The 144,179-nt window shown below is 41.5% G+C and overlaps 4 protein-coding genes across 8 annotated transcripts; 3 read left to right on the forward strand and 1 right to left on the reverse strand.

The window, feature by feature from the left end:
* Positions 1-14,583: 14,583 nt before the first annotated feature.
* LOC100986260 (collagen alpha-1(II) chain-like) lies at positions 14,584-17,131 on the reverse strand. The gene has a single exon (XM_008977162.5). It carries the CDS (start codon positions 16,342-16,344, stop codon positions 15,628-15,630), a length of 717 nt encoding a protein of 238 aa, XP_008975410.3. The 5' UTR covers positions 16,345-17,131; the 3' UTR covers positions 14,584-15,627.
* Positions 16,824-39,379, forward strand: CYP4V2 (cytochrome P450 family 4 subfamily V member 2). Its single transcript, XM_003823491.6, has 11 exons — positions 16,824-17,037; positions 19,500-19,612; positions 21,003-21,088; positions 21,938-22,128; positions 22,531-22,600; positions 23,955-24,081; positions 26,163-26,348; positions 30,618-30,720; positions 34,798-34,932; positions 35,026-35,205; positions 36,399-39,379. Exons 1-11 carry the CDS (start codon positions 16,824-16,826, stop codon positions 36,569-36,571), a joined length of 1,578 nt encoding a protein of 525 aa, XP_003823539.1. The 3' UTR covers positions 36,572-39,379.
* Positions 39,380-41,523: 2,144 nt separating this feature from the next.
* KLKB1 (kallikrein B1) lies at positions 41,524-85,154 on the forward strand. Of its 4 annotated transcripts, XM_063604040.1 has the most exons (17): positions 41,524-42,090; positions 42,193-42,463; positions 45,851-46,023; positions 54,078-54,136; positions 58,005-58,167; positions 59,827-59,933; positions 62,369-62,528; positions 63,849-63,958; positions 74,968-75,127; positions 75,921-76,030; positions 76,189-76,351; positions 76,451-76,563; positions 76,719-76,887; positions 80,833-81,008; positions 82,236-82,331; positions 83,749-83,888; positions 84,536-85,154. In XM_063604040.1, exons 4-17 carry the CDS (start codon positions 54,079-54,081, stop codon positions 84,725-84,727), a joined length of 1,917 nt encoding a protein of 638 aa, XP_063460110.1. In that variant the 5' UTR covers positions 41,524-42,090; positions 42,193-42,463; positions 45,851-46,023; position 54,078; the 3' UTR covers positions 84,728-85,154. The 4 variants fall into 4 exon arrangements, with proteins under 4 accessions (XP_063460110.1, XP_054968065.1, XP_057158219.1 ...); XM_055112090.2 differs by lacking the exon at positions 45,851-46,023 and having other exon boundaries at positions 41,768-42,090; XM_057302236.2 differs by lacking the exons at positions 41,524-42,090; positions 42,193-42,463; positions 45,851-46,023 and adding an exon at positions 52,260-53,472.
* Positions 85,155-92,681: 7,527 nt separating this feature from the next.
* Positions 92,682-117,005, forward strand: F11 (coagulation factor XI). Of its 2 annotated transcripts, XM_003823493.5 has the most exons (14): positions 93,175-93,684; positions 97,994-98,156; positions 99,453-99,559; positions 100,497-100,656; positions 102,172-102,281; positions 102,620-102,779; positions 106,418-106,527; positions 106,629-106,791; positions 106,880-106,986; positions 110,510-110,678; positions 112,076-112,251; positions 112,838-112,933; positions 114,110-114,249; positions 114,884-117,005. In XM_003823493.5, the coding sequence occupies exons 1-14, from the start codon at positions 93,630-93,632 to the stop codon at positions 115,043-115,045; spliced, it is 1,878 nt and encodes a 625-aa protein (XP_003823541.1). In that variant the 5' UTR covers positions 93,175-93,629; the 3' UTR covers positions 115,046-117,005. The 2 variants fall into 2 exon arrangements, with proteins under 2 accessions (XP_057158220.1, XP_003823541.1); XM_057302237.1 differs by lacking the exons at positions 102,172-102,281; positions 102,620-102,779; positions 106,418-106,527; ... (5 more) ...; positions 114,110-114,249; positions 114,884-117,005 and adding an exon at positions 92,682-92,788 and having other exon boundaries at positions 93,629-93,684; positions 100,497-101,279.
* The last annotated feature ends 27,174 nt before the right edge of the window (positions 117,006-144,179 follow it).

Here is a 144,179-nt window from a genome sequence, read left to right on the forward strand (position 1 = left end):
TATTATTCTGAACTAGATGGAATTTCTACACCAGTTCAGAAGTACATTTTTATATATCATTTGCGTATTATATTTTTTATTGTTTTCTTATAACTACAGATCATCGTGTAGTATTTTTGATTCCTTAATTTCTAATAAAATATAAAAGTGTTAAAAGAGTTTTCAAAAATGTGTTACATTTATAAAAGTATTTTTAGATTCCCAATTTTTGTATCATTTGTGCAAATATCTCTCTATTCTGCAGTTTCTAATACATAGGTATTTATTATTTCTAACTACATAGCAAACTTTCCTCAGTAAATTCTAAGTATATGTCCATATATATTTGTAAAGGCTTTACATAATTTATGAATACTCCGTTGTAATGTTTGTTTCAGAAGATTATGCTCCTGTGTGGTAATCATCATGGATTTGATTTCATCAAACATTTATTAAGCACTTTCTTGGTGTAAGATTTTGTTCTAAGCATTATAGTGAACAAGACAGTCTTTGACCTAAAAGAACTTAGATTGTAGTGGAGGCGACAGACTATAAACAATTAAATAAAAACATGATACAGGTCAGTTAGCAATAAGTGCTATGAAGAAGCAAAGCGAGGCAAGGTTACGGAGTGGAAGGAGCTGCAACTTTCCATCGAGCGGCTGGGGAAGGCTGTGTTGCAGAGGTGGTATTTGAGCAAACCCCAAAGCAGTTGGGGAAGGCTGTGTTGCAGAGGTGATATTTGAGCAAACCCCAAAGAAGATGAGAAAAGAAGCCTGGGAGATATCTGGGGAGAAAGAATTGTAGACAGAGCAAAAAGCATGTGCCTAAACAAGAGTCCACCTGGAATGTTTGAAGAACAGCAGAGAGGCCAGTTCATGGGATGTGCTTGGCAAGGGAGTGAATAATGGGAGCTCAGTGAGCTAACAGGAGCTGAGGGACTGAGGTCCCTTTTGGACTATGGGAAATCTGAAATAAGAAGCCACTGGAGCAGTTGAGTTTTGGGGATAGAATGATATAATCGACAAGAGATGATCCTGTTTCAGTCAGATGATAGTGGTAAGGCTGATGAGAATCCCAGGACTTTGCATGTGTTTTGAAGTTTGAGCCAAAAGATGTGCTGTTGGATGAGAGGTGGAGTGTGTCTGCAAAAAGAATCGAGAATGCCTCCAAGACTTTTGGCTTCACACTTGGAAGGATGGTGTTGACAATCACTGAAATTGGAAGGACTGCAAGGGGAACACGTTTGGCTGCATGAGGGGCATGTTATGTGTGAGATGCCAATTAGATGCCTAAGTGGAGATATTGAGCTATTTGGATATCCACACTTGGGTGTGGAGGTGAGGTATAGACTGGACGTATAAATTTGGGGATTGTCAGCACGTAGATGGTGTTTAAGAACTGAAATGGATGAGGCAACCAAGAAAATGAGTGTAGAGAAATGGAGGAAAAAGAAGTACTGAGCCTTGTGCCTTTTGACATCTAAAGGCCTGGGATGTGAAGGAAAACCAGCAAAGCAGACTGAGAAAGAATGGCTGGTGAAGGGAAATAAGAGTCAGGAGAATGTGGCGTCCTCAAAGTATGTGTGTGTTTGTGCGGGGGAAGTGTTTCAAGGAAGTGATAGGGACTCAAGTATGTTGAATGCTGTTGATGAGTCAATTACGATGAGGTCTGAGACTCAGACTAAAGGTCTAGCCACATGGAAGTTACTGGTGGCCTTGACAAGATCTGCTAGGTGAATGGACAAGGCGAAAGTAGGCTTGCAGTGGGTTTGGGAGAAAAGAAGAAGAGAGAAATCCAAGACAGTAGTCATGGGCAAGTCTTCTAGGGAATTTTTCTGTACAGGGGAGTAGAGTAGTGTGTGTGTGTGTGTGTGTGTGCGCGCGCGCATGCACGTGTGTTTCCTAGTAAGGTTCATCTTGATGAATGTCTTCATTATTCAGTATAAAAATGTTGATCCAAAAAGGAAGATAGCTCTAGTGTTCTCTGGAGGACATGCAGAGTGTATTTCCACTGGAAAATTAAAGCTGACAGAGCTGAGTGAATAGTAAGTTATAACTCAGAAGCAACATTCAGAGAAGGCTACACCTTGTGAAGGATGTCTTCAGAGTTCACAAAAAGAACATTGTGGGGGTGAAAGTTTTAGCTTGGCAAAAGATTTCAAAAATATACAGAATCAAAATGATGTTAAAAATAAACATGGAGGCATTCCACTACTGTTTATGAAAGAATAGTTCATGAGCAAACTGACCTACTGAGAACAACTATAAAAGCTATAAATGGACAAGAAACAGCTCTTTGGAGGCACGCGTGGACACCCACATCCACACCCACCCAGCCTCCCAAGACAAAGCAGCACAACTTCAGGAAACAAATTGGGAGACAGCAGGAATAATACATTGAGATGAACCCCATATTTGCTACTGTTTTCTTTCCCTGTATCAATATATTTTAGATTAATAATGGGGCATAGAGGCCAAGAAAAAGGGATACCCTCAAAATTTGTGACAAGCTCACTAGGCTGCCAAAAGGAATGATGTTGGGAAATGTCTCAGACTTTGAATTGATAATCTTGAAGGACTACACTCTAGGAGTAAGGGCAAGCTTAATACAGACAAGTCCTCACAACACTAGAAGCAGAACCTAGAATCAATGAAACCTCTGTTTAGATCCAGGTTATATGCCTGTACTTTATATGACCACCAGAAAAAGTATCCTCTTTAAAGAAATATAGCATCACCTAGAATTTCTATTATTTTTATATACAATGTACAGCATTCAATCTAAAATTAAGAGACAGCCCAGGATATAGGGCCAAGTGACTGAAAGCCAAGAGAGAAAACAAAATTATAATGGACCCACACGTGATTAAAATAGTAGCACTATCAGGTACAAGCTAAGAAACAATTTGATTTGCACATTCAAAAATATATTGAAAAACAATTTCAAGAGAGAACTGTAATCTGAAAAATAAACTGATATCCTAGAAATGAATAATACAATGACTCAATAATTCACTAGCTGTGTTGAACTGCAGATTACACATAGCAGACAAGAGGCTTAGTAAACTGGAAGGCAGGTCAATACACAGTATTCACTTTGAACAAGCATAAAAAATAGATATTCCTTAAAAATTGTGAGGCCATGTGAAAAAATCTCATATCCGTGTAATGATAATCATAGAGGAGAAAGAGAATAGAACAATGCAGTATTGAACAGATACCATAAAAGAATCTTCCAAAAATAGATAGAAGACATCGATGCACTCATTTAAGAAGCTATAAGAAACACAAGATAGAAAGCAAAACATACTCAGGTCCATCACAAACTGCTAGAAACCCCAAATCAAAAAGAACCAAACAGCAGTCAGAGGGAGGGGGGAAAGACTCATTATCTTCAAAGAAGCAACAATAAGACTAATATTTGACTTTTCAACACAAGTGATGGAAGCTGAAAGACAATATAAAAAGCATCTTTAAAGTGCTGAAAAAAATAATTGCCAACCCAGCATTTTATACGTAGTAAACATATACCTCAAAAATGAGGGCAAAAGAGCAGTATTTTCAGATAAACCAAAATTGGGAATTTATCACTGGCAAATCTGTACTAAAGGAAATACTAACGAGAGCTCTTCACAGACTAGGAAAATTATCCCAGAAGGAAGTACAATGATAAAAGAAGTAATAAAGATCAGAATGTATACATACGTGGGAAAATAGAAAAGAATACTTACTGTATAAAATAATGAGTAATACAGAATTCAGTATATATTTGGGATTAAAATATTATAGAAATAGCTTAAAATTGGGAAGGGTTTATTTGCTGTTAAAGTGTTATAGATTCATCATTGTCCAGGATTACTGTTCTGAGGTAGAGTTTTATAAAGCAGTGTGTGTGATATAGCGAGATGAAGGCACAAAATACTATCAGGAATGAAAATAGGCATACCACTGCTGATTCTATAGATGTGAAAAAAGATAAGCATTATACTATGAATAACTTGATTTGGTAATTTAGATGAAAATTAAAACTTTGAAAAACATCACATCACTCAAGAAGAAATAGAAAATTTGAAAAGGGTTATGTATATTATAAGACTTAAATGTATTATTAAAAGCCTTCTCACAAAGACAACTCCAAGTCCTGCTGACTTCATTGGTTAATCCTTCCAAATATTTAAGGAAAAACTAATACCAATAGTAGCAATATCAAAAAGCTCTTCAGGGCTGGGCATAGTGGCTCATGCCTATAATCCCAGCACTTTGGGAGGCTGAAGCAGGAGGATTGCTTGAGCCCAGAGGCTCGAGGTTACAGTGAGTTATGATCACGCCACTGCACTCCAGCCTGGGTAACAGAATGAGACTTTGTCTCTCTAAAAAACTAACAAAAAAGTTATTCAAGATGATTGTCATTTTGTAAGGCTACCACAACCCTGATACAAAACCTAACAAGGACATTACAAAAAAAAAAAAAAGTAAATTACAATAAAGTAACTGAGAATTATAAAAAAAAAAAAAAAGCGAATTATAGGCCAACATCATCCCTGAACTCCCAAGCAAAATCAAATCAGTAATATATGAAATAGATAATACGTACCATCCAAATTAAATTTATTTCAGATATGCAAGTTTGATGTACCATGTGAAAATCATTCAGTGCAACAAATGATGTAAGGAAACAAGCATGGGATCTTCTCGAAAGAAGAAGAAAATGTCTTTATAAAAATTCTTAGTCAACCAGGAAGATAAGAATATCACTGTTATCTCTTCATGAGTATCTAGGGGAAAAAAACAACTGCAAACTGCATACTTAGTGGTAATTTTATTCTGATTTTACTTACTGAAGAAGCTATACTTCCTGAGATCAGATAATACGAAGTGTCAGCTACCGCCACTGTTATTCATGATACAGAATATATTTTCCACCCCAGCAGGGCAAGATTAAATTATTAAAGGGTCTTAAGTTTTAGGAAGAAAGAAACAATTTGGTTTTTCACAGAAAACATGATTGTGTACATAGAAAATCCAAAATAATTACAAACACACTTAAAAATATGATTTTAGCAACATCATTGAAAACAGTCAATATAAAAATTAGGTGCATTTCTATATAACAACAATTAGATAATACAATTTATAAAAATACAATATAATAGACTCAAAAATCAAATACCTAGGAATAAATTTAATAAAAATGAGTATATTAGAGTTCTTCAGAGCAACAAAATTATTAGGAGATATTAGATTATGTAATATAATCTAATGTATATCTGGAGGGAGAGAGTTTTTTTTGATTTGAGTGTATTTTATTTTATTTTTTATTATACTAAGTTCTAGGATACATGTGCACAACGTGCAGGTTTGTTACATATGTATACATGTGCCATGTTGGTGTGCTGCACCCATTAACTCATCATTTACATTAGGTATATCTCCTAATGCTATCCCTCCCCCCTCCCCGCGCCCTATGACAGGCCCCGGTGTGTGATGTTCGCCACCCTGTGTCCAAGTGTTCTTATTGTTCAATTCCCACCTATGAGTGAGAACATGTGGTGTTTGGGTTTCTGTCCTTGCGATAGTTTGCTCAGAATGATGGTTTCCAGCTTCATCCATGTCCCTGCAAAGGACATGACCTCATCCTTTTTTATGGCTGCATAGTATTCCATGGTGTATATGTGCCACATTGTCTTAATCCAGTCTATCATTGTTGGACATTTGGGTTGGTTCCAAGTCTTTGCTATTGTGAATAGTGCCACAATAAACATACATGCGCATGTGTCTTTATAGCAGCATGATTTATAATCCTTTGGGTATATACCCAGTAATGGGATGGCTGGGTCAAATGGTATTTCTAGTTCTAGATCCTTGAGGAATCCCCACACTGACTTCCACAATGGTTGAACTAGTTTACAGTCCCACCAACAGTGTAAAAGTGTTCCTATTTCTCCACATCCTCTCCAGCACCTGTGGTTTCCTGACTTTTTAATGATCACCATTCTAACTGGTGTGAGATGGTATCTCATTGTGGTTTTGATTTGCATTTCTCTGATGGCCAGTGATGATGAGCATTTTTTCATGTGTCTGTTGGCTGCATAAATGTCTTCTTTTGAGAAGTGTCTGTTCATATCCTTTGCCCACTTGTTGATGGGGTTGTTTGATTTTTTTCTTGTAAATTAGTTTAAGTTCTTTGTAGATTCTGGATATTAGCCCTTTGTCAGATGGGTAGATTGCAAAAATTTTCTCCCATTCTGTCGGTTGCCTGTTCACTCTGATGGTAGTTTCTTTTGCTGTGCAGGAGCTCTTTAGTTTAATTAGATCCCATTTGTCAATTTTGGCTTTTGTTGCCATTGCTTTTGGTGTTTTAGACATGAAGTCCTTGTCCATGCCTATGTCCTGAATGGTATTGCCAAGGTTTTCTTCTAGGGTTTTTATGGTTTTAGGTCTAACATTTAAGTCTTTAATCCATCTTGAATTAATTTTTGTATAAGGTGTAAGGAAGGGATCCAGTTTCAGCTTTCTGCATATGGGCTAGCCAGTTTCCCCAGCACCATTTATTAAATAGGGAATCCTTTCCCCATTTCTTGTTTTTGTCAGGTTTGTCAAAGATCAGATGGTTGTAGATGTGTGGTATTATTTCTGAGGGCTCTGTTTTGTTCCATTGGTCTATATCTTTGTTTTGGTACCAGTACCATGCTGTTTTGGTTACTGTAGGCTTGTAGTATAGGTTGAAGTCAGGTAGCGTGATGCCTCCAGCTTTGTTCTTTTGGCTTAGGATTGACTTGGCAATGCGGGCTCTTTTTTGGTTCCATATGAACTTTAAAGTAGTTTTTTCCAATTCTGTAAAGAAAGTCATTGGTAGCTTGATGGGGATGGCATTGAATCTATAAATTACCTTGGGCAGTATGGCCATTTTCACAATATTGGTTCTTCCTATCCATGAGCATGGAATGCTCTTACATTTGTTTGTGTCCTCTTTTATTTGGTTCAGCAGTGGTTTGTAATTCTCTTTGAAGAGGTTATTCACATCCCTTGTAAGTTGGATTCCTAGGTATTTTATTCTGTTTGTAGCAATTGTGAATGGGAGTTCACTCATGATTTGGCTCTCTGTTTGTCTGTTATTGGTGTATAGGAATGCTTGTGATTTTTGCACATTGATTTTGTATCCTGAGACTTTGCTGAAGTTGCTTATCAGCTTAACGAGATTTTGGGCTGAGATGATGGGGTTTTCTAAATATACAATCATGTCATCTGCAAACAGGGACAATTTGACTTCCTGTTTTCCTAATTGAATACCCTTTATTTCTTTCTCCTGCCTGATTGCCCTGGCCAGAACTTCCAACACTATGCTGAATAGGAGTGGTGAGAGAGGGCATCCCTGTCTTGTGCCAGTTTTCAAAGGGAATGCTTCCAGTTTTTGCCCATTCAGTATGATATTGGCTGTGGGCTTGTCATAAATAGCTCTTATTATTTTGAGATACGTCCCATCAATACCTAATTTATTGAGAGTTTTTAGCATGAAGGGTTGTTGAATTTTGTCAAAGGCCTTTTCTGCATCTATTGAGATAATCATGTGGTTTTTGTCTTTGGTTCTGTTTATATGCTGGATTACATTTGTTGATTTGCATATGTTGAACCATCCTTGCATCCCAGGGATGAAGCCCACTTGATCATGGTGGATAAGCTTTTTGATGTGCTGCTGGATTCGGTTTGCCAGTATTTTATTGAGGATTTTTGCATCGATATTCATCAGGGATATTGGTCTAAAATTCTCTTTTTTGTATGTGTCTCTGCCAGGCTTCAGTATCAGGATGATTCTGGCCTCATAAAATGAGTTAGGGAGGATTCCCTCTTTTTCTATTGATTGGAATAGTTTCAGAAGGAATGGTACCAGCTCCTCTTTGTACCTCTGGTGGAATTCGGCTGTGAATCCATCTGGTCCTGGAGTTTTTTTGGTTGGTAGGCTCTTAATTATTGCCTCGATTTCAGAGCCTGTTATTGGTCTTTTCAGGGATTCAACTTCTTCCTAGTTTAGTCTTGGGAGGGTGTATGTGTCCAGGAATTTATCCATTTCTTCTAGATTTTCTAGTTTATTTGCATAGAAGTGTTTATAGTATTCTCTGAGGTAGTTTGTATTTCTGTGGGATCGGTGGTGATATCCCCTTTATCATTTTTTATTGCGTCTATTTGATTCTTCTCTGTTTTCTTCTTTATTAGTCTTGCTAGCGGTCTATCAATTTTGTTGATCTTTTCAAAAAACCACATCCTGGATTCATTGATTTTTTGAAGGGTTTTTTGTGTCTCTATCTCCTTCAGTTCTGCTCTGATCTTAGTTATTTCTTGCCTTCTGCTAGCTTTTGAATGTGTTTGCTCTTGCTTCTCTAGTTCTTTTAATTGTGATGTTAGGGTATCAATTTTAGATCTTTCCTGCTTTCTCTTGTGGGCATTTAGTGCTATAAATTTCCCTCTACACACTGCTTTAAATGTTTCCCAGAGATTCTGGTATGTTGTGTCTTTGTTCTCATCGGTTTCAAAGAACGTCTTTATTTCTGCCTTCATTTCATTATGTACCCAGTAGTCATTCAAGAGCAGGTTGTTCAGTTTCCATGTAGTTGAGCGGTTTTGAGTGAGTTTCTTAATCCTGAGTTCTAGTTTGATTGCACTGTGGTCTGAGAGACAGTTCGTTATAATTTCTGTTCTTTTACATTTGCTGGGGAGTGCTTTACGTCCAACTATGTGGTCAATTTTGGAATAAGTGCGATGTGGTGCTGAGAAGGATGTATATTCTGTTGATTTGTGGTGTAGAGTTCTGTAGATGTTTATTAGGTCTGTTTGGTGCAGAGCTGAGTTCAATTCCTGGATATCCTTCTTAACTTTCTGTCTCATGGATCTGTCTAATGTTGACAGTGGGGTGTTAAAGTCTCCCATTATTATTGTGTGGGAGTCTAAGTCTCTTTATAAGTCTCTAAGGACTTGCTTTATGAATCTCAGTGCTCCTGTATTGAGTGCATATATATTTAGGATAGCTCTTCTTGTTGAATTGATCCCTTTACCATTATGTAATGGCCTTCTTTGTCTCTTCCGATCTTTGTTGGTTTAAAGTCTGTTTTATCAGAGACTAGGATTGCAACCCCTGCTTTTTTTTTGTTTTCCATTTGCTTGGTAGATTTTCCTCCATCCTTTTATTTTGAGCCTATATGTGTCTCTGCACGTGAGATGGGTCTCCTGAATACAGCACACTGATGGATCTTGACTCTTTATCCAGTTTGCCAGTCTGTGTCTTTTAATTGGCACATTTAGCCCATTTACATTTAAGGTTAATATTGTTATGTGTGAATTTGATCCTGTCATTATGATGTTAGCTGGTGATTTTGCTCGTTAGTTGATGCAGTTTCTTCCTAGCCTGATGGTCTTTACAATTTGGCATGTTTTTGCAGTGGCTGGTACCAGTTGTTCTTTTCCATGTTTGGTGCTTCCTTCAGGAGCTCTTGTAAGGCAGGCCTGGTGGTGACAAAATCTCTCAGCATTTGCTTGTCTGTAAAGGATTTTATTTCTCCTTCACTTATGAAGCTTAGTTTGGCTGGATATGAAATTCTGGGTTGAAAATTCTTTTCTTTAAGAATGTTGAATATTGGCCCCCACTCTCTTCTGGCTTGTAGAGTTTCTGCTGAGAGATCAGCTGTTAGTCTGATGGGCTTCCCTTTGTGGGTAACCTGACCTTTCTCTCTGGCTGCCCTGAACATTTTTTCCTTCATTTTGACTTTGGTGAATCTGACAATTATGTGTCTTGGAGTTGCTCTTCTTGAGGAGTATCTTTTTGGCATTCTCTGTATTTCCTGAATTTGAATGTTGGCTTGCCTTGCTAGGTTGGGGAAGTTCTCCTGGATAATATCCTGAAGAGTGTTTTCCAACTTGGTTCCATTTTCCCCGTCACTTTCAGGTACACCAATCAGACATAGATTTGGTCTTTTCACATAGTCCCATATTTCTTGGAGGCTTTGTTCGTTTCTTTTTAATCTTTTTTCTCTAAACTTCTCTTCTCACTTCATTTCATTCATTTGATCTTCAATCACTGATACCTATTCTTCCAGTTGATCGAATTGGCTACTGAAGCTTGTGCATGCATTACATAGTTCTCGTACCATGGTTTTCAGCTCCATCAGGTCATTTAAGGTCTTCTCTACGCTGTTTATTCCAGTTAGCCATTCGTCTAATCTTTTTTCAAGGTTTTTAGCTTCTCTGCGATGGGTTCAAACATCCTCCTTTAGCTCCGAGAAGTTTGTTATTACCGATCGTCTGAAGCCTTCTCCTCTCAACTCGTCATAGTCATTCTCCGTCCAGCTTTGTTCCATTGCTGGCGAGGAGCTGCATTCCTTTGGAGGACAAGAGGCACTCTGATTTTTAGAATTTTCAGCTTTTCTGCTCTGGTTTCTCCCCATCTTTGTGGTTTTTATCTACCTTTGGTCTTTGATGATGGTGACGTACAGATGGGGTTTTGGTGTCTATGTCCTTTCTGTTAGTTTTCCTTCTAACAGTCAGGACCCTCAACTCCAGGTCTGTTGGAGTTTGCTGGAGGTCCACTCCAGACCCTGTTTGCCTGGTTATCACCAGTGGAGGCTGCAGAACCACAGATATTGCAGAATGGCAAATGTTGCTGCCTGATCATTCCTCTGGAAGCTTCCTATCAGAGGGGTGCCCAGCTGTATGAGGTGTCAGTCGGCCCCTACTGGGGGGTGCCTCCCAGTTAGGCTACTCGGGGGTCAGGGACCCACTTGAGGAGGCAGTCTGTCTGTTCTCAGATATCAAACTCCGTGCTGGGAGAAGCACTACTCTCTTCAAAGCTCAGTTGGAAATGCAGAAATCACCCGTCTTCTTAGTCGCTCACGCTGGGAGCTGTAGATTGGAGCTGTTCCTATTCGGCCATCTTGGAACCTCGATTTTCGAGAGTTATTTCTTTTAAGGGAAAAGGGAGCTGGCAAGTTTGAAATCGGTAAGGCAAGCTGGAAGGCTGGAAATTCGGGTAAGAGTTCAGTATTGAGTCTGAAATCTACAGGACAAGGCAAGCAGGCTGGAAATTGTGGTAGGGTCTCTATGTTGCCATCTTGAGGCCAGATTCTTTATTCTTCAAAAAACCTCAGTCTTTTTTTTTTCTTTTTTCAGACAGAGTTTTGCTCTTGTCACCCAGATTGGTGTGCAATGGTGCAATCTCGGCTCACGCAACCTCCGCCTCCTGGGTTCAAATGATTCTCCTGCTTCAGCCTCCCAAGTAGCTGGGATTACAGGCATGTGCCACCACACTCGGCTAATTTTGTATTTTTAGTAGAGACGGGGTTTCACCATGTTGGCCAGGCTAGTCTCGAACTCCTGACCTCAGCTGATCCACCCACTTCGGCCTCCCAAAATGCTGGGATTACAGGTGTGAGCCACTGAGCCTGGCCAAAACCTCAGTCTTTATTCTTGAGGTCTTCACTAGTTGGACAAGGCCCACTCACATTCTGGAGGGCAATCTGCTTTACCCTAAGTCTACTGATTTAAATGTTAACCACTTCTTAAAAATACCTTGACAGCAATATCCAGATTGGTGTTTGACCACATAACCTGGCCCCATAACCAAATAGGCACATAAAATCCAATATAGTAGGTAAGACTTTGTCAAAGAGATCTAGAAAACATTTCTGGGAGAAATTAACGAAGACCCAAATAAATGAAGCGATATATCATGTTCATGGATTGGAAGACTCAGTGCAGGAATTATAAAGATGTCAGTTCTCTTCAAATTGATTTTTATATTTAATTCAATCACAAAATACCATCAGGGAATGTGTGTGTGTGTGTGTTGATATTATTCTAAAATTTATAGGGAAATACAAAGCACCCAAAATAGCAAGATAGTCTTGATGAATTTGAAAAACAAGTTAAATAACTTATACCAAGAAATATCAAGACTTATAAAATTATTAATTAAAATTATCTGTTATTGGCACACAAATGGACAAATAGCAATAGAACAGAACAGATCATATGCATGTGTACAATCCCCTGATTTATGACAAGGTGACATCCCGTGCATTGATTAAAAGACGGTCTTTTCATTAAATTGTATTGAATCCATTGAATATTCATATTTTTATTTAGAAGGGTGTCAAACTCCACTACCACATACATACACAAATACATTACAGATGCAAGTTCTTGGATCTAAATTAGAAAGGGAAGATTATGAAGCTTTTAGAAGGTTAATGTAAGAGAGAATATCTGTTTTAGCTTGTGGTAGGCAAAGATTTTCTAAACAAGATGCATAAAACATTAACTATAATGAAAAAGATAAATAAACTGGACTTCATTAAACTTTAAAACATTCTTATTCATTCAAATACATCAGCGATGGTTTGACTGTGTCCCCCAAAGTTCATGTGTTGGAAACTAATCCCCAATGCAACAGTGGTGAGAGGTGGGACCATTAAGAGGTGATTAGGCCATGAGGGCTCTGCCCTCACAAATGGATTAATGCTACTATCGTGGGAGTGGGTTCCTAATTAAAGGATGAATTCAGCCCCCTTCTTCTTTCTGTCTCGTTTACTCTTGTGCCTTTCACCTTCTGCCATGGGATGATGCAGCAGAAGGTCCTCATCAAATGTGGCTCCTCTGTCTTGGACTTCCCAGCCTCCAGAACCATACCAGTCTGTGATATTTGGTTATAGGAGCACAAAATGAACTATGACAACATCATTAAGAGGGTGATAAGGCAAACTACAGAGAGGAAGAAACTTGGCAATACATAGCTGGCAAAGGATTTGTATTCATATATAATTTATAATAATTGCTCATTAATTATTTATAATTCCTACAAATCACTAAAAATCCAGACAATTACAATGTTAAACATGGAAAATGATTTAATAGGCGCTCTCTGAAATAGCCAATAATCTTCTGAAATGATGCTCACTATCCTAGGTCACTAGGAAAATTCATACTAAAATTTCAACGCTCAGCCTAGGCAACATGGCGAAACCCTGTCTCTACTAAAAATACAAAAATTAGCCTGGTGTGGTGGCATGCCCCTGTAGTCCCAGCTACTCAGAGGGCTGAAGCGGGAGGATTGCTTGAGCCCGGGAAGTTGAGGCTGCAGTGAGCTGAGATCATGCCACTGCACTACAGTCTGGGTGAGAGAGTGAGATCCTGTCTCACATAAATAAATAAATAAGTAAATAAATAAATACTCAATGCAGTTTTAGTACAAGACCCAACTGAATGGCTTTGCAAAAAAAAAAAAAAAAAAGAAAATACCAAACATTGGCAAGTATATGGAGCCACTGGAACTATCAGAGATTGCTCATGAGTGTGTAAATTGGTACAAATGTGGAAAACTGGCAAGAAGTACTAAGTCTAAATGTATGCATGCCTTATGACCTAGCAATTCCATTCCTGGGCATATTTACAGGAAGGAGAAATATGTACATATGTGTATCAAAACACATCTACAACAATGATCATATAAAATTCTTCACAACATAGGAAAACTGGAAACAACTGGAACATCCATTGGCAGTAAAATGAATGATAAATTATAATATATTCCAATAATGGAATAATAAACAGCTGTGAAAAATAAGGGAAAATATTACACATGGCAATATAGTCAATATAGATTGTCATAAATCAGGTGATTGTACACATACATATGATCTGTTCTATTGCTGTTTTCCATTTGTGTGCCAATTACATGATTTTAATTAATAATGGTATAAGTCTTGCTATTTCTTGGTATAAGTTATCTAACTTGTTTTTCGAATTCATCTAAACTCAGTGTTGAGTTTAAGAAGCCAGATATGAAAGAGTGCATGCTGTGTGATTTCATGTTGTATTGCATGATCTGGGTTGTGGTTACATGGAAGTGATGGTTTGTACATGAAACTGGACGTTTGAGTGTTGTATACTTTATTTGATCCTGGTACTTGTGATTCAAAATTTCATAACAATTTCCTGCCACCCTTTATGATTTGATGTGTGTAAGTAGAGTTTGCAGATAATGTAGTTCTATACTGAGCTACGAATTTATTTTTATAATGTAAATTTTTTTGTATTAAGAATCATTCCAAGTGACAGAAAATTTGCGAAATCCAAGTATTAACATTTATAAAACCCTTCTGTTGTTTATAACATTCTGGCCATGACTTTCAAAAGCACTGATTTCTAGGGGGAAGAGAGTATCAAAGAAAGACCTTGGCTAAAGAAAGCTCTTTCAAGTGGGAAGGGCATCATAGAGAATGGATCTTGAGGGAAAGTCAGGAGATGCCTTCCTACTCAGCTGCATAGCTCATGAAGCTGACAACCTGCAGAGTTATAAATGTTGTGGGTAGATTGCCTTCACACTGGCCTTGCAATCATCTGCTACGCTGAGCACCATTACATTTCATGGTGGACATTCTAAGGTGTGACACTGTGTACTCTGCTGTCAGGAGGCTTTCCGGGGAGAAGGGTCTTGCCAAGGATTTCTTGCACTCCCAGCCACCTGACTGGTTTAGTCTGAAATTTCAGTATTCCAGGGTAGTATGAGAAAGGCCCTATCTGGTAACAAAGAAAGCATAAGAAAGATGGCTAAGGGAACAAAGGGACAAGGCTTTTATTTTGTTCTTTACCCACAGATTGCCTTCAAAATAAAGATAAAGCGTCTAAGCCTGGCAGTGCAGGTCTCTTTAAGCTGGCTCCATACCCACCCACCTCATCCTGCACCTGTCACTGCGTGGGACCCTGTGCTCCAGGAAGGGGCACCTCACTGCCCCTTGAGCTCATTTTACCCCTCCTGGCTCTGCAGCGTTTCTGACCATTTCTGCCCAGGCCGGGACTCACTGCTGCCCGAGCAATCTCCCTTCTCTGCTTCTGGAGGGGAGGGGTTGTATGTTACCCGCCTTGTTTTATCCACAGAGGTTAGCAGAGACTGATACAGACAAACCCTTTTTCTTTCTAATTTTAGATTCAAGAGCACATGTGCAGGTTTGTTAAATTTGCCTGACGCTGAGGTTTGAGTTTCTATTGATCCCCTCACCTGAACAGGGAACACAGTACCCAATACACAGTTTTTCAACCATTACTCCCCTTCCTTCCTCCCCCTATTTTGGAATCCCCAGTGTGATGTAGACAAATTGTTTACTTTTATAGCTGTAATTAACCTTATTATAGTTCAGCCTCAACCCTTTAAAGAGGAGGAAACTAAAGCCCATGAGACTTGCTTAAAGATACTAAGTGAACATATTTATTTTTTAAAGTGTTAAAGTGATTAAACAATGTAGACGTGAATGAAATAAAAAGCGTAAGTTCCCCATCTTCATTCCCACTCCATAGAGCTGATCAGTATTTTTACTTGCAGACATTAGTGGAGCCGTAGAGAAAGAAACCTTTTCTCCCAAAGAAGGCATTACTTTACACACTCCGTTCTGCAACTTGTTTAGTTCACTTACTATTTCACGTCAGCCCATGCAGATGACTTAAAACAAATTCAAATGGAGAAAAGCCTTAGGCATGTTTTTCTCTGCACTAAAGAGGCCCTGCAGGTGGCTGTGGGCAACTTCTGCAGTGGCTTCGAGTGAACGAACGTAATTAGTAATTAAGCAAAGCGGGCATCCAGGACATTCAGTTTCATCTTCCTGGCACTTTAGTGTTTAGGAAGGGCCTGGCCTCTCGGGGAGCGACACTCCTCGCCCGGCCACTTTGTAAGAAGCATCGAGCGTGGAAAAGGGGCTGGGGTCAGCACTGGGGCCCTCTGCCGGGAAGAGAGACTGGCGGCCAGCACACGCGTCTCCCCAGGCTGAAATGGGGCACCCTCTCGCGGTCCTTCCCTCCCTTCCCGGGCTGGGTGGCTGGTCTTGGCTCTTCTGCGAGTCCCCCGCGGCTGCGGTCTCCCGGCACCCGCTGAGCAGCCTCGCCCGCCTTCCTCTCCCACCCGCCCCTGCGTGCTCTCCGGGGCTCCGGCTTCCTCGGTCTGGTGCCTGGTGCGTATTTTGGAAAATACCTGGCTCATAACCACCTCATTTCGCTCCCAGTGTCCCAGTGGGCCAGCGGACACACACGGGTAGCTGACTTCCCTAAGGTTGTGTCCCCAAGGCCTCCCTGGATTACAGCGCCCGCTGCTCCGTGTGACCCCGCGGGAGCCAGGACGCGCCCCGCCTCCCGGGGCTGCAGGTTGCGCAGGGAGCGAGCGACGCGCAGCAGAGCTGGGCTCCGAGGCGGATGCGCCTTCCTTTCCTCTCCAGAGCAGGCTGCCCGCCCGCGGAATCCCGCACGTAGAGCAACCTCGCAGTACCCTCGGAACAGCCCCTCTGGGGCGCGCCGGGCTGCCGCGGTGACCTTTCCGACGCCCCTGACCCCGCATCCCGAGGCGGCCGGAAGTGTCGCCGGCCTCCTCCCGGCGCAGCCTCCTCCCGGCGCAGCCTCCTCCCGGCGCAGCCTCCTCCCGGCGCAGCCTCCTCCCGGCGCAGCCTCCTCCCGGCGCAGCCTCCTCCCGGCGCAGCCTCCTCCCGGCGCAGCCTCCTCCCGGCGCAGCCTCCGGGCCTCCCGTGCAATCACTACGCCCTGGGGCCCGGAAACCGTTTTCCGGTCTTTCGCTTTCGGCTGGGGCGTGGAGGCCGCGGTGCTGCGTAGGCTGGGCCGGGCGCAGGAACAGCCCCGTGGAGCCCTCCCTGGCCGCCGGCCAGGCGGGAAACGTCGTTCCGGGGACCGGGCGACCCCGCAGCGGGGAGCGCGCCAGGTCCGCGCGGGGAAGTGGGCGGCGTACGGCCGGCACCGCCTCGCACCACGCCCCCGCGGGCCCGCACTTTCCCGGAGTGCACCCCGCGGCCGCCAGCCGGGGCGATGGCGGGGCTCTGGCTGGGGCTCGTGTGGCAGAAGCTGCTGCTGTGGGGCGCGGCGAGTGCCGTTTCCCTGGCCGGCGCCAGTCTGGTCCTGAGCCTGCTGCAGAGGGTGGCGACCTACGCGCGGAAATGGCAGCAGATGCGGCCCATCCCCACGGTGGCCCGCGCCTACCCACTGGTGGGCCACGCGCTGCTGATGAAGCCGGACGGGCGAGGTAAGGGCCGGCGCCCCTCCTGGAGCGCAACGGGGTCCGCAGCCCCGCTCCCACCCTCCGATCAGCCAGGAACCCGCTGCTTGTGGCGCTGGCCGCAGGAGAGAGGAGCCTGTCACCCTGTGGAGAATGCACTCCCAGTTCTAGTCGTTGCCCCTTGGCTCCCGCCGACACTGCTAGTGCCCCATCCCAAAGTGAGCATTTTCTTTGTGTGTAGCACAGGATGGGTATTTCCAAACCCCTGCCCTCGGTCTTTTCCCACCTCACCACTGCTCAGCTCTCAAAGCCCTGCCGTTTCCTCCTGCCTTGGCTTGGGAAGCCTTAGGAACAGAAGCTCCCTGGGAGCACAAAGCGGTTTTAAACTGGCCAACACCTTAACGCCCAGAGCCGCCCTCCTCTCGCTGCCACTTTGGAAAATAAGAGACTAGAGATTCATTGGACGCTTCCTCCCGGCATCACAAGACTTGACTGCTGCTTCAAGTTCCCGCTTGACCTTCATACTTTAGCCCTTTAAAGGATGTTACATAATAACAATTAAGAGACGGCAGGGCCTTCAGGCCGACTTCTTTGGAGGGTTTCAAACGCCTTGTTTATTAAAGAGTGAATTTTTAAATTAAAATCATGTTTTAAAACAGAGATGGACATTTTATTGATGGAAAAAAATCACGTTAAGTTAGAAAGCTCTCAAAAGTACCTGGTATTTACAACCCCCTGTCAGGGAGGGCGAACTCGATCTCAGCGTTTTATTTTCATCAGGGATTAAGTTGAGGTACCCAGAACTGAAAAGATTTGCCCAAAATGGCATATTTTAAAATTGGCCCAGACCAGAACCCAGTTTCCTCTGGGATTATTTGTTAGTAATCGTTTTACAGGCTGAGCATTAACTAACTCCAAAGCTTGAAGGACTTTTTCTCATTTTCACTTGTTTTCTCTAATAAAAATAATGCTGTCATTTCAACTTCACAAGATGAGGCCTCATGGAAGAGTGTTTACCAAAATATTAAAAATACTTTGACAGAAAAAAATCAAGCGAACTCTTTGCGAACCAAATATCATCATGACTGATGTAACAAGTAATCCAACACAGATATGAAAATCACACTGGTAAAAATCATCTCAGTTAATTCTAAAAGCAGAGCTAACCACCCCTTTTGTCCTAAGACTTTATGGTATTAAAAAATAAATTGTACAAAAATATAGATTTTCCCCTATCCCCTACCCCTGGAAAGTAATATACTGAAGTCTCATCATATTCTTTTGGGGATTCCAGTAATTAAAATCTCTAGTGAATAAAGACCTGTTTCAAAACAACCTGTGAGCTGACTGGACTATTTAAAGTAATTCTCCTTGTAGTCACTTTCAGAGTGAAGACAATGACGAATACTGTCTTTTGCAAAGGGACTTTTTATTCCACCAACAAATTCTGGATTTTGGCATCAGGAAAACCACTGTTCAATTTCCAACACTATATCCAAGTTGTTTGAGAAATTATTTAAAACTCTTTAACTTAGAGGGTTTTCTTTCTCTTTTACTTGTTAAAGTGACTATATTACAGAGTTACTTTAAGGATTAAATTTATTGCATGCAAAGTTTCTAGATCACTGTCTAGAAGTCAGTTAGAGTAAGTTCTTTAGGTGACAATCAAGCATTTAGTAAGGCCCTGCTTCGTGCCCAGTGTTGACCTCAACAAAGTTGGGGATATCAGAATATTCTAAGATACAGTCGTTGTTCTCAAGAATCTTCTCTTTCACATACAAGAGGTGTTGCGTTTCATTTTGTGGCTAATGTCCAAACGCTGGCCTCAGCCATTTCACCTTGAAGATTGCAGTTGGCTTCCAACCGGCCTCTAAACTCTAATCTAGCATTTTCCAGTCCATTGTGACAATGTCTGCCTTCCCCAGCTACTCCCAGCTGTTGGCCCTGCTGCCTTAGAACCACAGATTGAGACCTCCCTGTCCCCTCTGTCAGACCAGACCAGGGCAGGCAGTATATTTGCATGACGCAGGATGATTGACACTGGTGATTTCACCCAGCTCCCTTCATAGCAATTTTGACAACTGCTTCATCTGAGAGACATTTGGAAGCAGCATAGTTTATGGTGAAGTTCTGGAGTCTCGCTCGGTACAAGCCAGCTTCCATCATTTACTAGCTCTGTGATACTGGGCAGTCATTAGAAAGAATGCCCGTTCTGGGACATCAAAACCTAATAATTATTATTCTCTAATAGCTAACATGCATTATGTGTGTTTATTTGCTGTGGCAAATACTATGTTGAAAAAAACTTTAGACTTACAGAAAAGTTGCAATATTACAGGCAGTTCACACATGCTCTCTACCTGGCTTCCTCTAACAGTAACATATTACAGAATTAGTATATTTATCAAAATGAGAAAGCAAACATTTGTCCAATACTGGTCACAACTTTCTCATCTTGATTGAATTTAAAATTTGATGTTTTTCCCCAGAATTTTTTCAGCAGATCATTGAGTACACAGAGGAGTACCGCCACATGCCGCTGCTGAAGCTCTGGGTCGGGCCGGTGCCCATGGTGGCCCTTTATAATGCAGAAAATGTGGAGGTGGGTACGTGTGAATATGATCAGTATTGTACTGTGTATGTGACAGTGTGAGACTCTCACCAGAATCAATATAATGTGTCCTTATATTTCAGCCATTTCAGTACAAAAAACATTCCATTAAGTATTTTAGACTATATAGGTGCAATTTAATGCTTTCCAGGTATAGCCTGAATCCTGGGAGATTAACATTCTCCAGATATAAGTGCACAACTGCTATCAGTCCCATTATATTTATTCTTTTTTTGAAAGGATATCCTTTTTTTAGAAACATAAATAAATTATTCCGCAAGGCAAGCACTTGTTATCCACCAGACACTATTTTAAGACTTCAAAAATATATGACTAATAAAATATGTTTTCCTCAAGTTGCTCAGGGTCTCATATCAATGATAAACTTAGTCCAAATTTAAAAGACAATGCAAATTTGACATTTATGGGATAAATATTACAAACCCATGCTATTGAAATTAGTCCTCCAAAAAGCTGTAGTCTTTTTACTTGTTGAAAGGTCTGGGGAAATCATCTTGTAGTGTGGTGAGAAAAGGATTTGGGTCAGGAAACAAAGATGGGGTAAACAGAGCTTCTCTTCATCGACCAAAATTAAAGACTGAATTTCCTAGGAAGTAGTGCCAGGACATGTCTTTCTAATTATGGTGAAAATGTTGGAGTTTCTCTTGCTTCTCCAGAATCCTGGTTCAGAGAAGAGAGCAAGAAGGGCAGACAGGATTTCTGCCGCTGTTGGCCTAGTGTTAATAGAAGTTGGTGTGGTGGATGCAGATGGAGATCTGTCCAGAGTAGGGGACTTGAGCAAGAAGCCTGGTGGGCACCCTGTGCTCAGCCCTAGACCCCATCCCTCCTCCCACTTCACGTGGACTCTGGGTGATCCGATCACGTTCATGGCTTCCATTGCTGCCTCTATGCTGGGGACACTCTGAACAGGCATCTCCAGCTCAGGCCTTATCTTGGCTGTCTCACTTGCTTTCAGACCACAGCAACCTGAAGGCCTCAAAGTTACCATCACCTGAAAATACACCCATGATTTCCATCTCCCCAGATGTGCCCACCCTCCAGATTCGCCTCCTCCCACCTCACTGTCCCCCTCCCCACATTAAATAACTCCACTTGGTTCCTGGTTTATGGCGGGAACCAGAGAATCATCTGGGACATCTTTCTTTCCCCCAACTCCATTGAGTCCCCAAGACTGAATGCCAGTTTTATGTTCAAAACTCTAACTGAATGTCTTTGAGGCACAGGACTGAAAATGAACCATGGAGAAAATAAATGTTGTGAATGTCCTAGAAACTAGCTGTATTCTAGCCAGTATTCCTATAATTACAGGAAGGTTGTTTGATGTCTGTATGTCTCTAAAGTATGTTTTTCTCTTCCTAAGGTAATTTTAACTAGTTCAAAGCAAATTGACAAATCCTCTATGTACAAGTTTTTAGAACCATGGCTTGGCCTAGGACTTCTTACAAGGTATGCCAGTGTACCTTTGTAAAGCTGTCTATAGAAATGGTTACTTCTACGTGCAACTTGTTATTTCAGGAATTAACACAGGGTAGCTTTTTCTGTAGCAGGACTGTGCTCTCAGAAAGGAGGAGAAAGGCTGGAAAGGAAGGTCCAGCTGGCGGCTGGCCTTTGCCCGCCAAGAGGCCAAGAGTCCAGGTGAACAGTTATCTTCAGCTGTGGTATTCAACAGCGACTGTCGCCAGTGTTCAGGAAGACTCAGGAGGTCCTGATGGACGGGAGTGGACGGGATGGAGGACACAGTAAAGCAAAGGAGTGTCTGGAGCAGGGAAATCTTGAAAATCCAATCAAAAAGATGGTCAGCCCCAGAGAAGTACAGTGAGCTGGTATCTAGAAACAGGGCTCCATCCTCTGAGAGAGGGCCCCACAAGAGCAAGGCAGGAGCCTAGCAGGGACTTTGGAGAACTGGAGAGGGGAGATATCAAGGTAGAACCATGGAGTGTGAGGATCATCTGAGGACTGAGGTATTGATGGAAGGAGAAATAAATTTATTATTAGAAACTCGGAACTTAGAAATTGAGAAAAATTCTTAAATTTTTCAATTTTATGAATGCTATTTTAAACATTTATAGAACAATGTCCAAAATACTCATATTTTGTAACTATAGATGAATATTTTATAGATATGTGTATATCTTTGTCATTCTGCCAAAAGCACTTGAGAACCTGTAGATGAAGCTGTTTCAGGAGAATTTTGTTGACTTGCTATATTTATGCTTTAATCGTTTTGGATGTTACTTTTCTCTTTCTCTCTCTCTCTGTAGATATATTTTTTGTAACCACATATTTTATTTCTAGTACTGGAAACAAATGGCGCTCCAGGAGAAAGATGTTAACACCCACTTTCCATTTTACCATTCTGGAAGATTTCTTAGATATCATGAATGAACAAGCAAATATATTGGTTAAGAAACTTGAAAAACACATTAACCAAGAAGCATTTAACTGCTTTTTTTACATCACTCTTTGTGCCTTAGATATCATCTGTGGTGAGTCTCATCGATCTGTTTCTAAATTTATGGCATAAAGAGAAAATGGCCCAAATAGGAAATCACACTCCACCGGGAAGGCAAATGGGGGGACGGGAAAGGGTGATGGGCTCTTCAGCGCGGTTCTACGGCCGCACTGGCCTTCTGAGGAGCAGCAGCCACGCCCAGGGCTGTGAGTGGGGCAGGCATGGAGCAACTGCCCAGGGAGGTGAAGGGAAGGAAGAACAGGAACAGGGAGTAGAGGTGGACCGTACAAGAGAAGAGGGTAAAGGGAGGAAGAAGAATTCTGAAATATACAAGGACAAAGCAGGATGTACGTCTTTAGTGTCTGCCGCTGCAAAATAAACACGAGATAACTAACGTGCGTGAATTGAATGGTTGCTTCTCACCCATATTTTATAGAAACAGCTATGGGGAAGAATATTGGTGCTCAAAGTAATGATGATTCCGAGTATGTCCGTGCAGTTTATAGGTAAATGGAGTCCTTTCGGTTATTTTAACAATTATTATTGATTTAGGCTTTAAAAATTATTGCTAACAATTTCTGCGTTGTATCTTTTTATGGTTTCAAAATTAAACATTAAACTAGAAGTTAACCTCATCATGTAAGCATGTGTTTAAGCAGTAAAGGTTATGTAAATTATGGCACATCTAGATTATGTAGTAATTTAAAATGATTATTCTCTAACATTGAGATTACATTATATTGTACATAATGATGCTTACATTATGATGCTGAGAAAAGAAAGATATAAACAGTTTTCTGTACCATGATAATTGTTATATTTAAAAATTATTCATAGAAAAAAACTAGCAGATATTATAACAGAATGTTAGCAGTGGTTCTCATTGTCTCGTGTATGTGTTTCTCATTCTTGTGCTTTCCTTTTGTTGTTATTCTTCTTCACATATTTTCTGCACCAAGTAGGTATTGTTTTAGTCATTGAAACAGTCAATTTTACTCTAAAATTGCTTGCAATTATTCACCTGTTAAAAGGCAGGGCAAGGACTTGATGAAGTACAGAGAAGTGCATTGAGCTGAGTATATTTAAGTCTCCTGCTCATTTCACTTCATTTTAACCAATATTTATTAGGCATCTGTGATCTTCCAATCACTGCACAGGGTACTGACTGGTTTTGTAGTAGTACACAAAACAGAATAACACAGGAGGCAGGCATCGGACAAAGAAATTCATGAATTGTAATAATTGCTCAGGAAGAAAAGATCAAATTGATATCAGAGAGCAAAACAAGAAAGTGTCCTACAGAGTGAGAGGCCAGGAAAGGTCTTTCTGAAGAACCGGCACCTAAGCTGGTCCTGCAGGAGATCACATAGGGATCTTTCTGCTCTATGGCTGGACATGAAAGGGAGGTGCTGGGACAGCCAAGTGACGGTTGGGTACTTAGAGAGCCCTCGCTTGTAGAAGAGGGCAGCCAGTTGTCTTCTGTCACTCCAGAGGAGTGGTCAGACCAATGATGGACCTTAAAAAGAGGCCGATTTCATCTCAAACCCGGGTGCAGAGGTCCTAGGCAGAGTGGGAAACTCGCCCTGGAGAAACAGAAGCAGAGACCAAATGGCTATCTAGTAAGGATGTTTTATAATGAATCCTTCATTCCTTTAAAGCACCCATTATTTTCTGAGGCTTCATGGGATGCGTAATAGCCCATGCCTTCACTGCTAAGCATAAAACATGGAGCTCTTAGTAGCCTCTAAGACAATCATCGTCATTCCCACGATTGCCTTCATCAAGGCCAGGTACTAAAGAAGTGCTCAAGAAATACACATTTCTGATACAACAGCTGATGTATTTTTATCCCATTTATAGAATGAGTGAGATGATATTTCGAAGAATAAAGATGCCCTGGCTTTGGCTTGATCTCTGGTACCTTATGTTTAAAGAAGGATGGGAACACAAAAAGAGCCTTAAGATCCTACATACTTTTACCAACAGTGTAAGTCCCTGACTTTTAAAATTGTGGTAAAACAGACATAACATAAAATTTCCCTTTATAACCATTTTAACTGTACAGTTTGGTGGTATTAAGTGCATTCACGATGTTGTGCAACCATCCCCACCGTTCATTTCCAGAACTTTTGGTAAGTCCATGATGTTGATGTTTTGTTAACATACCCGGTGTAGGACTATGGAGCCTATGTCTCAGAAAATAAAAGTTGAATAATAATAGAAAACAATTTTTCATATAAAAATTATACTTAAATTAAGTATAAAAATGTATACTTAAATTATGTAGTCAACAAATATTAATTAAGTACTCGCTAAGTGCTAACCACCATACCAAATGTTGGAAATGTAGTAATGAGTAGGACATGTGTATATGGTCCGTACCTGAAAGGAAGTTATTCTAGTAGGAGAGGTGATCTATCAACACATAATTACAACATGTGATATGAGCTATGAACACTTATGAACAAACAGGGTGCTGTGTAAAAGAATAAAGGAGCAAAGATCTGTGTATAGGAGTTTTCTGGAAAATGTTTGGATTCGGCAGTCATTTTCAAAGGCAGAGGGCATTGATAGCAGTATCTTAACATGGAAAACATTAAAACTAACTAGTTATTAGTATTCTATTTCCAATTCAAAAATAACCAGAAGATAGTGATGTTGTTTTGAATATAGGATGTCAATCTTTGTGTTAATAATGTGTTTTGAAAAAGCAAGATTTAATTTAAAATATACATCAAATTATAATTTCAGTGTATTAAAAAACTGCCTGTTTAAATATGTCCTTTCTTTGCTGTAAATTTTGGTTAAAATCTATTGGAATTACGTCCTTGTGGTGAAGTACACCCTACCCCCAAGAGAGCAAATGATGAATAAATCAGTAGATGTTCCATGAATGCAATGTTGGCTGAGCTGGCCACAGTGGAGTGTGATCACCTGGTTATAGGAGAATAGCCAGCAAGTTATATTTCATAATTATATTTTTCCTTAAATTTTGTGCATTAATATTTAATGGCAATAATTAAATGAATTCCAGACTGAATAGACAATTTTATTCATTGAATAAACATTGAGAATTGCCTACTGAGGCCTGGGCTCTAGGAATTCCACCAAGAATAAAAAAAGACATGGTGTTTTGCCCTCAAATTGCTTAGAATCTATTCAGGCCACTTAGTAGCAGGTTTGGTCAATTACCTGGTAGGAAAAGAAGGTTGAAATGTACAACCAAATTAAGTGTATTGGCCTTCATTCTTTTATCCATCCAAGAAATATCTAGTGAGTATTTGTTAAATGCCAAGCAGTGCTCTAGAGGTTGGAAATGTATCAATGAACAAAGATATGCACAAGCATGGCAGTGTTTGAGTTGGAAGAGAAAGGTGCTAAATAATAAGTATAACGTAAGTATAATATCACATTATAATAATAAGTATGACAGAAGTATCACATAATGTCAGGTGGCAAGGGAAATGGAGAAAAATAAAGCATTGTTAGGAAGCGTCGCAGTGCTAGGGACGGGGGTGGCAGGGATGAGGGAGGTCTCTCTGATCGTGTGACAATGAGCAGAGATCTGGAAGAAGGGAGGGGGCAGCTGTGCAGGCCTCTGAGGAAAGCATTTCAGGCAGCAGAAATCGCAAGCATAGAGGGTGAATTCACTAATCTGCTTGCTGTTTCTTTTCTCCTCTACAACATGTAATTAAGTCTATAATTAGACTGTTGTATAATGATTGCATTCAATCTACCACTTAAACTTTTTCTCATTAGCGCAATCAAATCTCTAGGGTACTATCTAGTAGACTATGATTCTATTCTTGTGTTGGAAAGACTGCAAAAATAGCACTTGAAAATTAGGAATTTGCGTGACATTAAATTTGTTTTTAAAAGTTTCACCAGATAATCCCCAAAATATTAATGAGGCTTTACTGTATTTTCACAAGAGCCTATGTTGTCGAAATGTTGAAATAGGCTTAGAAAAATAAATGAAAGAAACTAGCATATTTTATAAGAAAATGTGTTAACTAGGGTGCATCCAAGTCCAAACAGAAGCATGTGATTATCATTCAAATCATACAGGTCATCGCTGAACGGGCCAATGAAATGAACGCCAATGAAGACTGTAGAGGTGATGGCAGGGGCTCTGCCCCCTCCAAAAATAAACGCAGGGCCTTTCTTGACTTGCTTTTAAGTGTGACTGATGACGAAGGGAACAGGCTAAGTCATGAAGATATTCGAGAAGAAGTTGACACCTTCATGTTTGAGGTATTGTATATTGTTAGGTTCAGATATCATTAAACAAATTTCAGTTATTGTTAGAATCTTTAGCATTATTTTTTAAAACAATCAAATTTTAAAGTAGTTTAACTAAAGAAGATTCATTATATTTTAATTAGAAATTACAAAATTTAAGAAACTGATTAAGTACCAGCTCAACTTCTTCAGAAAACGGTTTTGACTAGTGCTGGGCAAAGCAGTAGACACATTTGTTTTTCCTCAAGAAAACCTAAGATTTGTCAGAGTTTTCCCAAGCAGAAGAGCAGCCAGAGATTGCTCTCAGTTCTCCATGTGGCTTCAGGCTTCCTTCTAACCTCCCAGACATGCAAGTCCACTTCCTCACCACCTGCTTTCTGAGGTTCCAGCAGATGAGCACTTAGCTGCTGCCATGAGCTGCTCTACCTAGAGGACAGTAAGAGCCCTCCAACAGAGAATCAGCCAGTTCATGATTCTAAAAAGATCTCTGATCTCAAATTTATACATACATATGTGAAGTACATTTTAGCAAGATAGCCTAAATATTAAATCCTACAAAGAGGGACTTTCTCTATACGTGGATTGCAAAATAAATAAAACATGGTTTTTAGAAGCCATGTAGTAATATCGTCCACATGGAGCAGAGTGAAAGGCACCTGAGTTTTTAATGGCTCTGCCTGCCACCCACGTGTGAGCTGCTCTGCGGCAGCCTCTGGCGGCAGTGCCAGTGTCCTGCACTCTGGTGTGAGGCTCCACGACACGGTAGAAGAAGGTTGTGTGAAGGGTCTTTCGATCCGAGTTCCAGTTCAGGCTCTGTGCTGATTAGCCAAATAAGATAGTTCTGTTCATTCCAGAGTTCTGTCACAATTTTCCTATGTGTAAAGCGAGAGATGGACTACGTTGGTGGTTTTAAACTTTTTTTTTTTTTTTTTTTTTTTTTTTTTTTTGAGACGGAGTCTCGCTCTGTCGCCCAGGCTGGAGTGCAGTGGCGCGATCTCGGCTCACTGCAAGCTCCGCCTCCCGGGTTCACGCCATTCTCCTGCCTCAGCCTCCCGAGTAGCTGGGACTACAGGCGCCCGCCACCATGCCCGGCTCATTTTTTGTATTTTTAGTAGAGACGGGGTTTCACTGTGTTAGCCAGGATGGTCTCGATCTCCTGACCTCGTGATCCGCCCGCCTCGGCCTCCCAAAGTGCTGGGATTACAGGCGTGAGCCACCGCGCCCGGCCGGTTTTAAACTTTTTTAAGCAGAAAACTTTACTGAAAATAAATCTTAAGCAGAAAATGGACATCTAAATTAGCTGAAAAGTAGAGAGGTGTTAAGTGTGTGGGCTCTAAGACCAAATCCCAGCTAACATGCTGGAACCATGACCTCAAGCACCTCACCTAGCCGTTCTGGGCCTGAATATTCTTATTTTAATAGCACAAGCCTCATGGAATAGTTATGATGATTAGATTTGTAAAGGTGCTCTGAGAATCGTGATTGGCCCATAAGTATGCGGCATATACCGGGTGTTATTATTGGATGTCGGAGTAGAGAGCTCTCACATCTTCACCTTGCCCATGTACTACACACACACACGCATACACTCATGTAAACCCATGCACACACATGCACACACCTACACACACACATATGCTCATGCACATACACATGCACAGACACATGTATATACCAACATACACACATTCACATATACACACATACACAAACACATGCACACACCTACATACACTCATGCACATACATGCACACACATACACAAACATATGTATATCCACATGCGCACACACCTGCATACACTCACACAAATATATACACACCCAGATACTCATGCACATACACACACATGCACACATATACCCACATGCACACATGCATGCATACACATACATGCACACACCACCCCCCACAGAGGCACACATTCATGTACATTTATGCAATCATACAAAAACACATGTACACACCTACATACATGTGCATATACACATACATAGATGCACATATATACACACATGCACACATAAATGCACACAGCTATGTACACTCGTGTACATAAGCACAAAGGCACACACAAATACATGTACATATCCACGTACACACATTCATGTGTGCACACCCCCATACACATATGTACACACATGTGCACACACACATCCATCTCCTACCAGGAACCTCTCAATCTCACGTAAACAATCAGAACCAGACTAATGATTTTTCTTCCAACTCTAACATTCCTTGACATTCTAATTGTTTTCTTCTTTGCATTGAAAGGGAGGCAGCATACCAGGTGTGAGTGTGACACTGTGGCCTCCTCCACAGGCCGGTGCAGGCTGTGAGTGTGATACTGTGGCCTCCTCCACAGGTCGGTGCAGGCTGTGAGTAACACTGTGGCCTCCTCCACAGGCCGGTGCAGGCTGTGAGTGTGCTACTGTGGCCTCCTCCACAGGCCGGTGCAGGCTGCAACTGCCGAGGTTCCAGCTGTGAGCTAAAAGTGGGCGCCCTCCCCTGCTCCACCAGTGTGCCTCGGTGCTTTACGTTTGCCTTATCATGCTTTCTGCAGTTGGCAGATGAAATGAAATCGGAAGTTCAGCAGACTCCTCTTATGCATTTGGATCAGGCTTCCGCTCATAAATTCAAGGAAAGCTATTAAAATTGTTTAGCCAGAATACTTCCTTCCGTACTTAGACAACTGAGCACAACGGGCCGGAGCTCATCTGGAGTTCCGAGTAGGTTTTGTAACTGCAAGTGCTAGGAAAATGCAGAGGCGCCGACCTCAGGACCTGTAGGCTGTGTCTTTTAAGAATTGCAGAATAAGCCCCGAGCAATTCATTTTAGGAGCTGTTTTATAAAACAAGTACTTTGAAGATTTCTGCACCGAGAATGAAATATTACAAAAATCACTTGTGCCACATAGGAAAAATGGAAAAGTGAGATCTTTTATAGAGGAAATAATTTGTTTTTTCTTTTTGTCCTCAAAGTTTCAGAGAGGTAGATTACTGTTATTGACTTTCCAGATACATTTTTTTTTTCTGAAGAACTCACCACTTTTGCATATGGAAATGTGCTAGGGAGATGAGGAGGTAGATAAGAGGCCAGGGCCTGAAATATCAAATGGGTGGGGAAGAAGGTTGCCCGAGACATTACACTAGCGTAAGAGGTGGAGGCGGAGACGTTACGCTACCGCTAAGAGGTGGAGGCGGAGACGTTACGCTACCGTTAAGAGGTGGAGGTGGAGACGTTACGCTACCGCTAAGAGGTGGAGGCGGAGACGCTACGCTGGCGTAAGAGGTGGAGGTGGAGACGTTACGCTGGCGTAAGAGGTGGCGGTGGAGACGCTACGCTGGCGTAAGAGGTGGCGGTGGAGACGCTACGCTGGCGTAAGAGGTGGCGGTGGAGACGTTACGCTGGCGTAAGAGGTGGAGGTGGAGACGTTACGCTACCGTTAAGAGGTGGAGGTGGAGACGTTACGCTGGCGTAAGAGGTGGCGGTGGAGACGCTACGCTGGCGTAAGAGGTGGCGGTGGAGACGCTACGCTGGCGTAAGAGGTGGAGGTGGAGCGTCCTTACTGCACAGGGTGTGGAGGGAATGGCGTGGGCTCAGCTGGCTTTGTCATCGGACACGCCGCAGGCTCAGTTTCTGCCTCTGTTTCCCACTAAGCTGTTTAGCACAGAAGAAGTTATTTAACCACATCTTTGGCCTCAGTTTTTAATCTCTGAATTGTAAAGAACAGTAATGAGTCTTTCATGGAGTTTTTGTGCAGATTAATTCAGTTTCTGCAAAGTGCTTAGTATTTTGCCTAAAACTCAGCAAGTATGAAATGAGGTTGTTGTCAATTTTTACTGCGGAGGATATGACTTAGAACCACACCTCTACCCCCTGGTGCCCGTCATCAACAGGTGAGGCCCACCTGACAGATGGGGGAAGGCAGAGAAGTACAGCGCTGACAAGCAGGCTCGTGAAAATCAGACTTTGTTCTGTTCACAAAGGCGCAGCTCACCTCGTGCCCATGGAACGCCGCCTTTATTAACACAGCACAGGCACGTCCCACCAGCGTGCAGCACCGTGCGGCGTGGAACTGCCATCTCTAGGCATGAACCTCCCCTTTTCAGGCTTGTTTCCTTGTTTATCACCGAGGCAAGGTGCAGCACAGAATTCATTTCTTATGTTTGCAGTCACAGTGCAGTCATCAAATCGAGACAATTCAAAAGAGGTTTCTGGTCACTCCTAATCATCGCAGCGTAACTCCGCTTTTTAAGCTATTGTTTTCTGCATTTGTAGGGGCACGACACAACTGCAGCTGCAATAAACTGGTCCTTATACCTGTTGGGTTCTAACCCAGAAGTCCAGAAAAAAGTGGATCATGAATTGGATGACGTGTTTGGTATGTTTGGCCCCTTCACTGGTTATATTGTGGTACTAAGTCCCCTGCAGAGATGTCACTGTGTTGTAAACACAGTGTAATGAGCAGGAAGGCTCCCCCACGGGATCCTTTCCAGTACCATCCCCTTTGCAAGGCCTCGTCCATTCACTCACAGGCCTCTGCCAGTCGCCTGGCAAGTGGCTGTACTAGGCTGGATGCTGGGGTGCACTGATGCGTGCTGCTGTCCTCAAGGGTCTCACTGCTACCCAGGCGAAACAGAAGCTTTGAGTCATGGGTCGTGCATTTGAGTGAAGAAGGTGCTATTTGGGAGAAAGGAGGAGCTGGTGAAACTATTTAGAAAGGTACAGGAAAGCTGTTTCGCAGATTGCCTCTCACCACAAAGGAGAGAAAAGGTGGATTAAAAAGGTGGATTAAGCTACGAGGAGATACATTTCCATTACACAGCAAGCAACCCGGAGGAAAAGTCTTGCCAGTAGGATGTCCCAGACTTGCCCTTTTGCTCCCAGCCATCCCTACCGTCTTGGCTTTTGTCCTCATGATTGACGTTCCAAGCATCACGTTCATCTTCAAGGCAGGAAGACAGGGGAGGTGGGGGTACCGGGTGTGTTGGTGTCCTGTGGCTGCTGCTGTGACAACTCCACAGACAGGGAGGTTCACAGCAGCGACGTCTGTTCCCTCACAGTTCTGGACACCCGAGTCAAAGATCAGTGTCATTGAGCCCACATCACCATGTGGGCAGGGCTGTGCCCCACTGGGAAGATATCCACTCCTTGTCTCTTCAGCTTCCGGTGGCTGCCAGCATTTCTTGGCTGACAGCCGCATCACTGCCATCTCTGCCAGTCTCTGCATCGCCTTCTCTTTTCTCTGGGTGTGTGTGTGTGCATGCACGTGCATGCATGTGTGGTGTGTGTGTGTGTGCATGTGTGTGCTTGTGTGTCTTTCACAAGCATACTTGTGACATACTTGTGATGGCGTTCAGGGCTCACCTGGATAATCTACCCACTGTAAGATCTTTAATTTAATCAAATCTGCCAAGAGTTCTCTTCTTCCAAATAGGGTAACATTTACAGATTGCAGGGATTAAGACCTGATATTTTGGGGCCCATTATCAGTCTGCCACAAAGGGACTTCCATCGATTTTATCCTTGTTGAAAATCATGTGTCATATGGCCCCCAATAGCTGCAAGGTGAAAAGGAATAAAGGTGAGTTAGCCAAGCAACAAGTGGTATCTGATGCAGTTTTATAGTGAGAAGCAGGGAAAGAAAACTAAAGGAATAAAGCTGGAGAGAGAAGGCATTCTAGAAAGAGAGGAAGCATATGAGCAACGGCACAGAAGTGGAAAGGTTTGTGGTGTGGAGGGCAATCGTGGAGAGTGAGAGACCGCGAGAACTCATCTCTCATTCACTGGGAGATGAGGATGGAAAAGCAGTTTTGTGTGCAGATTGTGCCGGGACTGGAATTTCATATTAAGAGGCAAGCTTTTATTTTGCAGAATGGACACCATCTAACATTTTTGGCAACATTTTTGTCATCATTTTATCTTTTTAACACTGATTTTAGTTTTGCTTAGATTGCCTTGAGTGGATAAATTTGGTCTTCCAAAAGCTCACAAGTTCTTTTGGAATAGGCTTCAATCTTTTGTATCCCCTACAAAGTTTAGCTCATTACCAGTTTCACAAAGCTTTGTGGTCCTGCAGAATGAGTGACACAGTCATCATTACTAGAAGCTTTGCTCTGTGCTTCTCGTGTTTTCTGCTCATTGTGCCTCACTTTTTCTTCTACCCCCAATCCTAGTTCTAGAATTTTCGAGCAACTAAGCTGGGTGCGGTGGCTCACACCTGTAATCCCAGCACTTTGGGAGGCCGAGGTGGGCAGATCACGAGGTCAGGAGATCGAGACCATCCTGGCTAACACAGTGAAACCCTGTCTCTATTAAAAATACAAAAATATTAGCCGGGTGTGGTGGCAGGTGCCTGTAGTCCCAGCTACTCGGGAGGCTGAGGCAGGAGAATGGCATGAACCCCTCAGGGGGTGGAGCTTACAGTGAGCAGAGATTGCACCACTGCATTCCGGCCTGGGCAGCAGAGCGAGACTCTGTCTCCAAAAAAAAAAAAAAAAAAAGAAAGAAAGAAAAAAACATTTGAGCAACTATTCTTTGTGTAGTGAGTTGCAAGTATTAATTCCTTATGTTATTTTTTTTTTACTGAGGTAAATGTCACATAACATAAAATCTACCATTTTAAAATGTACATTTCAGCAGCATTTAGTACCTTCACCATGTTGTATGATAGTTACGTCTACCTAATTCCAGAACATTTTCAGCACCTCGAAAGGAAACCTGGTAGGATTAAGCAGTCCCTCTTGATTCCTCCTTCCCCTGGCCCTGGAAACCTCTGGTTTACTTTCTGTCTCTCTGGATTTACCTATTCCGAGTACTTCCTATATATGGATTCGTACAATATGTGACCTTTAGTGTCTGTTTATTTTACTTGGCACATTGTCCATTTTATTTTGATTATGCATAATGTTAGAAATTCTGCTTTAGCTGTGGCTATTTAGCATCCCCTGCCTTGATCCACATGGTCTTCTTTGATGGGTATTTAGCATCCCCTGCCTTGATCCACGTGTTCTTCTTCGATGGGTATTTAGCATCCCCTGCCTTGATCCACGTGTTCTTCTTTAATGGGTATTTGATGGGTATTTAGCATCCAGTACCTTGATCCACGTGTTCTTCTTCGATGGGTATTTGATGGGTATTTAGCATCCAGTACCTTGATCCACATGTTCTTCTTTGAAGGGTATTTGATGGGTATTTAGCATCCCCTGCCTTGATCCACATGTTCTTCTTTGATGGGCATTTGATGGGTATTTAGCATCCAGTACCTTGATCCACGTGTTCTTCTTTGAAGGGTATCTGATGGGTATTTAGCATCCAGTACCTTGATCCACGTGTTCTTCTTTGAAGGGTATTTGATGGGTATTTAGCATCCCCTGCCTTGATCCACGTGTTCTTCTTTGATGGGTATTTAGCATCCAGTACCTTGATCCACATGTTCTTCTTCGATGGGTATTTGATGGGTATTTAGCATCCAGTACCTTGATCCACGTGTTCTTCTTTGAAGGGTATTTGATGGGTATTTAGCATCCAGTACCTTGATCCACGTGTTCTTCTTTGATGGGTATTTGATGGGTATTTAGCATCCAGTACCTTGATCCACGTGTTCTTCTTCGATGGGTATTTGATGGGTATTCAGCATCCAGTACCTTGATCCACATGTTCTTCTTTGAAGGGTATTTGATGGGTATTTAGCATCCCCTGCCTTGATCCATGTGTTCTTCTTTGATGGGTATTTGATGGGTATTTAGTATCCAGTACCTTGATCCACGTGTTCTTCTTTGAAGGGTATTTGATGGGTATTTAGCATCCCCTGCCTTGATCCACATGTTCTTCTTTGATGGGCATTTGATGGGTATTTAGCATCCCCTGCCTTGATCCACGTGTTCTTCTTTGAAGCGTATTTGATGGGTATTTAGCATCCAGTACCTTGATCCACATGTTCTTCTTTGAAGGGTATTTGATGAGTATTTAGCATCCCCTGCCTTGATCCACATGTTCTTCTTTAATGGGCATTTGATGGGTATTTAGCATCCCCTGCCTTGATCCACGTGTTCTTCTTTGTTGGGTATTTGATGGGTCTTTAGCATCCCATGCCTTGATCCACGTGTTCTTCTTTGTTGGGTATTTGATGGATATCTAGCATCCCCTGCCTTGATCCACGTGTTCTTCTTTGATGGGTATTTGATGGGTATTTAGTATCCAGTACCTTGATCCACGTGTTCTTCTTTGAAGGGTATTTGATGGGTATTTAGCATCCCCTGCCTTGATCCACATGTTCTTCTTTGATGGGTATTTGATGGGTATCTAGCATCCCCTGCCTTGATCCACGTGTTCTTCTTTGTTGGGTATTTGATGGGTATTTAGCATCCCATGCCTTGATCCACCTGTTCTTTTTAGATATCTGCACCCCCAGCCCCCACTGCTCTTTCAGGTCATCTTATCTACTTGCTTTCATCAGGGAAGTCTGACCGTCCCGCTACGGTAGAAGACCTGAAGAAACTTCGGTATTTGGAATGTGTTATTAAGGAGACCCTTCGCCTTTTTCCTTCTGTTCCTTTATTTGCCCGTAGTGTTAGTGAAGATTGTGAAGTGGGTAAGTATGCTATACCTAAAGTAGAAGGGAGAGGGAAACTTTCTAATGTCTATCTTGCTCCGGTCTCATAATGTATTGACTACTTCTTGACAGCAGGTTACAGAGTTCTAAAAGGCACTGAAGCCGTCATCATTCCCTATGCATTGCACAGAGATCCGAGATACTTCCCCAACCCCGAGGAGTTCCAGCCTGAGCGGTTCTTCCCCAAGAATGCACAAGGGCGCCATCCATATGCCTATGTGCCCTTCTCTGCTGGCCCCAGGAACTGTATAGGTTTGTATCCATCTGAATTGGTTTGACCTTTCAGGCCCACTTGATGGTGGGTTTCTCACAGTGATTTCTTTGAGACGTGATGTGACATTGCCCATATGCAACAGCCTTAAAAAAAATAGGTGGTTTCTTTTTTCCCTCACTGTGCTTTGTAGTTTTAAAATATTACGGTCAAAAGGTATATTAGTATATTCGCCTGCATGGCCTTCCATAGCAAAATACCACAGACTGGGTGGCTTAAACAGCAGAAATTTATTTTCTCACAGTTCTGGAGGCTGGAAGTTCAAGATCAAGGTGTTGGCAGGGCTGGTTTCTCCTGAGGCCTCTCTCCGTGGCTTGTAGACGCCATTTTCTCCTCATGTCTTCACTTGGTCTTTCCTCTCTGTGGGTCTGTGTCCTGATCTTCTCTCCAGTCAGACTACACTAGGGCCTACCCCAATGACCTCACTTATACTTACTGATCTCTTTCAATTACCTGTCTCCAAATACAGTCATATTCTAAGGTACGGGGGGGCTTAGAATTTGGAGAGAGACACAATTACCCATAACATAAAACATAATTAGCTTCATGGTAGAGTTTCAAAATGTTGTAGAGTTTTAATTACAGTAGAATATAACTTATTGTGGTAAAAACTTTATTAACGATTACTTATGGTTAACCTAATTTTTGTGTTTATTGCTTTTAAGAATTTCATTTTGCAAATCAAAACAGAAAATTCTTGCCATATGGCCAGCTAGTACTTAAGCAAAATGAATGCACATCACCACCCTGCATTATACACCCTTTTAGTTTTAGTATCTCTAGCATTTTGTCATTTATGTAAATGCAGACATTGGTAAAATGAGGCCAGAATGAAACGGGTGAATCTGAAGCTTTTTTGGTGAATCCATAGTAAACGAAAGACCCACTAAGACATAATCTAGAGTAGTGAGTCTCAAGCTTGAATGAGCTCAGGATTTATCTGGATCAGCTGGAGTACAAATTCTCTGATCCTCCCCAGCTATAGATATGCAAGGTGGGATCAGGGAGGGAAACTCAAGACTCTTCATTTTTAACAAGTGTCCCAAGCCATTCTGATTCTCCTTCCACCTACTGCGAAAATGTCAAATGCCTTGCTTCCTATGATAGGACCTCTTGTTTCTCACATTTGGGGTAAATCTATAACTAAAGCGATGGTATCTACATTAATTTGAAGGTCAAAAGTTTGCTGTGATGGAGGAAAAGACCATTCTTTCATGCATCCTGAGGCACTTTTGGATAGAATCCAACCAGAAAAGAGAAGAGCTTGGTCTAGAAGGACAGTTGATTCTTCGTCCAAGTAATGGCATCTGGATCAAGTTGAAGAGGAGAAATGCAGATGAACGCTAACTATATTATTGGGTTGTGCCTTTATCATGAGAAAGGTCTTTATTTTAAGAGATCCTTGTCATTTACAACTTACAGATCATGAGTTCAATATGCTTGAATCCCCTAGACCTAATTTTTCCTTGATCCCACTGATCTTGACATCAAGTCTAACAAAGAAAGAGTTTTGAGTTTTGTATTTTCTTTTTTCTTTTTTTTTTTTTTTTGAAACCGTGTCTCACTCTGTCGCCCAGGCTGGAGGAGTGCAGTGGTGTGATCTCAGCTCACTGCAACCTCCACCTCCCAGGTTCAAGCAATTCTTCTGCCTCAGCCTCCCAAGTAGCTGGGATTACAGGTGCCTGCCACCATGCCTGGCTAATTTTTTTGTATTTTTAGTAGAAACAGGGTTTCACCATGTTGGCCAGACTGGTCTCAAACTCCTGACCTCAAGTGATCCACCCGCCTCAGCCTCCCAAAGTGCTGGGATTATAGTCGTGAGCCACCACGCCTGGCCAGAGTTTTTTATTTTCATCACCACCATAGATGTTACAGTTGGCTGTGGTCCCAAAAGTAGAGTTAATTGTGTCAGCACCCAAGTAAACATCTAACAGGTTTCTCAACAGAGGAATCCACAGTCCAATTCCACTTCAATTGATAGACCCAAAAAATATAATTTAATCAAAGTTCTAGAGTTTTTGTTTGTTTGTTTGAGATGGAGTCTTGCTCTGTCGCCCAGGCTGGAATGCAGTGGTGACATCTCGGCTCACTGCAACCTCCGCCTCCCAGGTTCAAGTGATTCTCCTGCCTCAGCCTCCTGAGTAGCTGGGACTACAGGCGCCTGCCACCACGCCCAGCTAATTTTTGTATTTTTAGTAGAGATGGGGTTTCACCATGTTGGCCAGGATGGTCTTGATCTCTTGACCTCGTGATCTGCCTGCCTCGGCCTCCCAAAGTGCTGGCATTACAGGCATGAGCCACCATGCCTGGCCCAAAGTTCTAGAATTTTTTAAAGGTATTCATGGTGACTCAGGAATACACACACACACACACACACACACACACACATACACATACACACACACATATAATTTGAAAGAGGTGAGTATGTACTCTGACTTCAGCTCTCAGGGTTTACAAATTATATTAGTGGGATCAGTTATGACAAGAATAATCATTATAGTACTTTTCAGATTTTATAACCTGGAGCAGATTATTTTAAGTTGATTAGTAGGGTCTGTTACAGTTATTCTTTTGATCGTGCACTTATAGTCTTCATTTAATTCCTCATAGAATCCCAATCACCTTGATATATCATATTATTGGAAGAGATTCATCTTCATAATCTCCAGTTTTTTCACAGTGCCTCACAGAGTTAATCATGCCTTTTGGAGCTAGAAGGACTTTAGAACTTATCTAGTTATGCTCCTTTATATTATAAGTAAGGGAATAGAATCAATAAGACAGTTTCTGCCCAAAGTCATGTTACCAGTTGGTGACAGAGCTGGAAATACGTAGAGATCTATACCCTTAAATCTCTCCACTCACATGCTGATATACTTTCTACTACAATATGCTATAGCTTTATGGAACTCAGGGTGATGATCAGATGTGTCATTAGAACATGAGTCCTCTGCTTCTGATTCAGGCATACTTCTGGGATTCTTCCATCTTTAAAGGAAAAAGGAAGCCATTCATCTATATTTAGTAACCCAGTAATATCTCACTTAGTTTAGGGTTAGACCTTTAGTTAATTCAACCTTATAGATCATACTTATGAAGGTGATAACTGACACGTGTTCCCTGAATTTTAATTTGATAGGCAATACATCTACCCACTCCATTATTTTTTAAAACTTCATTTAATAGTTTAAACAAGATTGGTTTTGTTTTCAAATTTTATTCATTCTTCATAGAATCACAATTACCTTTATATATCATATGTTATTGGAAGAGATTCCTCAGTAATCTCCAATCTCTCATAGTGCCTCACAGGGTTGGTCAATGGCTTTTGGAACTGGAAGGACCTTAGAACTTATCTGTTACGCTCCTGATAGCCAATAGCAGATAGAAGCGTGCAATCAAGAGGGTAGGACATGTGTTCTTCAATGGATATCAAAGGAAGAGGTTGCAAACCAAAGCCATTTGGCAAGCCCTGTAGCCTGGGCCATTTAAGACAGGGGCAGTCTCAGCCAAATTGCACCCATTTAACTATCCCAAAGAGCCACAGTGCCTACAACCCAGGCCCTAAGTTGATGAAGAAAAAGTCAAGGAAGGAGGTGATACAATTGGAAATATCCCCATCAAATGGTTAATCTTATTATCTAGAAAATGGGTATATTAGAAAAAGTCCTTCCAAGATGATTTTGGATAATAAAAGTTGTATTTGTGGAAATTGGTATTATCTCTGTTTTATGCACTTACATTTATCCCTTACATTTTGTTTTTAGTGACCCTACATGACATTAAATTTAAAACATTGTTTAATGTTACCTTTTGGCTTGAGAATGTCTTTCAGTTCCAGAATTATTGTTACTCATATTTTAATCAGTAAGTCATTTAAGCTATGACAGAGCAGGAATTGAGAAATTATTTCATGTGCTACAGTATTGAAATGTGGATGCTGCCTTGTTTTATAAGAAGATGATCAAGGTTTGTGTGCCCATTACCTTTCCTCTACCTGAAAGACGTGTCTCAAGAAAAATAAATTCTATTTTAGATGCAGGTGCTGCATTTTATTCCAAGAATTGATATCAATTCAAAACATAGAAAACCGTAAAAGATAAATCAGGAGATGGCTGATTCATAACGGGTAATAAAATAAATAGCACTTTCGAGCTGATGTCGTCAGTGACTCTTGGATTTTCTAACGAAAGGTTCCTGTACTGTTGTCATAGAGTGATTGTGAATTTCTCTGACTCTGAAGAATCAACTAGAAGAAGTAGAATCACCAGAACATTTTGCTCAGCTGAAAGCACAAAGTAAACTCAGTTACTGGGAATCAGCAAAAACCACAGGCATCACTGGTCCCAGGGATTTAGAGTCCAGAAACCTCTCCAGGTGATGGACTGTTGATTTGGGGCTCTATGCATTGTCACAGACAGCTGGGGATATCAGTTTCTGGACCAAATGACCCAATAAGAGATGCTAGTCATAAAAATCCATTTTTATCTGGAATGTTTCTAGAAGATCAAAACCTTTTTCCTTCCAGCATCTAATGCCTGAGTGATACATTTAAAAATTTTTAGTCTGCCTGGGCACCCTCTTTTTCTAGGAGCAGCACTTTTTATTTTTGAAATTATCCTACAATGAATTACCGGCTTTTCTTCTGTTCTCATCTTTTTCCTTCCCCAACATACACACACTGTAAATATGTGCCATGTTCTTAGGCAATCCCACTTTCTCAACCTTTGTTGAGTGACCCAAGCAAGGTTAAATTCGAGTTCTCCCCAACGAGTTTTCCCAGCTGCAATTGAAGAAGAGATACAGTCCATCTCTGTGGTGGAAACTCCAGGTTGTGAAACTCAAGATCAATCAGCAATAGAACCTCTGGAGCAGCTGCTGGGTGATGAGAAGAAGCAGGCAGAAGAAATGGACAGAATCCTGGAGGAACCTGAGTCCCACATGGCAGGTGATGCTGAGGCTCACTGCATGTCTGCCCTGCCCACTGTTCAGTGGGTCCACCCTACTTGGGAACCCAAGAGCCAGTATATTGCCGTTTGCTTACAAGGACTGTCTTTCATTTATGACCAAAAGCGAGTTAGTGTGTGTCAGGTCAGCCGAAGGATGAAGGAAGGGCCCCCATTCTCTGGATATGATCTTAGGTCTTCACCCTATTTTCTTTGTGCTGTTCAATAATTCTCTGGATTGGATCATCAGCATATATGCCCACCAGTCATTTAAATGCAATACCATTTAAGAAAATGCAGAGTTTTCTCTTTTCTAGATAGTAGGAAAGTTAAAGTTACACTGCATTGTTTTAGAAGACAGCTAGGCTTAACCTAACACATCAGTCTAGTTTTTTGGTTCTGCCTTGATGACTTTCTGGACTAATTAGTCATTTTTCTCCTCTAATTAAACCAGGTTCATTTTCCTGCTGGCTAGCTGTATGCCACATTTCAGGGATAAATCTCTCATCTCTAATTACTAAAATGGACTGGTTGCATCCTTGCCTCAGTTTCTTGTCCAGAAGTTCACCAAATGGTTATTTCCTTGGGCTGAATTCAGTTTTGGAATTAACTCCAGCATTTAGCTGTTGATCTTGTTCTCTTTATCCTAGTAGATAAGTTTTTGGCACGTTCTTTCTCCTTCCCATCATTATCTCTCGTCTTTACCCGTCACTTTCTTTCTGTTGTGGTTTGCATTTATTGATCTCTGCCTTTCCTGATACTACTCAATTTATGTTTCACAGAAATAACGGCTGTACTTAAATGAAACTCAGATTCCTATATAAAAATGTTGGGATAACTTTGTTCCTTCAGTAAGGGTAATACAGACATTATAGATCTTATCGGGAAGAAAAATTATCACAATATTTAGACATGACTGTCTTATTTTAAAAATGTTTTCAGTTTACTTTCAGATTCCATATATAGTTTTAAAATACATGTTTTAGCTGAATAGTAAAAAAAAAAAAAAAAATGTGTAGGCACAGGAGTGTCTATTGGGCACTCCTGGGAAGGAGAGTAGCCTTTCTTTCTCTTTTTTTCTTTCTCTTTCTTTCCTTCTTTCTTTCCTTCCTTCCTTCCTTCTTTCCTTGCTTTCTTTCTTCTTTCTTTCCTTGCTTTCTCTCTTGCTTTCTCTCTCTCTCTCCTTGCTTGCTTTCTTTCCTTTTTTTTTTTTCTATATTCTACCTCTAGGCTTTGCCTCCTTGCTTGCGCAAGTCAAGCCCAAGTTTTAAGTTTTATGCTTATGGAAATACAGTAAATTAAGACATTATTTATTTATTTATCTATCTATCTATCTATTTTTTGAGACAGGGTCACCTAGGCCGGAGTGCAGTGGCGCAATCGTGGCTCACTGCAACCTTCACCTACTGTGCTCAAGGGATCCTCCCACCTCAGTCTGCTGAGTAGCTAGGACTACAGGTGCATGCCACCGTACCTGGCTAATTTTTGTAATTTTTCTTGTACAGTTGGGGTTTGGCCATGTTTCCCAGGCTAAATTAAGACATTTAAATCACTCAGGCACAACTAATTTTTTCATATTGCCACATCTTCCTAGGAGTGGGATTCTGCTTCAGTCTTTTCAGCTGTCTATGACTTAATTTTGACTCCCATCAATAATGCTTGATGTTGTAGCCAGTGTTGGTTTATTATTACCAAAAGCAATGCTGTTCTGGAAAGGCAAGGACTGCAGTGTCTCATATGATGCAATTGGACGGAACCTCAAGACGACATTTGCTCCCAGCAAAGGGCATTCAGCAGAACAAGGACCAATCAGAATTCATCCAACAATCATTTTCAGTGTCATCTAAGACTGGCAGGCAATAGCTTACATGTGTGATTGTGACTTTGATGTGAGAATGAGATGGTCCACAACTGTGGGTAAAGTAACCTTCCTGTTCTCAATCTCTTGTTTTTAAAAGATATTTCATTCCTTATTCATGTGCTTATTTATTTATCGTTTTACTCTTTCATTCATAAAAGTCTGCCAAGTTCTATTGAGGGAGCTGGGGAAAGACAGCAAGCAAGCCCCAATCCTACGAGCAAGGTGTTAACAGACAGTGGGCATCTGAAAAACAACAGAGAAATGGACAAGGAGGTAACAGAATGGCAGGGAGTGAGAAGCGTTACGCAGAAAGACAAAGAATGGTGAAGAGACAGGAGGTGGAAGAGATGGAAGGTGCCTTTTCAGATGAGATGCTTGCTGGAGGATGGTATCCTGAGGAGATGATGTTTGAGCAGTGGTCTGATTGAAGTGAGTCACGTGGGGATGTGGGACAAGGGGAGGTGGAGAGGGCTCCATCCTGGCACGTGGCTAAGGGGAGGTTCTGGAGAAAAATCCTCTTTCAAGCACGTGCAGTTTGTTGGAATATTCAGTGCTTTGGGATGGTAGGGGTGAAATCCCCATGTTCTTTTTGGCTCTTGTCCAGAGATGACTCTCAGGTCCTTCCCCGTGACCCATCTCAAAGCCAGCGCTGGAGCAGTTCCCTGCTGTCAATCCCTCTTAACGCTCTGAATCTCTCTGACATCTCCTTATGCTGACCGCAGAGGAAAACTCTGCTTTTAATGGGCTCATGTGATAAGATTCGGCCCACTCTGATTGACTCCATTTTGATTGGCACAAAGCCAAGTGTTTAGTAATCTTAACCCCATCTGCAGAATTGCTTTTCTCATGTAACATAATCATGGGCAGATGTGATATCTCGTTTTATTCACTGTCCCCAGGATTTGAGTGGGAGATTTGGGAGAATGTTTTAGAATTCTACTTACCACGCCTCTTTTCAATTTAGTTCTGATTTGGGTCACCTGAATCTACAGAGGTTTTTTAAGTTTTATTGTGCTACTAGAATGTAACATGTTTCACTGTAAGAAAACTCTAAACTAAACATAGAAGCATATTTAAATAGGTTAAAAGTCGGTAATCTCACCTTTTAGAAAAACAAACCCTGAGGGTTTCTGCTGTGATTTGAAGGCAGGGTGCTTTTGTCCCAGTTGTGTTGTTGTTGTTGTTGTTGTTGTTTTCTGCTGAGCCTGGTAGCTGATGAAATTTAAAATATAAACTCTTTTCTACTGCACAAAGTGGAGAGGTTTGTTGACTACTGCTGCACCACTTGATATCCTAAAAGACAGCACAACATGCATATTTAAAATATGCTACTTCATTCTCGCCAGAAAATATTTTATTGGCAACATTATCCTACATTTCTAATAAATATAGTTCTGCATTCCAGTAATATACATAAAATATTTATGTAAGAATCGACTCCAAAAACTCTAATGTACTAATCAAGATGATATACTGTAATTTCAAAGAATAGAAAACAAAGGAGATTTAGTGGGCAGGTCATTGTGGTCTTTAAATATTTTAAAAGCAGAAAAAGGAGAATCAATTGTTTTGTGTGGGTCTAGTACGTAAATCTAGGGCTGAAGGATAGAAGTTTGCAAGGAGGTGTATTTCAGTATACAGGAAGTTTTTTTCTTTTCTTAAAAATAAAATTAAAATAGAGCTCCCTGAGCTCTGAAATAAAATAAAATAAAAATAGAGCTCCTGAGTTGGAGCAGGCTGCTTAGGAAACCAGTTTCTCCTCAGTCGAAGTATTTTGACAGGAAAGTCTAAAGTCTATGTCAGAAGTGTTATCCAGTAGGTGTCAGCCAACCTTATCTGTAGAGTCAGATAGTAAATCTTCTTGGCTTTTGAGGCCATGCTGCCTCTGTAGCAACTTCTTAACTCTGCCATTGTAAGGTGAAAGCAGGCATAGGCAGCAAGTGAATGAATGGCCATGGCTGTGTTTCAGTAAAACTTTATTTACAAAAACAGGTGCAAAGCCAAATGTGGTCTGTGAACTGTGGTTTGTCAAGCCTGATATATTGCATTTCCTGAATTGGGTGGGAATAGGACCTAAACATCAAGCCAGTCCCTTCCAAATCTAAGATTTCAGTGTTATATGATTCTTTGGTAGGGTGTAGGAAGGCATAGATATCATTTGCTAAAATATCCCTCTAGGAGGAGGTATCCATACCCATCCCATTATTCACTGTGCCTGCAAGCAACTCTAATAAAAAAAAGTTCAGTTAGATGAGGTTTCAACTACATGCCACTAAATAACTGGGAATGTTATAAGCATTTTTTAAAATGGAAACCTGTGCATAAGCTGTGTGACCCTAAAATGAAATTAGGGTCCTTTTGAGTGCAGCATTTTTCTACCTTTTTTGATGTATCATTTACAAATAAAAATTATATGTATCTACTGTGTACAAGATAGTGTTTTGATATACATGTACATTGTGAAATGATTACCATAGTCAAGCTAATTAACATGTCCATTACTTTACATAGTTATCATTTGTGTGTGTGTGCATGTGTGTGTGCTGAGAACCCATCAGATCTATTCTCTAGTGAAGTTCATGTATACGATACAGTATTATGAACTATAGTCACCATGTTTGCAGTAGTCAGGGTTCTCTAGAAGGACAGAACTAATAGGATAGATGTACATATAAAGGGGAGTTTATTAAAGAGTATTGACTCACACGATCACAAGGTGAAGTCCCACAATAGTCTGCCTGCAGGTTGAGGAGCAAGGAAGCCAGTCCAAGTCCCAAAACCTCAAAAGCAAGAAAGTCAACAGTGCAGCCTTCAGTCTGTGGTCAAAGGTCCAAGAGCCCCTGGCAAACCACTGGTGTAACTCCAAGAGTCCAAAAGCTGAAGAACTTGGAGTGCAATGTTCAAGGGCAGGAAACATCCAGCACAGGAGAAAGATGAGGGCCAGAAGACTTAGCCAGTCTAGTCCTTCCACGTTCCTCTGCCTGCTTTTATCCTAGCCCAGCTGGCAGCTGATTAGATGGTGCCCACCCAGATTGAGGGTGGGTCTGCCTCTCCCAGTCAACTGACTCAAATGTTAATCTCCTTTGGCAACACCCTCACAGACACATCCAGGAACAATACTTTGCATCCTTCAATCCAGTCAAGCCGACACTCAATATTAACCATCACAAGTCCACCGCTTGTCTACTTGAACCCATACGCATCTCCTGAAATCATATATAATCTTCAAATAAAGATAATAATAAGGTCATAATTATGTTAGGTAATACATAATACAGCTATCCTTCGTACAACCAGAAATGTACCAATCCCCAACCCAAATGCTATTACATAAAGTTGACAACATTTAAATGCTGATTTGAAGTAAATAAATCTTATGTCACATGATAAAGGAAAAAGAAAGGAAATAAAATGAAGATATTTTCTTAGTACAAGTGTCTACATACACAAACATGTTCCTAACAAAATAAGGAGGAAATATGACAATTACAGTCCTCATTTCTGCAGCTGGTCACGTGGGCATAGCTGGTATTGATGACTACCTTCTTCTACTACCCATTCTGTATTCCTTTTGCCTTCAGCAAGCATCTCAGCAGGTTGTGGTTTTTTACCTGGTGGAGTGACCCAAACATTCATTCCTAAGGGGTTTGGGCCTTATGTAGCACTGCCTGGATTGGGCTGTTGTAGTTTCCCATTGACCTTAATCACAGGGCATGGTAATACTAAGAGTTGCCTGAAGGGATCTCCTGTATTCCTTGCATACTCTTCCTTACCTCCACTGTGGAGTAATAGACTAACTTCATCTTGATATTCCAGGTCAATCACCACAGCCAACACTGCAACTCCCTTCTGAGCCTGTTGACTTAGAGGTAAAAGGATCTCAAAGTGTCCAGGTGGCAATCTTAACTTCCAGTTTAATGGAATCCTTGTTGTGTCTTCTGTTGGCAGCATTTTTCCCTCTGAAACTAACACAACTAAGCAAGCAGAAGGTAATGTCTTGGGAACAGGAAGCAAAAATTTTGCTAGTGGATAGCTAGGGGTGATGGTGAGTGGTGCCACTTCCACTTCTGCCCCTTGATTCCTAGACCTGTGAATCCTGGCTATGGGAGAAACGGTGCCATATATTGGATGTTGATTCAGAGCATACATAGCCTTCTGGAGAATTTTGCCCCAGCCCTGCAAAGTATTGTCCCCTACTTGGCATTGTAATTGTGACTTCAAAAGGCCATTCCACCGTTCTATCAATACAGCTGCTTCAGGATGATGGGAAACAATGTTGTACATTACATCCTCCAACTTATTCACACTGCATAATTGAAACTTTGGATGCTTTGACCAAAACCACCCCATAGCCAGCACTCCCCATACTCTGGCTACCACCGTTCTACTCTCTGTTAGCATGACTTTGACTTTTTTAGATTCTGCATGTAGTTGTAAGTGCCTCTCTTCAGATGATCATATGATTTTTATCCTTCATTTTGTGAATGTGGTATATAGCATTTATTGAGTTGCATATGTTGAACCATCCTTGCATCCCAGGCTCAGTTGATCATGATCCTTTTAATGTGTTGTTGAATTTAGTCTGGCTAATATTTTCTTCAGGATTTTTGGATCTATGTTCATCAGGAATATTGATCTATAATTTTAATTTTATTTTCTTGTGATGTCCTTGTTTGGCTCTGCTATCAAATTAATGCTGGCCTCATTAAATGAGATTGGAAGTGTTTCCTCCTTTTCAATTATTTGAAAGAGTTTGAGAAGGATCGGTGTTAATTCTTTAAATGTTTATAGACTTCACCAGTGAAGACATCAGGTGCTGAGCTTTTCTTAGGTGAGAGTTTTTATTTCTGATTCAATCTCCTTACTCATTATTGGTATGTTCAGATTTTCTATTTCTTCCTGATTCAGTCTTGGTAGGTTGTATGTTCCTAGGAATTTATCTATTTCTTCTAGGTTATTTAATTAGTTGATGTACTGTTTTTCATAGTAGTCTCATGATTTTCTGTATTTCTGTGGTATCCATTGTAATGTTTCCTCCTTCATTTATAATTTTATTTGTTTTCTTTCTTTTTCTCCTAATTAGGCTAAAGATTTCTTGATTTATCTTTTTAAAAACAACAGTGTCATTGACCTTTTCTGTTGTTTTTCTAGTCTCTATTTCATTTATCTCTGCTCTGATCTTTATTATTTTCTTTCTTCCTCTGTCTTTGGGCTTAGTCTTTTTTTACTTTCTTATTGCTTCAGGTGTAAAGTTAGGATATTTCAGATCTTTCCATTTTCTTAAGGTAGGTATTTATCGCTATAAACTTCCTTCTTAGAACTGCTTTTGCTGCATCCCATAAATTTTCAATGCCACAAATTTTGTTTCTCTTTTCATTTTCCTCAGGACATTTTTTGATTTTCCTTTTGATTTCTTCTTTGACTCATTGATTGTTCAGGAGTATGTTAATTTTCATGTATTTGTGAATTTTCCATTTTTCCTTCTGTTACTGAATTCTACTTTTATGCCATTATGGTTGGAAAAGATACTTGATATGATTTCAATCCTTGAATTTGTTAAGATGTTTTCCATGGCCTAACATATAACCTATCCTGGAGAATGTTCTGTGTGCACTTAAAAAGAACGTGCATTCTGCTGCTTTTCAAGGAATGTTCTGCACTTGTCCGTTAGGTCTATTGGTTTATAGCATTTTGAAATCCACAGTTTCCTTGTTGATTTTCTGTCTAGGTGATCTATTCATTGTTGAAAGCATGTTGCTATTTATTTCTCCTTTAGTTATGTTAATATTTGCTTTATAGATTTAGATGCACTGATTTTGGGTACATATGTATTTACAATTGTTATATCCTCTTAATGAATTCACCCTTTTACCATTGTAGAATGACCTTCTCTGTCTCTTGTGACAGTATTTGACTTAAACTCTATCTCATCTGTTATAAGGATAGCCACCTCTGCTTTCGTTTGGTTATCATGTGAATGCAATCTCTTTTTCATCCCTTCACTTCCAGCTTATGTCTGTCCTTAAAGCTAAAGTTAGTCTCTTACAGGCAGCATACAGTTGTTTTTTATTCACTCATCCACTCTGTCTTTTGATTGGATAATTTAATACATTTACATCTAAAGTAATTATTGGTAGGTAAAGGCTTGCTACTATCATGTTGTTAATTGTTTTCTGATTGTTTTGTAGTTCCTTTGTTGCTTCTTTTTGTCTCACTGTCTTGCTTTGTGACTTAATAACTTTTTTGGAGCAATTTGCTTTGGTTCCTTTCTCTTTATGTTTTGTATATCTACTACAGACTTTTTCTTTGTGGTCATCATGAGGTTTACATAAAATATTTCATAGTTATAACCATCCATTTTAATCTGGTAACAACTTTGACTGCATTTAAAAATACTGTATTTTAACTTCTCCTCCTCCCACATTTTATTATTCATGCCATAGTTTATATCTTTTGTATATTGTGTATTGATTAGCAAATTGTTGTAGTTATAGTTATTTGTTAATACTTTTGTTTTTTAACTTTTATACTAGAGTTAAAAGTGACTGTTGCACAATAACAGTATTGGAGTATTCTGTATTTGACTGTATAAGAATACCTTTAATAGATTTTTATTCTTTCACATGTTTTCATGTTAGTTAGTGTCCTTTTGTTTAAACTTGAGAATTCCCTTTAGCATTTTTTGTAAGGCAGGTTTAATGGTGTTGAAATCCCACAGCTTTTATTTGCCTGGTGATATGATTTGTTCCTGAACTTCCACCCAAATCTCATGTCGAATTGCAATTCCCAGGTGTCAAAGGAGGGACCTGTTGGGAGATGATTGGATCATGAGGTGTTTTCCCCCATTATGTTCTCATGATAGTGAGGGTGTTCTCATGAGATCTGATGGTTTAAAAGTGGTGGTTAAACCTGTGCACATGCTCTCTCTCTCTCCTGCTGCCTTGTGAAGAAGGTACCTGCTTCCCCTTCACCTTCCGCCATAATTGTAAGTTTCCTGAGGCCTCCCCAGCCATGAGGAACTGTGAGTCATTTGGACCTCTTTTGTTTATAAATTACCCAGTCTCAGGTGATATCTTTTAGCAGTGTGAAAATAAACAATACAGAGAATTGGTACTGGCAGAGTGAGGTACTGCTATAAAGACAACCTGAAAATGTGAAGGCAACTTTGAAACTGGGTAACAGGCAGAGGTTGGAACAGTTTGGAGGGCTTAGAAGATAGGAAGATGTGGGAAAGTTTGAAACTTCCTAGAGACTTGTTGAATGGTTTTGACCAAAATACTGATAGTCATATTGACAATGAAATCCAGGCTGAGATGGTCTCAGATGGAGATGAGGAACTATTGGGAACTGGAGCAAAGGCCATTCTTGCTATGCTTTAGCAGAGACTGGCAGCATTTTGCCCCTGCCCTAGAGATCTGTGGAGCTTTGAACTTGGGAGAGATGATTTAGGGTATCTGTCAGAATAAATTTCTAAGCAGAAAAGCATTCAAATATAACCTGGCTTTTTCTGAAAGCATACAGTCAAGTCATATGCATTCACAAAGAGATGGTATGAAATTGGAACTTATGTTTAAAAGGGAAGCAAAGCATAAAAGTTTGGAAATTTTGCAGCCTGACCATGTGGTAGAAAAGAAAAACCAATTTTCCGAGGAGAAATTGAAGCCGGCTGCAGAAATTTACGTAAGTAATCAGGAGCTGAATGTTAATTGCCAAACAATGGGGAAATGTCTCCAGGGCATTTCAGAGGTCTTCAAGGCAGCCCCTCCCATTACAAGCCCAGAGGCCTAGGAGGGAAAAATGGTTTCATGGGCCCTGCTGCTCTGTGCAGCCTTGGGACTTGGTGCCCTGTGCCCCAGCCACTCCAGCTCCAGCTGTGACTAAAAGGGTCCATAGCTCAGGCTGTCACTTCAAGGGTGCAAGGCCCAAGCCTTGGTGGCTTCCACGTGCTCTTGGGTCTGCAGGTGCACAGAAAACAAGAGCTGAGCTTTGGGAGCCTCTGCCTAGATTTCACAGGATGTGTGGAAACACCTGGCTGTCCAGGCAGAAGCCTGCTGCAGGGACACAGACCTCATGGAGAACCTCTATTAGGGCAATGCAGAGGTGAAATGTGGGGTTGGAGCCCACACACAGAGTCCCCACTGGAGCACTGCCCAGTGGAGCTGTGAAAAGAGTTCCCCCATCTTCCAGACCCCAGAATGGTAGATCCACTGACTGGAAAGTTGCAGGCACTCAGTGCCGGCCCATGAAGGCAGCCGTAGGGGCTGTGCCCTGCAAAGCCACAGGGACAGAGCTGCCCAAGGCCTTAACAGCCCACCCCTTGCATCAGCATGCCCTGGATGTGAGACAGGGGCTCAAAGGAGATTATTTTGGAGCTTTAAAATTTAATGACTTCCCTGCTAGGTTTTGCATGTGCTTGGGACCTGTAGCCCCTCTATTTTCGCCAATTTCTCCCATTTGGAATGGGAACATTTACCCAATTCCTATACCCCCATTGTATTTTGGAAGTAACTAACTTGTTTTTTATTTTAAAGGCTCATTGAGGGAAGGGACTTGCCTTGTCTCAAATGAGACTTTGGACTTGGACTTTTGGGTTACTGTGGAATGAGTTAAGACTTTGGGGGACTGTTGGAAAGACATCATTGGTTTTGAAATCTGAAAAGGACATGAGATTTGGGAAAGACCAGGGAAGAAAGATATGGTTTGGCTCTGTGTCCCTACCCAAATCTCGTCTTGAATTGTAATCCCCACATGGGATTACGTGGGAGGGGCCTGGTGAGAGGTGATTGGATCATGGAGGTGGTTTCCCCTGTGCTGTGATCTCATGATAGCGTGGGATTTAAAAGTGACAGTTTCCCCCCCACATACACACTCTCTCTCTCCTATCACCTTGTGAAGAAGGTGTCTGCTTCCCCTCTGCCTTCCATCATGATTATAAGTTTCCTGAGGCCTCCCCAGCCATGGGTAACCGTGAGTCAGTTAAACTTCTTTTGTTTATAAGTTACCCAGTGTCAGGTAGTATCTTTACAGCAGTGTGAAACTGGACTAATACATCTGGGAAATTCTTTTTCTCTCCTTCCTTTCTGAAGGACAGCTTTGCCTGATATTATATTCTTGGTTGCCAGGTTTTGTACTTTCAATATTTTGAATATATCATCCCACTCTCTCTTGGCCTACATGATTTCTGCTGAGAAATCCACCAATAATCTTATGAAGCTTCCCTTTATGTGAAGAATTGCTTTTCTCTTGCTTCTTTGAAAATTCTCTCTTTGTCATGGTGAGGGTCTCTTTTTTTTTTTTTTTTTTTAGTTGGAGTCTAGCTCTGTCATCCAGGCTGGAGTGCAGTGGCGCGATCTTGGCTCACTGCAAGCTCCGCCTCCTGGGTTCATGCCATTTTCCTGTCTCAGCCTCTGGAGTAGCTGAGACTACAGGTGCCCACCACTATGCCTGGCTAATTTTTTTTTGTATTTTTAGTAGAGACGGGGTTTCACTGTGTTAGCCAGGATGGTCTCGATCTCCTGACCTCATGATCCACCCATCTCGGCCTCCCAAAGTGCTGGGATTACAGGTGTGAGCCACCGTGCCCGGCCGAGGATCTCTTTATATTTAATCTATTTGGAGTTATTTTGGGCTTCATAAATCTGGATGTTTATTTCATTTATGTCTCCAAATTTTGAGAGTTTTCTATTCTTATTTTTTAAAATAAGTTTCTGCAACTTTCTCTTTCTCTACTTCTTCTGGAACTCTTCTAATGCATATTAGTTTTCTTAACAGTGTCCTGTAAGTCTTGTCAGCTTTCTGCAATTTTTATCATTCCTTTTATTACTCTGACTAGGTAATTTCAAATGACCTGTATCTGAGCATGCTGATTCTTTCTCCTACTTGATCTAGTCTGCTGCTGAAGCTGTTTGTGAATTTTTTCAATTCAGTCATTTTGTTCTTCAGCTCCAGAATTTCTGTTTGGTTCTTTTTTATGGTTCCTATCTATCTTTTTGTTGAACTTCTAATTTTGCTTATGTATTGTTTTCCTGATTTTGTTTACTGTCTATCTATATTGTTTTGTATCTTATTGAGCTTTCTTAAGGCAATTATTTTTAGCTCTTTGTCATGCAGTATAGATCTCCATTTCTTTAGGGTCACCTCGTGCTGCTTTATTTCCTTCCTTTGGTGGTTTCTTGTTTCCCTGATTATTTGTGATCAGTGTGGCCTTGCACTGAAGTAGGCACCTATTTCAGTCTTTACATACTAGCTTCAGCAGAGAAAGCCATTCACTAGTCAGATTGACCAGAGATTGTGGGTGGGCTGTCTGTTGGGGTCTATGCACAGTATTTCTGCTGGAGTTCTAAGGTGGGCAGGGCTGGATTCTGGGTTCATTCACTGTGGTTGTCTGTATTCTGTGCACAAGGACTGGCTTGAAGCATGGATCCTTGGGGGCTGACTTGGCACTGAAATGAGCCTTAAGCCTGAGCCTGCAGGGGCCAGCCTAACATGGGGATCACCTGGCACCTGAGTTCATGGGGATAGGCCTGTTCCTGAGTTTATTCAAGCTGTCCTGGGAACAAGGTCCACTGGGGTGAGCCTAGCATCTGGGTCCACATGGCCCAGCGTGGAGCCAAGGTCTCTGGAGGCTGACCTGGTGCTGGATCTGCAGAGGATGGCCTGGATTCTAGGCCCATGGGTACCAACTTGGAGCCTTGGGTTGCTGGGGCTAACGTGGAGGCTAGAGTCTTGAGGGCCAGGCTAGAGCTGGAGCAGGCCTGAAGTCTAGGTCTTCTGTGGCCATCTTGGAGCCTGAAGCCCCAGGGGCTGACCTGGTCTGGGGTGAGCATGGGGCTGAGGCCACAGAGGCTGGTCTGGCCTGTGGCAGGCCTGAATCCTGGTGCTGGGGTTTACTGGAGTGAGCTTGGTGCTTGGGATCTGTGGTGAAGTTAGGTGCTATCTTAACTGTCCCTCCTCCATGCAAGAGGGTATCTCTCTCCATACTGTGCTACCCAGGCTTGAAGGTGAGATGACACCGGTAATGTGAAATTGTCCTTCCTATACACTTCTATGTGTCTTTTCTTATTTCTGTGCTGCAACCAGGTGGTATAACCTCTCACCTGATTCCTTAGCTCTAGTGAAGTTATTTTCGTGCATGGATACTTGTCCAAATTGATGTTTCTGCAAGGGATGAGAGCTAGAAACTCCTGTTCTGACAAACTCCTATTCCTATTCTTGCTGACATCACTCCCTGAAATAGTTAATATACTTAACAGCTGAACACGGATAGGATGTTCATGGAATATGTTGACAGGACAAAAAGTTGAAACTGTTGGCAGAAACCCAAAGTCAATATTGAAGCCAAGCAAAATATTGCCTGCAGTGCCACATTAGAACAGCTTGAAGACCGTTCATTTTTAAGTGACAAGAGACTCACCTCCAAGAAGCAATTGTGTTTTCAGGTAGCAAATTTTTATTATTCTGATTGTTTCCAAATAAACTATAATTTTTAAGTATAACTTTTTACTTTATGAGAAAATTAGTCATTTATATTCTAATTTCCTGAGTATGTAGAGTATAGATAATGTTCCTTTATGTAGAAATATTTAAATGTAAGATGATTTTAAATCAGAAAGAATATTTGATTGATTTAAAATTTTTAAATGGGCTTTAATATTTTCAGAGGTTTTCTTTACTTAGGGATTTTTGGACTGACATTATTGCCATTATTTATTAATTTTGTTTTTGCCCAAATCAAGAGGTTTCATAATTGTTTACTCTCTCTCTACCAATTCCCTTTCCAACATTACTAGCCACAGAGTTGGCCAATGAACAATAAACACAACAGTAGTCTGGAGGTCTCAATTTGTATCTTGGGAAGCATTATAAATTTTCCAACTCCCTAGACACAAATGTACAAAAAAAAAACCCTTGTTTTCTGTACCAGTAATTGTGTGCTTTGTCTTGCAATTCAGACATTTACAAGAAAATCTAAATCACCTTAAATTAAGATTTATGTTAAATGTGGTCTAAAACCAGCAGAGTTATGTATTGTTTTCTTTTTTAGAATGATTTTATTCAAGCAAGCAACTTATTTCATTTCCTTGTTTGCTACAGTTTCCTGTGGTAAGTGAATTATCTATAAAACATGGAATTCAGGCTAAGACAGGACTAGCCAAGCAAGTGGCACCACCCCTGGAGAAAGCTATTGAACATACAGCTTCGGGGGTGGAGATTGTCCCTGATGATTCAGGACACGTGTCTATTTAATGTTCCACAACAAGGACCACTTGTCAGGTATATTGCTGTAGACATATGTTGCAGACCAGAGGAAGGAGCTCAGAAGTAGGAATGTCTTGGGACTTGTGTTAACAAAAACTTCTGTTCGCAGATGACACTCTGCAAAGCAAAACTTGAAACAAAAAAAAATTAGTCCTCTATTTTTATTATCAACAGTAAAAAATTAAACTTTTTCTGAAAATTCAAAAGAGTGCTAGGCATTTTATAGTGTCTGGGTCCAATCCAAGTATCTGTTAGGAACACCATACATAGTTTTACTCTGGACCGCTAGGGAACCATTTCAAAAATGAAAGTAACTGGTTTAAATTTAACTTAGCAAACCATGCATTTGGATAGTTTTAGGTGAATAGCTTTCAACACCAGATTTCGATCTCATTTCTCTATTAATTTCATTAATTTTTGGAGAATAAAAATGATTCTGGACATTTCATTAATCATTACAGAGGGAGTTTTCTCTGTGTCCCCACAAGGCATGATTCTGGGTCTATGGTGACTTAAGAGGGCCACACAACAATGAGTATTTAACTTTCCTCAGATGTATGGCTACAATAAACATCTATAGGTAAGGTTTACATTCATAAAGAGACCTTTTTTTTCCAGGAAAAAAGGCTTTTATTCCCCCTAAATCACAACTCCCCTGTGTCTGTCCCTCAACCCTGATTTCTCTTCTAAACCGTAATTTACAAACCCATGTGCAAACCCACTGAAAGGTGAGAAGGAGCATAAGCCAGAGACACTGGGAACCACAGCCAACTACAGGGGGTTTTTCATTTTTTTGTTTTGTTTTGTTTTTTGGCAAAATAAATCATGATTATGGCTAGGAAAATCAGGGATGTAAGTAAGCAAAAATTTAGAAACTACATATTGCATGTAGTCCCCAAATTCAGAAACAGTCGTCGTTAAACATCTTTTATTTAGTCTTTCAGATATTTTTCTACATATACCTATTTGCACATTTCACAAAAAAGAGTTATTAACTGTGGACACTCTTTGACTTGCATTTTCCACTTATAGCTATCTTTTGGTGCAAATAAGTAATATATTTTGGAGCTTGCTATTCTTCTCTTTTTATGGTATTTTTGTGTGCACATTCTTATGCTCTTATTCAGTTATTTCTGTAGAATACATTTTTTGAAATAAAAATACTAGATTCAAAGGTATGAATATTTTTGAAGGTTTTGTGGTGTGGTATCATGAAATTAGGTTTCAGAAAGGTTACTCCATAGTTGACTTTTTCTACCAGCTAATAAGAGTGCTCACTTACCCCACTTAGGCCAACTGTAACAGGCTTCTGTTGCTTTGCATCCTGACATATTTATCTTTCTGGAAACAGTGTCCTAATTTATTTCTGCAGAGCTGCTGCCTCTCAGTTTTGGTCCATGTGGTTCTGGTGGCCCTGATTCTTCTGCTGAACCAGAAAGTGCACACATCCTCCTGGCTGTGGTGACCCAATCAGAGCCAACGTCTTGCAACGAAGCTTTTGTTTAGACATCTAGAAATAAGACTCTTATGTTTTTTTTTCCAATTTGACTTGAAACTTAAGACAATACACAGGCCTGAGTTGTTGGTACTATTTTGCTACTACGTGGAGCTTGAGAGTAATGGTAACACCAAGACTGGAGCAAGTGGAAGGAGACACATTGTCCACTGATGCTATCAGTTGAGCACAATGTGCAGTTACTTTTTAAGCCAGATTCACCATGGGCTTTTTGGCTCCTGAACCAATAGATTTCATTTGTTTTCAAGCCACTTTGTACTAGGTTTTCTGTCATTTGCAATCAAAACCAGTATACAAATACTGGTTATTTAATTTTTCATTTTTGCTAATCTCATGGATAAAATGGCTTCTAGTTGTTTTAACTTGCCTATATTTGTGATTCTTCCCATTTTCATATACTTACTAATCACTTCTATTTCTTTTGTAAATTATCTTTTCATATTTGTTATCTAATTCTTTAAAATTAGAGTATTTTCTTCTCATTATTGTTTATGGAATTGTTAAACAAGACTGAATAATCTGCCCAAAGTCCATGGACATGGGGGCCCATGTAAAAGCTTTGAAAGCCACCATCATTATGAGATAAGTTATATAATAGTACTTTACATATGCTCCAAAATACAGCACAGACACAGCTATCATTGTCATGGTCATCATTATCATCATGATCACCAACTTATGAGGATAAGCAAGAACACCTACTAGAAGTTTCTTTCCATTCAGCAACAAAATTGTTGTCTTTCTAGTCACTCCCTTCCCTGACTGTCACATAGCAGTTCACAGAGGCTCAGTTGCAGAATGAGAAGCTCTGGGCCAGGACCTGCCATTGTATGCATCCTTGCATGGGAACTGGGCGCTGGAAGAGGAGTGACTGCTTGATAATTATGAGTCAGTCAAAACCACCAACTGTCTGAAAAAAATAGGCCTTTTTGTAACTAGTATTGTCACTAAACCAACTCCTCCATGTTTTGTGCATACATGAAATCTAGGCAATACACTTGTATTCCCAAAAGCTTCCACTTGAAGAGATCTGTGCTCTTTCCAAATATAAACCTTACCTGAGAGGTGGTCATCTTGGCCACACCTCAGAGAGGGAGAGAGGCAGTCTTGCTGGGTTGGGTGGTCGTAATGGGGCTCAGGGCCAAATCCCCAGGGGGTAGGATAGTGCAGAGAAGATGGCACTCTCCAGTGCTTAATAAAATGCACGTGGTCTAAGCTGCCCATTCCCTCAAAGGCAATAAAAAATAGGTATTATTTAAATTGAAGAGTAACTGCTGCCCCAGGGAATGGACAGGTTGTCATCAGAATAGCCATGGTTAATGGTCAGTTGACGACTGAAATGAATGTGCTACCTGAACAGGAAAGCTTATTAACCAGATTTCAAAGACAGTCTTTCCCGGTAAATCCAAATTTACAAATTAAAGCCAGTAAAGACACCTAATTCTCTAATAATACGTGGGGTGCAGTATATTTTAGAGCTGGGAATAATTCCAAACAGCAAATAGTTCAAAATTTATTTTCAATTAAGCATACACATTCATTTGCTTAAACTATCTTAAAAATGAGTAAAAAATATTGTCAGTTTGTTTCAGTCATACTGAGATGAGGAACAATGTTTAGCATTGCATGCTAGAAAAGGACACAGGATTGGGAGTCAGGGCTGGGTGACCGTCACAGGACTTTCACTAACTGTGTGGACCTTGGGCAAGTCTGTGTGCCCTGAGACTCAGTTATTTAACTTTCTTTTAAAAAACATAGTCCAGATGCAGATAACAAAGCCTGCCTCTAACTTCCCTTACAGAACTGTGAGAAGTTGGTGGAGATGTTTGTTACAAAAGTGTTTTGAAAATAGAGCAAATATTATTCTTTTTAAGGCATGATGTTTTCATAGCATGTCAAGCAACAGGGAAAAACTAAGTTAGGATTTTATTTTATTGTGGGGAATTTATGTGCAAATTATTGTGCAATTTAATGAAAATAAGCCAATGTTTTATACAGAAGTACCCAGAAAATTAAATAACACTATACATTGTTCAAATAGTTGCCTTAATATATTTTATTTTCTCAGCATAATTAGAGTTTTATTATACAGGTCTTTGAGTAGTCAGTCAGTGGGACAAGTTAAGACAACAGATATCTTTTTATTAAAATTATTATTTGAATTACCGCAAATTAATTTTTATGGTTCTGTCACAGGATGTCTGACTCAACTCTATGAAAACACCTTCTTCAGAGGTGGGGATGTAGCTTCCATGTACACCCCAAATGCCCAATACTGCCAGATGAGGTGCACATTCCACCCAAGGTGTTTGCTATTCAGTTTTCTTCCAGCAAGTTCAATCAATGACATGGAGAAAAGGTAAAAGTTGATATTTCATTATTGGAGAAGCTGTTTTTCAAAACTAAATCAGTTTTGTGCAGAAAGGTGTAGTATAACTGAGAGTTCTTCCTCACACGGGGTTCAAGGACCAGCTTCAGCAAAATCCCGTGAAGTGGTTCTTACAAATGCAGATTCCTAGGCCACAACCCAGATCTGCTGAACCAAAGTTTCTTGTGACCAGGAATCTGCATTTTAAACAATCACTGTGTTTCTTTAAAGTAGTAGAAGCTAGTCATTTTCTATTCAAAGCCTCAAAATGCTTGAATATCATTGGGCTAAGGGATTGTCTCAAGAAAGAGTCTAACAGGTGAACATTTCATCTGAATAAAGAAACAGATTTAACTGTGTGACCCATGATCACATTAGCGGATAGCACAGTCCAAAGCAAATAACATAAGACAAGCATTTTGCTGAGAATGTAATGGAGAAAGATCTAGAACTTGTGATTTTGGGACAGGGCAGTTCTAAATGGGGCCTATAGTGAGCCAGTTTGGGCACCTATGGCATGATGCTATGTATGGTGTGTGTGTATGTGTGCTTGTGCTTGTGTGAATATGTATTATTAACTGGAAATTTGTAAAAGTATTGGAAAAATAGTACTTACGGTTTTTTTTGTGTGTGTGATGGAGTCTCGCTTTGTAGCCCAGGCTGGAGTGCAGTGGCGCGATCTCGGCTCACTGCAACTTCCACCTCCCAGGTTCGAGCGATTCTCCTGCCTCAGCCTCCCAAGTAGCTGGGATTACAGGCACGCACCACCATGTCTGGCTAATTTTTGTAGTTTTAGTAGAGACGGGGTTTCACCACATTGGCCAGGCTGGCCTTGAACTCCTGACCTCGTGATCCACCTGCCTCTACCTCCTAATGTGCTGGGATTACAGGCATGAGCCACCGCACCCAGCCGTAATTACAATTTTTATTAGGTCAGAGAGATGCTTATTAATCACGAGCCACAGTTTCATCTTAATGATTTTTCCTTTTGATTAATATCCAGAGTAAGCTTTTCTTTGTTGTTCCCATTTCCATATCATAACTCTTTACTCATCTTCACTCTATGTGAGTTTACCAACGAGAAATTGGATAGTCATTCTCTGATCCCACATGTTAAACTTGTAGAGAAAACTCAGATTGTATGTGAGGATCATCATATTGAAAGTGGAGGAAGGTTCTAGAATTCTTATAAATAATGAAATTAACATGAAGGTGGACATCTAAGACAGAGGGAAGTCTTCCATTAAGTGCAGACTACAAGGAGTTAATAAGCAAGATGAACACGATATACAAATCCAGCTCTTATCACTAAGTTAACTTTTTAAGTAAATGAAAGTATTTGCAAAAATAATTACCAATTGAGGACATAGTTGCCTGAAAGTTTAAGAACACAGGAAAAATCATTAACTCTTTAATATGGTTGATTTCCTGTACTTAAAAAATGTGAGTGTAAAGAAAACGCAGTGATGGAGTTAGATATTATGGGGTGTTATAAAATTAGCTCTAAGAGTGTTCTTTCCAGCAAGTATTGGGGAAGCTATATTATTTTCCTTATTCCTGGTTTTATTTGTTAGTGTATAGAAAATGCTAGACATTTCCTCAATGTATGTTTATTATTCTACTTCCTAAGTAAAGCTACTTTTCAAACAGGTTTGGTTGCTTCTTGAAAGATAGTGTTACAGGAACCCTGCCAAAAGTACATCGAACAGGTGCAGTTTCTGGACATTCCTTGAAGCAATGTGGTCATCAAATAAGTGGTAAGTTGTGAATTTCTTAGCTACATTTGAGTTAATATTGGATCTTGCTTAGAACAGCTTTTGCTCAAAGTTTGTACTGCTACAGCCTTTTGGAAGGCATCACTCATAAAGATAGGAGATGGGGCAGTATTCTGGACACAAAAGAGGGACCCATATTCATCTGGACACTTTTATTGTCTTTATCAATCAACACATACTTAATGAGCCTCTATTATTTATGAGGTTAGCGCTCAAGTGTAAGATTTGCAGAAAATGAATCCAAATAATTGTGTCTCGTTTCCAGATAAGAATTTTTAAGAAAATACAAGGGAACATCTCTCTCAAGTTCGCTTGAGGGTAATTTTTACATCAGTGATTCTCAACCAGCAGTGATTTTGTCTCTTCCACTGGGGACATTTGACAATGTCTGGAGACATTTTTGGTGGCTACAACTAGGGAGGATGCTATTAGCATTTACTAAGTAGAGGCCAGAATGTTTGAATGCTGACCAACATTCTACAAGGCACAGGGCAGTCGTCCACAGCAAATAATTTTCTGGCCCAAAACATCAACAGTGCTGACATCAGGAAACTCTGTGATATTCCACTAGGCCCAAATTGAAGAACTGAGTTCTGCAAATCTTGCAAAGAATAATACTTCCTAAAGGAAACTTGAGGACTAGGATGCTAGAGAACTTTGATTCTGACATCTGAAGCTACTGATGTCTTGGGAAACAGTTTCCAATGCTATCCTAATAAATTTAAGACAAATGAACTATTTCTCAAACATGACTGGGACTGATAAGAAAGTGAAAAGTGCTGAAAAGATTCAACTGATGGGTTGTCAGAATCTTAAAATAACTGCTGTTATTCTATGTATGACTATATATCATTACTATTTTATTTTCCTTATGCACAATTAATTTTGTAGGTTCAAATTTCAGATGTTTTTAAATTTGTCATCCTTTCCTCCCTCATTGATATCACCTCTTCAATACGTACACACTTTGAGCCTGCTGTTTGCATTTTAACCAGTTATCAAAGGATGGCAATGCCTTCATTATAAATGTGGGCCTGACTTAGCCAGTATAATAGGTGTGGTCTACGTGAGGTGGAGTACATTTCCTATTTTAAAAGATCAATTTTTATGTTAATCCAATTTGGTATAAATTATTCCAGTAAGTGCTATTTCTGATTGTTGTATCTTGTAGCAAAATTTAAAGAAAAAGTAATTTGTGCCTTTCTCAATATTCCTGTTATTGTTGATGTACTCTAAAACTCAGTGTTACTCACTTAGCTTGCTTTTAATGTTTTTTTCTAACTTCATCATCTTAAAGTGAAAAATTGTTCCCAAGTACATAAAATCTCTACACTCAAGAACAATTCTAGTCAAAAGCATTTAGAGCTTCCATATGAACACTTAAAGAGTTTTTATTTGTAAGAGTCGCATCCCAACTCTTAGCCTGTTCTTTTCTCACATGCAGAAAAATAGGAAAGAGACTTCGTTTCCACAGTCTGCAAATTCCTGTGTTTAAGAACCACAGTGAATAATCCACCTCCCTGCCCAACTCAACGTACTGTCATATAGTTTTCCTGACAGTTTGTGTATTTTCTGTCTTTCCCACCCTTAAATTTAGTTTTATGACTTCAACCATACTTCTTAGGAGTGGAAAGTTATCTGTAGTAGATTATGGTTTATTCCACATAATCTTGGGGAATAAAACTTTAAAAAAGTATACAGTTTATACTTCTGGTTACATTACTTCCTTAACCAAAAGTCTAACCAAGAAATTTGAATCTTTAAAAAAAAAGAGCCTAATTTTGCTTCACTGTCTGTGAAAAGAATTATCTGTATCTTTTGCATGTAAGACAAAGCTCAATGAAAAGGGTGCTTAAATAGAAGTTAACACTATTTTAAAGCAAGAATGGAGTGGTTTCATCATGCGTAAACAACAACTCTCCACATTTTGTAATGATTGATCTGGATGCAATCTGTAATCAGACAGGAGAAGTCGAAAGCAAAGAAATAACACTGGGAGATAGAGAAGCTCCTTCATTCAATGCAAAAGGTCAAAGGCACATCAGTTTCTTTAATAATGCAAACCTCAGCACACATTATCAGTGTCCTCATTATTATTGCCTTGTTTATTTCCCACTGCTCATTGATAATTTCAACGTGAAATTTACCTGTATTGCTGCATGCATCTTGCAGTTTAAGAAGTGAAGTAACCCAATTTCAAAGCTAGTGCTTTAGGGAAAATATTGGATTGTATTTACTTCAAGCAGAGTTCGATAATTTATGGACATAATAAAAATTTTAAATCCCTTAGTTAATATAGCAGTTGCCAAAACTGGGCTATTATCATTCTAAACTACCAACCCAAATGGTAGTGGGTATCTAATCTACCTCTAGAAAGAAAATGGACTGTATTTGCTCTATGTATTTTTCTTGTACAGCTTGCCATCGAGACATTTATAAAGGAGTTGATATGAGAGGAGTCAATTTTAATGTATCTAAGGTTAGCAGTGTTGAAGAATGCCAAAAAAGGTGCACCAATAACATTCGCTGCCAGTTTTTTTCATATGCCACGCAAACATTTCACAATGCAGAGTACCGGTGAGTATAATTCAAGGTGTTTGTTCTTTGTTTTGGTGCCTCCAGGATTTCACTGTATTCTTCTTAACCTCTTTTGTTCCCAAACTAAAAACCAAACAGGGCTTTTATTCTAACCACTTTCCTCATTTACTTACTCTATTTTATTTTTTTATCTTTTATTTATTTATTTATTTATTGAGATGGAGTCGTGCTCTGTCGCCCAGGCTAGAGTGCAGTGGTATAATCTCGACTCACTGCAACCTCCGCTTCCCGGGTTCAAGCGATTCTCCTGCCTCAGCCTCCCGAGTAGCTGGGATTACAGGCGTCTGCCACCATGCCTGGCTAATTTTTGTATTTTTAGTAGAGTCGGGGTTTTACTATGTTGGTCAGGCTGGTCTCGAACTCCTGATCTTGTGATCCACCCACCTCGGCCTCCCAAAGCGCTGGGATTACAGGCATGAGCCACCACGCCTCGCCCTTCATTTTTTAATTAAATAATTCATTTAATTTTGTTTGTTTCTCTACTCTTTTCCCGTGGCATGTAATTGTACCGCATCTTCAAAGCCTGGCATCCTCTTCCCCTACTTCTCCAAAGCTGATTCTTGCAGGTCTTTCCTCAAATACCATCCCCTCCAAAAGCCCATTTCTGAGCATTCTCTTTTAAGTCACACTCAGCTCTGTTTATTTCATTCATAGAGCTAATCACAATTTGATATTAACTTGTGATTTTTTTTCCTTATTTTTAAATCTTATTTTTATTTGCATAGATGTATGGGGTACAAGTGTAATTTTGTTACTTTGATGTATTTTACAGTGGTAAAGTCTGGGCTTTTGGTATATCCATCACTGGAGTCATGTACATTGTACCCACTAAGCTATTTTTCAACACCCGCCCCCTTCCCACCTCTCTGTCACCTTCCCAGTCTCTACTGTCTATCAATCACTCCATGCTCTACTCAATTTTGGTGTCATTTTTTCCTGAAGCAAAATTTTGGTGTCATTTTTTCTGAAGTCATTTTCTGAAGTCTGTGTCATTTTTCGCTTTCCTGAAGCGAATTTTGGTGTCATTTTTCCTGAAGTTCCGTTTGCCCCACATATAGGCCTTGCTTATAGAATGAGGGTTTAGTGTCACGGAGTCTCCTGCCTCATTCTCACCCTAACTTTTCCTTTACCCCTTTGCGAGGGGAAGGATGTCCATTAGGTTAATAATGCACACCCCTAACCCACTCATTATCAGGGTCATTGTTTTTCCACTGTGCATTTTAATACTAACTGTTACCTGCACTGCTCCCTGCCCCTCAAAGTGCAGAAAGCAAAGTAACCTCTTTTCTTCCCATTCAGGAACAATTGCCTATTAAAGTACAGTCCCAGAGGAACACCTACCGCTATAAAGGTGCTGAGTAATGTGGAATCTGGATTCTCACTGAAGCCCTGTGCCCTTTCAGAAATTGGTAATTGTAGTACTACTTCACTTTGTGATTGTGGTAGGTGGAATAGGAGCCCCCAGAGACGTCCCTGTGCTGAGCCCTGGGACCTGTGCGTGTGTTCCCATAGCTGGCAAAAGCGTTTCTGTCAATGGGATGCAGTTACGGGCTTCGAGATGGGGAGTTTACTCTGGATTTTCTGAATGGGCCCAATGTACTCACAGGGTTGAGTGCTCACAAGGCTCATAAGAAAAAGAGAGAGGCGGAAGGCTCAGAGCCAGAGAGAGAGGTTTGAAGGTGTTACACTGCTGGCTTTGAAGATGAAGGTCCGTGAGCCCAGGAATGCAGGCGGCCTCTAGAAGTTGAAAAGGGCGAGGAAACAGTTTCCCTGTGGAGCGTCCTGGAGGAAGAAGCCCTGCTGATGTCTTGACTTTAGCCCAGTAAGGCCCAATCTCTAGAACAGTAAGATAATGAATTTATGTTGTTTTTAACCACTGAGTTTGTGGTTATGCCCCTAGAGCAGCAGTTATAGGAAACTAGTACAGTGATACTGTTACAGTTATAGGACAGTGATATAGGACAGTGATATTGTTATAGTTATAGGAAACTAGTACAGTGATACTGTTACAGTTATAGGACAGTGATATAGGACAGTGATACTGTTATAGTTATAGGAAACTAGTACAGTGATACTGTTAGAGTTATAGGACAGTGATATAGGACAGTGATACTGTTATAGTTATAGGAAACTAGTACGGTGATACTGTTATAGTTATAGGTACAGTGATATAGGACAGTGATATTGTTATAGTTATAGGAAACTAGTACAGTGATACTGTTATAGGACAGTGATATAGGACAGTGATATTGTTATAGTTATAGGAAACTAGTACAGTGATACTGTTAGAGTTATAGGTACAGTGATATAGGACAGTGATACTGTTATAGTTATAGGACAGTGATATTCTTATAGTTACAGTGGTATAGTTATAGTTAAAGGTACAGTGATATTGTTATAGTTATAGGACAGTGATATTGTTATAGTTATAGGACAGTGATGTAGTTACAGTGATATAGGTACAGTGATATTGTTATAGTTATAGGACAGTGATATAGTTATAGGACAGTGATATTGTTACAGTTATAGGTACAGTGACGTTGTTATAGTTATAGGACAGTGATATTGTTATAGTTGTAGGTACAGTGATATTGTCGCAAAACTGTAAGGTCATTCCTTGGTTGTGTCCCTATCTAGTGAAATGACTCTACCAGGGGTAGGGAAATAAAACTCTGTCGTTTCACACATAAAGGTCATTTCAATGGAATTATCCAGAAAATTGCCATGACATTCCACCTCATTTAGCATGTCAGGATGTTAATGACAAGATGTTACTAAAAGCAAATCCCTTACGGCCAGTTTTCCGCAGTACTGGGTGCTGGCTCTGTGCCTGGCCCTGTATTGGGTGCTGGGCTAGGATTTCCCTGTGGAAGATTGGGAAGGTTGGTTACAAGGTGGCTATTTTCCTGTCCCCTCTTTGCGACAGCACTCCTTCTCCATGGTGTGTGCCAGGTTCACGTGTACTGGTGATTTAATTTTAACGTTCTTATTATTTTTTTCTGGGAGAGTTTTTGAAGGCTGCCAGGAGGCAGGACTCGATGCAAACATGCTCCATTCTGTACCCAGCCCTGTTGCTGGAAGGATTTGCTGCACTTACCCAGGTAACAGGCAAGCTCGTGCTGTGGCTCTGGGCTGTCACAGCTGCTGTCCACACCTGGGAGAGCACCCTGGATGGCTCATCTGTGTACTTGCTTTCTTGTTAAATTGCAGTGAGTTCACATGTGATTTAATCGGATCAAATGGCCTTTACAGACTGATAAAAATATGGCTGTTTCAGGTGGTGTTTTGAGCTGCTAAGGGCGTGGCTTTTCACTGAGTATGTGGTCCCCGTTCCTCAGGGAACACCCAGTAGCCACATGCCTCCTAAACCTAGAGTAGGGCTGTCTCCTGGCCTAACTGCCCAAATGAGATTCATAAATTAGGGATGATCTGTAGTTATCACTACAGATTTGTCCTTGGTTTCACCAAGGATTTTCCTAATTTTACAAACAAAACCCCTAAGGCTCCTGGAAGGAGGGTAGAAGTGAAGGTGCTCTGGGGGCCACACAGCTGATGAGCTGAACCAGAACTCGACCCTTGGGTCACACACATTTCACAGTGCTCACTCCACCTTTTGTTTTTTTAATGGATTTAATGGTGTTTTAAAGCCTCCTGCCTCTCAACACATATGAATTCATTATATTTACAGATTTCCTTCTCTTGTGGTCCATCTTCCTGCATAGATCTTGAGAGACGTCAGGGTAACCACGTTTCCTCAGTTAATTTAACAAAACCATTTGCAACTCTGACATGGAAAATTCCTACCATGTGACTTATTAATTTATCAATTGAGATGGTAAACATATTTTCAAGCCAAAAGGAGGAAAACATCAATTGGAAAAAAAAGGTTTTTTTATTTTTATCACCTCTGGGGAAGAAAGTCTGATAAACGAACTGGCTGATAAAATTGCAATTAGGGGAAGCAACATCATGGTTTCTGTTCAGAGGCTAACCAGATGGCATACTTGAAATAGAGAATGTCCTAGAAATCAACTGGTTGCTTGGCCAAAATATCTATAAATAGTGCCCAACATATTAGATAGGAAAAGCGAAGTAAAAACAATTTTAACAGGTTAGGACATTGGGCTGAAGTATTGCATATATTTAATGTCATGTGCGTCCATGTGAAGAGACCACTAAACAGGCTTTGTGTGAGCAAGAAAGCTTTTTAATCACCTGGGTACAGGCAGGCTGAGTCCGAAAAGAGAGTCAGTGAAGGGAGATGGGGTGGGGATGTTTTATAGGGTTTGGGTAGGTAGTGGAAAATTACAGTCAAAGAGGGTTGTTCTCTGGCGGGCAGGGGTGGGGGTCACAAGGTGCTCAGTGGGGGAACTTCTGAGCCAGGAGAAGGAATTTCACAAGGTAATGTCATCAGTTAAAGCAGGAACCGGCCATTTTCACTTCTTTTGTCATTCTTCAGTTACTTCAGGTCATCTAGATGTATACGTGCAGGCCTGGGCCCAGAGGCCTGACATTCCTGTCTTCTTATATTAATAAGAAAAAGAAAACGAAATAGTGGTAAAGTGTTGGGGTGCCAAAAGTTTTTGGGGGTGGTATGGAGAGATAATGGGCGATGTTTCTCAGGGCTGCTTCGAGCGGGATTAGGGGCTGTGTGGGAACCTACAGTGGGAGAGATTAAGATGAAGGAAGATTTTATGGTAAGGGGTGATATTGTGGGGTTGTTAGAAGCAGCATTTGTCATATAGAATGATTGGTGATGGCCTGGATACGGTTTTGTATGAATTGAGAAACTAAATGGAAGACACAAGGTCTGAATAAGAGAAGGAGAAAAACAGGTGCTAAAGGACTAAGAATTGGGAGGACCCAGGACATCCAATTAGAGAGTGCCCAAGGGGGTTCAGCATAATTACTTGCTTGGTTGGTGAGTTTTTGGGCTCTATCCTTGACAGAGTCCTCCTTTTTAAGTTGGAGGCTGAGCTTGGTGAGGTGTGTTTTAAAAGACCATTAGTCCATTCTACCTTTCCTGAAGATTGAGGATGGTAAGGGGTATGAAGCTTTCACTGAATACCAAGAGCCTGAGGAACTGCTTGGGTGATTTGACTAATAAAGGTCAGTCCGTTATCGGATTGTATAGAGGTGGGAAGGCCAAACTGAGGAATTATGTCTGACAGAAGGGAAGAAATGACCACGGTGGCCTTCTCAGACCCTGAGGGAAAGGCCTCTACCCATCCAGTGAAAGTGTCTACCCAGACCAAGAGGTATTTTAGTTTCCTGACTCAGGGCATGTGAGTAAAGTCAATCTGCCAGTCCTGGGCAGGGGCAAATCCTCGAGCTTGATGTGTAGGGAAGGGAGGGGGCCTGAACAATCCCTGAGGAGGAGTGGAATAGCAGATGGAACACTGAGAAGTTATTTTCTGAGGATAGATTTTTACGATGGAAAGGAAAAGAGAGGTTTTAAGAGGTGGGTTAGCGGCTTGTAACTTACATGGAAGAGTTTATGAAATGATGACAGAATAGAATGGGCCTGTGAGTCTGGAAGGAGATATTTTCCTTGGTCCAAGAACTATTTGCCTTGTGTGGGAAGAGATTGATAGGTGGAAGTTTCAATGGGGGAGTAGATGGGAGTGACAGATGAGGAGGAAAAAAACTGGCTGTGAGGGATAGAAGTTGGAATGCTAGCTGCTTTTTTTAGCTACCTTATCAGCATAGGCATTGTCCTGAGCAATGGGATCTGATGCCTTTTGGTGGCCCTTGCAGTGAATGACTTCAGCTTCCTTTGGAAGTAAAGTGGCCTTGAGAGGAGTTTTTATTAAAGAGGCATTAAGATGGAGAACCCTTGTGTAGTGAGGAAACCTCCTTCAGCCCATATAACCACATGGTGGTGCAGAATATGGAAGGCATATTTAGAGTCTATAAATATTGACACGTAGTCCCTTTGCAAGAGTGAGGGCCTGAGTTAAGGCAATGAGTTCAGCTTGCTGAGAGGTAGTGGAGGGGGGCAGAGCAGTAGCCTCAGTGATAGATGTGGAAGATACTACAGCATAGCCTGCCTTTGCTGGTGAGTGGTGATTAGGCCTGGTGGAACTGCCATCAATAAACCAAGTGTGATCAGGGTAAGGAACAGGAAAGAAGGAAATATGGGGAAATGGAGTGGATGTCAGGTGGATCAGAGAGATACAGTCATGGGGGTGGGGGCCAGCCTAAAACAGTAAGGTCAAGTTGTTTGGACAGAAAGGCTACAGGGCGCGGTCCTGGCTCTTGTGTAAGAATTTTGACTGCGCAGCCCTGCACTTTGGCTGTGTGTAATGAAAAGGGTTGGGATGAGTTAGGGAGAGCTAGTGTGGGAGCAGCTTCTAGGGCTGTTTTTAAGGAATGGCAAGAGGAGTGGCTAAAGGATTTAGGATCTTTGGGGTCAGCTAGCTTTGCTTTTGTGAGTTTATATAATGGTTTAGTCAGGATGGTAAAACTAGGTATCCAAAGGCGGAAGTACTTAACCATACCTAGGAAGGAAAGGAGTTGTTTTGTAGAAGGGGTTGGGGTTTGGGAGATGAGCCAGACACGATCAGCAGGGAGAGCACGTGTGTTTTCATGAAGAATTATGCCGAGATAGGTAATGGATGAGGAAGAAATTTAGGCTTGACTGAAGTAATGGGGTCTGTCTGTGAAGCTTTGTGGCAGTACAGCCCAGGTAAGTTGCTGAGGCTGATGGGTGTCAGGGTCAGTCCAAGTGAAAGTGAAGAGAGGCTGGGATGAAGGGTGCAAAGGAATAGTAAAGAAAGCATGTTTGAGATCCAGAACAGAATAATGGGTTGTGGAGGGAGGTATTGAGGATAGGAGAGTATATGGCTTTGGTACCATGGGGTGGATAGGCAAGACAATTTGATTAATGAGGCACAGATCCTGAACTAACCTGTAAGGCTTGTCCGGTTTTTGGACAGGTAAAATGGGGGAATGGTAAGGGGAGTTTATAGGCTTCAAAAGGCCACCCTGTAACAGGTGAGTGATAACAAGCTTTAATCCTTTTAAAGCATGCTGTGGGATGGGATATTGGCATTGAGCGGGGTAAGGGTGATTAGGTTTTAATGGGATGGTAAGGGGTGCATGATCAGTTGCCAAGGAGGGAGCAGAGGTGTCCTATACTTGTGGATTAAGGTGGGGACACACAAGGGGAGGATGTGAAGGAGGCTTTGAACTGGGGAAAGGGTGGCAGTGAGGTGTGGCTGTGGCCTAAGAACAGTCAGGGAAGCGGATAATTGAGTTAAAATGCCTCGACCTAGTAAGGGAGCTGGGCAGGTGGTGATAACTTAAAAGGAGTGCATAAAAGAATGTTGTCCAAGTTGGCACCAGAGTTGGGGAGTTTTAAGAGGTTTAGAAGCCTGGTGGTCAATACCTACAACAGTTATGGAGGCAAGGGAAACAGGCCCTTGAAAAGAACGTAATGTGGAGTGGGTAGCCTCTGTATTAATTAAGAAGGGGATGGATTTACCCTCCACTGTAAGAGTTACCTAAAGCATCTGTGATGGTCCAGGAGGCTTCTAAGGTGATCGGGCAGCGTCAGTCCTCAGCCGCTAAGCCAAGAAGATCTGGGAAGGAGTCAGTCAGAGAGCCTTGGGCCAGAGTTCCAGGGGCTCTGGGAGTGGCTGCCAGGCCAGTTAGACAGTCTGATTTCCAGTGGGGTCCCACACAGATGAGACACAGCTTAGGAGGAATCCCAGGCTGCGGGCATTCCTTGGTCCATTGGCCAGATTTCTGGCACTTGAAACAAGATCCTGATGGAGGAAGTCCTGTAGGAATGCTTGGCCACTGCAGTTTAGGCATTTTGAAGTTTTTGTGTGTGCTGGAGATGTGGCTGGGTTTTGTCTCACAGCAGAGGCAAGGAATCGCAACTCAGAAATACATTGCTACTTGGCTGCCGCTATTATTGTACACCTTGAAGGCGAGGTTAATTAAGTCCTCTTGTGGGGTTTGAGGGCTGGAATCTAATTTTTGGAGTTTTGTTTTTGTTTTTTTTTTTTAATGTCAGGAGCTGACTGGGTGATAAAATGCATATTGAGAATAAGACAGCCTTCTGACCCTTCTGGGTCTAGGGCTGTAAAGCGTCTCAGGGTTGCTGCCAAACGGGCCATGAACTGGGCTGGGTTTTTCATATTTGATGAAAAAGAGCCTAAATGCTAACTGACTTGGGAGAGGTCGGATAAATAAAAAAGGAACATTAATCTTGACTATGCCTTTAGCTCCAACCACCTCTTTAAGAGGAAATTGTTGGGCAGGTGGGGGAGGGCTAGTCGTGGAATGAAACTGTAAGCTGGACCGGGTGTGAGGAGGGGAGGTGATAGAAGGATTATAGGGTGGAGGAGCAGAGGCTGAGGAAGAATTGGGATCTGGCTTGGCCTGGCAAGGAGCAGCCTGGGGAGGAGGGGAGAGGTCAGATGGGTCCATAGAAAAGGAGGATTGGAAAGACTCAGCAACGCTTGGGGTTGGGATTGAGAGGACAGATGGGTTGGGATTGAGGGGACAGATGGGAGGGAAAGAAGGAAGATTTGGGACGAGTTGCATTGGGAACAGAGACTAGGGAGGGACCAATGTGTAAAAGAATGCCTGGACGTCAGGCACCTCAGACCGTTTGCCCATTTTATGACAAGAATTATCTAGATCTTGTAGGATGGAAAAATCGAAAGTGCCGGTTTTCTGGCTATTGGGAACCATTGTCGAGTTTGTATTGGGGTTAAGCAGCATTGCAGAAGAAAATAAGGCATTTAGGTTTTAGGCCAGGTGTGAGTTGAAGAGGTTTTAAGTTCTTGAGAACATAGGCTAAGGGAGAAGAAGGAGGAATGGAGGGTGGAAAGTTGCCTATAGTGAAGGAGGCAAGCCCAGAGAAAAGAGGGTAGAGACATGGAGAGAAGTGGTTGGGGGGTGCTTGCCCCCAGGAAAGTGGTTCTTGCCACTAAGGGTGAAGGATCAAGGCAGGCATTTGCGCGGTGATCAGATACCTCTGAAACGTGGGTGAATAATCAAGCAGGTGTCCCTGCAGTGATTAAACAGCAAGGAAAGACTATCTTCCCGAGTCCATGACCAGTGCAAGAGTTTTGGGTTCATGGATAAAACGCGTCTCCTCTGTCTCTACCAGAAAATGAAAGGAATTGAAATTAAGAGAAGGGAGAGATTGAAGGATGGCGCCAAGATTGAAAGGAGAAAGAGGTTGAGGGATAGGGAGAGAGGTTGGATAAGAGAGTAAAAAGAGGCTGCTTACCCAATTTAAAATCGGTGAGATGTTCCTTGGGCTTGTTGGTCTGAGGACCAGAGGTCATGGGTGGATCTTTCTCATGGAGCAAAGAGCAGGGGACAGGGGATTGATTTCCCAAGGGAAATCCCCTGATCTGAGTCACAGCACCAAATATCACGTGTGTCCATGCGAAGAGACCACCAAACAGGCTTTGTGTGAGCAAGAAAGCTTTTTAATCACCTGGGTGCAGGCAGGCTGAGTCCAAAAAGAGAGTCAGTGAAGGGAGATAGGGGTGGGGATGTTTTATAGGGTTTGGGTAGGTAGTGGAAAATTACAGTCAAAGAGGGTTGTTCTCTGGCGGGCAGGGGTGGGGGTCACAAGGTGCTCAGTGGGGGAGCTTCTGAGCCAGAAGAAGGAATTTCACAAGGTAATGTCATCAGTTAAGGCAGGAACCGGCCATTTTCACTTCTTTTGTCATTCTTCAGTTACTTCAGGCCATCTGGATGTATGCATGTAGGCTTGGGCCCAGAGGCCTGACATTTAACATGGATAAATGTAAAGTTCTTAGAATCATACATACACATTGGAAAAGATGGGGCTTAATTGCACTTTATAAGACTTGAAGGATGTTTGAGAATCACTATGAAACTGCTGAAAATACCAAGAAAATTTAATTCTTATGTATATAAATAAGGTGTCTGTTTTACATGAATCCCTTCTATCAAGCTTGGTATTTTAATATGGCATATATTGTTTTTTCATAGTAGATTTAAAATTTTTGATATCTAATTTAGATAACATAAAATTAACCCTTTGAAAGTGTACAACTCCGTGGTTTTTAGTATATCCACCTGACTGCACAACAATCACCACTGTCTAGTTCCAGAACATTTTTATCACCACAAAAGAAAGGCTGTATCCAGGCTGGGCACGGTGGCTCTCGCCTGTAATCCCAGCACTTTGGGAGGCCGAGGCGGGCGGATCACGAGGTCAGGAGATTGAGACCATCCTGGCTAACACGGTGAAACCCTATCTGTACTAAAGATACAAAAAAAATTAGCTGGGCATGGTGGCAGATGCCTGTAGTCCCAGCTACTCAGGAGGCTGAGGCAGGAGAATGGCCTGAACCCAGGAAGCGGAGCTTGCAGTGAGCCAAGATTGCGCCACTGCACTCCAGCCTGGGCGACAGAGCAAGACTCCATCTCACAAAAAAATAATAAAAATAAAATAAAATAAAAAAAAGAAAGGCTGTCTTTCTCCTTTCCCATTGGCCGTCTTTCTCCATTCCCTACTCCTCCAATCCCCTGGCAACCACTAGTCTACTTTCCATGTCTGTGGACTTGACTCTTCGGGACATTTTACATAAATGGAATCATGCAATGCAGCACATTTTGCATCTGGCTTTTTTCACCTGGCATGTTTTCAAGGCTCATTCGTCTTCTAGCATATATCAGTACTTTGTTCCTATTTAGGGCTAAATAAGATTCTATTGTATGAATAAAACATATTTTGTTTATATACTTAGTTTGATGAACATTTGAGTTGTTTCTGGATTTTTTTTTTTTTTTTGCCTCTTATGAATAATGCTGCTATGGACAACAGTTTTTGTGTAGGCATGCATTTTAAATTCTCTTATGTATATACTTAGGATTAAAATTGCTGGATCACAGAGTAACTCCATGTTTAACTTTTTGATGAATTGCCAAACTGTTTTTGAGAGCAGCTACACAATTTTACATTCTTACCAGCAACAATTGAGGGCTTCAGTCTCTCTACAACCTTAACAACACTTGTTATTGTCTTTGTTTTTATTGCCTTTCTAGGCAGCGTGAAGTGGTGTCTCACTGTGGTTTTGATGTGCGTTTCCCTAATGACTAATAATGTTGTGTATCTCTTCATGTGCTCATTTTCAATTTGAATAAATTCTTTGGGAAAATCTCTGTTTAAATCTTTTGGCCATTAAAAATAATTGGGTTATTTTCATTGTTGAGTTGTATGAACTCTTTATATACTCTGGATACTACACTCTTATGACATATATTATTTTCAAAAATTTTCTGTGCATCTGCAGGTCATCTTTTCACTTTACTGATGGTGTTCTTTGAAGCACCAAAGTTTTTAAACTTGGTGAAATCCAGTCTGTCTTTATTCTTGCACGTGCTTTACCTAAAACGCCAAAACCTAATTCATGGTTAGGAAGATTTTTGCTTATGATTTGTTCTTAGAGGTTTATAGTTTTAGCTCTTACATTTAGGCATTTGATGCATTTTAAATTAAATTTTGTATATGGTGTAAAGTAGGAATCCAACTTCATTCTTGCATGTGGGTATTCAGTTATTCCATTGTCTTGAAACCCTTTTCAAAATCAATTGTCTATAAATGTAAGAGTTTATTTTTGGACCATCATTTCTATCCCATTGACCTATATGCCTATCCTAATGCCAGTTACACACAGTCTTGATTACCATAACTTTGCAGTAAGTTTTGAACTCAGACAGTCTGAGTGCTTTTATTTTGTCCTTTTTCAAGATTAATTTGGTTATTCCGGATCTTTTGCATTTCCATATGAATTTTAGGATGGTTGTCAATTTCTGCAATAAAAAAGCAGCAGGATTTTGATAGAGAGTGCATTGAATCTGTAGACCAATGAGTATCAATGGAATTACGTGTTATCAAATTTAGTAAACTACATAAATGATATGTACACAACTAAAACGAAACTAAGATATAAGATCATATTAATGTAATGATAATAGAAGTGGATTGTCTCCTGTTCTAATTTTAATGGGCACAAGGCATTTTTGTTAATCACTTCTTATTAAAGAATTTTTTATAATATTCAGGAAAATACAACAGAAAAACCCTTACATTCCTAAGGCCTCAGAGGCAGAGTAATATAAAGGAAATATAAACACATGCTGAGTAATGCAAGCATTTGGCAATGGTGGTGACTGGAGCTGGGAGCACAGCTATTATTTCTCTGAAATAGGAATTTGCCCCTTAGAGTTAGACCAATTTTGCCTTCCTCTAAATGGCAAACAGTTTGCAGATACTTTAAAGGACATTTTTTCACTTAGGATGTTTAGTACTATGAATAATAAATAGTCACAATTTCCTTAACTATGGTGACAAAATACAAGCAAATTTAGCCTCGTGTCATTTCCTAAGGAACATCTTCTCTCTGTGAGTTCACAGGTTGCCACATGAACATCTTCCAGCATCTTGCGTTCTCAGATGTGGATGTTGCCAGGGTTCTCACTCCAGATGCTTTTGTGTGTCGAACCATCTGCACCTATCACCCCAACTGCCTCTTCTTTACATTCTATACAAATGTATGGAAAATCGAGTCACAAAGGCGAGTATGCATGGGGAGCACTTGCTGCTGTACTGTCATCACTTTTATAGTCTGAGTTCTTAAAAGTTTCGTTCATTTCCCTCAAAACACTTGAACCTGCAGTTTAAGTAGGTACTGTTCTGCCAGGTGCAGATTAGTTAAGAGATTAGCAGACTTCTCTGCCTATCGTCTCTTACTTTAAAACAAATGTTACCATTGAATCAAGGAAGCAATAGCCATGAGAAAAAAAGAAGGATCTGACGCCTTTGAATAAAGATTCAAAACATGATCTTCATGTTTTGTATTAGCTTGGAGTAAAATCCACTCGCTGGCAGTATAGCCCTTAAGCTTGTTGCCTCTTCTCTTTGTTTCGGAAACTAGAGCCCTGTTTATTCTGATCAAGGCTCTGGCCCACTGTCTTTATCTCAGATAACTCACCCTCTTCTGCACACAGCATGGAGCTAAGAGAAGGGTGTCTAGTTATGTAATATCATCGGCAGCATGAATTCCCAGAATTTGTTCTTTGATTTTTTTTGTTTGTTTGTTTTTCCAGTTAGAAGGTGGAACTTCATCATTGTCCTCTTTTCAGGTTGTCTGTGCCTATTAGTTTTCTCCAGAGGGAGAGGTGGCTTGATTTACATTTAATCTCTGCAATTTATTAGAGTCCTGTAGTTGGATTTACTTTGAAGAGAGTTTCCCAGAAGAATAAAATTTGCCAAGTTGCTTTTTGGGTGTGAGCTGCTTTTGTATTTGCCTAATGCCTTTAATGCAAATTTCTTTCTTTCTCTCTTGCTTTTTTTTAAAAAAAAAATAGAAATGTTTGTCTTCTTAAAACATCTGAAAGTGGCACACCAAGTTCCTCTACTCCTCAAGAAAACACCATATCTGGATATAGCCTTTTAACCTGCAAAAGAACTTTACCTGGTAATGTGATTTGATAATAATATTACATAAAATGTAACCTATTTCATGACTTTTAACAGCAACAGTGATGAAACAATCCTCAAGGTAACAGAAACTTGTGTAAATGTCGTTCATTGCTTTTCTCATTTGATATCTTTTTGTGTTTATAATTGACACAGAACCCTGCCATTCTAAAATTTACCCGGGAGTTGACTTTGGAGGAGAAGAATTGAATGTGACTTTCGTTAAAGGAGTGGATGTTTGCCAAGAGACTTGCACAAAGATGATTCGCTGTCAGTTTTTCACTTATTCTTTACTCCCAGAAGACTGTAAGGAAGAGAAGTAAAGGAAATTTTATTTTTCAAAGACCGTTGACATGACCATTTCATATTCTCTTTCCCCCTGTGAAGGCTTACTCTTTCTACTGTTCATTTCATCTAGGTGTAAGTGTTTCTTAAGATTATCTATGGATGGTTCTCCAACTAGGATTGTGTATGGGACACAAGGGAGCTCTGGTTACTCTTTGAGATTGTGTAACACTGGGGATGACTCTGGTGAGTAACCTCACTTTTTCGTGGAACTGTCAGGGATGTCTGTCATGTTGATAGTTTGCTTAGTTTTAAGGAATTATGTGTCTTGTTCTCCTTGGTTAGAAGGGACTTTGATTCACTTCTAATTCCAACCATTAGCGTCAACACTCTCTTTTCAGTCTGCACAACAAAAACAAGCACACGCATTGTTGGAGGAACAAACTCTTCTTGGGGAGAGTGGCCCTGGCAGGTGAGCCTGCAGGTGAAGCTGACAGCTCAGAGGCACCTGTGTGGAGGGTCACTCATAGGACACCAGTGGGTCCTCACTGCTGCCCACTGCTTTGATGGGTAAGTGTTGGATGCATCTCATCCAGAGTCTTATCTTGGCTTTTCATTTTGAAGGATCTATGATCAGCTGCTTCACCGCCATGTGACTTTATGAAAAGAGACGTGTTAAAGCAGAGATGGTATTCACAACATTTAACTTGTAGGGTCCAAGCACTGACCAACCTGACCATTAGAACAGAGTGTGGTCTCTGTACAGGACAGATGGCTCTGAGTGGGTATTCTCCACAGAAAGAGAAATGAAGACAGTACCCCACTCCTCCAACCCACCACCCACCACCAATCCCACCACCAATCCCTCCACCAACCACCAATCCCACCACCAATCCCACCACCAACCACCAATCCCACCACCAATCCCACCACCCACCACCAATCCCACCACCAATCCCTCCACCAATCCCACCACCAATCCCACCACCAATCCCACCACCCACCACCAATCCCACCACCAATCCCTCCACCAACCACCAATCCCACCACCAATCCCACCACCTGCCACCAATCGCACCACCAATCCCACCACCCACCACCAATCCCACCACCAACCACCAATCCCACCACCAATCCCACCACCCACCACCAATCCCACCACCAATCCCTCCACCAACCACCAATCCCACCACCAATCCCACCACCCGCCACCAATCCCACCACCAATCCCACCACCCACCACCAATCCCACCACCAATCCCACCACCAACCACCAATCCCACCACCAATCCCTCCACCCACCACCAATCCCACCACCAATCCCACCACCCACCACCAATCCCACCACCAATCCCACCACCAACCACCAATCCCACCACCAATCCCACCACCCACCACCAATCCCACCACCAATCCCTCCACCAACCACCAATCCCACCACCAATCCCACCACCTGCCACCAATCCCACCACCAATCCCACCACCCACCACCAATCCCACCACCAATCCCACCACCCACCACCAATCCCACCACCAATCCCACCACCAATCCCACCACCCACCACCAATCCCACCACCAATCCCTCCACCCGCCACCAATCCCACCACCAATCCCTCCACCAATCCCACCACCAATCCCACCACCAATCCCACCACCCACCACCAATCCCACCACCAATCCCTCCACCAACCACCAATCCCACCACCAATCCCACCACCCACCACCAATCCCACCACCAATCCCACCACCAACCACCAATCCCACCACCAATCCCACCACCAATCCCACCACCAACCACCAATCCCACCACCAATCCCACCACCCACCACCAATCCCACCACCAATCCCTCCACCAACCACCAATCCTACCACCCACCACCAATCCCACCACCAATCCCACCACCCACCACCAATCCCACCACCAATCCCACCACCAATCCCACCACCCACCACCAATCCCTCCACCCACCACCAATCCCACCACCAATCCCACCACCAACCACCAATCCCACCACCAATCCCACCACCCACCACCAATCCCACCACCAATCCCTCCACCAACCACCAATCCCACCACCAATCCCACCACCCACCACCAATCCCACCACCAATCCCACCACCAACCACCAATCCCACCACCAATCCCACCACCCACCACCAATCCCACCACCAATCCCTCCACCAACCACCAATCCCACCACCAATCCCACCACCTGCCACCAATCCCACCACCAATCCCACCACCCACCACCAATCCCACCACCAATCCCACCACCAACCACCAATCCCACCACCAATCCCACCACCCACCACCAATCCCACCACCAATCCCACCACCAACCACTGATCCCACCACCAATCCGTCCACCAATCCCACCACCAATCCCACCACCAACCACCAATCCCACCACCAATCCCACCACCCACCACCAATCCCACCACCAATCCCACCACCAATCCCTCAACCCACCACCAATCCCACCACCAATCCCTCCACCAATCCCACCACCAATCCCACCACCCACCACCAATCCCACCACCAATCCCTCCACCAATCCCACCACCAATCCCACCACCAACCACCAATCCCACCACCAATCCCTCAACCCACCACCAATCCCTCCACCAATCCCACCACCCACCACCAATCCCACCACCAGTCCCACCACCCACCACCAATCCCTCCACCAATCCCTGATGTGTTCTTCAAAGACTTCTTTGTCAGGCCCATAGAAATGTTACTTCTTGCTCTTTGATTCATAAATATACTAAGTCATAATAATTTTTAAAAGTGAGAGTTTCGTACTCTGTATATTTCAATGTATATAATTTGATCTATTTCAATTTATTGGTCAAATAGTAGACATGTTAGGTAAGTCTTAAAATACTGAGGCTTTGGAGTTAGACAGAACATGGCTAAAGTGACAGCTTTGCTGCTTATTAGAGGTGTGGCCCTAGAAGATTTGTAAATCCCTCTGAGCTTTATTTGATCTAAAATATGAATAGTAATAGTCCTGAATTTGTAAGGTTATTGGGAGGATTAAGTGACGTATTTAAAATGCTTAGTACTGTGTGTAGAACATAAACACTTCAAAAAATGTAAACTGTGATTTCTATATTCAATAAGAAATGTAGAAATGGACAAAGCATATAAAAAGCAAAAGAAATACTAGAAGACACTTGATTTTTCTGAAAAATAAACACAAAGTATTTTTGTTTTAGTGAAATTCATGCTTAGATGCTGTATACTAGGATTGAACATACTGCCGCCAAAATATAGCAGTCGGTGGTACACGTGGGTGGAGCAAGACCCCTCCACCTTGTCATCGTGTGAAGGGGCTCTGCCATACATGACCTTGCATGTGACTTTAAGGTGGTTGGCCTGGAAGAAAAGGCCCAAGATGGGAAATAGTAGGTGTCTTTTTTACTAAATGCACTCCAATTTGGGACCAAGAATTTTCATTCTTGAAGGCTCAGTATTGTGAGTTTATAAGAGATAATAGACATAAAAGTGTAATGATTTCATTGATAATAAAAAAAAGGCCCCTTTGCACCTGATATCTCCATCATTTTTTCTAGAATTTTGTGCACACATGCCTTGCACTATTTGGTGATGATAAAGATTCCCAGATCTTTGCACAGAATAAGGCTTTGCTTTAGATCAGAATTTTGGATGTACTTAGTATACATTCATCTTTTAAATAATCTATTTAAATTTTCATACTTTCGAAAATACAGATATATTTTATTTTATTTATATATTTCTTTAATTTATTTTTTGAGATGGAGTCTCTCTCTGTTGCCCAGGCTGGAGTGCAGTGGCACAATCTTGGTTCACTGCAGCCTCTGCCTCCCGGGTTCAAGCGATTCTCCTGCCTCAGCCTCCTGAGTAGCTGGGATTACAGGCGCACGCCACACCTGGCTAATTTTTGTATTTTTAGTAGAGACAGGGTTTCATCATGTTGGTCAGACTGGTCTTGAACTCCTGGCCTCAAGGGATCCACCCACCTCGGCCTCCCGAAGTGCTGGGATTGCAGGTGTGAGCCACTGTGCCCAGCTGTATAGAGATAGTTTAAACAACACTAAAGTCCTCCTGCTCTGACTAATTAGAAGAGCATTAGAAGATCAGCCTGACTTCTTGACAGTTCTGAATTTAGTGGAGCAATGAGGTTCAGCTTTGGTGAATGAGCTTAATTTTTCCATGATAAATTGCTAGTCTCTTCCCACTACAGTGTCTCTCAAAAATGGGACAGCAACATTCTTTTTGTTTCCACTTGCAGTAAGCATGATGCAATTACATAAATGTACACTTTTCAATTTGTTAAATAGAATCTTCAGAGATTCACTACTGCCGCTATTGGTGATGAAAAATTACCAGAAGGAGGAATTAGGTAGGAGAAAATGTGTCCTATGTATTTCCTTCCCAGTTCTTTGAAAGAGAGTGATAGGAAAAAGGAACACTATTGAAGGAAGGCCTGCCCAGTTTCAAACAGGTATTTATTTTTCTCTCCTAGGCTTCCCCTGCAGGATGTTTGGCGCATCTATAGTGGCATTTTAAATCTGTCAGACATTACAAAAGATACACCTTTCTCACAAATAAAAGAGATTATTATTCACCAAAACTATAAAGTCTCAGAAGGGAATCATGATATCGCCTTGATAAAACTCCAGGCTCCTTTGAATTACACTGGTATGTAGCATATGTAAGAAGGTGGAGAGCAGAATTGCGCTGGTGATATTTTCATATCAGTTTGAATAAGAGGGCAGACCTAGAGAGACTGTCGTCGTTTTCTGACTGGTGGAGTTGAGGGAAAGGTGAGGGTTGCTAGGAAGTGAAGACCCTGCGACTTGCCGTGAAATCTCTTCTACTTAAAGAGCAAGACATGTGAATTAATTCTTTCAGGGAGGGATACAACTGCATGCAGGTGATGGAAATAACGGGCGTGGGAAATGTCTGTGCCGTCTGAGAGGCACTGGGCTTGCTTTGACAAGAGTAGCAGAACTGTCATTGCTTTGGGCTTAGGGATATTCGAATGTGTGAGGGCAAGTGGGATCAGATATCTACTTCCAGGTATAATTTGGGTAGGAAAGAGACTCATGCAGAAAGAAGCCCTGGAAGGCCAGAGCATCGTGGTCAGAGGTGTTGCCTTTGGAGGGTCATTGCTGCCAGGAGCCGAATACCTACCGTATCCAATAACATTCATGGTCAGGAATGGTGGCTCACACCTGTAATCCCAACACTTTGGGATGCCCAGGTGGGAGGATTGCTTGAGGCCAGGAGTTTGAGACCAGCCTGGGCAACACAGTGAGACCCCGTCTCTACTTAAAATTAGAAAAAAACAATTAACTGGGTGTGGTGGTGTGCACCTGTAGTCCCAGCTAGTCAGGAGGCTGAGACAAGAGGATCTCTTGAGCCCAGGAGGTCAAGGCTGTAGTGAGCCAAGATCGTGCCACTGCACACAAACAATTATGTGACCTCAGGCAAGTTGCTTTACCTCTTTACACCTCTTAATTTCCTTATCTGTAAAATGAGGATGATAATTTCCTCCTGGGTCTGTTGTAATAATTAATACATTAAAGCACTTCATGTCTGGAACAGTGAAGACACCCTGCTATGACTATTAAGGATAGTATACATGGAATAAGACACAGGAACTTCTAAATGCTTTTGACCGTAGATTTAGGTTCTGAGTTTTAAGAATTTAACTCAGGAAATTGTAACACCAAAAATGTCATGTGAAAAATGGTGGTGACAAATTTTCTTGAATCATTAGCATTAGAGGTTGGGCAGAAAGCAAAAAATTATTCTTGATGCTACTCTATAGAAAGAGAACACAGAAAAAGAAAAAGATGTATTTTTAAAGTCTATATCCATAACTTTATTTGACCAAACTCTAATTTAAAAATTATGTTTCAGAATTCCAAAAACCAATATGCCTACCTTCCAAAGGTGACACAAACACAATTTATACCAACTGTTGGATAACCGGATGGGGCTTCTCGAAGGAGAAAGGTAAGCATGACGCTTTAAATATTGCTTCTAGAGTCAGTCTCACATGTTGAAATACATGGAGTGGGTCGTTTTAATCGGTTTCTGTCTGAAATTATATCTAAACTCTTTATCTTTCCTATTTATTCCCAAATATTTATTCAGTTATTCTTAAAAAGTGTATTTTTGCTTTGGCTTGAAAAAAAATTTGAGGGAGACTTTTAAGCATCTTACTTCATTATAAAGATCAGTTGCTTGACTTTGCATGGAGCAGATTGGGCCCATCTAGGGCTGACAAGCCCGTGCAAGACCACCCGGTCCTCAGTGTTAGCAGCGCAGATTGGGCCCGTCTAGGGCTGACAAGCCCGTGCAAGACCACCCGGTCCTCAGTGTTAGCAGCGTAGATTGGGCCCGTCTAGGGCTGACAAGCCCGTGCAAGACCACCCGGTCCTCAGTGTTAGCAGCGTAGATTGGGCCCGTCTAGGGCTGACAAGCCCGTGCAAGACCACCCGGTCCTCAGTGTTAGCAGCGTAGATTGGGCCCGTCTAGGGCTGACAAGCCCGTGCAAGACCACCCGGTCCTCAGTGTTAGCAGCGTAGATTGGGCCCGTCTAGGGCTGACAAGCCCGTGCAAGACCACCCGGTCCTCAGTGTTAGCAGCGTTCCCGTCTCCCAAAACCATGTTCTCCCTTGGTGCTAATGGCCGGGAGCACAGGCAGGTGTGTCGTCTCACTATGGAGAATAATATTTGTGTCATTCTTTGCAGAAGAAGGTGGCTTGCCAAACTGTCTCCATCTTTCCCGATTCAGTCTTTTGTTCAAGTAATCCACATTTTTAGATTTTTTATTGGTAATCTGAGACAAGAAGAAATTTAAAGTAATCTTCACTAAGCCATGAAAGCTCCCAACACTGTTCTCCATGAGAGATGCTGGCCTGCATTTGTTCAAAAACAAAAGACCCCTCTGTTGCCAAAGCTCAGAGGGCTTTTCAGAAACGATATAGTTGTAAATTATAATTTTGAATATATAAAACAAAAAAATGAAAAGTGAGAACTTCCAGGCTTTGGATTGTTGTAGGTGATAAATATAAAATGGGATTTCTAGGGGGCTGCTACTGAGATGAGGGGATGGCAGAAAACATGGAAGCAAGGTCTCTGGTCAGCCCAGGGTGCTGGGCTTGTCCCAACACCACATAGGCAATAAGAGGACAGTACAGGGTGCCGTCTCTCTCCCTCTTCCTCTCTCTGTCTCTGTCTCTCTCTGTGTGTGTGTGTGTGTGTGTGTGTGTGTGTAACACTATCTTCCCAATTTTTACTGTCTATTTGTATTCAAAGATAAGGTCCTTATGAAAAATACACTGCTCTGATTCACTTTAAAACTTATTTCCATATTTATTATTTATTGTGTTTCCTCCCTCTGAAGTTATATATTGGTTACTCACAGGTGAAATCCAAAATATTCTACAAAAGGTAAATATTCCTTTGGTAACAAATGAAGAATGCCAGAAAAGATATCAAGATTATAAAATAACCCAACGGATGGTCTGTGCTGGCTATAAAGAAGGGGGAAAAGATGCTTGTAAGGTAACTCATGAGATTATGAAAAACACAATAGGCTGCTTGAGAAAATTCATTTCAAAATATATTTTCCAATAGCATAATTTATCATAGTTTTTAAAAAAATTCAGAGACAAATGATCTGATAAATTGATAAGCAACTTTTAACAAATTGAATATACATAATACATATTTATATTATTTATGATATATGTCACAATCTATGCATGTGCTATTTAAGAGGGGCAAATATACATGCAATAATTGTGCTAGAATATAAAAACATTAGACTTCTTTGTCATTGGGATGATGATATCAAGATTTCTTTGTTAGATTTATTTCAGATAGAAAAGGGGATACGAAAAATGCAGGCACATGAGATACTTGGAGAACTTTAAGAAAGAGTGAGTGTGTGTGTGTGTGTGTGTGTGTGTCTGGCAAGCAAGGTCTTGCACACACACAGCACTTTGGGAGGCCAATGCAGGTGGATCACTTGAGCCTAGGAATTTGAGACCAGTCTGGGCAATGTGATGAAACCCATCTCTACAAAAAAATACGAAAGTATCTGTGTGTGTGTGTCGCTGTGTGGTGGACTACAGAACTTTAGAGGCAGTCACTTATTTGAATCCCATTGTCGTAACTTTCTACTATTTTATTTTTCCACTGTGGCTCAGGGAGATTCAGGTGGTCCCTTAGTTTGCAAACACAATGGAATGTGGCGTTTGGTGGGCATCACCAGCTGGGGTGAAGGCTGTGCCCGCAGGGAGCAACCTGGTGTCTACACCAAAGTCGCTGAGTACATGGACTGGATTTTAGAGAAAACGCAGAGCAGTGATGGAAAAGCTCGGATGCAGTCACCAGCATGAGAAGCAGTCCAGAGTCTAGGCGATTTTTACAGCCTGAGTTCAAGTCAAATTCTGAGCCTGGGGGTCCTCACCTGCAGAGCATGGAGAGCGGCGTCTTCTTTGCATCCTAAGGACAAAAGACACAGTGCACTCAGAGCTGCTGAGGACAATGTCTGGCTGAAGCCCGCTTTCAGCACGCCGTAACCAGGGGCTGACAATGCGAGGTCGCAACTGAGATCTCCATGACTGTGTGTTGTGAAATAAAATGGTGAAAGATCACGATTAGCAAGTGTTTTCTTCTGGTTGTGAAACAGAACTGAAAGTAAGTGGTCGAGGTTCCAGCACAGTTCCTGGGATCCCTCTAATTGCACTGCTGCCTCTGGAACTCAGTATAGCTCAAAGATGTAATTTCCTCTCCGTGCTGCACCTGGTCGGCCACTGAAACCCACTATTGCCTGCTTCACGTGTGGCAAAGAGCTAGCGGGCTTGGGTTTTGTTCTGCCGAGAGGAAGGGAGAACACCCACTTTTATAAGAAAGAGATGGGTTACCTGAACCCATGGGCACCTTTGCCTCTTGGCCTCCTAACTTTGCTACCAGGGCATGGCTAGGAGGGTCCAGGCTGCGCGTGCCAAGGAGCTCAAGGGGTGCAGCATTGCACAGCCTTCATGGCAGGCAAGGAATCTGCTTTGCAAGGGGCATTAGCCCTGGAGGCTCAGTGGATATGGGCTATTGCAATAGTAATTCAAGGAGCATTTTTAGGCCTGGCATGGTGGCTCACGCCTGTAATTCCAACAGTTTAGGAGATCAAGGCAGGTGGATCACTTGAGCGTACGAGTTCGAGACCAGCCTGGCCAATGTGACGAAACCCCATCTCCACAAAAATTAGCTGGGCGTGGTGGTGCACACCTGTAATCCCAGCTCCCCCAGAAGCTGAGGCAGGAGGACCGCTTGAGCCCAGGGATGTCGTGGCTGCAGTGAGCTGAGATGGCACCACTGCATCACTGCATTCCAGCCTGGGCAACAGAGTGAGACTGTCTCAAAAAAAAGGAAGCATTGTTAGGTATAAATTATTATTATTATTATTATTATTACTGAGACGGAGTCTTGCTCTGTTGCCCAGGCTGGAGTGCAGTGGTGCAATCTCGGCTCACCGCAACCTCTGCCTCCCGGGTTCGCGCCATTCTCCTGCCTCAGCCTCCGGAGTAGCTGGGACTGCAGGCGCCCACCACCATGCCCCGCTAATTTTTTGTATTTTTAGTAGAGACGGGTTTCACCATGTTAGCCAGAATGGTCTCAATCTCCTGACCTCATGATCCACCCGCCTTGGCCTCCCAAAGTGCTGGGATTACCGGCTTGAGCCACCACACCCGGCCCTGTTAGGTATAAATTATTTCATAAAATTCAGACTTGTAAATTTATGGTAGCCTTTGGAATGGATGATAGAAGTCCTATGCCACACTAATTCCCCACATGCCAAGGCTCACCATAACTGATACCAGCTCGCTTGATTCAGTTCAGTTAAACTGAACAACATTTACACAGAATTGGCGATTTACAAAATCTTATGCAAGTTAAGTAGAAAAACAGAAAAAAGAGGTTTTCTGAAAGAGTTTGGGTTTTTCCTTCAATGCTCAAGACAGAGGTCCCCAACCTTTTTGGCACCAGGGACCAGTTTTGTGGAAGACAGTTTTTCCATGGACCAGCATGGTGGTGGGGGATGATTCTGGAATGATTCAAGTGCATGACATTTATTGTGCACTTTATTTCTATTATTACCACATTGTAATATATAATGAAATAATTATGCAACTCACCATAATGTAGAATCAGTGGGAGCTCTGAGCTTGTTTTCCTGCAACTAGACAGTCCCATCTGAGGGTGATGGGAGACAGTGACAGATCATCAGGCATTAGATTCTCATAAGGAGCCTAGATCCCTCACATGTGCAGTTCACAACAGGGTTTGAGCTCCTGTGAGAATCTCATGCTGCTGCGGATCTCGCAGGAGGCGGAGCTCAGGCGGTTATGCTTGCTGGCCTGCCACTCACCTCCTGCTGTGCGGCCTGGCTGCTAACAGGCCATGGACCGGGTACTGTTCCGTGCCCCGGGGGTTGGGAACCCCTGCTCAAAGACACACTGGGTGGTAGGAGGAGCTAAAGGTGGAGAGGCTGAAGGAAAACATGAGGTCTGGGATATCCACAAACCAGATAGCAGGAAACTGAAGAGTTAAACATTTACTTCAGAATTGAATGAATGGCTTTTGTAAAATCTGGCTAGATTCCATGAAACGATTTTAAAAATGCACTATTTAAACTTTTGCCTTTGCATGCGATGAAGACATTAGTCTTTGTTCGTGTGGATGTTTTTTATGTTTAAAAGGGACAAAAATGGTTTGCAATGAAACTCTTTTATCTCAGTCTTTGAGTATTGATCATGGGGTGTTGGAACAGGACTTTGGAATGCTTGCAGGGTAAACCTTTGGCCTCTGTTAGTCAGGGAATGACCTAGTTTGGCAAAACAGAGGAGAGTTTTGAAATATGGAACTTTCCCGAGGCATACATTGTCATTTTAAAGTGGTCAATCAAAGCCCAGTAGGACTGGGCTGGTGTCTTGGTGACTCACTGTGTGCTCATATACAGGGGTAACTGAGGAGCCCTTCACACAGGTCTAGCCTCGTGGGACTAAAAAGTGTGACATGGGCTAGGAAAATGCGAGGCTGGGATGCCTTCACTCCCACGAGGAAGCGTGACGGGAGGAGGACTGGGTCACTGGCAGTTCTACTTCACAAAGGCTGCTGGCAGTGCCAATCCTGCAAGCTGGCCTTGCCCTCCTGCGGCGGCAGTGTACACGTGGCATGCAAGCACATGCACAAGCCACCTGGCTCCAAGGTCAGCCAAGGGCTCCAACATCTGTCTCAGTCCCTGCCAAGGCATGGGAACCCCCCACGTAAACTCAGAACTTTTCCTTTCAATTATTGCTTATGTCTGTCACTTTACTTGACTGTGAGCAGCTTCTAGGGAGGCTCTGTCATTCATAGTGCATATCATGGGCATCCAGTAAATGGCTAATGATGATGATACACCTTTATTACAAAAATAAAGGCAATGGAGACTGAAGAGGTGAAATGATTAGCTCAAGGTCACTGGCAAGGACAGAGCTGGAACAAAGCTCAGCATTCCTATGCCAGGCAATGTCCTCTCACCGATATCCCGTTGCCTCTCACTAGGAGAAGGATGAAAGATGACAGAGCATTTATAACCACCATTCGTTACTTTCATTATCACCTGACACTGGTGTTTCTCCGCCAGGAGCGATTTTGTCCTCCCTTCACCTCAGGAAACATTCGGCAACGTCTAGAGACATTTTTGGTTGTCCTAATGGGAGAGGGTGTGCAACTGGCTGTAGTGGGTAGAGGCCAGGGATGCTGCTAGCATCCTGCGATGTGTGGGACAGCCCCTCGCGAGAGAGAGTTATCCTGCCCCAATATCAATGCCACGGCTGAGAAAGCCTGATCTCATGTCAGCATCAAAACCTTGCAATGAAAAGAGGACATTTCGGCCGGGCGCGGTGGCTCACGCCTGTAATCCCAGCACTTTGGGAAGCCGAGGTGGGCGGATCGCGAGGTCAGGAGATAGAGACCATCCTGGCTAACACGGTGAAACCCCGTCTCTACTTAAAATACAAAAAAAAAAAAAAAATTAGCCGGGCGTGGTGGCGGGCACCTGTAGTCCCAGCTACTTGGGAGGCTGAGGCAGGAGAATGGCGTGAACCCGGGAGGTGGAGCTTGCAGTGAGCAGAGATCGTGCCACTGCACTCCAGCCTGGGCAACAGAGCGAGACTCCATCTCAAAAAAAAAAAAAAAGAAAAGAGGACATTTCAGGAACAGCAAGAAAGGGGTTGTAGGACATGGCGGGCTGTGCCCTTTCTCTTCCTTTATTTTTTACTTTTTGATACATTCTATTTGTACATATTTATGGGGCACATGTGAAATATGTGTTATGTGCATAGAATGTGTAATGATCAAGTCAGGATTTTGGGATACCCATCACCCAACGATTTCTATGTGTTGAGTACATTTCAAGTCCTTTTCTAGCTATTTAGAAAACTATAATACCTTGTTGTTCACTATAGTCACCCCACTCTTCTATCAAACATTAGAACCTATTCCTTCTATCTAACTCTATGGTTGTACCCATTCACCAACCTCTCTTCGTCCCCACCCCCCACCCACACACCCTTCCCAGCCTCTCGTAACCACCATATACTCTCTACGGCCATGAAATCATCTTTCGTGGGATCATGCAATGTTTGTTTTTCTGTGCTTGGCTTATTTTACTTAACATAATCACCTCCAGTTCCATCCACGTTGCTGCAAATGGAATGATTTCCTTCTTTTTTATTGTGTCCATTTTCAAAGCAAGTTTTGATAGACAAGAGAAGGAGCTCTGAGAGTTGATTATGGCCATGCCTGAGAAGGGGTCTCAGTCAACTAATGCCGTTGTGGACATTCCTGTCCCAAGCAGAAGGCTTTAGGTCACAATATGTCCAAATGTCCAATACATCTCCCACTTATGATCCATTGGAAAGAAAATAAACCTCGGGACCCCCAAAATCACCAAGCCACATGGAAAAGTCAAGCTGGGAACTGCATTGGGCAAACCTTCCTCCCATTCTATTCCTAAATAAGATAGCTTTCTTAAGCTATAGAAAACCTTTTTTAAGCTTTAAAAAGGTTTTGAAAAGCTACATTCCTCACAATTTGCCCATGAGGAAATTCGCTGTGGAAAAAGGACAGGCAGAAGTCAGAGTCACCCCTCTGCTGACATGAGACAGGTGTGTATCTGATTGCCTCATTTACCATATTGTTTCACTGGGCCACACTAAGGCATGAGTGACTATTCTTGTAAATTGCGTATTTGGTGAAAGGCTAATCGGAAACTGGAAAAAATGCACCTGTTTGTCTCTTATCTACCTATGACCTGGAAGCCCCCTTCCCTTCTTCGAGTTGTCCCACCTTTTAGGACCAAACCAATGTACATCTTGCATAGATTGATTGATGTCTTATATCTCCCTAAAATGTACAAAATCAGCCTGGGTCCTGATCACCTTGGACACATGTCATCAGGACCTCATGAGGCTGTGTCATAGGTACATCCTTATCTTTGGCAAAATAAACTTTCTAAATTGATTGGGACCTGTCTCAGATACTTTTTGATTTAGAATCCTAACTTCTGACTTGTACTTGGGTCTCTGCAGACTAACTTCTATATTCTTCCTAAGACTTTGTCTAGTTATTCCTGATTTTCATCAGTCTTCAAATATTCAAAAACATTTCATTTCATTGAAAAAAAATTAAGACAAAAGTAGTTGATATCAGAATTTTAAACTGCAATGCATTAGTTGAAAATAATTTTTTAAGGATATCTATGGTCAGTTTAAAAGAAAGGTCTATTTAATCTCAAAGAGTTTCTATGTAGTCAAGACTTTTATTCTAGGCTGGGCACGGTGGCTCATGCCTGTAATTCCAGCACTTGGGAGGCCAAGGCAGGTGGATCGCTTTTGCCCAGGCATTCCAGACCAGCTTGGGCAACACAGTAAAACCCTGTCTCTACAAAAAATACAACAATTAGCCACGCGGAGTGACATGCGGCTGTATTCCTAGCTATTCAGGAGACTGAGGTGGGAGGATCACCTGGTGGCTGCGTTGAGTGGAGATCACACCACTGTACTCTCGTCTGGGCGACAGGAGTGAGACCTTGTCTGAAAAAAAATTATTCTACTTTTATTTGAATACACAAAATTTTTTTGAATCCTGATACTATTTCAAAGACCTTAAAGATTTCACTAACTAGCTAAATCAAACTTAGGAAAATATTATTTGGTTTTCCAGTGAAGCATTTCTCTTATTTAGAGCCTTTCTGTTTCTCTCAATAGGGTTGAAGAGTTATCCTTATCTTCTTTTTATTGGGGCTTAAGAAGAGAGATGAGGTTCCATGGAGTACACAATACAAGGATATAAGGACCTCATATAATCTCACATATCCATTTTCCATGAAAGCCATTCTTGGCACGAATTTGCCATTCTATGTTTGAGCCTCATAAAAGGCAATGCATCATAAATATGCACTTTTTGGGTAACTGGAATGTGCTTAACTTTAAATGGGAAACTCAAGAAAACAGCTAGGAACTCTTTATGCCAGGATAAGTCAAATGCACTGGCAATAGATCAAATAAAAATATCTGAGTAAATGCCTTCCAGATAGAACATCACCCTAGTTCTTCAGCACTTTACAAAAAGATCTGTTCTCAGTTCACATTCCCTTAATTCCCTGTCATTTCTCCCCTGGTCTTCCAAATATGTTTTTAAAATTATGATTCCATGTATAAACACAAGATCGTATTTTGCTTTTCTGTGAAAAATTGAGAGCCTTCTCTGAACCATAAAAGTATCTTTCTCCAAAATGTATTCAAATCAGGCATATTGAAAACTGTTTGGTGTTCGTGTTGTGAGGTTTTTTAGGGGACCGCACAGAAACCCTCAGCACTAGCTGGTGCCTTATGTTCTAAATGAGGAAACGGAAGCCAAGGACCTGCAGGTGGCTGGGGACTGTGCGCAGGCTGGTTCCGCTCAAGTCACATGGCTCGTCAGCCAGTGAGTAGGTCTGGGTAGCAGTAGGCGTGGATGAACATGCCCTCCATAGGCTTTCAGACCTTCTTCAAGGCCAAAGGGAAGGCCTTCATGGAAATATAATTATGTGAAACACCCCAGAATTTTTTCACAAACTTTCCTGCCTGTAAACGCCAGGTCCTACCGCTAGAAGACTCCCTCCAGGACAAAACCACCCTTTCCTTCAGGGATGTAACCTGCTTTCGTTGACTGTCATGCAGCCGCTAGACATGTCACTTCCTAGCTCTCCATTCGGGTCTGTGTCCCAGGACCTAAAGAAAGCTAAAAGAAGCCGGGCGTGGTGGCTCATGCCTGTAATCCCAGCATTTTGGGGGGCTGAGGCTGGCGGATCATTGGAGATCAGGAGTTTGAGACCAGTCTGACCAGCATGGTGAAACCCTGTCTGTACTAAAAATACAAAAAAAAAAAAAACAAAAAAAAAAAAAAAAAAAAAACGAAAAGCTGGGCGTGGTGGCGCGGGCCTGTAGTCCCAGCTACTCGGGAGGCGGAGGCAGGAGAATCACTTGAACCCGGAAGGCGGAGGTTGCAGTGAGCTGAGATCGCGTCATTGCTCTCCAGCCTGTGCGACAAGAGACTCCGTCTCAAAAGAAAGAAAGAGAGAGAGAGAGAAAGAGAGAGAGAGAGAGAGAGAGAAAGAAAGAAAAAAGGAAAGAAAGAAAGAAAGAGAAAGAAAGAAGCAAGCAAGCTGAAATAGCTTATTTTTCTGTTTTAAAAAATAGATTTTTAGTGTTCACAAGTAAGAATAAAAAAAAAAAAGCTTGGCCTTAGGAGGAATCCTATCTGCATAGGCCTCTGAGAGGCAGCGTTACCTGAAGGGAAACTGACTGGGCAAGAGCCAGGCACTTAGGAGCTGTCTGTACTTTGCTTCCCACCCGTCCGCTCTCCCCCAGCAGCCAAAGTCTCCTCCCTCCATTATATTGCAAATCAATGAATCCATTAGACTTTCCATGTTTCTTTTTAGACTTTGAGATTCAAGGTCAGCTAGAATTAATGGTTAACAGCTGACAGGTGAAAGCGTGGTTAACTGCAGCTTTGGCTAGCAGGCACATTGCGTGACTGCTAAGGCACACAGGCAAAATCAAGTTCTACAGCTGTCCCTGTGTATGTCACTTGTTTGAATATGAAATAAAATTAAAAAAATAAATTCAGTGTATTGAGAAAGCAAGCAATTCTCTCAAGGTATATTTCTGACATACTAAGATTTTAACGACTTTCACAAATATGCTGTACCGAGAGACAATGTTACATAACATTGAGAACTAGTACAAGTAAATATTAAAGTGAAGTGACCATTTCCTACACAAGCTCATTCAGAGGAGGATGAAGACCATTTTGGAGGAAGAAAAGCACCCTTATTAAGAATTGCAGCAAGTAAGCCAACAAGGTCTTTTCAGGTACAGTTTCAGAACTTACTATTTAACATTCCTCTCAAGCAAATACTCCTTGAAATGCTTTTTTTAAATCATAGGAATTTAAAAACACTTTACAATAGAGAATGATTGATTTTTAAAATGTGTCTGATTTAGCTTTGTAGAGATGTTCCGCTAATATCCATAACTAATCTGAGAGGAAATGTGGAACAACAGAAGAGTAACAGTGTCTACTCAGTAACAAGCGTTTTACGAGTTAAAAAGACATCGAAATGCAGTACTGAAAAATCAGAAGTCTTGATTTGTCTCACTGATGACTCCGTTTTTCCTAGAGCAGTCTGTTTAATGCTTACTGGAGATAGATTTATAGGTGACCAAGACAATCGATTAATGTATCAGCCACAGATTTTTTAAAATAGAAAATTTTCTAAGTAGGAAATCATTCATAGCTCTTTGAAAGATATAGGGAGAGGCCTCAAGGAAAGAAAGAAAGGAAAAAAATTGGGAAAGGAAACAAAGATGAAAAATTGGGGTGGGGAGAGCGGTCAGATGGTGGCCATGAGAAAGATCTGAACATAGCGAGCAGCGGGGCCGGCAGGGAAGCAGGGAGGAGGGGAGAGCGCTGCTTCCCTGTGGGTTCCGGCTTCTGCAGAGCTGTAAGAGTTGAATGCTACACACACAGTCACACTAAGGAATGCTGCAGGATTGGGAAAGATAAAATTCAACATTATAATGAGAACCCTGTGAATGCTATTGAATTAACTACTCCCCTGTCTCCCTATTTCTTGTAAACCTTAGTGTCAGTAAACTAATTATAAATTTACATTTTATGTTCTAAAAGCATGCACCTTTTTCTCATTGTAGGATGATTTTCTTATATCAAGTGGTACATTTCATTTTATTTACTTCAGTTTCTGGTGGTAAGTAGAGTGTTATCTCAACTATGGGCTGGGAGAGGGAAATCACACTGCAATCTCCACACATGTGGGAGAATCCCACACCATTTATGCCGGGAAAGAAATAAAATGTTTTTATTAACTTCCTGCCTGAGGCTCCAGAGGTTTTCAAAGCAGGGTAGGAATTGAGGTGAAAAAATTGTTTGTACTGGTAGGAATCTGTGTCTATATGTATACCATATCTACATCCATGCCTACATACATCATTCATTTAAATGATATTTAAAAGCAATATTAAAAAGAAGAAATCTTGATTTGCCTCACTAATTAGTTGGTTTTTCATAAAGCAGTCAGTTCAATGGAACATACACACACACATAAAATAGGAATTTTGTACTGAAAAATGTTATGTAACTATTCATACATAGTTTATGCATTTCAATAATTTAACTACCCTGTTAATTCTCCACCCTATGTCACATCTGCTAAATTTGTTTATAAATTTCTTAGCCAATATTAAGTAGGATATATCAGTATAGGTATTGTTTAGTTCCATGACCATTCTTTATTTAAAATGAAAGCTGAAGCATTCCTTTAGAAAAATAGCTTATGTCTACATGTTATATTTAATTTCTGATACTATTGTCAGCATTTTAAGCATAGTAAATTCTTTTTGCTGGCCTATGTGAAAAAAGGCAAACCTAGGTGAAGATATTAAAAGTAAATTCCACTTAATATATTAAATTACACAGCTCATAATTTCAATTTTCTCTGTGACAAGACTACTGCTCAGGTTATAATATTGCTTTGTTATAATTATCTGGAAATTGTATTGTTATTTCATTGATAAATATGTCAGCGCTAAATAATTTGATATATTTTGAACACTGGACCCAATAACTATATAAACAACTGACCCTGAATCAGGGGTTCCACATCCATGGATTTAAACAACATTGAAGTGAAATTTTTAAAAAAAAATTATATCTGCACTCAACATGTGCAGAGTTTTTTCTTGTCATTATTCCCTAAACAACACAGTATAACAACAATTTGCATAACATTTACATTGTACTAGGTATTATAAGTAATCTCGAGATGATTTAAAGTACACAGGAGGCTGTGAGTAGGTTATATGTAAATATTGTGCCATTTTCTATCAGGGACTTGAGCGTTCATGGATTTTGGTATCTGCAGGAGGTCTTGCAGCCAACCCCCCACAGATATCAAGGAATGATAGTGTACATATTTAGGTCCTTTATACATGCATATGGAACATTTACAAATATTGGCCACACACAAGCCTCTGAAACAAGTCTCAACAAATTTTAAGGGGTTAAAATTATACTGATCATGTTATTCAATCACCGTGAATGGGAGCTAGAATAATAATAAAAAGGGAATTGAAAATCTGCAAATGTTTGAAAATTGAGTATTTATACCTTTTTAGGTTAAGATGAATCAGAGATGAAATCACAATGGTAATTAGAAAAGGAATTGTACAATAATGAAAGTACAGTATATCAAAACTTTGAGATGTAACCGAATCAGCGTTGAGATCAAATGTATAGATTTACATGTATACATTAGAATACAGAAAAGGGAAAAATTAATGATATAAGATGACAAGAAGATAGAGAATAGCAACTTAAGTGCTAAGAAACCAGAAGGCAGAAAGAAGAAATCGCAGAAATTAATTAAATGGAAGACACAGATATTTAAGAGGTCAACATAATCCCTTTCTAACCCATTTTATAAGGTCAGGGTAATCTTGACATCAAAATCTGATAGGAAAATTCTGAGGAAAAAAAGTCACAGGTCTTTTATCTTATGAACATATGTACAAATATCCTAAACAAAATATTATCCAACTTAACCCAGTAGAATGTTAAAAAAATTAAAGGATGATTACATTGTGATATTGTGACAAAGCTGGGTTTATTCCAGGAATGAAAAGTTGATTTAACATTCAAAAATCAATAGATGTGTGACTTCGGGGTACGTACCAAAAAGAAAGAAGGGAAAGCAGGAACTCACACAGATATACTTGTACACCCATCTCATAGCAGCATTATTCACACTAACTCAAAGGTGGAAGCAGCCCATGTGTTTATCAACAGGTGACTGGATAAATAAAGTGTGGTACATACATACATACAAAGGAATATTACTCAGCCATAAAAAGAAAGGAAATTCTGACACATGGATGAACCTTGAGGACATTACGCTAAGTGAAATAAGCCAGTCACAAAAGAACAAATACTGTGGGATCCCACTGATATGAGGTACCTAGTGTAGTCAATTTCATCAAGACAGAAATTAGAACAGAGGTTGCCATGGGCCGAGGGGTCAGGGGAAGGGGTGAGAGTTGGTGTTTAATGGGCACAGAGCATCAGCTGGGGAAGTTGAAAAGTTCTGGAGGCGGATGGTGCTGATGGTTGCACAGCAATGTAAATACACTTAGTGCCACAGAACTGTACACTCAAGATGGCTACATGGCACATGGTATGCTATCTGTCATAATAAAAAATAAAAATAATTTTAAATGTTAATATGTGCCAAAAAATGCTTGCTAAAATTCTATTAATGATCAAAACTCTAAGTAAACCGGAAATGGAAGAGAACTTTCATCAGCTATTAAACAATATTTTAAACAAAAGCAAACAAAAATCCAAACCAAAAATCTTCAAGAAACATAATACGTAATAGCGGAATATTGAAAGCTTTCCCAAGGGATTGAGAATAAGACAAGAATACTTCCCATTATTTCCATTTACTCTTAACTGGAGGTACTCGTTGGTGCGGTAAGGAAGGGAAATAAAAGGAAAACGATTAGGAGGAACATAAGCCTCATTTTTCACAGATGATGTGATTGAGTACCTAGAAAAATCCAAAATTAACCATCACATAAATTATTTGAGCCAATTAATTAAATGAGTAAGAAGTCTCGATACAACATCAATATACAACAGCAAGCACTTGCTCGTTCGCAAAAACAGATGAACTAGTTTTTACTGACACTAGAAGCAGCATGTGTTCCACATCCATGGATTCAAACAACCTTGACGTGAAATATTTTTTAAAAAATTGTATCTGTACTCAACGTGTGCAGAGTTTTTTTCCAAAATTTTTTTCCAAAAGTTTTTAAATGTTTATATGTTTAGGGGGTGTAAGTGCAGATTTCTTACATACATATATTATGCGGCGGTGAAGTGCCGGCTTTTGGTGTACCCATCACCCAAGTAGTGAACACAGCCTCCAACAGGTAATTTTTCAACGCTCACCCCACTCCCATCCTCCCATCTAGTGGCATATTGAAAATCAATTTGTCTTGTAAAATTAAATAATCCAATTAGGAGGGGGTATATTCTAAGAAAACTAGTGCATGATGCACACAGAGAACACGTGTGTGCGCATGTGCACATGAGAGAGAGCAAGAGAGAAACTGGGTCTTGCTCTGTCGCCCAGGCTGGATTGCAGTGGTACAATCACAGCTCACTGCAGCCTCAAACTCCCAGGCTCAGGAGCTCCTCCTACCTCAGCCTCCCGAGTAGCTGGGATTACAGGTGGAAACAACCATGCCCAGCTAGTATTTTTTTTTTGTATTTTTTATAGAGACAGGGTCTTGCCATGTTGCCCAGCCTGGTCTTGAACTCCTCAGCTGAAGCAATCTGCCTACCTTAGCCTCCCAAAGTGCTGGGATTACAAGCATGAGCCACTGCGCCCACTCTGCATTATTAAATATAGAACATTTATTTGATTCATCAGTTAATATTCTTCTTAAAAGTACTATTTTAATGTAGCAAGATTGCTTTCCACCAAAAGGTGGGGTTTCCATGGTGGGGTTTCCAAATTATTCTCAATGGGGTGAGGATGTGTGTTATCACACCCCCGAGCCATCAGATGCTGTCAGAAAGTGATCACTCTGAAGTCTTTGTTTCAAATAAGCACAGGGTTTGGACAAAGAGACGCAATTAGGAAAGGAAAAAGCAGAAGGCTCATTCCAGACCTGGATGAGATCCTGAAAAGCAGCAGCTTTTGCCAGTAAAGATCCTTGAAATTATTCAATTACCCTCAAAGCACTCCTTGTCTCCAAGACAATCACTCATAAGCACAATTCCATTGAAGCCAACGTACCATTTTGTGATTTTCGTTTCCACCTGAGGCTGTTCATTCAATAAACTCACATAAAAGTGTTTATTGCCTTGATTTCCAAATTCAGGCGTATTTCCTGGTAAGTAGAGCTACTTGCCTTGGCTTTATGAGATTACCACCTAATTAGATGTATGCCCAGTAAAATCCAACATAACGCATGCCATGTACTACATCACAGAATGTGTGACTCAGTTGTTGAAGGACACCAGCTTTGAAGGAGGAGACATTACTACGGTTTTCACACCAAGTGCCAAGTACTGCCAGGTAGTCTGCACTTACCACCCAAGATGTTTACTCTTCACTTTCACGGCGGAATCACCATCTGAGGATCCCACCCGATGGTAAATGCTTATGTTTCTACATTGAGGAGACAGATTTTTAAAGGGAGATTGCTATTCTTAACACATTTCCATCTACCATTTTATAAAATTTAACATTAACAACTGGAAGATACATTGTCTTTCAGTTGAAATATTGTTACAGAAAGAAGTGATGGTGTTTAGGCAATTTAGAAAAGAATAAATATGCCTCCAAGTGTAGACTTTCCAGCCTCTCCTATAGTCTCATATTAATGGTATGTTTCTTCTGTTTGTCTCAATTTTTACAGTTCTTAAACATTTCACACTTTGCTTTTCTATCGATTATTAATTTTTGTTGTGCTCTCAACAAACTGGAACTTCTCCCAACTATTTTATTAGAAAAAAATTCAATATTTAAAAAGATAACTTGAAAAAAAGTACAGTACAGTGATCCCCTGCCACCACCAAAACTGCAATGTTTGCTATATTTGTATAGCAATATACAATATACAATACCTATATTTGTATACATGTTTAACCATTTGAAATAATTTTAAAACATGACACTTTACCCCTAAATACTTCAACATGCACTATCCTACACAAAAGACATATGAAATTTAACAAGAATTCCTTTATATTATTTCAGTTTTCCCTCAAATGTAATTTATAGTAATTAACCAGAATCTTACCAAGAGTCACTCACTGCATTGGGTGGTTTGTCAGGTTTAAAACATTTTAAACAGTCCACCAACCATTTGTATTCCCATCCTGAGCTTGAAAATTTAATAATAAGCCTTTCTGTAGAATTAAGTTTTCAACATCTTTATTATTGCTACATTCACAGGCATTTATATAGCACCCAGAACTTATAAAATTTACTATTCCAGAACCTAGAGCAGGGATTGGCAAATGTCTTCTTAATAACGCAGAGTAAATATGTTAGGCTTTGTGAGCAAAACCCACAGTAAAGCCAAGGATATTATTTAAGTATTTATGTCACCACTTAAAATGTAATGATTTGAAAATATAAAAATCATTTTGTATAGCTAACAGGCTAAACAGAAACACACAGATTTTTGGTTGTATTTTACCAACAGGCCCTAGTTGACACATTCCTGTTTGTTCCTATTAGAAAGGAGTATTACATGTAGTCTCTTAAGTGTAGGGATGTTGAAGTAAAAAACAAACTCAGAATCTTGCTAAGAAAATATTTGTTTTGGCATGAGATAAAGTAGTTTGTTTCCTTCTCTTTGGCTTTCTGTGTGCTGACTTTTAAGATCCATTATTTTAAAAACATAAATTCCTATTCATTAATATGTATTTTTAAAAAAACAGGTTTACTTGTGTCCTGAAAGACAGTGTTACAGAAACACTGCCGAGAGTGAATAGGACAGCAGCGATTTCTGGGTATTCTTTCAAGCAATGCTCACACCAAATAAGCGGTAAGATATGTTCTCAGAATCAACAAATACCAGCTGTGATGTACACATATCGCCACATCCGATGTGGTTTTAAGGCTATGAAATGAAACACTGCTATGTGGAAATAAACCCCCTTAATGAAGTTCTTTCAGTGTAGAGTATAAACTAGCATACATACATGCCTGCCCTCCAACACACTGTAAAAACCTCTTTACCTCATAGAAAGACATATCTTACTACCTCACTTCCCATTGTTTATTTATATTCTTTCTATTTCCCAGCCTAAAATCTTAAATGAAAGTCTTTTTTTTTTGAGACAGGGTCTCACTCTGTTGTCCAGGCTGGAGTGCAGTGGTGCAATCACAGCTCACTCCAGCCTCAACCTCCTGGGTTCAAGCGATCCTCCTGCCTTAGCCTCTGGAGTAGTTGGGACCAGAGGCATGCACCAACATTCCCAGCTAATTTGTTCATTTTTCCTAGAGACAGGGTCTCACTGTATTGCCCAGGCTGGTCTCAAACTCCTGACCTCAAGTGATCTGCCCGCCTCGGCCTTCCAGAGTGCCGGGATTCCATGGTGCCCAGTCGAAATTCTTCATTAAACGTATTAATCCAAATTGAAAGGAGCAAATATAAAGGTTGAAGTGACACTTGTCTTAATAGTGAATAGATACTTGAATCAGTTAATTAGTGAAATAATCAGTGCAGTTAGGGAGAAGAGAGGCTAGGTCAGAAAATCAAAATGTGAATTTACAAGTCTAAAATTGTTACAGTGTAAGAAGGACATTGGCATTCTTTTACTGCTTCCATTCAAGAATAAGAATTTTGCAGATTAATATAACAAAAGACCTCTGAGGAAAGGTGGGTGAAAAAGTTGAAAGGATGAGTCAGGAGGGACAGTTGCTTAGGTCATTGCCCCTAGAATCTGGAAGGTACTCATGTCTTCTGCTTTTATTTCCAGCTTGCAACAAAGACATTTACGTGGACCTAGACATGAAGGGCATAAACTATAACAGCTCAGTTGCCAAGAGTGCTCAAGAATGCCAAGAAAGATGCACGGATGACGTCCACTGCCACTTTTTCACGTACGCCACAAGGCAGTTTCCCAGCCTGGAGCATCGGTGAGTGAGTCCCAGGACATTCGAGTGGTCGATGAAAAACAGAATCGTGATTTACTAAAAAGCTTTTGCCATCAACTTTATGCCAGAATTTATTTTGAACCCCTAAAAGACATTTCTATAAAAGTACTCCTAGTTTTCTTCATGAAAAATACACTTAAAGCCTAATTTGGATGCATTTCATTTATGGTAAGGAGTCTATCTTTTAATAACACTGTCAGAAAAATATATATACTTGGCTAATTTCAAAAGCGCTACACTTTTAAATTGGCACTTTTGAAACAGCTGCAATTGGTATGATTGTCAGTGCCCTTCCCAGTCTAAAAAATGTTACAGTCTAACAGAATAAAAATAAAAACCTACTCCTCTCTCTCTCTAAATAACAGTTCCTTACCTAAGACAAAATACTCATGTAAAAAGTCTTATCCTGCTCCATACTGGATTTCGAAATATTTCAAGGATAAATCTATCGCATAAGGATTTAAAAATTATCTGATCTCTAATAACCAAATCTGTGTTCTCGTCTTTAAAAATTTACTAGGGAAATAGATTATTAATTTGTATATTCAGAAATATTTGAGATGATTTAGATTTTCATAGTAAACTGCATTTATCTGGAATCAACAGAAAAGTGAAAAACATTCAAATTACTAATACTTGCGTTTTAACATTGGATTTTAACATTCTGCTCTCCACATTCACAAAGAGGAGTGAACAGAAAGCAAACAAAGCATCAACGAGTTATTTCAAAAACAACAGTGGTTAAAAACACACACACCAAACCCCTAAATTCGTGATTTGACTTGTAAGGCTTATCTTTAGCTCAGCTCAGACGACAGTTTTTATGTCTAAGACTTAACAGAATGTGAACTGCGAGACAAGAAAGTGGAGGTTTCTAAGCAAGATAAAGTTAAGTCATTAAAAGTAAGAAGGACTTAGCCAGGCGCGGTGGCTCACACCTGTAATCCCAGCACTTTGGGAGGCCGAGGCGGGCAGATCACCTGAGGTCAGGAGTTCGACACCAGCCTGACCAATATGGTGAAACCCCGTCTCTACTAAAAAAGAATACAAAAAGTAGCCAGGCGCGGTGGTGGGCGCTTGTAATCCCAGCTACTTGGGAGGCTGAGACAAGAGAATCGCTTGAACCCAGGAGGCAGAAGTTGCAGTGAGCCAAGATCGTGCCATTGCACTCCAACCTAGGCAACAGAGTGAGACTCCGTCTCAAATAAAAAAAAAAAACAAAAAATGAGAAGGGCTTGAGAAGTCATTCATTCATGCACTCTCCTTCTTCATGTGGTCACTCTCTCAAGCTGTCATTATACTGAAGAAGAAATAAAGTTACACAATTCACAGGTGCTTAGCAACACTGCTGGGACCATGCCCAGCCATTCAGCCTCCCAGATGGATGCTTCGGGGTCTCGCAGGTCCTCTCTCCAAAGGGGACTTTCTTAATATCTCATGTTTTTTCCTCCTTGCAGTTGGAAGAATAAGACACTTTTCCTTTTTCTTTTTATTCAGTAATATTTGTCTACTGAAGCACACCCAAACAGGGACACCAACCAGAATAACGAAGCTCGATAAAGTGGTGTCTGGATTTTCACTGAAATCCTGTGCACTTTCTAATCTGGGTAATTATCGACTTCTTGATGATGTAATTCAACCATTAAATATGCTGATGATTACAGTAGATCTCACTCAGGATACCAGCTTATGCTCACGATGAAACGGACCCAAAGATCTTTACCTTCTTCATGTGATAGATTTCATCATGTCCTATACAGTTAGATCCTCTATTTAAATTTCCAGTTTAAAATAATCATGTCATTTTCTTCTAAATAAAAAAAAAAAAAAGAAAAGATCTTGGGATACACTTAGATTTTTTAATATGGAATTTACACATACTGTGACTGGAATTTTCCTGATAGCTGGTGAATTGAGTCCCTGACATAGTTCTTCCGTCGCGCAGCTTGTATTAGGGACATTTTCCCTAATACGGTGTTTGCAGACAGCAACATCGACAGTGTCATGGCTCCTGATGCTTTTGTCTGTGGCCGAATCTGCACTCATCATCCCGGTTGCTTGTTTTTTACCTTCTTTTCCCAGGAATGGCCCAAAGAATCTCAAAGGTAAGGAGTTAACAAGTAAGGATAATTTGTTATCTTTTAAAAATAGCTGATCAAAATCCATCATTAAAAATTCCAAGTAACTAAAAATTTACTCTAAATGTCAGTATAGGATAAAAGTTGCAAAGAATTTCTAGCCCCTCTCCCTTTCTATTCCCCGCCTACTTACCACAAACCCGACATTACCGAGGACTCTTTTTTTTTTTTTTTTGAGATGGAGTCTCGCTCTGCTGCCCAGGCTGGAGTGCAGTGGCATGATTTCAGCTCACTGCAACCTTCGCCTCCTGGGTCCAAGCGATTCTCCTGCCTCAGCCTCCTGAGTAGCTGGGACTACAGGCATGGGACACCATGCCCAGCTAATTTTTTTTGTATTTTTAGTAGAGATGGGGTTTCACCATGTTGGCCAGGCTGGTCTCAAACTCCTGACTTCAGGCGATCCACCTGCCTCGGCCTCCCAAAGTGCTGAGATTACAGGGTTGAGCCACCGTGCCCAGTCAGTAAATTTTAAAATAAATATAAATATTATTTTACCTAAATAAATTTTAGGTACAGGTACAGTTGTATTACATGGATATACTGTGTAGTGGTGAAGGCTGGGCTTTCAGTGTAGCCAAATAGTATACATTATTCCCATTAGATAATTTCTCCTGCCTCACCCTCCTCTATCCTCCCAACTCTCTGAGTCTCCAATAGCTTTCATTCCACTGTCTCTGTGCCTGTGTACACTTTATTTAGCTCCCACTTAAAAGTGAGAATATACAATATTTGACTTTCTGTTTCTGAGTTGTTTCACTTGAGATAATAGCCTCCAGTTCTATCCATGTTGCTGCAAAAGACATGATTTTATGATTTTTTTGTGGCTAAGTAACATTCTATAGTGTATTCTATACACCACATTTTCTTTATCCATTCATTTGCTGATAGACTCTTAGGTTGATCCATATCTTTGTTATTGTGAATAGTGCTGCAGTAAACATGTGGGTGTAGGTATCTTTGTGATATGATTTTTTTTTCTTTCTTTTCCTTTGGCTATGTACCCAGTAGTGGGATTGCTGGAGGTCTCCACCTTGGCAAAGGGGCAGTTGTCTAGTTCTAAATGAAATGAAGAGATTCCATTTCCATTTCATGACAACTAAAAGACAATTCAGTCCAATGCTTTGTTTAAAATAATTGAACCAGGAACAGAAAGAGCTGAAAATGTCAGTGAAATGTCAAACCCAAAGTGGAGAGAGAGAGAGAGGTGGAAATGAATGTCTCCATCAAGTGGGTTAGGGTGGTGGTGGAGGGAGGTTTGAGAATTGAGTCCCTGTTTCCTTACCAATGGAAATTAACATAGGACATCAGAAACAGCATGGAAAATTTCTTTGATTATCAAAAGTACACTAGCTAATGTTGCTGTCCTTTATTTATTTATTTATTTATTTATTTATTTATTTATTTATTTGAGACAGGGTCTTGCTCTGTCACTCAGATTTGGTTGCACTGGGTGTGATCTCAGCCCACTGCAGCCTCCACTTCCTAGGCTCAAGCAATCCACCCGTCTCATCCTCCCAAGTTGCTGGGACCACAGGTGTGCACCACCACCCCCAGCTAATGTTTGTTTTTTTGTAGAGACAGAGTTTCGCCATGTTGGCCAGGCTGGTCTAGAACTCCTGGCCTCAAGCAATCCACCTGCCTTGGTCTCCCACAGTGCAGGTATTACAAGCCTGAGCCACCATGCCCAGCTTGCTATTCCTCATTGACAACATTCACTTAAACAAGCAAACAAATATCCGTAAAATTAAGTCAGCTTTAAAACCTGGCTTGTATATATCTCTGAATTGGAACTCTCAGAGCCCTCAGCACTTGCCTGATTGGCCTCCTGTTGATGAAAAGTTGTCCTCCAGACAACTCAGCCAAGGGGAGCCCTGTGTGCCTTGCCTATCACGTGAGCCTCACTTTCCACTGAGTGAGGCTGTCATTTCAGAAGCACCGGGTCTGTCACATGAAAATATATCTGTTACCATCACTTACTAAACAAATTTAGTAGAATTTGTTTGGTGCTTATTATGTATCAGGCATTGTTCTGAAGGCTGGGGATACCATTTAGTGAACTAAATAGATAAAAACTTTGCCTATTGGACCAGAGTGGAGATGAGAGAGAAGTGACCAGATCGATCTGTGTTATCAGCAGAGAGCCAATAAGATTTGCTGATGGGTTGGACCACGGATTGTGAAGGAGTCAGTGATAGCACCAAGACTTTTGGCCCAAGGAACTGGAAAGATGGAAATGCCAATGACAGAATGTGGAGGATTTCGCAAGCAGCAGAGTGTAGAAGAAGCAACGCCCTTGGCTCATCTAGGGCAAAGGGTTGAATTGGCAACTGGAAATAGAAGTCAAATTCAGAAGAGAGGTTTATGTATACATCTGTGTTTAGGTGTCACCAATATACAGCTGATACTTTTTTAAAAATCTAGTGAAATTATCAAAGGGTTAAATGCAGAGAGGGAAGAAAGTAGGTCCAAAGATCAAGCCTTGGGACATTGGAAGTTTAGAAATAAGAAAGATGCCATTGTCACTTGTAATTTTGTGCTAGTCACTGCTCTTTTTCTTTGTCTTATTCCCTTACTGACCAATTCCTAGAATAGGAATAACACATTTGATCTTTAATACAGTATGTGATAGGAACGTGGCTTCTATAAGCCCAAACTTGGTAATTTAAATTTAAATTTATTAAAATTAAATAAAACTGGCTGGGCGCAGTGGCTCACGCCTGTAATCCCAGCACTTTGGGAGGCCGAGGCAGTGAATCACGAGGTCAGGAGTTCGAGACCATCCTGGCCAACATGGTGAAACCCCGTCTCTACTAAAAATACAAAAGTTAGCCAGGTGTGGTGGCATGTGCCTGTAATCCCAGCTACTCAAGAGGCTGAGGCAGGAGAATCACTTGAACCCGGGAGGCAGAGTTTGCGGTGAGCAAAGATCGCGACACTGCACTCCAGCCTGGGTGACAAGAGAAAGACTATGTCTCAAAAAAAAAAAAAAAATTTAAATAAAACTAAAAATTCACCTTCCCAGCTGTGTTAGCCACATTTCAAGTGCCCAATAGCCACATGTGGTTGGCAGTTACTGTATTGGATGGCACAGGCATAGAATATTTCCATCACTGCAGAAAGATCTATGGACAGCCTTGCTCTAGACTGTGATTTTGTCTACTTTGGAAAAGCCACTCTTTTCCAGGAAGATGCTTCCAGGGTGTGGAGTAAACGACGGACTTCACCCATCTCCTCATAAACCTATTGCAACCCTGGATAGGAGGTTTCTAGGTAGCATGAAGACTCTTGAATTTTTAAGATAGGCTGGGAGTGTTGAAAGGAAGGAAATGAAAAGGGAAGATACTAGGAAGACTGACAATAGAGCAAGCTCAGAAAATTTTTATGGAGGTGATTTAGTTAGAAAATTTGTCTGCAACCTAAGGGCCATGGAGTGTGACTCCGTGGTTTATGAGTGTGACTCCGTGGTTTATGAAGAGTACTTTCAAAATAGGAAAATCTTCACAATTAAGTGCTAGCATGAGCTGACTTTACTTTCTCTAGGTGCTGTAAAAATGTTTTTATGTGTTCGATATGATATATTTCTACTTCCCTTTTGTTTTTGTTAGAAATCTTTGTCTCCTTAAAACATCTGAGAGTGGATTGCCCAGTACACGCATTAAAAAGAGCAAAGCTCTTTCTGGTTTCAGTCTACAAAGCTGCAGGCACAGCATCCCAGGTAAACTGAGAGTTCTGCATTCTGGCTGAGAGTGACCAGCCCCGAGGAGGCTGATGCATGCTGAGGGAGGGTCTCACTCTGACATGTGGTCTGCTGTCTAGTGTTCTGCCATTCTTCATTTTACCATGACACTGATTTCTTGGGAGAGGAACTGGATATTGTTGCTGCGAAAGGTCACGAGGCCTGCCAGAAACTGTGCACCGATGCCGTCCGCTGCCAGTTTTTTACCTATACCCCAGCCCAAGCATCCTGCAACGAAGGGAAGTAAGCCATATGAAGGGTTATGCAGACACCCTTGTCCCGTCTGCCTGTGAGGTGCATTATGTTTATACCGTTTTGTTTCCAACTGCAGGGGCAAGTGTTACTTAAAGCTTTCTTCAAACGGATCTCCAACTAAAATACTTCACGGGAGAGGAGGCATCTCTGGATACACGTTAAGGTTGTGTAAAATGGATAATGGTGAGTATAATGTCACTTGAAAAAATATAGCTGAAGGAATTATTCCATGCTTCATACATCACAATCAAGACTGTCAGTTATAGCCACAGAAGGGAGAACATTCATGAAATAACAAATTTTGCAATTTTCTATTATTTTCACTCCTGTCACTCAAGCTGACCATGTTTTAAAGGTAAATATTGGGGCTTGACTAAACTGTACATTGCCTAGTATTAACTAAATATATGTTTTAATTTGACACATTTATACACCTGGCATTTCTGTTTTCTTTCTTTCTTTGTTTTTTTTTTTTTTGTTTTTTTTTTTTTTTTGAGACACAGTCTCACTCTGTTGCCCAGGCTGGAGTGCAGTGATGTGGTCAGTGTTCACTGCAGCCTCTGGCTTGAACTCCTGGACTCGAACAATCCTCCCACCTTAGCTCTCTGAGTAGCTGGGGCTACAGGCGTGCACCACAACACCCGGCTAATTTTTTGTAGAGATGGGGTCTTGCCATGTTGCCCAGGCTGGTCTTGAACTCCTGGGCTCAAGCAATCCTCCCACTTTGGCCTCTCAAAGTTCTGGGATTACAGGCTTGAGCCACTGCACCCAGCCACAACTGGCATTTCCTAATGAGACCCAGACTCTGCCAACACTCGTGTTATCAAGGCCAGTAATCTTTCCTATTATCCTTTGTAAGGGAATTATCGATCAGCACTTTGGTTAGTCAAATTACTAATTTTCTTCCAAAAATTGTGTATCTATTCAAGAAATACTGGAGCACCTCCTTTTTAGGGTCTTTATTCAGATTCCATGCAGGGTTCTGGAGACTTAGGGATTGGCAAAGGTTAAGGTAAAACTTTACTAGTAACAATGAGTGTGGTAGGGTGGAAATAAGTGTTTAGATTACACGAGACCTGTAATAACATAAAAGTTACAATAAAAATCCAACCAGCAGTGTTTCCATCCCAGTGGCCAATTTCTGAGCATAGTCACGAGAGATGCTTTGTAGGCAAACAGAATTGTTCTAAGGGACAAAATCCCCAACAGGAAAGAACACACCACAAACACTCCTGCTTAAATTACCATAGTAACTTAGGATGGCTTTACTATATATTGATGTACATAAAGCTGCATGTTCTTATACTGTTTATTGCCAAATGTCCAATATTACAATACACTATAAGGTGCAACTGAGATTTAATGAATAAAATGGAAGTAACAATCCTGCCTCGTGATAGTTTTAGAAGCACAAAAACATTTTGTGTCAGATTATCTGCTGTACCGAGAAGGCGAATCAATCCTTAATTTCTGAGAACTTGTTTTGTAGAACATAAAGACGTTATATTGCCTCCAACACTGGTATCCTAACTAACAGACTATGCCTTCCTAGAGCTTAGAGGCGCTCCGATGAAAATCTCTGGATGGCTCAAGACTTCTTAAAAAGCAAGTCAATTACGTCGTATCTCATACATTCTGTTTTCCTCACAATAAATTTCCCTAAGACAAGAAGGAGCATTCGGCACCATTCTGTTGTCTTTCTTCTACTTCTAAGCGTTAGAAGGGACACTTAGCAAATGTTGCTGTTAAGTAATGTTGACATGGTTTAAAAAAATGGGAACGAGCACGTATACCTCAATACATTGCAGACTGCATTTTCCCCATTCCTTCTTCATTATGGTTTTCTCTGTTGGATTTATAGACTCTGGCCTGTAGAAGTTACAGAATATGCCAGGTATAGATTGATAGCTACAGGAGAAAATGTAAGATAAAGGAAAATAAAGTCTTATGTCTTTTCAGTGCAACTTTGGAGGGAGTGAATTAGATAACTAGGTATTTACTGCACTTGTATTTGATGAAATAACCCCCTAATGTGAAAGGGAATAGCTGCGTGAGATATTTATGGTGCCTTGTCTGTCACTGGTCTACAATGTAACTTAACTTTCTGAAGATAGATAGCAGCACCATTAAAATAAACATTTCTTACCACAAAATATGATTCTAAACACATATTTTCAGCATTTCGTTTAAACTGAGAAACAGCATAGGATGAACCTCAAGGCCTCTCACCTGTACCTTGAGTTATTTCTAAAATATCTTAGTTACTATTTACCTATTAATTTTCCTAAAATTTACCTTTATGACGCTTCCCACCTTGCAGAAATTCCAGAATGGAGGGCCCTCCAAAATGAATGTTCACCCTTCCGGCTCTAAAATGAGAGCCTCTGTTCAGGCTTCCGAAGTCACATCGCGCTCGTTCTCACCTCAGTTGCTGTTAGCTGCTGTTTCCTTCCAAACTCCTTCTCTCATCCTCTCCTCCTATTTGAAATCCGCCCCAGAATTATACACTCATTTTCCTACCAAGGAAAAAAAGGCCTAGAAAGGTTGTTTTACACCCACAAAACTAGTGAATGGACCTTCTAGGATCCGGCTTCTCATCAGTGTTTCTTCTGTTAACTTAGACTCCTCCCTTAGCTCAGGAGGCGGAGCCTTCTGAGCACCTGAGCCTGGTTATTCTAAATGTGATCTGGGCACAGCACATTGACATCACCTGGGAGCTTGTTAGAAAGAATTTCAGGACCCACACAGATGTTACTGAGTCAGAATCTGCATTTTAAAAGCTACACAGGCAACCCACAGGCACATAAATTTTGAGTCGCATAGGTGTGTGCGTGTGTGTGTGCATGTGTGTGTGCATGTGTTTGTGTGCACGTGTGTGTGTGTCTAGAATACTGCTGTCTACGAACACCCTACTCCCATCCATCTGTGTTCCATGGCTCCAACCGGGAGGGTGGGTTCTTGTGTCGGGCATCCAGTAAGTAGAAATAGAGGGCACTGTCCTGTCTAGGCAGCCCCAAGAGAAAAGAAACAGAGGGATGAGCCTGAGTCAAAGTCCCTGGAAAGTACCAAGGACCCCAGAGAATCCCAAACTGTCAACAAGGCCAAAGGTCAGAGGAAGTTCATAGCAGATCAGTCTTACTTTGGACATGGGTGGAGCAGGAGTGACTGGGATCATGGTCAGCAGAGTCACGGGGACAGGGCAGGAACTGGACAATGGCTGCAGCCTGCGGGCAAGGTGCTCGCCTTTTCTTTCTAAGAGTAGTTCTCAAATGCCAGCAGGGCTGGTTCAAACACAGATGGCTGAGCTTCCAGGCTGGAGTTTCTCATTCACTGGATCTGAGGTTGGGCTGAAGAATGTGCATTTCTAACACGTTCCCAGGTGACGCTGTTGGTCTGGGGACTGCAATTGACAACCACTGGTTTAAAAACACCATTCACGTTATCATTTGAAGGAGGGTGAGACAGCCGTGTAGTACCACACAAGGAGGGCTACATTCTTAGGGGTGTGTAATTACAAGATGACTTAGTCAATTCCATTTTTCATGTGCGTGTTTTGCTTTGGCAGCTTGATTATAAAGTCTCTGTAACTCAGGGTCATGATAAAATATTGACTTGAGGAAAGGTTTTCTTCTTGTTCCTGAAGGAGCATAATTACTGATGGAAAGGAAGATGTAGGAAGCTGCTCATCACAACGCTTCTGTTGCAGAGTGTACCACCAAAATCAAGCCCAGGATCGTTGGAGGAACTGCGTCTGTTCGTGGTGAGTGGCCGTGGCAGGTGACCCTGCACACCACCTCACCCACTCAGAGACACCTGTGTGGAGGCTCCATCATTGGAAACCAGTGGATATTAACAGCCGCTCACTGTTTCTATGGGTCAGTACCACGGCTGTTTTTATTAGTTCATCTTCTTCACACATTTATAAAAAATATTACTAGCATGTTAGGAAATAAATACTTTAACCAATTAGATTGTCTTATTTGCAAAATTAATTAATTGCTTCAGTGGTAAAAAAGGCAAAAAGGAAGAGCTCCTCATGGTCTCCCAGCATCAGAACAGGTGCAGGTGCAAGGCTGCTTGACTGCCTGCTATTCCGCTTCCCATTTAACCGCATTCACATCCCCAAGGGCCTTCATGTTATTCCCTGCAAGAGCATACCTCCCTCTGTGCCTCGCTCTGTGCACTGTGCCCGGAACTAAACTCACAGAGGATTTACCATTGTCCGAATCAAATTTCTAATATGTGTGTGTGTGTGTGTGTGTGTGCGCGCGTGTGTGTTTAAATACAGAAAGTGGCCAGGTGTGGTGGTTCATGCCTGTCATCTCAGCACTTTGGGTGGCTGAGGTGGGAGGATTGCTCAATGCCAAGAGTCTGAGGTCAGCCTGGGCAACATAGTGAGACCCCGTCTCTAAAAAATATTTAAAAACTAGCCTGGCATGGTGTTTTGTGTGCCTGTAGCACCAGCTGCTCAGAAGGCTGAGGTAGGAGGATCGCTTGAGCCCAAGAGTTCAAGGGTGCAGTGAGTTACTACAGTGCCACTGCGCTCCAGCCTGAGCAACAGAGCGAGATCCTATCTCTAAGTAAATAAATAAAATACAGAACGAGTTCAGTATGCATCCTCACATTGGATTCCTTACTTAGGTCATTTTCAGCATTGGCCAAACAAAAAGGCTCCAGCTGGGGGTATATATATTCCAGGGAAGTTAAGTTGGCCAAACTTTCCGTTTGCTACTTCAGTATCCTCCAAGTTGTTTCCAGACACAGTTTTGTGTGCTTTTTAGTTTTGGTTTTCTTTTTTAATCAGTCTGCAGCACACTCATGTTAAACTCAAGAACACATATGAGGCCAAGAGTTCCCGTTACCTGTCACATATGGGAATGGAGTAGCAGAAAGCCTGCCTGAGTTTCTGTCACAGCTAGTTACTGGCGAGATTGAGACTGAGTCCAGTGGTCTTCGTGTGTGTGTGTGTGCGTGTGTGTCTGTGCAGTGTGCGTGTGTGTGCGTGTCTGTGTGTGCGTGTGCGGGTGTGTGCGTGTGTGTGTGTTGGAGCACGGAGGGAGTGCTCATTCATTTTTTGTGTATAATGGATTTTCTTTATAGGGTGAATATGTTTTTTATCCTGAAAAATCTTAGGATAAAATCACTTTTTTCCACCTAAATGTCCATCATTGGCAGAAAATATTAGTAATAATTAAACAGCCACACACTTCACAATGTCTGGGAATTATTTTTAGTAAAGGAAATTTCTTTCCCTCTGTTGTTTGCTCCTTAGGGTAGAGTCACCTAAGATTTTGCGTGTCTACAGTGGCATTTTAAATCAATCTGAAATAAAAGAGGACACATCTTTCTTTGGGGTTCAAGAAATAATAATCCATGATCAGTATAAAATGGCAGAAAGCGGGTATGATATTGCCTTGTTGAAACTGGAAACCACAGTGAATTACACAGGTATGGAGAATTTTATCCGGAAAGTTGTCTCCAATGGTGAACTGGATAAAATGTTTAACACTACTAGACTTACGGCCTGACCCTGCCAAGCTCTCCATGCGTTATCATCATGAAAGGGAGAGGGCCTGGAACGCTAGTTATTCATTCTGTTAAGGCTGATATGCTTTCCTGGCTATTGAAACTTATTTTGGGAATGTGGGTAAAGAGATAACATTTTCCTGAGGCTTCTTCAGGTGCATAGAATGACATAATTTCATAATTCTTTGGAATAGTAAAGATAATTTATTAAAGATAATTTAGGGATGAAGGATTGAAGGTTAGAACAATTAAGCAACTTGTGCAGGATCAAAGTGAGTTGGATGAGGAGTTAGCGGTGAGGGTGAGGCTTGTCTCTCTCTCGCCCTCTCATCCTGGCACATGTGCGATATCGTGCTGAACCTGAGGGAGGAAAATACACGACAACAAGGCAAAAAATGAATATAGTAAACAAAGAAAACACAGATAATGTACAGTGGAAGAAGAGTCTCTTCTGGAAAAGAGGATATATTTTGCGTCTCATATTTAAACCATGATTTTTTAAATTTAGATTCTCAACGACCCATATGCCTGCCTTCCAAAGGAGATAGAAATGTAATATACACTGATTGCTGGGTGACTGGATGGGGGTACAGAAAACTAAGAGGTAAAAATGATGTTGTTATATGTGCTCCATCCTGGAAATGAAGAGCGGAACCTTTTCTGCCCTGACAAGTCATGTAGCTGAAGCACAACTCGAGTCACACTACTCAGTTGCAGGAAGTGGATTAATAAAGATGGAGAGGCAAAAATCACCCAAGTGAGGCTGGTGCCTCATCTGTTTGATTGGAAATTTTAAATGTGACTAAATCTCTTTAAAGACTAATTATATTTAATGAAGTTTAATGTGAAGCCTAGCACTTTTCAGTAAATGTTCTAGCCTGCTATCCAATTACTTTCTTGGGAAGTCATTCCAGTTAGAGTCATAATTAATTTTTGAACTTAATTAACATTAACAAAATGGTACACGCAATAGTGGGAATAATGTCTTCTTCATACTTGTAATTATAAAAGGTCTGTGAAGTAAATCTAACATTTTTTCCTTCTAGATTTTTATATAGACATGAGTTTTGTTATTGTTGTTGTTTTGAGATGGACTCTCGCTCTGTCACCCAGGCTGGAGTGCAGTGGCATGATCTCGGCTCACTGTTACCTCCGCCTCCCAGGTTCAAGTGATTCTCCTGCCTCAGCCTCCCGAGTAGCTGGGATTATAGGTACCCACCACCACCCCAAGCTAATTTTTTGTATTTTTAGTAGAGATGGGGTTTCATCGTGTTAGCCAGGATGGTCTCAATCTCCTGACCTCGTGATCCACCTGCCTCGGCCTTCCAAAGTGCTGGAATTACAGGCGTGAGCCCCCACACCCGTCCATGATTTTTATTTTAAATATATGTGGCCCAGCATCACTGGTGGCTCACGCCTGTAATCCCAGCACTTTGGGAGGCCAAGATGGGTGGATCACTTGAGGTCAGGAGTTCAAGACTGGCCTGGCCAACATGGTGAAACCCCGTCTCTACTAAAAATACAAAAATTAGCTGGGCATGGTGGTGTGTGCCTGTAATCCCAGCTACTCGGGAGGCTGAGGCAGGATAATCGCTTGAACTTGGGAGGTGGAGGTAGCAGTGAGCCAAGATTGCACAACTGCACTCCAGCCTGGGTGACAGAAAGAGACTCCATCTCAATTAAAAATATATATATATAATATATATTTATATGTATGCATATATGTTTATGTGTATTGTATATGGTTATTCTACAAACGAACCAAAAAAATTTTTTTCAGACAAAATACAAAATACTCTCCAGAAAGCCAAGATACCCTTAGTGACCAACGAAGAGTGCCAGAAGAGATACAGAGGACATAAAATAACCCATAAGATGATCTGTGCCGGCTACAGGGAAGGAGGGAAGGACGCTTGCAAGGTAACAGAGTGTTCTTAGCCAATGGAATATATGCATATTGGAATGCTTAATGCGTTGGGTTTTTTTGTTTGTTTTGTTTTTTTTTTGTTTGTTTGTTTGTTTTGAGACAGAGTCTCGCTCTGTTGCCCAGGCTGGAGTGCAGTGGCGCGATCTCAGCTCACTGCAAGCTCTGCCTCCCAGGTTCACGCCATTCTCCTGCCTCAGCCTCCCAAATAGCTGGGACTACAGGCGCCAGCTACCAAGCCCAGCTAATGTCTTTTTTGTTTTTTAGTTTTAGTAGAGACGGGGTTTCACCATGTTGGCCAGGATGGTCTCGATCTCCTGACCTCGTGATCCGCCTGCCTGGGCCTCCCAAAGTGCTGGGATTACAGGCGTGAGCCACCGCGCCTGGCCGCTTAATGCATTTTAAAAAGCAGTCTTCTGCCAATGAGCAGGGAACACAGTGTATTTGTTTGACTTAGACTGAAATCAAAAGCAAGGAGACTGACTGGATGAACGCAAGCACCCAGGTTCTCTGCAGTATATTAAGGGTCCAAGACAACATTTTAGGCAAAATCAGCCTGAGCAAGATGTGCTGAAGATGGGAAGCGTCTGAGTTGATCTGTGCACCTTTTCTTGTCTCCCCTCGTTCTAGGGAGATTCGGGAGGCCCTCTGTCCTGCAAACACAATGAGGTCTGGCATCTGGTAGGCATCACGAGCTGGGGCGAAGGCTGTGCTCAAAGGGAGCGGCCAGGTGTTTACACCAACGTGGTCGAGTACGTGGACTGGATTCTGGAGAAAACTCAAGCAGTGTGAATGGGTTCCCAGGGGCCATTGGAGTCCCTGAAGGACCCAGGATTTGCTGGGAGAGGGTGTTGAGTTCACTGTGCCAGCGTGCTTCCTCCACAGTAACACGCTGAAGGGGCTTGGTGTTTGTAAGAAAATGCTAGAAGAAAACAAACTGTCACAAGTTGTTATGTCCAAAACTCCCGTTCTATGATCATTGTAGTTTGTTTGAGCATTCAGTCTCTTTGTTTTTGATCACGCTTCTATGGAGTCCAAGAATTATCATAAGGCAATATTTCTGAAGATTACTATATAGGCAGATATACCAGAAAATAACCAAGTAGTGGCAGTAGGGATCAGGCAGAAGAACTGCTAAAAGAAGCCACCATAAATAGATTTGTTTGATGAAAGATGAAAACTGGAAGAAAGGAGAACAGAGACAGTCTTCACCATTTTGCAGGAATCTACACTCTGCCTATGTGAACACATTTCTTTGTAAAGAAAGAATTTGATTGCATTTAATGGCAGATTTTCAGAATAGTCAGGAATTCTTGTCATTTCCATTTTAAAATATATATTTTAAAAAATCAGTTTGAGTAGACACGAGCTGAGAGTGAATGTGAAGATACCAGAATTTCTGTGTGGAAGAGGATTACAAGCAGCAATTTACCTGGAAGTGACACCTTAGGGGCAATCTTGAAGATACACTTTCCTGAAAAATGATTTGTGATGGATTGTATATTTATTTAAAATATCTTGGGAGGGGAGTCTGATGGAGATAGGGAGCATGCTCACACCTCCCTAAGACAAGCTGCTGCTATGACTATGGTCCCCCAAAGAGCTAGATCGTATATTTATTTGACAAAAATCACCATAGACTGCATCCATACTACAGAGAAAAAACAATGAGGGCACAAATGGATAGTTACAGTAAAGTCTTCAGCAAGCAGCTGCCTGTATTCTAAGCACTGGGATTTTCTGTTTCGTGCAAATATTTATCTCATTATTGTTGTGATCTAGTTCAATAACCTAGAATTTGAATTGTCACCACATAGCTTTCGATCTGTGCCAACAACTATACAATTCATCAAGTGTGATTTTTTTTTTTTTTTTTTTTTTTGAGATGAAGTCTCACTCTGTTGCCCAAGCTGGAGTGCAGTGGTGTGATCTCGGCTCACTGTAAACTCCACCTCCTGGATTCAAGCGATTGTCCTGCCTCAGTCTCCCAAGTAGCTGAGATTACAGGCACATGCCATCATGCCCGGCTAATTTTTGTATTTTTAGTAGAGACGGGATTTCACTATGTTGGCCAGGCTGGTCTTGAACTCCTGACCTCGTGATCTGCCCACCTCGGCCTCTCAAAGTGCTGGGATTACAGGTGTGAGTCACTGCGTCTGGCCATGGAAAATATTTATTGAGCACAATTATGTGAGAGCATCATGCTGAGCTTTGAAGATACAGTGGTGAGCAAACATATATCCTGGCTTCATGAAGATTATACTCTAGTTAACATGAGCAACAAAATAAAATAATCACACAAAATATATAGGTTCAAGCTGAAATGAGTGGCTGCACCAGATTCTATGAGATAAGAAAGGAAGAAGGACATTTTTCACCAAGTTCAAAGACTGGGATACAAAGGAATTTGTCCTGACAAAGGCAAAACAAAAACAACAACAAACAAAAAACCCAAAAGAGCAAAATGACAGTAGAACATAACGGGGCCAGATCAAAAATGCTGACAGGTTCCCAAAAGAATAAAATGACGGTAGGACATGACGGGGCCAGATCCAAAATGCTGACAGGTTCAAACAAAATTGGAATTGAAAATCAGAGTGCCTTCAAGAGTATCAAACAATACTATCTTGTTACTTGCTTATTACCTTAGTAGACTGGAAGCAACACTTCACACAAAAAAAGGGTTTGGATGTAATTTCGGATAAGAAGAGATGTTTCTGTAAAGTCTTTCCTGAGAAGCATATTATTTGAGAAAAACACATATTTCTGTTTTTAGTATTTCACTTTGTATAATGTCTTAATTTTTGAAGAGCTGGTATATTCCTATGATTCGTTAATGAAAGTTCTATAAGATATAAAATATACAATGAGGAGATCTCCTCTTCTGTACCAGAAGAGTGCACATTCTACACACTGCGTAGCACCTTTCTCACTTACGTTCTGTCTGGGCACACTTCTGATTGACACGCAGAGGGCTCCCTCTGTCTGGGGATATTTCTGATGGGTACTGAGAGAGCTTCCTCTATCTTGGGTTATTTCTGACGCGGAGAGAAGGGCTGCCTCTGTCCATTATGGAAGGCTGGTGTTCACTGCAGGGATTCCACACTTCATTTAACCAGAGTCCCCGTGGACGGACACTTGGGTTGTTTTCAATCTTTCCCTCTTTCATACACACGCAGGAACATTTGTAGGATAAAGTCCAGATGTAGAACTGCTGAAGACAAAAACAAAACGAAAACAGCAGATGCATTTGTAATTTTGAATATTGCCAAATTTCTCTTCAAAAATCTGTAGCCATTTTCTCTCCCACCAGCAATGTAAGAGAGGGCCACGTTCCAGCTACCATAACACCACAATTAGGAATTTTTCACAATCTGACAGGTGGAAAAAGGTAGCTCACTGTAGATTATTTTGCAGTTCTCTTACTATGACAAATTAATATAAATGACATGATGTTAATGTGGTGTATAAGATCACCAAATTGTTCACCGCTTCATTGTTTACTTAAATGCTAATTTGGTGGTTATGACGTAGACAAACATAGAGTATGCTCCTTGCAGTCATGTAAACATGGTAAGAGTTCTTGCCAAAGGACGAAGCAAACGTTTCAGAGCTTATGTTGTTCAACCTTGGTAGTGGCTCAGTGTGGCAGACATACTGGCTGTCCAGCCTTCTCCCTGTGTGTTATGGACATAAATTTGGGGTGCAAGTGGCCTCATCTCCAGTTCCAGGGGTGGATCCTGATTCCTACACATTCCCTGATGGAATCGCATCCTTGTTGCCCTGGGAATCAGTTCCTGGCAGTGCAGGCCAAGGCAGTGGGCACACGCCTTCACCCCACCAGAGTGACTGGCTCAGAGTCAGCAACCTGAGCAAAGGTTGAGAATTTGGATGTTGTGTCGGAATAAATGCTTTCTCTTTCCCTTCCACGTGAATGAGGAAGTGTTGGCCCTGGAAGTGGTGGCACTTATCATGAGAAGCCGCCCGAGGTCACTGATGCCCAGGTAGAGGGGCTGAGGTCTGCACCAGCTCTGGGCTTCCCTCTTCCACAGCAATGGCCTTCATTTTAAGCCGTGCGTTTCCTACGACCTGCAGTGGAACGTCCTGTGTGCCAGGACTCGGGTTATTGATCACAACCCTGAGTCAATGAAATGTAATTGACTTTTATTAGGCATGCATTTTACCATAGTGTTCTATGGGACACAGTTTTGTGTTTTCCAATTTTAAAAGTTGGAAATGTTCTTGAATAGTTTTGATCCTAAAGCCTCAGAGAAAGTCTGTCTGTGACCCGCTCCAGAGCTGCCTCACTTTCTGACATGAGCAGTGCTCTTGGACAGCCGGCAACGAAGCCACGCTTGTGAAGGACGCAGCGGTTCTCACCTGTGGCACCCTGGGCACCAGTGGCTGGCCACTGCCCTACACTCTAAAGAGGGAAACTAAACTTTGGACTGAGAATCATATATTTAAGAAAGGCTTCAGAAATAATACATTTACATTATACATGACTCATTTATGGCCTTACCTGTGGTCCTGCCTCATGAAAGCATCAGAGGAAACGTTCCCCATTTGCTAAGGGGCATGTCTCCATCTCGCCTGTTCGGGTCCACTTCTCCCTTCATCCTTGCTTTGTTCTGTGATTTTCCGCTCCCTTCACCGGTCTCACTCAGAATGGGTCTTTCCCAGGCCAGGCGCGGTGGCTCACGCCTGTAATCCCAGCACTTTGGGAAGCCGAGGCGGGCGGATCACGAGGTCAGGAGATCGAGACCATCCTGGCCAACACAGTGAAACGCCGTCTCTACTAAAACACACAAAATTAACCAGGCGTGGTAGTGGCACCTGTAGTCCCAGCTACTCAAGAGGCTGAGCACGGGAATCGCTTGAACCCGGGAGGCCGAGGTTGCAGTGAGCTGAGATCGTGCCACTGCACTCCAGCCTGGGCAACAGAGCGAGACTCCGTCTCAAAAAAAAAGGAAAAAATAGAATGCGTCTTTCCCTTTGCTCGTGTGAGAGGATTTTCAACATCCCAGCCAGCAGCATCCCAGAGCTCAGGTGTAGGGAATTTCCCGACTGCACGGAGGCTCTGCCGGCCCCATGTGGTCAGGGCAATCCTCTCTGAATGTCCTTTCCACAAGATGTCTGTGAGGCCACCTGTCACCTGGGAGGGCTTCCCTTTGTCCAGGCAGAGGTGGTGGCCACAGCATCACGGCTTCCCAGTGCGCCCCGTGAGCCCCACCCCAACTCTCCCGCCTGCTTCCCGCCTGTTGTATGCACGCGTGTTCATTAACCACAGCAGGCCAAGCTTCTTTCAGGAGAACATTTCTTCCTTTTCCAAGGCAATCCCACAAACTAAAAATAACTGTTTAGAGCAATTCTTCAATGAGGAATGTCCGTGTGTGTGTGTCTGTGTGTGTCTGTGTCTGTGTGTGTGTGTGTGTGTTTGAGAGAAAGAGAGAGAGAGAATGAAAATGAAAACAGGCCGGGCACGGTGGCTCACGCCTGTAATCCCAGCACTTTGGGAGGCCGAGGCAGGCAGATCACAAGGTCAGGAGATCGAGACCACCCTGGCTAACACGGTGAAACCCCGTCTCTACTAAAATACAAAAAATTAGCAGGGCGTGGTGGTGTGTGCCTGTAGTCGCAGCTACTTGGGAGGCTGAGACAGGAGAATCGCTTGAACCCAGGAGGCAGAGGTAGCAGTGAGCCGAGATCGCACCACTGCACTCCAGCCTGGCAACAGAGTGAGATTCTGTCTCAAAAATAAATAAATAAATAAGCTGTTTCGCAGAAACAGAAAACGAAATGCCGCATGTTCTCACTTCTAAGTGGGAGCTGAACATTGGGTACTCATGGACATCAAGACGGGAACGTCGTCTCACCTCCAGCAGCTTCCAGCCCAGCACTGGGGATTCTAAAAGGGAAGAGGAAGGGAGAGGCCAAAGGCTGAAAAGCTACCTATTGTGTGTTATGTTCTCTGCCTGGGCGATGGGATCAGCAGAAGGTCAAACCTCAGTGTTACACAATGCAATGAACCTGCATGCGCACGCCCAGAATCTAAAATAAAAATAAAATAAATAAATATAAAAAATAAAGGCATTAAAAATAATTTTTCAGCTATATATATATATATTTCATCGTGTTTGTTATTTGGCAAGAAAAATCAAGAGAGGTCTATTTTTCAGATTTGAAAGTTAGTTTTTCTTTATTCAGATTCCATTTTATAAATGAGTAGTTTGTGATGTGATGGGCAGCCTTTAACATTTTAACTGACAATCAGTAGATGGATTTATCATCATGTTTATGGCCGTGCTGGTGTCTGTAAAAATAGTATACAGATAATTTTTTTTTCGAGACAGAGTCTCACTCTGTCACCCAGGCTGGAGTGTGGTGGCACAATCTAGGCTCACTGCAACTTCCACCTCCCGGGTTCAAGCGATTCTCCTGCCTCAGCTTCTCGAGTAGCTGGGATTACAGGTGCGCTCCACCATGCCCAGCTAATTTTTTTTTTTGTATTTTTAGTAGAGACGGGGTTTCACCGTGTTAGCCAGGATGGTCGGCTTCTGGTGTTGTTTCAGCATACGGCTAAATTAAAGGCTTAGATTCTCAGTTTGCTCGTTCTAATTTAGCTGCATTCTGAGTATTATGCATTTGTATCTGAGGTTCCAGGCCTCTCCCTCCTCCTTCTCGGGGTATTAAAACTCATGTTGCCAGGTGCATGACTGTAGTCCCAGCTACTCAACAGGCTGAAGCAGGAGGATGGCTGGGGCCAGGAGTTTGAGACCAGCCTAGGCAACATATTGAGACCCCATCTCAAAACAACAACAACCAAAAAAATAAAAATTGAAAAAACACCTCATGTGAAGAGAGATCTCTCTGCTACCCTTGAAGATCAGAATAACATAATTTCAAAGTTGCTCTGGTATCCAGTGAAATCTGCTCCTTCGATTTTTTTGCATTGACCAAATTGCTAATGGTGAGGAAGTAACGAGACCAATGGAAGATGCTATTTGGCACATTAATTATTGGGGACCCATAAGCTGTTAGAGGTGAAAGAGACTTCAGCAATCATTCCATAGAAATGAAGCTCCAGGCGGGGCTGTGACCTCTCCCAGCTCACACGGCCTGTGAGGGCGGACGCTGAGCCCAGGAAATGTAGGTCTCCTGTGCCTCAGTCCTTCAGGGGCCAATTTAAATGAGAAGGGAAGTTGGGTGGTAGAGTTTATGGAATAGCAGTTCCTCTGTCAGGCCTGTGTTTCTCTTTGCTGCCACTAACATATGAGAAAGAAACATGTTTCTGAGATGCCACAGTTATCACTTAAAGGCACTTTTCATTGTATTGCTGTCGGTCTGTGCTCACTGCTGACAGCAATGGCAGGCTGCCATCCTTGGAGTGAGGACCTGTGCTTCTACTTCCTGCTTCCTCTGAACCCCAGCAGCTGCCAGCACAGCGTCTAGGAATAGTGGCTGTGGACATAATTAGGAGTTTCTTGAGCAGCCTAGTTAACAGCCCCACAGAGGGCATGATCATGAGAACGTCACTCATGTCATTATCATTTAATTCTATCCGAAAAGAGTTAAAATGAACATTCTGGAGTTAAGTGAACAGCTTGTTAAATGAATAACATAGACATAAAATCCAGTGGGTCCAACAAGCAGTGATTACTATAGTTAATAATAATAATATCATCTTGATGAACAAGAACAGGAAATAGAATACAGATAAGACTATTGCCATATTCACGTCTTTTTGGATCCTGCTATGTGCTCTGCACCATGCAGTGGGCTTTCCTTCTCACCAGCACTGTGCAAGTAGGATATTATTATTATTCCCTTTATAACATAATCCATGTGTTTTACAGGTGGAAAAGAAAGACAAGACAAACCTGCTGGTAAATATTTTGAACCCAATTCTCCATTTCCCCACTAGATGGCACTTTTATACCTCTCTTTGTTCCATTTTAAACTCACAGCAGATGGGCAGAGCGCACTTAATTTATGGTAAGTTTAAACAAATCCTATGTATATATAATATCTGGGAACTTTAAATCAAATAAACGGCTTCCATTCAAATATGCTTTCCTTTTCAAATATAACACTTGTAAATATCTGGTCCCCGGACAGCAGGTTCGCCTTTCCACCAGATGCTCCAGGACGGCGCTGGGCCGTTGCTCCTGCGCTGACCGCCCAGCCTGAGCCCCGGGGCCAGGTCCACGGTGCCCACGCGCGCTGTGTTCTGCTGGGGTCCGGCTTAGGGCTGCTTCGGCCCTCGGCGGCTTCCTCTGCGCTGTTGCTGCCCTCCCCACACCCCTACCCCTGCTCACTCAGCTCCTTCACCTCTTCCCTGATGAACTGGGGAACAGTATCCCCAACCTTGATCCCGCAATGTATTGTTAAGGCTGTGTTGTATTTTTAAAACAAACAAACATAAACATTTGAATGCTGAAGGCTTAGTGATAATAAAAATAGTCTACCCACCCCCCCACATCACATCACAACACACACACGACACATGCACATATAAAACACACATTCACACACGAAACACACATAAAACACATTCACACATATGAAACACACAAAACACACACAAAAACATGCACAAAACACAAAATACACACAAAACACATGAAACACATACACATGAAACGCACACAACACACGAAATACACACAAAACACACATGAAACACGCACACAACACACAAAATACACACATGAAACGCACATACATATGAAACACGCAAACACACACATGAACTACGCACATAAAGCACACATGAGAGATAAATGAAACACGCACGCAACACACAAAATACATAAAACACAGATGCACGCACACATACACATGAAACACGCACACAAAACACACACATGAAATACACACATAGAACACACACATGAAAGACACAGGAAACACACACACACACACGGAAGGCACACACACATCGGGAAGCGGCGATGGACACGCTCACTCCAAGACCCCAGCTCCCCGCGGAGGCCTCCCGGGCCGGTGTTCGCTGCCAGCCAAACCTAAGCCCGCTCCCCGCGGGGCCCGCGGGGCACCCCCAGGTTCTGTGCAGCTGAAGCTTGTACCATTTTGTGACTGTGACACAGGAAGCCTCCTAGGGACAAACTTCGGTCAGCATTTGAATCAGCCCTGACTCGGTGACAGTGTCTCATAAACGGGTCAGCTGGTTAGGGACTTGGAAAGAGAGCGGGGAAACGGGTGAGCAGAAAGCCTGGGGAACGGAGCCCAGCGGCGCCAAGTCGCCCCGGCGTCCACCTGCGCCCACCAGAGGGCGCCGGGCCCCCGCGAGCGGAACCTCGAACCGCAGCCTCCGGAGGGCTGGGCAGGGCTTGAAGCTTAAACGCACTCCCTTCTCAGTCCCACTTTTGCCTTCTCTTCACCTCGGAGCCCCCGAGTTTCCAAAAGATACTGGAATCCAGTCTCAGCCTGAGCACCCTATAGCAAAGTTAGGATTCAGCCCCACTAACTGGAGGTAAGTGGATCATGTGGGAGGCCCAGGTGTGCAGAGCCCCTGAAAAGTTACAGCGTCTCCACCTGGGCGTGGAGATCTGGGCCACCCCAGCCCCGCTGGGCATCGCAGGAATGGGCTTCCAGTGGCTCCTCAGTGTGGCCATTACACCATCAAACGAAAACCACCTCCCATGGAATATATATATATATATATATATAACAGAACAAAACAGACCCCTTCAGAAAGTGAGCTCAGATGACTCCCCTCTGCTAAGAGGTGCCTCCTGGGCAGGTATTTCTGTGGGTGCCACATACTTTTGGGGAAAATGAGCCCTTAGCAACTCATATTTTTATTCACAAATAAGCCATTAAACTGTTTATTGAAGGAAGAGGGTATGATATCTATTAGAAAATACAGAACAAACATTTACACAAAAGTATTATTTTAGAATGAATTTCAGGTCAAGAGCTCCCTTTTAAAGTCACCCTAAGCATACCGGTTGCTACACAGGCAGGATTCAAAAACGCAAATATCAAAAATACTCAAAACTCTCAGAAACAAACCAGTGAAATTCATTGTCCTACTCATTATCCAATTTATCCAACAGTAATCATTACGATTGATTTCCAGGCCTGTAACTGCCTATTTTCATGGCCTGTAGAGAGGGGAGTATAGGGTGCAGGCAGGAGTGTCTGAAGGCACGGAAGTCTCTGCCTGGGCATTAACAAAATGAGTGGAAAAAGCAGACAATTGCATCTGCGGGCATTGATATCTCTTATCTGCACATTAGACTTAGTTTTATGAGTAACTAAATTGAGTTAAGACTCTTAACTGATGTTCAGATTCACCGCCAGCACTCCCCACGCATACCAGGAAACACCCTGTGTTCCAGTGGGCAGACCCATGCAAGCCCACCTCCAAAGCCTGGGGGTGCAGAGAGGCCAAGGAAAGAGGCTGACAAATCCAGACTCTCAGAAAGGAGCATTGAACAGGGACTTATCCCACAGCTGCCCTCCAGAAAGCTTGCTTGCTTTTTCTTTTTCTTTCTTTCTTTCTCTCTCTCTCTCTTTCTTTCTTTCTTTCTTTCTTCTCTTTCTTTTCTTTCTTTTTTGATATGGAGTCTCACTCTGTCGCCGGGCTAGACTGCAGTGACGCGATCTCAGCTCACTACAACCTCCGCCTCCCGGGTTCAAGTGATTTGCACCAGCCTCCCGAGTAGCTGAGGCTATAGGCGCCCACCACCATGCCCAGGTAATTTCTGTATTTTTAGTAGAGACGGGGTTTCACCATGTTGACCAGGATGGTCTCAATCTCTTGACCTCGTGATCCACCTACCTCGGCCTCCCAAAGTGCTAGGACTACAGGCATGAGCCACCACACCTGGCCCAGAAAACATTCTTTCTATAGCAAACTTTTATAAGACTGGTGCACCAGACCCTCTTGCAAAACTGCTGACCAGTGGGGAGGTTGAATAAGCATCTTTATAGGGGTCATCTATGCCCCAGGCATTGTTTGTTTATAGGGGTCGTCTATGCCCCAGGCATTGTTTGTTTGTAGGGGTTGTCTATGTCACAGTCATTGTTTCTGAGGAACTAATTGGTGTGCAGGGGTCCGACAGTCACTTCAAGATGGCCTTACTCTTGCCGTGCACTGATCTCACCACTCAGAAAATGCTCAAAGGCCACTTTTTGGTGCACACGGGAAAGGTCTCTTCTGTTCAGCTGAATCGAAACATTTGAAATTGGCTGTGTTTGTTTTCAGATCTGTTCGGGTCAATTTAACAATTATTGTAAAGAAGTAATTTACTTATAATTACATAAGCCCCAACCTGAAAGAATTCCCAATAACCAAAGCTGGAATAACTTGAGTGACAGAATGAATAATCTAGCATTGGATTACACCTTAAAGTAAAAAATAAATATCCATGAGTTCATACTGATACAAAATGATTGAATGAACAAAATAATGAGAGAGAAGAGAGAAATCCCCCATACAGGATTCCGGGTAAGTTACACCATTTCTCCTCTCTCAAGGATGTGGAGCTTAACCCTCTATCCCTTGCTTAGGGAGTAGAGCATGGATAGGAGTGAAAAGGTAATTTACAGAGGAGAAACAGGCTAGTTGATGAGTTAACATCATCAGTGATAAGTCATCTTGATAGTGTGCACTGTTTAACAAGCAGATTTATTGATACATAATTCATATATACCCAAACTTCCATTTAAAATGACGATTCGGTGATTTTTAGTATATTCCCAGAGTAGTGTGATCATTAATCTAATTTTCTATCATCTTCATCACTCCCCCAAAGAAACCTCATACCTGTGTGTAGATTTGCCTCTTCTGAACATTTTACGTAAATGCAATCATACAACATGGGGTCTTTTGTGACCTGTTTCTTTCACTTTCACCTTGTTTTCAAGGAGGAACCACGTTCTAAAGCCTGTACTTCATTCCTTTTTATTGCCATATAATAAAAAGGAATTGCCCTTGTATAATTATACACATTTTATTTATCCATTCATCGATGGAAATGTGGGTTTTCTCACTTTTTGGCCATCATGAATAATGCTGCTATAAATATTCATGTATGAGTTTCTGTGTAGACACGTTTATCTTTCTGTTGAGTGTGTATCCAGGAGCAGAATTTCTGGGTCATATGGGAACACTAGGTTTCATATTTTGAAGAATGATGTTTTTGAAAGCAGCTACACCATTTTACATTCCCACCAGCAATGTCTGAAGCCTCCAGTGTCACCACATCCGGGCTAACATTGATGATTCCGTCTTTTTGATTCTAAGGCCGCCTTAGTGGGTGTGAAGTTGTATCTTACTGTGGTTTTGATTTGCATTTCCCCGAGGATTAATGATGTTGAGAACATCTTTATGTGTTTATCAGCCATTAGTATATCTTCTTTGGAGAAATATTTATTTACTTATTTTCTCCATTTTTAATTGGGGTATTTGCTTTTTATTACAAAGTTGTGAGTTCTTTACATATTCTGGATACTAGTCCTTGTTAGATACATGATTTGCAAACATTTTGTGCCATACTATGGGTTATCTTTTCACTTTCTTGATGGTATTTTGTGAAATACAGAAGTGTTTATTTTTGATGATGTCCAGTATATCTTTTTTTTCTTTCGTTGATTATAATCTTGAAGTCGTGTCTAAGGAACCATTGCCTAATCCAAGGGCACAAAGATTTAGTCCTGTGGTTTCATCTAGGAGTTTTATAGATTTAGCAGTTACATCTAGCTGCATGGCCCACTTTGAGTTAATTTTTGTGTGTGATGTGATACGTTGGAGTCCAAATCCATCTTTTCCATGTGAATTCCAGTTGTCCCAGCACTGGAACCCTTGTCAAAACTCAATTGACCATAAATGTGAGGGTTTGTATCTGGACTGTCAATGTTATTTCATTGCTCTATATGCCTGTCATCATGCCAGCTCCACACAATGTTGACTGCTGGAGATTTGCACTAAAGTTTGAAATTGGGCAACATGAGTCCTCCAAATGAATTCTTCTTTTTTAAAATATTATTTTGGCTATTTTGAGTCCCTTGCATTTCTACATGAATTTTTGGATCAGCTAGGCTACTTCTGCAATAAAAGACAGCTGACATTTTGATAAAGATCCATTTGTGGAGAGTAGCCATCTTAACAATATTAAGTCTCCTGATCCATGAATGTAGAATATCTTTCCATTTATTTAGATTTTTAATTTGTTTCATATCTTTAGCATATAAATTTTGTACTTCTTTGTTAAATGCATGCCTAGACATTTGATTTTTATGCTATTAAAATGCATTTTGTCCTTAATTTTCATTTTTGTATTATTTATTGATAGTGTATATAAATAAAATTATTTTTGTATATTGACCTTTTATGCTGCCTCATGCTGAAGTGGTTTGTTAGCTGTAGTGGTTTTTCTGTGGATTCCTTAGGATTTGTTTATATATATGATGGTGTCATCTGAAAATGGAGATCATTTTAACGGTTCCCTTTTTCTTTTTCTTTTATAATTGCTCTGGCTATAACATCTAGTGCGATGTTGAATAGAAGTGGCTAGAGTAGGCGTTATTGTCTCGTTCTTGATATTAGGGAGAAAGCATTAGTTTCGCTCCAGTAAATATGATGTTAGTTGTGGATTTTTCATAGATGCTTCTAACCAAGATGTGAAAGTTTCCTCCTATGTCCAGTTTGCTAAAATTTTAATCAAGTTGAGGAAGTTTCCTCGTATGTATAGTTTGTTAAGCATTTTTATCATGAAAAGGTTTTAGATTCCTTTCTTCCATCTATTGAGATGATGGCCATGATTTGTGCTGTATTCTGTGAATAGGATGCATTACACTGATAAGCTCTTGGATGTTAAACTGACCTTACATCACCGTAATACATTCCACTTGGTCACAGTGTCTGATCTTTTAATATGTGATGCAATTAAGGTTGCTAATAATTTGTTGAGGATTTTTTTAGGCTATAAGGGTTATCACTGTGTGATTTTTTTTCTTGCTATGTCTTTGGTTTTAGTGTTAGGGTGACACTAGCTTTACAGCATGAGTGGGGAAGTGTGCTCTTCTGTTGTATGTTTTGGAAGAGCTTCTGAAGAATCAGTATTCATTCTTTCAATGTTTTGTAGAATTCACAGTGAACCCCTCTGGGCCTGGGATTTTCTCTGTTAAAGTCTTAAAATTCACAATTCAAGCATATCCATTTCTTCTTGAGTCAGTGTCAGTAGTTTGGGTTTTTCTGGGAATGTGTCCATTTCATCTGAGTAATTTGTGGCATGCACAATTCATAGTATTCCACTATAATCTTTTCTAATTGTTCATAGTATTCCATTATAATCTTTTTTATTTCCATAAGGTCAATGCTGATGTCCTCTCTTCCATTCTGGATTTTATTAATTTGATTGTTCTCTCTCTCTTTTTCCTGGTGTCACTAAAGGTTTGTCGATTTTATTAATCTTTTCAAAGAATTCACATGTTTTTATTGATTTTTCTATTTACTCTTTCCTTTATGTCTACTGTAATCTCGTTTCCCTTTTAGTGAACTTTTTTGACTATGCAACGACCAGTTGCGGTGGGTATATGACAGGGGAGCCCTGTCACAGCTACCCAGGACCTAGTTCCGGTGGGTATGACAGGGGAGGCCTGCCACAGTGTTGTCCAGGGCTTTGCAGATGGTTTGGAATTTCCCTATCAGTGCACTTGAACACCTTTATGGAGGTCTGTCCTGTGGCATAATTCAGATTCCAGAGCCACAGTAGAAGAGATTTCACCATATTTTTATTCACGTTGCTGAATCTCAGTCCACCCATCTCTAGCTGGAAATAGAATACAAAGTCCCTTTGTGATACCAACAGTATATAGGCACTTACACTTTTGAAATTAGGCAATGTGAGTTCTCCACTTAATTCTCTTTTTCCATATGATTTTGGCTATTCTTATTCTTATTTTACAGAGGAGAAGACTGAAGCACATAGAGGTTAAAAATTAGAGGAGAAGCGAGTAAGAAGTAGGCTAGAAAATCAAATCCATAGCATCTGCTCCTGAATCTGCACCTTTCCCCACCACCTGAGGAATCAGCTAGTAATGGCTTCCGAACTAAATCTGGCCTGCTGTCTGTCTTTGTAAATAAAGTTTTATTGGAACACAGCCATAACCATTCATTGACACATCATGTATGGTGCTTTTGCTCTATAACAACAGAGTTGAGTAATCGAAGGGGGAGATCCTGTGGTTCACAAAGCCTAAAATATTTACTACCTGGTGCTTTCCCAGAAAAGTGTGCTGATCCCAGCACTGCGCTGTACTGACTGCCATTATAATCATACGTGCCTCAAGGCCATTTTGAAAATAAATAATGCAACTGATTATGCCTAGAAGAGTGTCTAGCACACACATAGACACAAGTACACATAGACACATACACATGTATACACACACGTGTGTGTATATATAATATATATTAATATTATATATAATATATATTAGTATTATATAAAATATATATTAGTATTATATATAAAATATATTAGTATTATATATAAAATATATTACTATTATATATAAAATATATATTAGTATTATATAAAATATATATTAGTATTATATATAATATATATTAGTATCATATAAAATATATATTAGTATTATATATTATATATTAGTATTATATATAATATATTAGTATTATATATAATATATAAGTATTATATATAATATATAAGTATTATATATAAGTATTATATATAATATATATTAGTATTATATATAAGTATTCTATATAATATATATTAGTATTATATATAAGTATTATATATTATATATTAATATTATATATAATATATATTAGTATTAATATTATATATAAGTAGTATATATAATATATATTAGTATTAATATTATATATAAGTAGTATATATAATATATATTAGTATTAATATAATATATATAATAGTATACATAATATATATGAGTAGTATACATAATATATATGAGTAGTATACATAATATATGAGTAGTATACATAATATATATGAGTAGTATACATAATATATATGAGTAGTATACATAATATATATTAGTAGTATACATATGAGTAGTATACATAATATATATGAGTAGTATACATAATATATGAGTAGCATACATAATATATATGAGTAGTATACATAATATATATTAGTAGTATACATAATATATATTAGTAGTATACATAATATATATTAATGTTATATATAATATATATGTGTGTGTGGGTGTGTGTGTATCAAGGTCCTTTTTCTGACAGTCTGCCTATCAGTAATTAATTGTATCCTAAATTCTTTCTCTATTTTGGTTTTAGAGATTAGGTCATACCCGCTAGTCTGCTTTCCTTTCTCATTTTGGGTCTCATTTGAGCCCCATTCAGCTCTTCTCCATCACTAACATACAAGAAATGTCTGCCGAGGTTGTGAAGGATGAGGTCATGATTCACATTTGAAGGAGAAGAAAGGAAAGGCTGATTTCCAGAGTGAGACTCTGGTTTTTGGCAGAGCCAGTGACCTGACCAGAATGAAATGACACTGTGAATTTTCATTCCAACAAAGAAGAAAGAAATCCAGTTGAAAACTAGCTTTGACTAGATTTTGCTGCAAAATAGAAGATGATATTGAGCTAAATAATTCAAATTCTTATTCAGAACATAGAGAATGTGGGGGCATTCACTCTCTACCGTCAAGAGCCTGCTAAGGCGATTTCAGCTGCTCCACGCTCCCCTTGCTTCCAGCCTCCCACGTGGCCAGGCTGGAAAACTGCCACCACCTCCACATCCTACCCAGATCTCACCTGCTAGAGCACGGGCGGCAGGGATCCGCTCCCCAGCACATCAGTTTTGGTCCATCAGAAACAGAACATTAGAGAAGGCTCTCAATATTGCTCATGTTAGAACAAAGCCAGCTTCTTTTCTATTAAAAAAATGCTTGTCCAACTCGCGTGAGGTTTGTCAGCGACGCAGAGGAGGGGCTTTTGTTGTTGCAGGGGTCATACGTTTCCGTTTGTTTTTCCTCGTGGAATTTTCTCCAGCTCTCCCATTTAACAGTGCGTGCCCCGCCCCAGCCCGGCCCCATGCAATGCTTTGGTGCTCCAGGGTTGCCGGTGGTCCTGCAGGGTCAGCAGTCACACAGGTCTCTCTCCTGGAGGCAGAGTCCCTGTGGGTCTCAGCCATGTTCTTGGTCAAATGCAGAAGTGAAAACAAAGCATTTCAATATTTATTGAATTACCCTATTTGCTAGCCTGCCCTTTCATTTTCAATTTATTTTTACACATATTTGATACCTATTATGGGTTGGGTACAGAGCTAGGTTCCAAGAGGAAAACAGTAAGGAAAAAGCATTCCTGTTGCTGATAAGTAGTAATCTCTATTAAGAAAGTTCAATGAGGACAGAAAGAAATTCACAAATAATTGTAGTGCAAGCAGAATCATGTCGTTCCCAACTCTGTCCACGGAAGGGTCGCTGGGCTTCTCAAGGGCCTCTGGCCAGGGTGTGGGATGTTACTGGAATAGACGTGCACCATTCTTTGATTCATTCATTCACTCACTCCCCACTTCACTTGCTTCTTATGCCCCGCCCAGCCAAGTTAAATCTCCTTCTGTCTCTCAAAAGTGTCAAACTGCTTCAATCTCTGGGGCACAGCATTTGTCATTGCTTCTGCCTGCCCCTTAATAACCATATCCACCTGCTTGTATCTTTTAACTGAGTTATCAGTCACCTCCTCCATGAAGCTGTCGCAAGCTTTCTCAGGATGACGCCCCTCTTCCGTGCTGCATTGTTGCCTGGTCCGTGCCTCTGTGTAGAACTTGCCACATTGCATTATGGCCAGAGGCTTGTGTGTGTCCCCACTAACCCTGAGCTCATTGTTCTACCTACTCCCTGCACTTAACACAGTGTTTGGCTCCCTATAAACGCTGAATAAAGGTTGTTGATTATTGCATACAAGAATGTATTCAAAAATCTGCAGCATCAGATATTAATGCAACCAAAACAGTAAGATCTTGGCTATTTTGCAGAGTCCATAGCTCTGAGAGCCAGGGGGAAAACAACATACATTGAATTCCTGTGTATTCTATTTGTTTTATGTATTGAGGCAGGTGTGTACATGTTCCAGAGAATAGTGGGGGTATAAAATTGGACATACCCTCAGCCAGCCTGTAGGAAGCTAACTATCAGCCAGGTGATTCCGTAAGATGAAACCACCTCTTGGGCAAATGTATATGGCCTTTGATTTAGAGGCTTCTAGAAATTCATTTGGCACTCCATAGACTAGACATTAGCACCAACTCTCAACATTTTATCTTATCTCAGAGAATATTGCTTTAATTACTGCTAGAGCGGCGTTGTCCAGTAGAACTTTCTGCAGTTATGGAAATATTATTTAATTGTGCTGTCCAGTGTCACTAGCCTCATGTGGCAGTTGAACACTTGTAAAACGACTACTGCAACTGAGGAACTGAATTTGCTTTAATGAAATTTAAATTTAAACGGCTTCCCGTGTCTAGCGGCTATCGTGTTGCACGGCACAGCTCTAGAGGCTTGGGCATATTATACCATCCTATCTATGTACACTAAACTTCGTGACTGTGGATGCTTGTGATGTAATAAGCTGGGCCCTGCAAGTTAAAATTATTTTTGACATGGAGGTAGCGTGTGATGAAGTGCATTGATGGTAGCTAGGGCTGCATTCAAACTTGTAGAGGCACTGAAACCCTCATGGTGCCAATCCTTTGGCCACTCCCTGCCCCTATGCTGTATGGAATTAAATAGATTTTTTAAATTTTACACACACACACACACACACACACACACGTTTAACAACAGCCTACAAAGAATAACAAAATCCAATAAAGTTTTAGTTTTTCCTGTGTTTTAGCTTTTTCCTCTTCAATGCATTTTTAAATTATCAAATATAAAATTCTTTAAGAGGCGAAGTGTTCCAGCTTTGCTAGTGCTCAAATCACCTGTGCCTGCCAGGCTAGACTGGCACTCTGGCACTGATACTGCTCAAGGCTGAGCAGAGAGCTGTGGAGTGAGGTTCACCAGACCGGGAAAGACTTCATCTCAAAATGCCTCTGGGGCCAGGGGTGGGGCGAGGAAAGAGGTTATAGAAAGCCAAGGTTCTGATTAAAATGGAAGTGGTTTCTAGAGAGGCTAATACAAACATCCATTTGTCATCTCTCAAACCCACAAAACTCCAAGGAACCATAGCTGTTCTCTCAAGTGGATTTCTTGTTTGCCAAAACTGTTTTTGGACAAACTTTACATGGAAGCCTGCCATAGAAATGAGAGGAAGGCAGGCTGCTGGGGAGGGCTGGAAGGAAGATTCAGCTTCATGCATTTACCTGGAAACAGAGGCCCTCTGAGGAGCCCCTGAGCACTTAGGAAATAAATTTCAAACCAGTGAAATTCACTACTTGTAGGAAAACAAATTCAGAAAGTTCCCTGAGCCAGCTATGGCAGGGCTTGGCTAAGAGCGAGGTACTTGTGGTTTCAGTGTGAAGTGGACCTCGTGCTGCACCCAAGCCTTTAGCACTGCAGTGTTCCAGCCCTGAGACCGGCCTGGACAGTGTCTAGCCAGGGCCTGAGGAGCCCACCCCGCTAGGTCAGTGTGCAGTGCTGGGGGCAAAGAAAAAAGAGCTCAGCGGCAGTCACAGCCCAACATAAAGCACAGCTTCAATTCTTCGTGAAATGTGACAGGGATGAGGGCACCTTGCTCCAACAAAGTCAGCCTATTGAGGGTAGGGAAGAGAGGGAGGGTTCAGAGAAAGAGGGGAGATGAGAGGAGAAAGAAACACTTCATTACATAATTTAACTATGTTCTGTGCAAATATCCAAAATATGAGTTAAAATATTTAAATCTGTTGTAGCCAAATCTGAGTTATTCGTCATTGCTATAGAAGATCATTTGCACAAAGCTTATGTTTCATGGATTCCAGTTTAAGGTTAGTCCAATCCTGTCCCCAACCTCATCCCAGCCCACTGTATCAGTTATACTAAAAATCTTTTTAAACTTTATCCCCAGGTCAGGTTCCCCAGACACACTGTAAGATGGAGACTTGCATGCAGGAGATTTGGGGACATGCAGTGGGGACCAATGCCTGCAAAGATGTTGTGCTGCAAGAGAGGGACTTGGGGACAGAGCCCCAGCCAACCCTAAAGGGTGCTCTGGAACTGGAGGGATCCAAGCGAGTTGTCCCAAACTAAAACAGGAGGTCTACCCTATTGCCCACTCCTGGCAAGGGAAGGAGGCATGACCTTCGCTTGATCCTATCTGCTGAGGACCATTCCTGAAGAGAAACCCAGCTAGAAGCCATTGTCAGTCACTACTGCAGGAGAGATTCTGGCCTCAGTTCTGAGGGGGATCTGGGCAGTGCAACACAGTATCCACCATTTTTGGCTTCACATGCCCCTGTGGGTATCTGACTCTGGCCACAGAACCAGCTGCTCACAGTGGAAGAAATGTTGAGATACCTGGTTCCACACGCTCTCCTAACAGAAACCCAGGCTCAGAACGATGAAGCGAGTTGTCCTTGGGCGTGCCAATGGTTGTCAGACGTTCTTTTCCATCGGAATCACCTGGAGGGTTTGTTACTACTGGGCTCCATCCCTGGAGTTTCTGACTGGGTAGATTTGGGATGGAGAAGTGGTGTCTCCAACAATTTCCCAGGCGCCTCTGCTGCTGCTGGTTCAGGAGCCACACTCTGAGAAGCACGGGGAAGCAGGTGAATGTTGGGAAGACATTCCGCAAGACAGGAGTGGCAGAGGCGACATTCTCATGGTGGAGAAAAGGAACAAAGCACACGAGACAGTCCTGGAACTGCTTCCTGCCAGTCCACTCGCTGTAGAATCAGCCGCTGTGGGAGGAGTGAAGGCGTGGGGCCAGGAGCTTGACGTTCTGAATTGGAATCTTCCCGCTACCATTTACTGACTGGGTCATCTTGGGCAACTTACCCAACCATTCCATGACGCAGTTCCCATAAGACGGGGATGGTGATGACAATAGTTACCTAAGTCACTGCGAGGGTTAAACGAGTCATAGAAAGTACATTTTGAGGAGTGCTTGGCATATTTTAGTTGTACAAAGTATCCTATTAGAGATAAATCAGCTGCTCTTTTCGTTCTTCTGATGGATTGCTAATGAACAAATATCCATGAAGGAAGAAAACCAGTTGTAGCTTTTTGTGGTTCAGGAGAAGGGCTGCCATGTCTCTTTGGACAAAATTTGTATCTAATCTAAGGCATACAAAACAGTGCCAAGAGAATACATTTTAAAATGAGCTTTAAAAAAAAAACTTTTAGGCCAGGCGCGGTGGCTCATGCTTGTAATCCCAGCACTTTGGGAGGCTGTGGCAGGCGGATCGCCTGAGGTCAGGAGTTCGAAACCAGGCTGGCAAACATGGTGAAACCCCGTCTCTACTAAAAATACAAAAAGTAGCCACGTGTGGTGGTGGGCACCTGTAATCCTAGCTACTCTGGAGACTGAGGCAGGAGAATCCTTTGAACCCAGGAGGCAGAGGTTGTAGTGAGCTGAGATTGCACGCCTGCACTCCAGCCTGGGCAACAACAGCGAAACTCCATCTCAAAAAAAAAAAAAAAATGTAGCCATTTTAATAGGTCTACAGTGGTATCTCATTCTTTTTAAATGTGTATTTCCATAAGAACATATGATGCTGAGCATCTTTCTTATGCTCATTTGCTGGTGAAGTGTCTGTTCAGATCTTTGCCCATTTTTTTAATGGGGTTGTTTGTCCTCTTATTATTTAGTTTTATACATTCTTCATATATTTTGGATTCAAGCCCTTTATCAGATATGCGTTCTGCAAAATTTTCTTCCAGTCTTTGGCTTGTCTTTTCATCCTCCAGCAGTGTCTTTTTGTTTCCAATTCTATTTTGATTTTATTTTTTAACTTCTATTTTAGTTTCAGGGGTACAGGTGCAGGTTTGTTATACAGGTAAATTGCATGTTGCAGGGCTTGGGTGTACAGATTATTTAATCACCCAGGTAATAAGCATGGTGTGCCGTAGGTAGATTTTTGATCCTCCCCCTCCTCCCGCCCCCCAGTCTCAAGTAGACCCTGGTGTCTAATGTTCCCTTCTTTGTGTCCCTGTGTACTCAATGTTTAGCTCCCACTTATAAGTGAGAACATGCAGTATTTGGCTTTCTGTTCCTGCGTTAGTTTGCTTAGGATAACTGCCTCCAGCTTCATCCATGTTGCTGCAAAGGACACGATTTTATTCTTTTTATGGTTGAATACTATTCCATGGTGTATATGTGCCATATTTTCTTATCCAGTCTACCATGGATGGGCATCTAGGTTGATGCCATGTCTTTGCTATTGCGAAGAGTGCTGCAATGAACATATGCGTGCATGTGTCTTTATGGTAGAATGATTGTATATTCCTTTGGGTATATACTCAGGAATGGGATCGCTGAGTCGAATGGTAGTTCTGTTTTAAGTTTTTTGAGAAATTGCTAAACTTCTTTCCACAGTGGCTGAACTAATTTACATTCCCACCAGCTGTATATAAGTGTTCCATTTTCTCTGCAACCTCACCAGCATCTCTTAACAGTGTCTTGTGCAAAGTAGGAGTTTTTAATTTTAATGCAGTCTAACTTACTTTTTTTGTTTCATGAATTGTATTTTTGATGTTGTATCCAAAAATTCATCACCAAAATCAAGGTCATATAAATTATTGTATGTTTTCTTCTGGAAGTTTTACAGGTTTGCATTTTAAAATTAGGCCTATGATTCACTTTGAGTTAATCTTTGTGAAAGACATAAATTCTATGTCTAGGTTCAAAGCCATGCCCCAGTTATTACCCTGTGAAGACAGGTTTGGCTGGCATGGCTCTGAGGAGCCAGAGGACAGCATGAGGACCTGTGGCAAGAAGGAGAGAAGAAGGAAAGGACACTGGAAAATGTAGTTGGAAAAGAGACAAGGCAAACTTTGTAATTGGTCTCAGGCTAGTTCTGTAAGAGTGGAAACACATTCACTAATTTTTAATAATGTAAAATTTGGACCATTGAAAGATTCAAATAATGGCTGTAGGTGTCGAAAAGGAGGATTCTGACACTTTTGTTAGTGAAACATTATCCATATCTTAGTTGTTGCATCGAAGGACACATTGAATTGGGCTGTGGCAACTGCAGCCTCCCTGTGTGCCCAACCCCCACTCCACATGCGTGGTCTGCTCCAGAGGTGGGATTGCTCCACCGTGGAAGGTGCTCGCATGTGGGGAGCCCAGCACCTCTCTTGGCCTGCCTTTGTGTTCTCCTAACTCTATCAGTAACAGAATAAATAAAGTAGAACTTTAACCTTCAGACTGCTGAAACAAATGTCTTCTGTGTTGCCGCTTCTTTAAATGTGAATAAAAGCCTCCTTCCGTCCTTCTCTCCTTCCTTCCGTCCTTCCTTCCTTCCTTGTCTCCTTCCTTCCTTCTCTCCTTCCTTCCTTCCTTCCTTCTCTCCTTCCTTCCTTCTCTCCCTCCTTCCTTCTCTCCCTTCCTTCTCTTCCTTCCTTCCTTCCTCCCTTCCTTCTCTCCTTCCTTCCTTCCTTCTCTCCTTCCTTCCTTCCTTCCTTCTCTCCCTTCCTTCTCTCCTTCCTTCCTTCCTCCCTTCCTTCTCTCCTTCCTTCCTTCCTTCCTTCTCTCCTTCCTTCCTCCCTTCCTTCTCTCCTTCCTTCCTTCTCTCCTTCCTTCCTTCCTTCCTTCCTTCTCTCCTTCCTTCCTTCTCTCCTTCCTTCCTTCCTTCTCTCCTTCCTTCCTTCTCTCCTTCCTTCCTCCCTTCTTTCCTTCCTTCTCTCCTTCCTTCCTTCCTTCTCTCCTTCCTTCCTTCTCTCCTTCCTTCCTTCTCTCCTTCCTTCCTTCTCTCCTTCCTTCCTTCCTTCTTTCCTTCCTTCTCTCCTTCCTTCCTTCCTTCCTTCTCTCCTTCCTTCCTTCTCTCCTTCCTTCCTTCCTTCTCTCCTTCCTTCCTTCTCTCCTTCCTTCCTCCCTTCTTTCCTTCCTTCTCTCCTTCCTTCCTTCTCTCCTTCCTTCCTTCTCTCCTTCCTTCCTTCTCTCCTTCCTTCCTTCTCTCCTTCCTTCCTTCCTTCTTTCCTTCCTTCCTTCTCTCCTTCCTTCCTTCTCTCCTTCCTTCCTTCTCTCCTTCCTTCCTTCCTTCTTTCCTTCCTTCTCTCCTTCCTTCCTTCCTTCTCTCCTTCCTTCCTCCCTTCCTTCTCTCCTTCCTTCCTTCCTCCCTTCCTTCCTTCCTTCTCTCCTTCCTTCCTTCCTTCCTTCTCTCCTTCCTTCCTTCTCTCCTTCCTTCCTTCCTCCCTTCTTTCCTTCCTTCCTTCCTCCCTTCTTTCCTTCCTTCTGTCCTTCCTTCCTTCCTTCCTTCTCTCCTTCCTTCCTTCCTCCCTTCCTTCCTTCCTTCCTTCCTTCCTTCCTTCTCTCCTTCCTTCTCTCCTTCCTTCCTTCTCTCCTTCCTTCCTTCCTTCTCCTCCTCCTCTTTCTCCTCCTCCTTCTTCTTCTTCCTCTTCCTCTTCCCCTTCCTCTTCTTCTTCTTCTTCCTTCTTTTCAATTTTATATGGCACTAAGACAATATCCCAGGACCACCCTATTCGTAAACTGCCATCACCCAAACTTGTCATAGGATTGCTTTAGATCTGGATTGTGATGATGTAATAGCAATGTTTATCCTGCTTTTATTGTGAGCCTGGTGCTATACTAATTTATATAAAGATGATCTCGTTTAAAATTCCCAATAACATGCAAGAGCTGATGGTATTTTCCCTGTTTTATGAATGAAGAAGCCGAGACTCTGACGGGTTGGGTGGCTTGTCTGTGGACACTCCCTCAACAAGGAGCAGGGCTGGCTGGCAGGCTTGCTCTGACCCCATCAGCAATACTCTCCACTCCCCTGCCACGGTGCCTGCTCCCGGAGGGATCTCCAATCACTCAGCTGAATTTTAATTTTATCTTATGGATGAAGAGTCACGTTTGAGAGTATACTGAACGGAATTTTCCACGTACCGTTGGTACTATGAATTGTAACTACGTAAGATTGAACTGAGAGCTGGCAGGGGAGCTTTGCTGGGCAAAATCAGAAGTGGGGAAATTAAGGCTGGGCTGCAGCTAACGTACAGTAGCGGAGACTTCTAAGGCTCATTCATATTTCAGCCTCCTCTCCATCTGGGCTTCTCCCACCCCCCGATTCTGCTGCAATTAGGCAGAGCCATGCTACTATTTCTGATGAATGAATTGTGGTGAAAAATAATGTAGCTTAAATATAGCTTAATAGGCAGGAACATGTATTTACTTGTTGGTATAAAATGTGTAGAAACAGGCCAGGCACGGTAGCTTATGCCGTAATCCCAGCCCTTTGGGAGGCCGACACGGGCGGATCAGCAGAGGTCGGGAGTTCAAGACCATCCTGACCAACGTGGAGAAACCCCCATCTCTACTAAAAATACATAATTAGCCGGGCATGGTGGCGTGCGCCTGTAATCCCAGCTACTCGGGAGGCTGAAGCAGGAGAATCATTTGGACCCAGGAGGCGGAGGTTGCAGTGACCTGAGATGACACCATTGCACTCCAGCCTGGGCAACAAGAGTGAAACTCCATCTAAAAAAAATAAAAAGGTCAAGAAATGTTGCCTCCTGTTGTGACGATCACTTGGATTCATGGGGAGAAATCTCACTTGGGATTACCCGGGGGTCAGTCAACTACAAAGCTGCCCAGACACACAGAGGACTTTGCACAAGTGAGAAGTCAACTCGTTGGGTTTTAACCACAGACTTGAGCGTTGGTGGTTCACATGGCATCGCCTGGCCTTCCCGGCAAATGGGCTCTCCGTTAGCCCGTTACCTCCAGTTTAGGTGATAGGCACACTGACATGCTCCCTCCCTGCCATGCTCACAATTTATCTTCTATAATTTTGAAATAATTCAGACTTCTTTGGAAAAGCTTCTGTCATTTACTTCAGTCTGGAGGTTGAAGATCCTCCGTAGAGTAGGCATCAGCCACAATTTTAAAAGGTGTTCCTATGATCTCTTATTTCCTGCAGACGGAAGGAGTCGGGTTTTTGTGCTGTGCCTACTTCAGGGAAGGGGCTGGAAATGGATTCTCTCATCGGAGTTATTGAGGACCTGGACCGAGGCTCAGGTGTTTCTGGGCACTTTAGAAATGATTCTTACTTTTCTTCCATATTGAAAATCAAAAAAAAGGAAGATGTTATTTCAGCTCATACACTGTAACAAAATTGGTGATATTTAGCTTTCCTATTTACCCCATTTTTTGAGGCAGCAGAAATTCAAGCTATAACACCATCAACACCTGTGAAGGGATTTATTGGTAGGGATGGAGTTTGTTATCCACTGAATCCTTGTGTTGAGTGGAGTGGGCTCACATTCAACAGCTACTGTAACAGTCATAGAGGTCACATTTCACTAAATCATAAGTATTCTAGTAAAACAAATGCAAGACTGGGTGCAGCGGCTCACGCCTGTAATCCCAGTATTTCAGCAGGCTGAAGCAGGAGCATCACTGGAGCCCAATTAAAGACCAGCCTGGGCAGCATAGTGAGACCCTGTCTCTACAAAAGACCAGCCTAAGCAACATAGTGAGACCCCGTCTCTACAAAAGTAAAAAATTAGCTGGGTGTGGTGGCACTCACCTGTAGTCTCAGCTACTCAGGAAGCTGAGGCAAGAGAGCTGCTTGAGCCCAGGAGGTCAAGGCTACAGCGAGTTATCATCGCACCACTGCACTCCAGCTTGGGCAACAGAGCAAGATGCTGTTTCAAAAATAAATAGATGCATATATTTGCATATGTACATGCATCTAAGTTATAGATGCATCTATTTTATATATATGAATCTATTAATATAAATGCACCTATTATATATAAAAAATAGATGTATCTATTATATATAATATATGCATCTATTATACATATATAATATATGCATCTAATTATATATTATATATAAATTATATAAAATATATTAAAATATATATTATAAATTATATAAATATATATTATTATATATAATAGATGCATATATATTTTCTATATATATGCAAATATATATTTTGGAGCTATTTGGGTAAAAGTAAAATTATAGAATTGATTCTCAATGAAATACCATTTATTTAATAAAATGGTAGAATTAGTCACTTTTCTGAATTACATCATTATTTTTACATTTTGAAGCATTTTACTTTCAGCAATCATTTGCACAGTTGGAATCTTTAGAGGAAACACAGAGAATTTGGGATGCCATCCTGGCCTGAAATTTCAATCCCAAGAGCACTGACTGCCAGATAATCAGTGTGAATGAGAAGGAAGACTTCGACTCAAATCTAGGACTAGATTAAAATTATAGATAGATAGATAGATAGATAGATAGATAGATAGATAGATAGATAGACAGATAGATAGGATTAGATTAGTTTATATGCATAATATGTATATATAATTATACATTAAATGTGGTTATTACATATTAGAATAAAGTTAAATTGTACACTTGTGTATATACACATGTACACATATATATACACATATGTGCCATAACAAGCATTTTGAATATATAGGTAGGTGAAAAGAAAGGAATGAGTAAGAGAAGGAGGGAGAGAGGGAAGGAAGGAAAATTAGATTGTACTGGAATGAAATACATGAAAATATTAACAATGGTTATTGATGAATGGTGAAATTATGTGGACTATTTTTTTAAAAATACCACATGATATTTTATTTAATAACAATACATTGTTCTAATAATCACTAAAGTAAAACAACAATGAATGCAAATTAAAAGAAGCAATATGAATGGTACTAAGTTCATATCTAAGCATACTTTAAAGAAAAAGTTATTTTATTTTTTAAAATAAGCTTTATTATTTCATTGAGAAATGCCTCTCATTTGCAAAAGTGTACTCTGAACTTCTGATTTCCATTCCAGCACATAAAGAGCTTGACATCCCTCACATCCTAACAACAGGAACAAAGCTGAATGAACTGGACACCAGCAACTGAGAATTGAGGTCACTGGACATGCCACAGCCTTAAAATTGGAGAGGCAGACAGACAAACACAGAGAATTATAGCTTAATTCAAACACAGCCCAGGAGCAGCAACAGCCACTGGAGCCAGTACTGGGGTAGGAAAACTTAGACTGCAATTGGCAAATTTCTGAAGGCTCTTGTAGATAAGCTTGAGCATTAAAAATGCCAGAAGGGGGCCCGGTCTGGGGTGGGGGCACACCGTTGTGAGTTTTACCTCCAGAAGCCCTGCGGTTCTCATGGTGAGAAAAGAAAAATATCCCCTCTTGCTTCCCAAAGGGAATGCCCAGAGCATTCTGTGCTCCTTAAAAATACCCATCTTCTAAATTTACAAGGAAAGGCAAAAGATCCAGATGACTAGACACAATATTAAAGGAAAAGAACCAAGTTGAAGAGTTGACATTACCTAACTTCAAGACTTATCGTAAAGCTATAGTAATCAAGACAATGTGGTATTGGTGAAAAAATAGACAAATCGAGCAGCGGAACAGAGTGGACAGCCCACACCCGCACAGATCCCATCAGGCAATCTTTGAAAAGGGCGCAAAGACGTTTCAGTGGAGAACGGATAGTCTTTTCAGGAAATGGCTCTGGAATATCTGCATGCGTAAGAAATGAATTAGACAGAGTTTACATATTTCTTACATATTTCACAAACAATTAACTGAAGATGAATCAAAAGTCTAAATGTAAAATGTAAAACTATGAAACTCCTAGAAGATAATAGGAGAAAATCCAGGTGGCCTCGGGTATGACGATGACTGTTCAGATACAACACCAAAAGTATGGTCCATGAAAGAAAAAAATTATGTCAGACTTCATTAAAATCAAAAACTTCTGCTCTGCAAAAAACTCTGTTAAGAGAATGAACAGACATGCCACAGACTAATAGAAATCATTGCAAACACACACACTTGATAAAGGATTTAAATCCAAAATACACTAAGAACTCTATTTTTTTTTTTTTTTTTTTTTGAGACAGAGTCTCCCTCTGTCGCCCAGGCTGGAGTGCAGTGGTGCGATCTCGGCTCACTACAACCTCCACCTCCCCAGTTCAAGTGATTCTCCTGCCTCAGCCTCCTGAGTAGCTGGGACTACAGGCATGTGCCACCATGCTGGGCTAATTTTTTGTATTTTTAGTAGAGACGGGATTTCACTGTGTTAGCCAGGATGGTCTCGATCCCCTGACCTCGTGATCCTCCCGCCTTGGCCTCCCAAAGTGCTGGGATTACAAACAAAGAACTTTTAAAACTCAACAATAAGAAAACAAACAACCCAGTTACAAAATGAGCCAAAGATCTGAACAGATACCTCATCCAAAATATACAGGTAGCAAATAAGCATATGAAAAGATGCTCAACACCATATGTTATTAGAGAAATGCAAACTAAAGCAACAATAAGACACTACTACATACCTATTAGAATGGCTAAAATCCAAAACACTGACACCACCAAATGCCAGAGAGGATGTGAAGCAACAGAAGCTCTCATTTATTGTTTTGTCCTTACAAAACGAAATAAACTCTTACTATATAACATGGAAAATGCATGTCTTGGTATTTATCCAAAAGGGCTGAAAAACTATGCACACATAAAAGCCTGAATGTAGATTGTATATGCTTTATTCATAATTGCCAAAACTAGAAAGAACCTAAGATGTTATCCAATAGGAGAATAAATAAACAAACTGCAGGACAAGGTTGTAATGGAATATTATTTAGCAATAAAAAGAAACAAGCTATCAAGCCATTAAAAGACATGGGGGAATCTTAAAGGCATATTGCTAAGAGAAAGAAGCCAATCTAAGCCCGGCACTCACACCTGTAATCCCAGCACTTTGGGAGGCAGAGGTGGGCGGATCACA

This window comes from Pan paniscus, chromosome 3 (assembly GCF_029289425.2).
Source record: "Pan paniscus chromosome 3, NHGRI_mPanPan1-v2.0_pri, whole genome shotgun sequence".
NCBI classification, from domain to species: Eukaryota; Metazoa; Chordata; class Mammalia; order Primates; family Hominidae; genus Pan; species Pan paniscus.

Bases quoted from the DNA above. Each gene is read 5' to 3' on its own strand.
- LOC100986260 (XM_008977162.5), bottom strand. From the start codon at position 16,344: ATGCGGGGTCAGGGGCGTCGGAAAGGTCACCGCGGCAGCCCGGCGCGC.
- CYP4V2 (XM_003823491.6), top strand. From the start codon at position 16,824: ATGGCGGGGCTCTGGCTGGGGCTCGTGTGGCAGAAGCTGCTGCTGTGG. The intron at 22,601-23,954 runs GTAAATGGAGTC...TCCCATTTATAG, and splicing joins TATGTCCGTGCAGTTTATAG to AATGAGTGAGATGATATTTC. The intron at 26,349-30,617 runs GTATTGTATATT...CTGCATTTGTAG, and splicing joins TTGACACCTTCATGTTTGAG to GGGCACGACACAACTGCAGC.
- KLKB1 (XM_063604040.1), top strand. From the start codon at position 54,079: ATGATTTTATTCAAGCAAGCAACTTATTTCATTTCCTTGTTTGCTACA. The intron at 54,137-58,004 runs GTAAGTGAATTA...GTTCTGTCACAG, and splicing joins GTTTGCTACAGTTTCCTGTG to GATGTCTGACTCAACTCTAT. The intron at 59,934-62,368 runs GTAAGTTGTGAA...TTTCTTGTACAG, and splicing joins ATGTGGTCATCAAATAAGTG to CTTGCCATCGAGACATTTAT.
- F11 (XM_003823493.5), top strand. From the start codon at position 93,630: ATGATTTTCTTATATCAAGTGGTACATTTCATTTTATTTACTTCAGTT. The intron at 98,157-99,452 runs GTAAATGCTTAT...TTAAAAAAACAG, and splicing joins TCTGAGGATCCCACCCGATG to GTTTACTTGTGTCCTGAAAG. The intron at 99,560-100,496 runs GTAAGATATGTT...TTTTATTTCCAG, and splicing joins ATGCTCACACCAAATAAGCG to CTTGCAACAAAGACATTTAC.